This window comes from Dicentrarchus labrax, unplaced genomic scaffold (genome assembly GCF_905237075.1).
Source record: "Dicentrarchus labrax unplaced genomic scaffold, dlabrax2021, whole genome shotgun sequence".
NCBI lineage: Eukaryota > Metazoa > Chordata > Actinopteri > Moronidae > Dicentrarchus > Dicentrarchus labrax.
In genome coordinates this window covers 10201024-10344108 of record NW_026136705.1, presented here as the reverse complement: position 1 = coordinate 10344108, position 143085 = coordinate 10201024, and the positions used below count along the sequence as shown (strand labels likewise).

At 40.7% G+C, this 143085-nt stretch overlaps 8 protein-coding genes and 1 long non-coding RNA gene across 16 annotated transcripts in view; 4 read left to right on the top strand and 5 right to left on the bottom strand.

The window, feature by feature from the left end:
• The window catches only part of spns2 (SPNS lysolipid transporter 2, sphingosine-1-phosphate), a 61920-nt gene extending 12665 nt beyond the window's left edge, over nt 1-49255 (top strand). Inside the window, exons 2-13 of one of the 2 annotated variants that reach the window (XM_051400329.1) lie at nt 6161-6226; nt 21590-21726; nt 24947-25098; nt 27681-27747; nt 30453-30595; nt 31412-31564; nt 31850-32039; nt 34297-34362; nt 34887-34985; nt 38094-38257; nt 40760-40796; nt 45852-49255. In XM_051400329.1, coding sequence (XP_051256289.1) covers nt 6161-6226; nt 21590-21726; nt 24947-25098; nt 27681-27747; nt 30453-30595; nt 31412-31564; nt 31850-32039; nt 34297-34362; nt 34887-34985; nt 38094-38257; nt 40760-40796; nt 45852-45866 — 1289 coding nt within the window. In that variant the 3' untranslated portion in view covers nt 45867-49255. Of the gene's footprint in view, nt 1-6160; nt 6227-21589; nt 21727-24946; nt 25099-27680; nt 27748-30452; nt 30596-31411; nt 31565-31849; nt 32040-34296; nt 34363-34886; nt 34986-38093; nt 38258-40759; nt 40807-45851 lie in introns of both variants that reach the window. The other variant, XM_051400330.1, reaches the window with a different exon arrangement.
• An 11645-nt stretch (nt 49256-60900) lies between these two features.
• Nucleotides 60901-66477, bottom strand: ruvbl2 (RuvB-like AAA ATPase 2). Its single transcript, XM_051402048.1, has 14 exons — nt 66372-66477; nt 65123-65177; nt 64980-65035; nt 64647-64788; nt 64334-64463; nt 64186-64252; nt 63925-64031; nt 63728-63821; nt 63253-63471; nt 62964-63082; nt 62270-62389; nt 62041-62170; nt 61766-61880; nt 60901-61280 (listed from the first exon to the last, which is right to left on the bottom strand). The coding sequence occupies exons 2-14, from the start codon at nt 65175-65177 to the stop codon at nt 61255-61257; spliced, it is 1380 nt and encodes a 459-aa protein (XP_051258008.1). The 5' UTR covers nt 66372-66477; the 3' UTR covers nt 60901-61254.
• Nucleotides 66478-68917: 2440 nt separating this feature from the next.
• ftr83 (finTRIM family, member 83) lies at nt 68918-73609 on the bottom strand. 3 transcript variants are annotated; one of them, XM_051400884.1, is made up of 8 exons: nt 72934-73609; nt 72388-72483; nt 71976-72209; nt 71538-71697; nt 71331-71387; nt 70673-70741; nt 70020-70097; nt 69649-69798 (listed from the first exon to the last, which is right to left on the bottom strand). In XM_051400884.1, the coding sequence occupies exons 1-7, from the start codon at nt 73507-73509 to the stop codon at nt 70045-70047; spliced, it is 1245 nt and encodes a 414-aa protein (XP_051256844.1). In that variant the 5' UTR covers nt 73510-73609; the 3' UTR covers nt 69649-69798; nt 70020-70044. The 3 variants fall into 3 exon arrangements, with proteins under 3 accessions (XP_051256841.1, XP_051256844.1, XP_051256842.1); XM_051400882.1 differs by having other exon boundaries at nt 69660-69798; nt 70024-70097; XM_051400881.1 differs by lacking the exon at nt 70020-70097 and having other exon boundaries at nt 68918-69798.
• A 4143-nt stretch (nt 73610-77752) lies between these two features.
• Nucleotides 77753-82859, top strand: ftr82 (finTRIM family, member 82). The gene is made up of 7 exons (XM_051400880.1): nt 77753-78503; nt 79896-79991; nt 80168-80401; nt 80847-81006; nt 81096-81155; nt 81373-81435; nt 81518-82859. Exons 1-7 carry the CDS (start codon nt 77913-77915, stop codon nt 82036-82038), a joined length of 1725 nt encoding a protein of 574 aa, XP_051256840.1. The 5' UTR covers nt 77753-77912; the 3' UTR covers nt 82039-82859.
• Nucleotides 82860-83906: 1047 nt separating this feature from the next.
• atp5l (ATP synthase, H+ transporting, mitochondrial F0 complex, subunit g) lies at nt 83907-86264 on the bottom strand. Its single transcript, XM_051400879.1, has 3 exons — nt 86109-86264; nt 85537-85697; nt 83907-84108 (listed from the first exon to the last, which is right to left on the bottom strand). The coding sequence occupies exons 1-3, from the start codon at nt 86158-86160 to the stop codon at nt 84010-84012; spliced, it is 312 nt and encodes a 103-aa protein (XP_051256839.1). The 5' UTR covers nt 86161-86264; the 3' UTR covers nt 83907-84009.
• Nucleotides 86265-86756: 492 nt separating this feature from the next.
• nherf4b (NHERF family PDZ scaffold protein 4b) lies at nt 86757-93360 on the bottom strand. 2 transcript variants are annotated; one of them, XM_051400877.1, is made up of 11 exons: nt 93183-93360; nt 90781-90808; nt 90159-90223; nt 89870-90081; nt 89575-89779; nt 89320-89456; nt 88882-89086; nt 88592-88788; nt 88251-88460; nt 87900-88115; nt 86757-87794 (listed from the first exon to the last, which is right to left on the bottom strand). In XM_051400877.1, exons 1-11 carry the CDS (start codon nt 93268-93270, stop codon nt 87759-87761), a joined length of 1599 nt encoding a protein of 532 aa, XP_051256837.1. In that variant the 5' UTR covers nt 93271-93360; the 3' UTR covers nt 86757-87758. The 2 variants fall into 2 exon arrangements, with proteins under 2 accessions (XP_051256837.1, XP_051256838.1); XM_051400878.1 differs by lacking the exon at nt 93183-93360 and adding an exon at nt 91064-93132.
• Nucleotides 93361-98582: 5222 nt separating this feature from the next.
• On the top strand, nt 98583-131583 carry cltca (clathrin, heavy chain a (Hc)). 2 transcript variants are annotated; one of them, XM_051399832.1, is made up of 31 exons: nt 98583-98890; nt 108852-109059; nt 109483-109485; nt 112729-112997; nt 113170-113331; nt 113429-113542; nt 114339-114512; nt 117245-117442; nt 117588-117788; nt 118260-118412; nt 118700-118822; nt 119699-119836; nt 119942-120106; nt 120231-120411; nt 120927-121090; nt 122270-122395; nt 122500-122642; nt 123119-123353; nt 123502-123624; nt 123707-123852; nt 123967-124150; nt 124238-124430; nt 124890-125047; nt 125136-125408; nt 125603-125920; nt 126163-126294; nt 126538-126648; nt 126756-126926; nt 127040-127261; nt 129737-129812; nt 130266-131583. In XM_051399832.1, exons 1-31 carry the CDS (start codon nt 98849-98851, stop codon nt 130397-130399), a joined length of 5040 nt encoding a protein of 1679 aa, XP_051255792.1. In that variant the 5' UTR covers nt 98583-98848; the 3' UTR covers nt 130400-131583. The 2 variants fall into 2 exon arrangements, with proteins under 2 accessions (XP_051255792.1, XP_051255791.1); XM_051399831.1 differs by lacking the exon at nt 109483-109485.
• A 773-nt stretch (nt 131584-132356) lies between these two features.
• ptrh2 (peptidyl-tRNA hydrolase 2) lies at nt 132357-134210 on the bottom strand. 3 transcript variants are annotated; one of them, XM_051399833.1, is made up of 2 exons: nt 134102-134210; nt 132357-133550 (listed from the first exon to the last, which is right to left on the bottom strand). In XM_051399833.1, exons 1-2 carry the CDS (start codon nt 134149-134151, stop codon nt 133022-133024), a joined length of 579 nt encoding a protein of 192 aa, XP_051255793.1. In that variant the 5' UTR covers nt 134152-134210; the 3' UTR covers nt 132357-133021. The 3 variants fall into 3 exon arrangements, with proteins under 3 accessions (XP_051255793.1, XP_051255796.1, XP_051255795.1); XM_051399836.1 differs by having other exon boundaries at nt 132357-133542; nt 134096-134187; XM_051399835.1 differs by having other exon boundaries at nt 134096-134185.
• On the top strand, nt 134197-137878 carry LOC127363430 (uncharacterized). The gene is made up of 3 exons (XR_007884824.1): nt 134197-134327; nt 136183-136264; nt 137309-137878. It is a non-coding gene; the product is annotated as an uncharacterized LOC127363430 (long non-coding RNA).
• Nucleotides 137879-143085: the final 5207 nt, after the last annotated feature.

Here is a 143085-nt window from a genome sequence, read left to right as displayed (position 1 = left end):
GAGTCAGTTTCAGTTCAAAAATAGCATTTAGACCATTATATGAAACTAAAAGTCTGACGGTTAGTGGACAATTGAAATGGAATCCACAAATCAACTTTGGCAAATTAAAAAAAGGAAGATGAACTGAAACCAGCAGTCTAACTTTTTATTTGGAGTGGAAATATTTTTTATTGTCCATACAAGTTTGAATTGTAGATTGGTGGGTTTCATAAATAGTTTTTATATTTGCATGATGGAAAACTGTCTGAAATAGGACAACAAAACACTACACAGTGAGCAGTAAGCAATAGTTGTTTCACTCGTCTCAATTACTGAAAGGTAAACAGTAGAATTAAACTAATATGAATATCCTGAATGTGACAGCCTGGCCTTCATGTGTACTATCCAAATCATGCAGGTTTAGGTGGGTTCTCTCTCCTCTATCATCAGTGCTGTCAATAGCTACATCTTGTAAACAAACAAAAGTTATGTTTTCATTGAGGTCTAGCAAATATGTTGAGTATGTTTTTCATAAAACATTTTTGTGCATTGTTTACTTTAATGTTTTCTTGATAGCTACATTTCTTGGCAGATTAACCAACTGTTGATCAGTAGACTAGAAACCAACAACAGGATGTAATTCGCACCCCCTGTTTGCTCAAATGCATCAATATGCATCTTTGTTCACGTGCATGATACATAGACAGATACAAGACAGGTACCCACTTGTAAAAACATTGCACCATCGTGCTACTAGTGGTCAAAAACTTCATAGTTTACCTTTAATCATGGCTCCTCTCTCAGATGGACAATATTTTATTTCTTGCTTCAGAACTGTAGCCTCTAAGCTTTGTCAGTTGAATGGCTATAAGATCTTACTGTATTTCTCACACAGTGTACAGTACAAATGGGTTTGGGTGAAGTTGTGTGTTCGCTACCAACAGGGCTGCAGGACTTGAACTTTCTAGCACACTCACACACTTGCTGATTTTATTCTCTTGTTTGAGCTGTGAGGCCCTCCCGTGCAGGCAGCTCCGCAATGTTTCCCAGACATCTGCAGCACGTTTCCTTTCTGTGTGGCAGGGAAAGGAAGTGGAATGGAAAAAGCACTCCCCCGCCCACTGTGGCCACATGGCAAGGGAGGAGAGCAGTCGGTCAGGAGCCCGCCGGCCACAGTCGGGCATATTTGTGGTCAGCTTTCTCCTCGCTGCAGTCTGAGACACTCTGCACCCCGGCCTGTCTCTGCACTGTGTTGCTCTCTCCTCCTGCTGTCTCGTACTGTCTCTCACATGCTCAAATCCAAAAATTGGTTACAAGAACAACCAGAAAAGATGCACCTCTCCTCACTCATTATATCCCCCCCTGTTCTTCCTTTCCCAGACTATTTATACTGATGGGGTTGACACATGAAAAGGGATCACCCCTTTGCAGGAATGAACGGGAAAGATCTGGCCACATCAGCAGAGCGGTTCACCGCTGCCCGTCACACTCTGGCCAGAATGAATGACTTCCATCCATTGGCTCCCTCTCACTCAGACACACACGCAGGAAAACCAGGGGAAAGGGGAACACACACACATATACTATATATATAAACAATGGAAACATATGGTTTACAAGATTTATCCAACCCAGACTGTAGCCATCACCTATTTCTTTGCTCTTCATGACTCCTCTCCTCTATCTCCGTCTCTCTCTCTCTGTGTCTCTCCGACACTCGCCACTGTTAAATTGGGCCGCTATTCTCTCCTTCCTCTTAGCCTAGTTTCTCCGCGCAGAAATAGAACCAAGAGGGGCTGGAGATCCTTAAGTCTCTGTTGGGGATTTGGTATGAAATCTGTCCTCTCCAAGCTGAAGGAGCTCTGTGTGTGCATATCTGTGTATGGCTACATGGGGTGCGGTGTGTGTGGGTGTGTGTGTGTTCACTTATGGTGTATTTGTGAGTGTATGGTGGTCCCAGAGGAGTAATGCTGGCAGCGTGCGTCACTGCACGAAAGCTGGCCTTGCAAAAACAGCATGCTGTATCCTCATTTAAATCACGCTGTATCACACTATCATGTTGTATTAACTGAAGAATCCTCTGTGGCGTTGCATGTAATTTGAAGTCAAAGTTCAGATGTGTTTGGTTTTTTTTGAAAACATGGTGCTAAAATATATGTTTATCTGGAGCTGCATTGATCTATATTAATTCATGTCTCCTAGCTTGTACAGTTAGTGAACAGCCTACTGGTAGCCTCATTAATGGAAACGGCAAAGACTGAAAGAAAGTACTATTCATATTGAAGAATGATCGCTCACCATTCACTGCTCTAAATGCAGCTTTTGTGGCATGTTAACATTCACCAATTTGAGTCATTTTTTCTAAACCTACACTTAAAAAAAGTGGCCATAAAGGCGGACTTTATGAGAGGGTGGAATAAGTGTCAGCTCCAAACTGGCCCCAGACTCTGTGTCAACTCTGTGTTTTGACTGCAGGGAGCATTTAGTATGTACAGTTCAGCATCACAATAAATTCATGAAAGGGGTCCTTAAGTGTCAAAGAATACATAAACGTGGCTCTGGATTGCTCTGTTACAAATGGACTCAAGTGCAGGTGTGTAATTCAAAGTCAGAATGTTAAATAAATGACAAAACATTATGAACTTGCGGCCCACTTCTTTTATGCTTATTCGTTATGTTTATTTGGTATGAAGGTAAACTCAAGGAGTGTACTGTGTACTGTGTGTGTGTCAGAGGGAGTGGCCTACAAAGTGCGTGTGCTTTGCTGTGTTTCCTGTTACCTTGAATTGAAAATGGAAGTATCTGGTGTTATTGTTGTGTGCTGTCAGGAAGATCCACATTCCTGCAATGTTTCTTGCCTGGCATCACGCTCAGATGAACACAAACCCCTGGAGGCCTGAGACTTGAGAAACTAATTAATGTTGTTCAGTTAAATGGATCCGTTGGGTTATATTTGCACTGTTGCCACAACCACAGTGGTGACCTGACATGTAGCTATAATGTGAAATAGCCCTCTTTTCAGTGTGGCTATGGTGTCGTACTTCTGGTATATATAATAATATTTAGGGACATGTTACCAAATGCTGCGTTGTGAAATGAAACACAAAGTGGATGCGAGTATTAGAAAGCTTGGAAAGCCGAGTTCCTTTGTGGTCTCTTGACCTTTATCTCTTTGAGTGCCCGTACGTCATTGCCATGGCAACTAAACTGGGCGCTGCCAGCTTGGACGAGGGCTGTGGTACCTCATCATCAGATACGTTACTGAATCCCTTTGTCTTAATAAGTCATGGTTGTTACAGAAGTCCAAAAACATTAATCTCAGGTTGACCAAGGTAAAAAAAAGAGACAAAGGGAAAATAAAAGAGACACAACTTAAAGGCTGCAGAAGGGGAAATGTAGGGGAGACCAAGCAAAACAGGAAGAAAGAGAAATCAAGGGGACAGTGTGATTGCCAGGCATTAAAAGGCCTCATTGGGAGTAGAGATGATAGCAGTGATAGGCTGCTACACAAACACAGAACTGCTGGCTCTCTGTAATCCCTTACAGATTAGCACAGTGCATTACACAGCTCATTGCACTTGAATCCAGCACAATAAACACTGACTTCCACCACTTATTTAAATTGATATACACATTAGCTGCTGGAATAAAGCATGTTATTTATATCATATGAACTTCTCGTACAATATTTTCATGTTCTTAACAGATATAATCTTCTCACAGCAGGACTTTGTCCCACACTGGCTTTAACATCATTTAACATCAACAGCTCTGGTTTCCTAATCTTACAGTAAAATAACATTTTGCCAACTCTACCTTTATTAATTGTCTGGTAATTGTAGACGGGTGTGGCTCAGACAAATGCAGACTGTCCAGGAGGGACGCTCCACCATCTGGCGTAGGAATCCCCCTCCCAGCAGGCTGTGTGTATGTGTCAATGTATGTGTGTGTGTGTGTGTGTGTGTGTGTGTGTGGGTGCACTTCTTCCAGGCTAATTAGAGTGCAGCTGCAGTTGTACTGTACACTGTTAAACACTGCTGTCGCTGTTTGACAGGCTTGACAGGGGGGCAGAGTCGCTGTCACTGCCGACCTGTCTGCCAAGGCCATGTAGGGATGACAACCTGGTGTGTTTTAGGATTATAAGTGGTTTCAAGTTTGCGTGTGAGTGAAGGGAGGAAGATCAGTTCAGCAGACCCCTGCCTGCTTTTCTATTTTGAGTCTCTTTGGACAAGAGAATTAACTAAATCCTGAGGTGCTTAAAAATGTGATCTGAATTCTTCCATCAGTCACTGAGATTTACCTGACTAGAAATGTGAATTGAGTCTCACCTGCCTTGAGGCAGTTTCTGCATGATTGCCACATTGTGTGCTAACCAGAAATAGTTACCACACGTTAAAGCAGAAATGATGGTGCAACTAAAAGTATGTGTTCTTAGGGAATGCCAATTTAAGAAATTCAAATCCTCCCTATTATTATTGATTAACTGAACTGTGGGTTTCAATGAAACTGGGTGAAAACCGGCACCTTTTTAAGCCTCATCATTACGGAAAAGAAACAAGGTGAGGAGTTGTGAGTGTAGCGCTTGAGCAAGAATGCTGCCTGCAGTGTGAGAATGTGAGCAGGTGGTTTGACTCATATGACAGGAATCTGACGTATGTTGCTGCTCCCTGTCACAGTCCAACCTGCACCTGCCTCTGCATCGCACCGCCTTTGGAACATGCTGCGTCTCTCTGTTGACAAATAGACAAGCCAGTTGAGGCAATGCCGAGGACAGCAGAACCACCAGTATCTATTATGTCGGGTGCAGTTGTTTGCTGGCATGACTGTGATCTTCCTCATTGCCCTCCAAGGCAAAGTCCCAGAGATGATGACAAGGACATTATGCATGAGTTACTTCTGAAAGTTACAGAGACTCAGGTGCACTAGTCTAGTCTAGAGGTCAGGTTATGCTAGGTTACGCTGGTCTGCTGTGCTCAGAGGAGAGGAGCAGACAGATCAGAGGCAGCCAGCTTTTTAAAATGTTAGTCATGCCGCTGTTCCATTTTCATGAGCTGTGTTGCAATCCCTAGGACCAGCCTGCCAGTTTCACAGAGAGTCAGCTAGCACTACCAAGCACACTACGTTGCATCTGGACTGCCAGGATTTCTGGGATAGAGATGCATTAATTCTTTTCTCTTTTGCAGTTAGAAAATAAGACTTTGAACCTTTCCAAGCTGGTGGTCTCAAGAGGAGCAGAATTAATTTGATGAGACTTGTTGCTTCCTGTTTACTGGTGCTTAAAAGTGTATGTTAGCCATAAAGGGATTTCTTTAGCCCTAATTCATCACCCTCTGATCTTCTGCTTCATCTTCATCTTCTGATGTTTATGATGTGTTAAAATGTTTATGAGATTTCTTGTGCATGCTTTACACGCTCGCTACACCGAACACAAACCAGTCATAATGTTGTGATGAGCAGATATTGAGCCGTTCCCTTGTCCTACCTCTGGCCAAGCGCCAGGTGCAATTCACTTCATTAAGGCATTAGAGCAATGCACACTATGTGAGTTTACTCCATTCCAGCATAACTGCTCTTGGGTTACAGTAACAGGATCAAGACAACTTCAAAGACCTTGTGGTTTCTCGCAGTGGAGCGATGTTATGGTGCTGCTGTATGTCTGTGTGACTGATGAGAGCCACCAGAAATATTGACCTCACACAGTCGGTTGCAGTGTCATCTGATAAAGCCAAAATCAACTCCAGTGAATGTGCCGAAGCTGCTCCCCAGAGCTGTTTACATGAGCCAGAGGGAAGCTAATGGTGGAGAAAGCGTGTGTGTGTGTTACGAAAAATGTTTTTTTTTTACGGTAGCCGTGTTTAGTGATTTAACACCAGAAATGTTTCATATATAACACCCTGCAGTTAAAGTCTTTGCAGCCATTTACTTAAGTTTAGCACTGTACGGCAGCCAAGAGAGCACTTATCAGGGATATTGCTCTTCAGGGATGTTAAGTGAATGATAGCCTTTGAGTACTGTCTATCCATCTTATCCAGCAATAATCACAAGCCACAGAAGATTAGCATAAAGCCCAAATTAATTTAGCTGTCAAGTCAAATAGAGTTCAGCGTTTCAATACCTGTGATTATGATTATTATTATGTCTTGAAACCACATTTATGTTTTCCCCCTTCTCCTGTTTGCAGGTGTTCTGCTTGACATCCAGCGGCATTACGGTGTATCAGACAGTGGCATCGGCTTGTTGCAAACAGGTGAGTCTCCTTTAATCTTATAATTACAAAAAAAAAAAATCTTAGCTCAACACCTAAACATTCTCCGCATGATGAGGTTAATTATTGTGTAGCTGCGATATTTTGTATTGTGTTAGCTAAATTGGATGGAACAGCCTCTGATCCCAATCTGCTTCTTGTCTTCTGGTAAACAAGCTAAGTCCCAGTTAATAGCAACAATGCACAAACAATAAAAGGGTTCTTTCTACAGTAGAGATATTGAGAGCACAATTTAAAGGTGTATTTAGATCATCAAGCCACAAATGATTTACTTACTTACTCCTACTTACGTAGGATTTAAATAGAAACCATTTCATTTTTTTCTCAAGAAAGCTGATCAAAATGGGCTCCACTTCTTCTCTAATCTATTTAAGTCTGCAAACCCAAAACAGAAATAGATTCTTCTTGGTCACGCTCACTTACAAAACTAGAAGATAAAAGCACTGCCTCAATTTTTGCAAGAATTTATTTATATCTGCATGTGAAATTCTGCAGTGATTTGGAGATTTGAGTGAGATTTCCTTACAGCAGCAGCAGCAGCAGCAGCAGCAGCAGCAGCAGGGCAGGTCAATAGAAAGGAAAACACAGACGGGAGCCAGGCAGGGTGTTCTCCTGAGAGCCTGCTCGCATGTACCCAGAGCGTCTGAGGACTCTGGCTCAGGGCAGGGTTTCCTGTTCTACTCTAGACCCCAATGAATTCACCTTTTAGGGAGATACCTTGCAAAGCCCTCTCATTGGAGGACAGGACCCAGTCTTGTCTTCATGCACCCTCAAACTCACTCAAACACCAACAAACTTGCGCACAAAGTGCCATTGAGTTTCGAGCAGGCATGTTTGAGTTTGAGGGGGAAAGAATACAGCCCAGTGTTTTCCTCTTTCACTTGATGTTCTTAGACTAACTTTAGGTCAACTGAACGGTGTGTTGAGGACAAAAATATCTACCAGGAAAAAGCAATTAGTAATTTCTGTTGGCTTTTCAGAATAAGCCATTTCATCATTTCCGCATCTCATTATCTCCCATTTTCACTCTAGTATGAAGAAGTAAATTTTCTCCCCTTTACACACTTTTCTCCTTTATTTTTATTTTTTGTGCTTTTGTTGTCTGGTGTTTCAAAGCACTTTTCCATAAGATGCCTCAACGGACTGATAATGGTCTTTATATAGAATCAAACACGTTTTATCCGTTTTTTTGTGCCTGAATTTGTGAAAACAAACTTTCCAGGTTATGTATGAGATATATGAAATCTCAACAAGAAACAGGAAACTGAAAGTGTGAAGGGTGTTTGACTCTTAATTCTGTTTGCATTGGCTCATTATTTGGGTTAGGCACACAGCCACACTGGCAGAGGCCCACACACTTAAACACACACAGTATGTTAGTAGAGTGGCGTGTGTAGCTGACTTGCCCTCTGTACCGTCTGCACTTGCAGGTCTCTGAGAGACAACCAGCTGGCCAGGCTAAAATCAGGGCTGCTGTGTGCTTGGTTTGCCCGGCCTGTGCTGGCCTGTTATGGTTCAGACTCCACTTGGCCCCTGATCCCCAGGCGACCTCTTTCTCACACCGGCCTGAGGAATGCTGGGTGTCCGGGCCTTGAGCTGTGAGAGCGGGTCGGCGCAGGCAGGGAGCCTAGGTGTGAAGAAGAGGTTAGGAGGTTGACGTAATCAGGGTGCTGGAAGGGAGAGTCTCAGTGTGTGTGTGTATATGTTTACAATATGCACATGTCCCTTCCGGTTTCCCGAACCCCCCACTTTCGCCTCCAGAGGGAACAATCCCTGCCTCTGTGAGCACCTGCAGGCCAGGCCGGCTCTGCCTCCTCTCCTTCCTCGCTCCCTCTGTCCTGGCAGCGTTCGTCCACCTGGGAATGCAAAGTGCAAACGTAGGTGTTTTACTGGTTGTGGGCGTTGTGAGGCTTTTTTTCCCTCTCTCTCTCTCTCTCTCTCTCTCTCTCTCTCTCTCTCTCTCTCTCTCTCTCTCTCTCTCTCTCTCTCTCTCTGCTGCCAGGTCACCCTCACACTTTTAGAAAACACTGACCACACGCTGAAGGCTCCAACTTGCAGAACAAAAACACTCTGAGTCAGAATCACTTTATGAACTCTGTTCTGGTTCAGTTTGAGCAAAGGATAGCTTTGACCCTTTTCTTTGGCTCTTGATCAGAACTACTGGAATGAAAAATTTCCCATATCTAGAAGTTACTGACAAGTTGTTTGCTTTTGGGAAATACTAGCCTGACTGAACACAAGAGCAGAACTTAGTCTTGCTATAGTGTTAACATTTTGATTGTTCCACTCCAAAACATGTCTGCTTGGTCTATTTTTGACTTGTAAAATGTGATTTTCTTAGAATAAGCCAACTATCAGTGAGTGGAATTAGGTAATGTAACTGTTTCCAATGAAAGAGAAGTTTTATTTAGTTTAGTGTGTTATTATCTGGTACAGGAATGTGCCTCTCCCTAGCTTGTTTTAAGATATTGATGATCACACCCCCATTGACATGGAAAATAAGAAACATATGTCTTGAGACTGAATGGTGAGATGAATGCTTTTTGCAGTGCAGTGGTGTAAACTGGCGTTTTCATGCTAAAGGACAACACATGGAAAATACCCTGTGGTGAGCTCAGCCTCCACAGCACCAGTTATTTTTGTTATTTGGCAACACCAAGCCTTTCAAAAGCCGCTTACACAACACAAATTGACTTGAGGTATGTGTTCATTTTTATTGTGCATGTGTGTGTGTGTGTGTGTGTGTGTGTGTGTGTGGCGCGCACGAGTGTCATTATTGCTGGAGGAGCTGAGGTCTCAGCTCTCTGTGTAAGAGGATGAGGTGTTCATAGCTGTCAGTCAGGTTACGTTAAAAACAAGCCTTGTTGAGCCTGGAGCTCTCCGGCGCGTCCATCAGCATGCAGAGAGGGTCTCACTCACCTGAGCTCAGCAGACCTGTCAGAGCACCAGGACAGCCTGAGCCCTGCTCTCCCACTGGAAATGACAGCCCTGTGTGCTAATGGCCCCCGGGCTGCGGCTATCTGAAGTGAGTGACACCCACACACAGCTGTGAACAGGATCGGTCCCGAGGGTACGGAGGGCACGAAAGGTTAATGGAAGAGAGGAAGAGAAGAGGGGGTTCACCTGGATGGTATTACCTTTGGTTGGGGGGAGTTTTGAGCTCTTAGCCAGACAGTGAAATCTGAGAGAAGGTTTTCTACTCTTGTTAACATGCTGTGGTTATTGTATTCAAGTGCTTTGAGGCAAATCAGGGGAAAAAAGTCTTAATTGGTTGAATTATCTCATACAATTGAAGCTAGCATAGTAATTATCCACTGCTGCTTAACATGGAGGCAGAGATATTGGGGTCAGTCAGGCTGGATGTACAGCGGAGTGGCAGCTTAATAAGGAGCCAGCGCTCAAAACAGCTCGCAGACTGTCTGTACCCTGTTCTGTGTGTGGCTGCCCACCTTGTCTGAAACACGACACCAGCACACACACACACACACACACACACACACACACACCAACTGACATTGCTCTAGTCTTAACATGGTGTCAGTCTGCCATTCAGCCAGTATGTGAGCAGTAAGGAATGAGGCCACAGGTGCTGTGTAAGACTTAGGGCTTGAGCTCCGTTAACACATCAGACTTACACTGCCCACGAAGACTTTTAAGCCTAAACCACGAGAAGTCTGCATTGTACTTAGTAGAAGTCAGGTCTTTGCCGCTGTGGCTGTGGTTGTCTGAAGCCTGTTATTTACTGGGTCTCAGCTCAGTAACCAATTGCATAGGTTTATGGTCAATGTCAATCAAAAATGTCTACTGTTGAACGGAGGCCTCTCTGATTTCCTTTTACACAGTGGGAAGTTGAACTCATCAGTGCTTGATCAGCTGTTTTGGCCACTCACAGCTGCTCCTATTTTGTCTCTTGCCCTTGTCGGTATCCCTTGGTACCTCCTCTCTCTCTCTCTCTCTCTCTCTCTCTCTCTCTCTCTCTCTCTCTCTCTCTCTCTCTCTCTCTCACTCTCACTCTGTCTCTCTCTATCAACAGTTTGGCAGCTGTTGTTGCCTTGTTGTCACTCCCACTGGCACCTTACAGGAGTTAGAGGAGATGGAAGGGATGAAGGGAAATGGAGGGGGAAGAAAGAGCCACCTGTGACTCCCTCCCTCTGGTCATGCATGGCAGCAAGGTTTAGTCTTCTCCACTATTGATTCCCAAAGCCAAATAATTGCGTTGCGATGGTGTTCAGCAGCCCCTCTCCTGCAGAGACGAGAATAGAACGATGACCTGATGATGCATCGACATTATAGCTTGTGTGTGTATGTGTCTCCATCTCAGGCTGTTTTTATAGGCCATGTCTCGGAGGAGGGCAGCTGTTGGGCGATGATTGGCACCCATGCTCCCCGTCTCCTTCCCCGTCGCTTCCTGTCGACGGACCAATAGCACTTTTGATGAGTGACTGCCAATCCAATCAGGATTTTAAGGCCAATTATACAAGCATGCTGTCAACCCCTCTTCATGTAAATGTCCTACCAGATCTCTAATCGCCACTTATTTTTAAGCACCACAGACACTGCACAAACAGTGGGGAGGTGGGGGTGAAAATAGGCCTGTTATTTCTTCATCTTTTTTAGTCGTCGTGGGAGTGATTGAGCATTCATGGAAACAAGATTTCTTGGCGTTATTTTCTCTCGAAAAGAGGTTGAACACTGATCGATTGCCCGACGCCATGGGAGGCTGCTCCACTCTTTCTGCTCCAAGTGACATCAACAGATCAATTGAAAACACACACACTCCACGCCCCTCCTAGTCAAACACATGTGCATACACACCTCAGCAAGTCAAGGTCAAAGATATGGCTGCTGCTTGCTCATTTGGTTTGTTTCCATTTAACATTAAAAGAGTGTGTGTACAGCATGTGTAAGTAATTTGTGTCTGTATCTGTGTGTGTCAGCCCTAGTTTTCATATGCCATTAGTCCCAATAACAAGGGCAGCACACAAGAACACAAACACAGACGAGCGGGGTCCTCTGTCATTTCAGCCGGAGCTTGTCATTAAGTTGGCTGCTCCTGTAGTTACTGCAGGAAAATGGCAGGAAAGAAAAACTGCTCACCCTGCACTGAAGTGCTCTGCTGGATCCCCGCTCAGTGCCATGTCACCAGCCACAGGAAAGTCTCTGGGAAAAAATAACTAGATGTTTTTATTAATGCTGCTGCTTGAATTGCAGTCTGGAAGCTAACTAAATGAACATCTCACTACTGTTTCTTGGTATTAGAGCAGAAGCAAGCACCTTTCTTTATCCTTACCACATGTGTTTGCTTATAATATGAGCTGGTAATGTGCAAAAGATGATGTTCTAGTGCACTCTTGCCAGCCGGCCTGGTATTTGTAACAGCGTGTAATTCTCCCCAGCTGCAGCTCGCACACTGAGCAGGTAGTAGAGAGATCAGCTGCAGCTGCGGTGACAATCTATCAGCTCTCAGAGTAGCTGAGAGATTGAATAAAATAAAAGGGCTTTACATTGGCATTAGGTAGCGCTGGATGACAGCTTTTGCAGGAATTAACTGTCGAGTTTCACAGAAGCAGGCGAGAGAGTGCTGCACGGGTATTTCCCAGGCTGCATGTGGTATTCATCAAACAGCAGCCAACGCACTGGTAATACAACACGGGTGAAGTCTGAACGGAGGGGTTTCGGAGAGAATTAGTGGTGATCAAATATTCGAGGAATGCAGAAATGTTTGGGGCGTCACATGAAGGAGAATCCAGGAGGCAGAGATGTATGAGAATGTCTGAGTTAAGACATATTGGTCGGCCCGGGTGTCCTAGTCAAACCAAAGTTATGCACACACCCTACACAGGCAGTCCCATTAATCATTAGAGGAAGGAGAAACAAAGGTACCACTCCCACCGGTACTGCACACCTGATAGAAAACACAACACACTGCTGCCACAGTGCACTGGTCACTATTGACTGGCAGGAAGATCTTGCTCTTAGTTTCCTTATTCCACTCCCTGTTGTATTTGCTCTCTTTGTGGACTATTTTCAATCAGCTATAGCAAGATAATAAAATATATGTTACATCTTATCCCAACCTTTGTAGTAAAGAATATTGATTTTCTCTTATTCTTATTTCATCTGAATATCAGAGCAAGTAGGCAGAGAGAAGAGTAAATGACTCTTCTCCATATAGATAGATAGATAGATAGATAGATAGATAGATAGATAGATAGATAGATAGATAGATAGATAGATAGATAGATACTTTATTTTTCCTTTTACATTATTTATGTATGTATATATATGGATACACAGCAGCCTTTTATGAGACCCAGAACTCCAGTAAACAACATTAGATTTAGTGTTGTGTTAAATATAATACACAAGAGAAGGTGCAAGTCTCCAGGCTGCATTCTGTTAAACGAATACACGCTGGTAAGTCTCCATAGCCGCAATTCAGCAGTAAACTTACCATGCCAATTCAACCTTTGTATTACTATAACTGCACATATGCATTACACTGATTAATATAATACTACATTACCATGAGGTTATCCTAAATAAAATATTCAGTAATCTCACAGAGATAGGAGCTGCTGCCCAAATATGTCAAAACCATTTGTAAGTACTCCATTTGATTTAACTATTACACTGTCTCTTCCTTCCTGGAAACCATGAGGATTTATTCACAAGAAATTCAAGTGATGCGTTCACATGTCGTAGTGGAAAGTTTCAGGTAGTGTTCCATGTCTACATAAGTCTTTGTGATCAGTTTGAATCAGGACTCCTGTGGCTCCTGTAGAGACTGCAGGCGTTACTACTTACAAATACCAAAAAGTTTATTTTTTAAAAAGTGCATTAATATGAAAGGTTCACCCTGTTGAGCAATAGCTAAAAAAACGTGTTTTTTTACTACAGATTTTGTGGGCGGTGTTGTCGAAGATGTGTCAGCCAGCAGCTCATGCCAAATACACACATAGTGGCAGTCCAACATCCTGGACAGATTCATTCATTTGGTGTCTTTTGATCAATTGTTTAAAACTGTGTCCATGCATCTCTGTTGTCTGTTACACAGTGGAACTTTTATGTGATAGTATTACAATAGTGCATTGTATTGTTTATAACTGTCAAGCTTTTTGAAGCAGTAATTTGTGCGATTGACACTTGTATTGTGAAGTAAAATACAACAAAGCATTATAAAAGTAATCATTTAATCTGCATGATGATAGGGATAATATTAGAGTAGACTTGAGACCTTCTTGGACTGAGCGTATTTAAGAGGCCGAGTTACAAAGCTGTTTTTATTGACTAACAGACATTACTCATGCAGCGTTTACTCTTCATACAAACGCCTCCGGTTGCAGTAAGCAGATAACCTTGTGATGACAAAAAGGGCAGGGGCACAAAGGCGGAGGAGAGTCAACAGACACTGAAGAGGGATGTTGTATTTATGGAAGCGCCGCATTCACAATGCGATGAACGCTGACACCTAGACACACACCTCGTCCACAGTGAACAGGTCAAAGTGACACTTGGCTGTGCTGTAAATGGCACCGAATGGCAACGCCTAGCCTGCAGACATGTACAGACCTGCAGAGAGGATATGCTCTCCTATTCCTCTAATTCTGTCTCTGGCAGCTGAACGACGTTCGAATTCCTCGAACTGTCGTCCCTTGGTTAGACTGTCAGGTTTCACAGCTGCAAGGATGACAGTGCCTGAAGGGGAAAAAAAACATATAGACAGGAAAGCAGGAATTTTCAATGATCCAAATTGATGATCAAATCTTTAGGGGTCTAGAGAACAGAATAACAATGTAATTTAATATTAGACATTATTGGTAGTTAGCAACTGTTCAATGTAGCTATTTTTCCTCTGTTCAGCTTCCAGTAGTAATTTATTTTCAATAACCTAAAGAAGCAAAAGTGTCCCTGAAATTGTTTTTCCTCCATTTTGCATTCTGCAGCATTAAGTAGCTCTGTGCCACTTGATATCTATATTAAATAAAAAAATATATTTTACTTTCAAGTAGGAGTACCTGAATCTGTGACAAATAATATTTACTACAAAAGTCTAATCAGAGGTAGGAGCTTAAAGGGAGCACTCGAAAGCAGCAGAATACTTTTTACATTGGTAGGGGATTAAGGTGCCTTTCAGTACTTTCATTTCCACTTTATCGAACTAAATCATTCAACCACCTTTATGAGAAATGTGAATTGTTCCATATACAACCAGACGAAGTGTCTCGATACCTTTATTTTTTAAAAAAAAGGATCAAATGTGCTGCTGAGCATTTGGTTATCCCACGGCCGGATGCAGAGCCTCACAGGTGCTCTCTTCAGGGGGAAACTAGTGTTTCATAGGGAAATGTATCTGCACAGCCTCAGTGAATATCAATCACACACACACTCAATATACATGCGTGTGCATCTCTTCCCGATGCTCTATTCACAGTGGCATTGAATCATAGGGGATGAGTCATCGCAGGAGGTTTTGTTCTGCTGGCCAATCAAAGCAAGAGCTGGATGTCCGGTGTTTCTAGTCTCCCTCTGTGTGTGGCAGAAGAATAGTGTGTGTGTTTGTGTGTGTTTAGGGGGGTCTAACAGTGGGTGTGCAGCATCCTCAATTGTATTCAGTTTTTGAGTTGAGTTACATTCATTGTTGTTATTTTCTGTTTCCACAGCATGCCTCTGAGAGACTTCTCTGTAACACATTTATGAGCCGTGTCGCTGTGTCTTTAAATACTTGCATGTAGAAATTAATTTAATGAAAAAGGTCTCATAAAAAAGAAAAAGAAATCCATCATCAGGCTACGTAACTGAACCATGAAGAACAGACAATTAGACCAACAATTTAAATTTGTTTTAGTCATTCAGTATCGCACTTCAGTGATAAAAGGCTTTACCAACCAACCATGAGACATAAGGTGTTAAACGTGCTAATGATAAATTAGATCAGATTATAGCAAAAAAAAAAGAATGCTGATAATAAAGGATGATAAATGGTGAAGTCACTGACATTTACCATACTGTTTATATAACGGCAGACTTATACTGTTAAGTGATAAACCTTTACTTGTTAAAAGGTCAAGAATTGTTCAACTTCACAACAGGACGATGAATTTAAACATCAGTAAGCGATTACTAAATATATTTTGGCCAGGAGAACCTTTGACTATTATATATAGGCTATTATAAAATATAATATATTAATACTGACGATGTTCCATTGGCTTCCGTAACACACATTTGCATGTCTTGTGGCTTGTCTGGGGCCTCATCCGCATCATACAGAGGTATTCATCGGACACACTCCGTGATTCACCTGTGGGTAACATCACACTAGTAATGTTACACTTAAATACCTGACTCCAGTGTCTCCAGTATGCCTGGTATTGTGTCTCCTTTTAGACTTCTTACACAACCATTGTATTCACATGGAATGTGCTAAGACTATGGTAATTGGTGTCATTTGTTCGCTGAGAGACTGTGAGAAACATGTTCAGCATCCTATTTGGAATTTGAAGCACATCACAACCGGTTTGACACTCCTACCTGAAGCACATATAAGACTGAAATTAGAATTCATTGTGTTCTTTGTGAGAAATTTGGAGTTCATTCTCTGGATTGCTGTTATCTATTCTGTCAGAAGTACACAGAGACTTTGAGTTTTTTGCTTTAAGCCCTGGCTACAAAGAGAATGAAATAGATAAGAAGGAATAATGATTAATTTATCTCCTCTATAGAGGCTTTAAAATACAAAACCACTTCTACTAGACGACTCAAAGGGGACCCTGCAGTCAGATGAGGTGACATTAATAAATGACCTTAAATGCTCAAACAACTCAGTAAAGTTACAGCGAATCATCTCCATATTTGTGCAGTGTTGTTATGAGTACACATAATAATTTTGTCACAAATGTCCTTATTTAACTGCACAACTTGGTATCTTAACTTATGCTAATTACCCACAGCCTAAGAGAAGATAAACAATTGTTTTCAAGGAAATGCGTGTGTTTGTTAGGCTAATAGTGGTGAATATGTAAAATAATCCTTATGATTAAGGCAGGATGTCAGGCAGTGCTGATACTGTAGGGTTTGTTTAAGTTGTTTTCCAGCCTACGGTTGAGTCACTTCCCTCAGATGTTTGTGTATGTAATGCTGTCATCGTCACCGATAGCTATCATGATTACACGCCAACAGTGAAAACTGTAATTATCAGAATTCAAAGTAATTGCTTCAGGAATATATCCTGCCTTATAAAAAAGGCTTTGTTGTATCTGCAACACTGAAAAATAACATTAACAGTATTATCAGTACATTATCTGTTCTATTATCTCAGCTAATCTGTCAGATGTTAACATTTTTAGAGGCATCAATTGGTGCTTCATGGTAAAAGGAATTTCTGCCTCTACTACACTGAAAATGCAGCTTGAGTCAGTCACTGTCTGAAAGAGTAGTCAAAGCTGACCATTGTTCTATAAATGAGGTTATGAAAACTTTTCCTCCCCTTTGGCCTGCAGTGTAAACATCCACAGAGTGCTTCTGCTCCACACACCAAGTCGCTGTTGGCTTTTCCTGTTGAATATTTGTTACATATGCACTTTATTTATGAGAGATTGCCATCTTTGGTGATTAGCCAGGGGTTATCTCTGATGGCACAGTTGAGATCATACAAACAATTGGTCTCATGGTGTTCCACTGCATAAACAAGTATAAACAAAGAGACAATAGTGGTCACCGTAGGAATGTGACTTGTGAGGACAGGCAACATTCGATGAATGTTTCATATTTAAGAGTTGTTTTGTCACTTAAACCCGTCCATTGATTTGAAAACAAGCCAACTTTCTGTTCAACAGGGCCATTCAAGGTGTTTCAGACCGCAAAATTAGACACATCCTCTGCAAATTGAGTTATGAATAATTAAGCTTTACCTATCAATTCTCACTGCCTGCACTGAGAGTTTTGGGCATGACCTGGCATCTGTGAAGACTTATTGTTAGTCATGCTTTGTTTGTCTTTCCTGTGAGGCCTTAAAATAGACTGAACACATTTATTTTCTTGTCACTCTCGCTAATGAAGCCAAACATATCTTACACCAGGTCTGCGCTGCCCATTATACTGCATGCATAACATTCAGTAAGAACATGAAGCCTTTTCAAACCTGATGATGTCTTTTAACTTTTAAATAAATACCATAATTAACTTGTGATGTAGTCTTTGAGTGTTTGAGCATTATTTTATTTTTTAAGGAAACATACCAGATCCCTCAAAATGAGCTGCACTTGGAGGAGGAAATCGTTGTTTCCAAGAATGACAGATTTCTTTATTTGGGCCCTCGTAGGTTTACAGCCTTCGAAGGAGACTGAAAGGAGAACAGTGGGATCATTTTAGAGACAGTCTTTGTAGTGACAGAGCATTTCCTGGGAGCAGATGAGCCTCCATAAAGGTTACATGCAGTATCAGTGTGCATCCGGTCCCAGTGACAGGGAGTGTCTTATATAATGGAGATTAGTCCAACTGTACGTCAACATTGGATGAATTACATCAAAATGAAACCATGAAAGATTCCTGTTGATTTTCATAGATTGAAAAGAACCAGGTGTCTCCTCTGTGAATCCATATTATACTATATATTATGTAAGCCTTACAGTATGTTTTGTCAGTGTATGTAGTCAGGCATTTTCTACAATGCAGGAGATATGATGTCTGTTTGTAAATTCAAACAAAGGCCTGTTTCAAATATTTAATATTCTTGTAGATCTATAATTTAGGTCGAAGAGAACTACAACCTCTCCTGATCCAAATCTTTTGAGCGCAGCAGGGTTGTCAGTGCCGACTCTGATTAGAAAGAATTTGATGGGAGAAAATTCAGTAATATTAAAACTAATGCGCCCTGATTCTGTAAAAGGGCGTACTTGTTTTTGCTTAAAATAAACAACCTGACAACATTCCCTTATGTCTCTTGTCAGGTGAACAAAGCATCTGTTTGTAACTCAAGTGTGACGGTAGTTCGTCATTTTTCTGTCACTTCAAAGCAGCTTCTTGAGAAAATGTTTATCTGACGCACACATACCATTGGGTCGCTTAGTTGACGTGAATGTTGGATCAAAATGCACTTCTGTGTGTTGTCACTAAAACTAAAAATGTATATTATAGACAGTTGTTTTGTTTTTGCCAAGTCCTACACCAAGAAGTTGAGAAATTATCTTGGGTTTTTTTCCAAATGGCAGTTCATGGTTCTCTCTCCTGCAACTTGATTGGATGCTGATGGTTCAAACAAAGTGGATCTGGGGAATTAACTGGGAATGAGTAGCATTAATATTAGTTGTTTTAAAGGGTAATAAAACAATTGGTGGCTCACTTTTTAAATAATGTACTTCTTTGGGCTTGGGGGAAGTATCAAACATTTTAAAGTCAAAAGGCTCAAGTCCAAGTGAAGTCACAAGTAATTTGTGTCAAATTTGTGACTTCACACACACCTTTGTCTCTCTCTCCAGTGTCTCCTATGCTTACGCTATAGCTAAACTCAGAGCCAACATGCAGGATATTAAATATATATGAACACAAGGCTCCTTTCGTTTGCTCAGAAAGCAGCTGGGTTAATAAGCAGCAAAGTTGCAAGACCTGACTTAATTCCCATGTGCTGACACTGCTAAAAGGTGATAATGGGCCTCAAGAAAATGGTGTGGCTTATCAAAAAAATCACAAAATTACATGAAATAAGACACAGAGCTGGTGATGTGTGGTCCTGCTGCTAATGACTTACAACAGGCCAGTTAATGATGTGAGGATATGTATTTTTGACATGCCGAGTAATGATCCCTGGGCCCCTGGCTTTTAAAGCCCACGTGGAACCAGCTGGTGGTGGGTGGTTGTGGACCTCTCCCTCATCTTATCTCCAATGTGCACAACACCCTGTTCTGTGTGTGTAGTGTGTGTGTGCATGGTTTCTTCAGCAGTGCTGTGGCTGTAGGGTGAGCTGATAAAGCTCTTTAGAGAGCTAGACCTGCACTAAGCAGTCATCAGAGTCATTTAGCATTACACAATAGACCTGCAGCACTTAGCCACATAAACGCTCATGATGGAGGCTGCAGAAAGAGGGAGAAGGAAGGAAATGCAGGCAACAAGAGCGAGACACAGAACAGGAGAGTAGTGAGGCTGAGAGGTAGAGAGGGGAAACATACTGTAGAGATGAGGTGTGAGAGACTCATTATCTTTAATGAGCAGATCAAGTAATCCCAGCCCCTGTGAAACCAAACTGTAACTGATTCATTCATTAATAATAATTCAAATTAGATTTAAATTAGATTTTAGATTACCTTTCACTTTCTGAAATGGGATTCTTTTTCTCAAAATGGCACAGTGGGGTCACTTGAGGATAGCTGTATTTTACCAGAATGTCTGTTTGTATAAAATATCAAAAATTAAGTTAATTTTTTATTTATTTATTAATATATCATTGTAATATTAATTTACATTTTAAGACTTAATAATTTCCCAAAGATCTTTGGATCTTTTCTAAAGCAAGGCTACCTACCCCACTAAACAATAACTGTGTGAGGGTTATTTTGAGAAATGATAAATTATTTTTGCCTAAGGTTGTAAAAAACACATTTTTATTTGCCAGGTTAGAAAATGATCCAGTGGTGTTGACATCATGTTTGAGAATTTATTGATTTATTGAACAACGTGGAGAAAATGTGGGAATCACTGGCCCTATACATTTCCTCGAGCAATGTGATTGTACAGTGCAGAATATCTGTTGTTTGAAGTTTTATAAAAAAAAATAAGTATACTCACAGAAGTGCTCTTAATCTGAAGGTCTCCAAGAACCGTGTACTATTTGATGTGTTTTTTATGTGCATGTTGCTGCTGTTTTTTGTAGGTGTTGCTCCATTTTTCTTTCAATGTGGGTCTATTTTCTTTTCTTTTTTAATATTTTATTAGTTGTTGTTGTTTTTTTTCAAATGTAAACTAAAAGAAAATATAAAAATATAACAAAGGTGAAGGGTCTGTTATGGTGTACATAAAATAAAGTTAGAGCAGAGTAATGTAGGATGATTTTACACTTTTTTGCATAACTCTTTTCCCAAAATAGGGCTACAAAAGGACATCTTTTTATTTTATTTGTTTTTATCATACCATAATATCACATGTTCAAAACTACAGTTATGCTATAATCTGATTATTGTCCCTTATCCTGTTGGTTGGCCTCAGCAGCTGTGGGACTGTGATGCCTGTGTCTTATATAACACCCCCCTCCTCTCCTCTCCTCTCCCTCTCATCTCCTCTCCTCCCTTCCTCTTTCTGTATGTTTATGCTGATGATGTGTCAAAACACTCCCCAGCTCCCCTCGCTGCTGTCAAGAGTAACATCTCTGCCCTTTCTCCTCTGCAAAGACATAAAACTCGGTTTGAGAGCATTAAAAATTTAGGTCTGTTTGAGTTGGTCTTCCTCATAAATATTGACTAAAAGCCCTGAGAACAACGGCCTGGTTGTCCAGTCAGCAGTGGGGTAATGAGGGGAAAACATTTTAAAGCACTGGTGTTCCTTTCACTGGGACATAGGTCTGGTTGTAAGGAATTAAGATGGAGGAATTATTTATGGCCACACAGCCACCATGGTCCTCTCCCTGGAAGAAGGTGAGAAAGAATCCGTGCCGGTGATATATTGCTATTAATCGCCTTCCATCTGGTCAGTTTTATTGTAATTCCAGTAATGATACATAAAACCCTGACACATTTTCTTTCCCCTCTGCCACCTTTTTAATTTGTTTGATCCCAGCAAACTGACAAAATACAATCCTGGATCTGTCTTGCCCTCTTTTTCTCCCTCTGTCTCTTTAAGAGCTACTATATTTGGCCGTATTCCAAACTAGTATTCCTACAATCCTTCCTACTGTAGGGCACTACTTTTGTACAACTCCTGGCTTCTCCTCCTCCTTTCTTTTTACAAATTGAAGTCTTTACAACCCAAATCACCTTTCACAGTGACATTTTCTAGCGCTGTATCATCTGTATTTAATATTCTTTCGCCATGTTTCTTGTAGTGAGTGTAGGTGAGGTAATAGAATCCTAATTGGTTGGAGTTGAAAGGGGGTGTCCTCTGGCAGTCCTTCACTGTGTCTCTGGCTGACTGCTATCACCCAGTCAATCTGGACAGGTCTTGGCTTAATAAGTGGACCTGGAAGCTGAAATACTTGCCTTAGTTAGTTGGAACTCGTGGATTTTTTACTGCAATGTAGTAACACTTGATACTGTGAATAGATGAATCCATGAGAATAAATCCATGCAATGCCAAGACTGAAACAGACATGTCTACATCATCAGTAACATTTTTCTCTTTCCTTTTTTCCTTCTGCAGTCTTCATCTGCAGCTTCATGGTGGCAGCTCCCATCTTCGGTTACCTGGGCGACCGCTTCAACAGAAAGGTCATCCTGAGCTGTGGCATTTTCTTCTGGTCCATTGTTACTCTGTCAAGCTCCTTCATCAGCAAAGAGGTACGGCATCACATACTCTCTGACGGAAGCTGTAGAACAATCACAGCACAAGAGCTCCAGTGTTATTCTATTAGGCTGCCGTCCCTGTGATACAGTCTACAACGATGAGCTAATTATTCCGTTATGGTCTGGATATGCTTGATGTTAAGGGTAGTGAAATTAAATGATATGCTCGTTAAGTCAGACACCCGCTTTGCCTTTGTAGACATTCTTTATGTCTCCCTCTCTCTCTCTCTCTCTCTCTCTCTCTCTCTCTCTCTCTCTCTCTCTTCACTGGCTACCAGCCAATCAACTAATGAAGGCCCATGCCTCAGACCTGTCTCAATTACAATGCTTTAGAAGATAACACTCTGTCGTTTCACTGCCCCTTGACAAGTGGATTAAGATTTGATATCTCCAAAAGCCCCTGTGTGCTAGGCGGTGTTGGATGCATCAGATAATAACATTATTCTTGGGGGAAGGGTATCTCGCTGAGAGTAGCCATCACATTACAGTAAAAGCCTCTGTGCATGTGCATGTATACGTGTGTGGACAGACCCTGTAATACAGTCCTGTAATAAAAATCAAACAGACTGACAATCTGAAGTCACTCAACTGGCAGGGAACAAAAAATTAAGCATTAAGGCATTAAAAGCTGCGTTAGTTAAATTTATGCGGCATGTCTGCAGAGCAGCATCACGGAGTCCCGCAGTGTTGTCTCTCCAGTGAGTAAGCCCATTCACTGCCTTCAGCCCAGAGCTGTGGAAGGCAATGACAGCTCAGAGATGCTGACAGTCTCAGGAGGGCGTCCTTTGACTTCTATCCCCTATAGACTTGTCTGTGAGGAGACAAGATGGCAATCATTTGCCTAAGTTGGAAATACATTCAGGCTGCTTATTGCTAAACTGAAATTAAAGGCCTCTTCCCCTCTGACAAATGCCACAAAGGCCGCCGCTTGCTGATGAGGAAATGAGGAGTGGTCCTCAGCACCCGAAGTCCTTTGCCTCGAACTTTAACTTCACCCTTAAGACATGTTCCTGAGTGTGCCAATCAAATGAGACAAGAGTAGATGTCTCTTATGTAATAGCTCCACGGTGCTTGTCGCCAAGAGAGATGAAAGACATGACGTGTGATGAAATGTTAATGACCACTTACAACTGAGTTCTATCATTATGGATGTAAGACGCTCTGGGGAATTTTAGAAGGATTTGCAGCAGATACTGAATACAGATCTTATGTAACAGAAACTTGCCGCTGCCATAAAGTGAAATTACATACTTTTTTCTGCATGACCACAACAGATTATCATCATAAAATTATCACCTGTAGGTCATTTGAAATTTGAGACACAGTAGTGAGTCTATTTATAATTTCATCCAATGGAAATCATGACTCATTTCATTCACTTTCATCTCATGAATATAAAGAGGGGAAGACAAGGATAATGACCATCGAACTACTATTGTTCTAATAATGGATTGATGATCCTTTATTCCTTTTAGGACAATTTATATATTTTTTTGATGATTGTCATCTTTCTATCTGTAATATTTTTAATCTACCACCAGTAGAAAACATACATACAGATTGTGTCTCTGACATAATGGTGGTATAGGTACATCTCTTCTCTTCCTGTTAGCCTAAAGATAGTGGGACATGTTTGTCTATAAAGCCATTAGTGATAGAAAAATATTATTTTTATTGATTTGAAATAATGACTGAATGTAGTAGCTGTTGCCTCTCTCACCGCTTATGTCTCCACCATCCTCATGCAAACTGAGAATGTTGTTTTGGTTATTGGGTCCATGTAATCACTGAAATAAGGATGACACAAGTTGAGCAATGATGTTGAGCCGTCAAATGTTAACTGTAAGGACAGATTTTATCTTCTTTACGCACAGAATTGAAAATAATATACGTGAATACCACAGCAGGGACAGTTTTTTTTTATGCATTCTTTAAGTGTCCTCTTACAATGAGGTGTGTATGTGCGTGTGTGGTGTAGTCTCCAGGGGATGTTTGATGGCTGTGTGTATGACCTCATGACTTGATGTCCCATCCACCAGCGTGAAGCCTGGAGTGACATCTGAGAGCTCAGGTCAGCGCAGGGATCACTGTCTTAGCTCTGCCTCTGCTTCCAACAGCACCTTCATTATTCTCGTTTCACTGCTGACAAACCCTAAAGAGGGTGACCTCACACACACCACAGTCTCACATTATCAGGACCAACAATGCATATTTTTTTAGGTGGAAAAAAATGGTGGGAAAAATATGGTGCATATTGTAAAGAAGTGCACGTAAGAGAAGCTAATTAGGAATACTTATACAGTATCACCATCAAACAATGTACCTTCATTGACACATTAACTAATTACGCATGTTCTACATGCAACTAATTAGTGCAATATTTGCAGTTTGCGTCATTCCAGTGTGTGGGGGAACCCAATTTCTTTGCAGCTTCACCAGCGGACATGGAAGTCTGTATCTCGTGAGTAGTAGTTGCCATGGAAACAGTTAACAGTCCAGCTGCCTACACAGGTGCCCCCGCCAGTGTGCATGCTCCTATTAAAGGCTTTTAAGTATTCATCGTTTTATTTATCAGTTTATTTCATCTGATGGAGGATAATATGCCACTGTAATTTAATATAGCTAAATAGGATCAAACACATTCAAACACTGACGTGATGTCACAATTTCATTAAGTGGAATTTACCTGGTTGATCAAGATAACTTCCTCCAACTTTTTGGACCATGTGTATCATCTCAACATTTCAATCGATGTGATAGCCTGTATATGTGTTGAGCAGAGATGCAACAATAACATGGGACTGAGCTTGTGAAATTCATCTCAATTCATCCTACTTGTGATGATGTGTGTGACGTGTGTTAATGCTGACGTACAGTACCTGGTAGATAAATGTATCAGAAAATACATGTGACTTTTCAACCAGCATTAGAACCCTTAAGGGGTGAATCAGTGCTTAAACAGTAAACTTTAGGGGTTGAAAGCTAATTGTATCATGCACAGTATGTGCATTGTAAGTCTGATTGTTATGCCACTACTGTTAGTGCTACAAGTAGAGGTTGACTGTTTTCTGCTCTAATGAAAAGTTAGTGAGGAAAAAGACTTGAAGAATTGAAAAATGGCTGTTGGGTTGACACTGTGCTCTGACAGAAAGTTTCCCATGGAGCTTGATAACGAAAACTTCATATCTTTTCTTTCTTTCTCCTCTCTCTGCAGTACTACTGGCTGTTTGTGCTCTCCAGGGGACTGGTGGGTATCGGAGAGTCCAGCTACTCCTCCATCTCTCCCACCATCATAGGAGACCTGTTCACTAGTAACAGCCGCACCATGATGCTCTCTGTCTTCTACCTGGCCATCCCCCTGGGAAGGTAAGAGCCAGACAGATCCTCTTGAAGCTATGAAGATATATGATCTATTTCAGACATTTGTGATGGCACAGCTCGCTGATGGTGTTAAGTCTGTTCAGTTGTTCAATCAATTGTTAAATCCAAAGGTGCAAAGGAATCAGAACAATTAGCATAGGTAATTGAAATTATCCTCACATAGAGAAGGTCAGGCTTGCTCCTATCTGAGTCTTTTTTTTTTTTCAGAAGCAGCCACACAAAGAGCTCAGGCTCTCTGCAGAAAGAAAAACAGAACTTACAATTGGCTGTGTGGAGCTTAAAGGAGGGTGAAGGCTTGTTGGAGATGTGGCGTGGGGGTGTTGGGGTAGGAGGTATTATTAAGCTCAAATCTCCAGCCTTTTCAGTTCATTCAATCCGAAAAAGGGCCATAGGAAGAAAACAAACAAAGCCAAGTAATAAAAGATGAATGTGCCAGTGGATGCTGCACAGGAGCCACTTGAGCTTTAGCGTTATATACTGCATGTGCCTGAGCTGCCGCATGCTGCGCTGCTTTCCAGCTTCTCATGCAGGATCATACACTAAAATACTAAGTAAAGGGACATGTGCTGCAGTCTCTCCAACATTACACTACGTGTATGTATACTTGTTGCTAAAATTTGTTGTTGTTGTTGAAGAGCAAACCACAGTAAGTTATGTCAGTCATTTAGTGTACTAATCATATGAGTTTCTAGTGGCTGATTGGAAGCAGTTGGACACATGAGAAAGGAAAGATTCTGAGTTGTGTTATGAGCTGCCAAAATGTTCGGGTCACAGTAAACTGCCCAGCGACACAGAAAATAGAAGGTAAAACAGTGGGCCTCAGTAAAGTGCAGTCAAACATCCCATCCACTCTCACACTCGTTTGCCTTTACTGAGATTGTTATGACCGTTTCCAGGAAATGACCTCAGGAATTTGTTCGGATTTACAGGAAATGGATTCCCCTGCTCTCCCTTTTTTCCCCGTAATTTGTAAACTTGTCCCTGCAGAGTGGGGTCTGTGCGACGCCGGCATTTGATGTGAGCATATTTTTCATGCTCGAGTTTTATTGTTGGTGTTGAACTTTCCAAACACTCTCTGGGTGGACTCTGATAAGATTAGCTGTTAGTCACTCGCTGGAAATATCATATGCTGTCTGAGCCTGTTTATACTGTGGTGTTATTTTTGGACAACTAATCATGGAAGCACAACCGTAGACTGTTTCCCCTATGCTGTGAGTGTGTAGGTGTTGCGATGTGTGTGTCAAACCAGTTAAACATGTTTTGGCCCTTTAGCAGCCAATGAAGATAAGGATCCACTGTAAAGTCATGGGGCTACATTAGATCATTATCGATGCATTGTTCCAATCTGCTATTCTAATGAAAAGCTGTATCTCTTGGCCAGAGGCTTTCTACATGCAGACAAACAGGTTCAAATGACTCAAATCAGGAAGTCTGATTGACTTTTACTGACTAATTCTAGTGAAGACGCTTGAAAAAACTAGGAATAAGCTTGAGATGGGTGACAAATTAAAGGGAAAAACAACATAAAATGTATTAGTAAGGTATTGGGCCACCAAGATCATCCTCAATCTTATTTAGCATTGATTCCCCAAGTCTCTGGAACTGGTACTGGAGGGATGAAAATCATTTATAGATAAGATAAGATATCCCCTCTTTTGGTGTTTTGATGATGGTGCAGTCACTCAAAATCTGTCATCGCTCAATTATCTATCTCAATACTACTACTGTAGGTGTTCAGTTAGATTGAGATTTGGTGACTGTGAAGGCCATAGTAATAATTCACATCGTTTTTTAAACTCATCAAATCAGTCAGTGAGTCCATTTTTGAGAATTTTGTCCTTGCTGGGAGCTTTCCAGGATAAATATTTTCTACATTAATCAACTAAGCCTTATCTCTATAAAATGGCAAAATTTGTAAAAAGAAAATCTTTGTTTTTTACGTCCAACAGTTCAAAACCCTTAAAATAATTAACTGTGTTGAAGATAATGCTCACATACTTAGCTCCAGTCTGCTGCCGATCATGTCTTTACTATTTGAATCCTCTTTGTCCTTTAAATGCTGATTTTATCTGGCAGCAGAGGCTTATTGTAAGCATAGGGGCCATGTTATCTGATCTGATCTGATCTGATCTAGCAACATTGTCCTCAGAGCATTTCACTGTTATTTCCCTTTATGACACACAAAACACCCTTAAACTCAAGTGAAATCGGTGAAATCCGATTACACTGTGACAACACAGCGTTTGCCAACACTGTTGGCTCATGGGCGTTTAACTTTGCACCTGCATTTTATGACCACATGCACAAATCCTACGTCCACAAATAGGCCAACTAGCCAAGTTGCTACCAATGCTTTGATCAGTAACCATGCCAAGTACCTAAATGTCAATGCAGCTTTAATCACGCTACAAACAGGATGTGTGTAGTGTAGGTTTAAGCTTAACTGATGGAAATGACAGACTCAGCTAACTCCGGACACTGACTCATATACTTAATATTGGAGCAGGTTGACAGTAATGTATATGATGTTTTGCATTGCTAACACACAGTTTTTCTGTCTCTTGCAGCGGGTTGGGTTACATCCTGGGCTCCAGCGCCAAGGTGGCTGCAGGAGACTGGCACTGGGCACTGAGGGTAAGGGCACACAAACATGCACACAAAGACAGCCAAAGAGCCTCTCCTGCAGGGCTCAGTGGGGAGGCCTGTCATGGATCTGGGGTCAGAGGGGTCAGTGGTGACAGAAGCACCGGGGGGACACACATGGCAGAACAGGCGGCCCGGTCCATGACATTGTAGGGAAGTGACAGAGCAGAGAGAGCTAAAGGCTGGACAGCTCTCACATACATCCACGTCAGCAGCAGCAGCAGCAGCTCTGCCTCCAGCCACCTACAGAACCCTTTGTAAAAATGTTTCTAAAACTTTTAACATCAAACTTGCTCAACATCATACGTGTTTAAAGTTCTGATCTGATGGTTGTAGCAAGGAGAGTGGATTTCTATTAAGGATCAAGGCTGATGCTAGCCTTTTCTTCCTCAGTCACTGTAAACACATTTTATCTTTCATTACACTTTACCCACCGAGGTCGTCTCTGGTGAAGCAGGATCAACGTCGGTCTCAGTGAAATAACAGTGTCAGTCCTTCATCAGCCTGTGTGTAGTGTCTTTTTCAGTGCAGAAACGTAATGAAACATAGCGTAAGGTTTCATTGTTAGCTGCATGCTTGTTGCTGGGTACGTTGTGGATTGTCTTTTTTAAACAAACAACAATAGAAAGTACATGGAAGGGAAATAATGAAGCCAAAACCCTGATAAGCATTTTGAGATAAAGATGCTGTTCAGAGAAATAGCACCTGTACGAAATGAAAACATGTACCAAAGAAGGCACTAAGCCTCTGTGCAGGGCAGTGATAGAGAGGGGATCGGGGTTTTAGTTTGACCTGGCACGGAGACACATTTGTTACTACGCCCTGGCTCCAAAAATGCCCCAAAGGTGCTTCAAGAGCATTAAGTGGGATCCCTTTTAATTAAAGGATCATTTCAACTCTCAAGAGAAATGTATCTGTAGAAACTGCCTGCCTTGATAGGGTATTGCTCCAAGAAAAAAAAATCCTTACTGGACTTTTTGCAGTAGCACACTAACTGCGTACTTACGAGCAGACATGGGTGTTAAATCAGGTGCATAAATCACTGTTGTCATAGCACTTTTTTTAGTGGGACTCTACTGGGTACTTGAGACAAAACGTTTGGAAGTGAACAGCTCTATAAGGCATACCAGTAGTAATGGAGAGGACCAATGAAAGGACCAACAGGACTCAACAGGAGCTGCCGACTTCAGGGTCAGCTTTTGAAATCCTCCAAACAAATGATGACCTGACTCCTCTTATGAGCCAACTGACATTTAAAGGAAGACATTAAACATTCTTGCAGCACGTCCTGGTCGTAGAGATTCCTGGACATGACAGCTCACTGGGTTCAAGGAAACAGGACGTCCATTTCTTCTAGTCTTGGTGGAGCATTAAAAAAAAAACACAAAGAGCGGGGCAGTTTGTTCCACAGAAGCCACAATGACATTCCAATAAAACAATCTCAAAGCCAATTAATCACCGGTGTGGCATGCAGAGGAAAACAAATACCAAGACATGAAACGGGTTCTGTGCAGCAGTATCCTGCCTTAAGGAAAAAACACTGCAGAGCTTCCGTTTGTTTTTGCCCGACATGTTCCAGCTACCTTCCTTGTTTAGAAAAAATGTGTACGATAAGAAAGAACAGGGGTGATGCATAGAAATGAGGAGCAAGAGAGGGCATCAGCTAATTTGTTTGATTGCCACCCTTCCATACAGGAAGTGTCTAATGGGCCCTGTGGGAGTCAAGGTCTAAGGTTAAAGATTCCTTGTGTCTCGTAAAATAATTATGAGGTGACTGCAAAACCTGCGCAAAAAAGCTAATATTTATTTCCTTTGAGTTGTGCTGTGCATCCTCCATTAAGCTGCCTCTTGCTGAAAGCACATTATACGACTGATGTAGATGTGGATCCAATTAAGTTGCTCCACACAAGCAGAGGAAGATGGGAGAAGACACAATATAGGAAAGGAAATTATCAGTGCTGGTGTAATCCTCACACCTTTGAGACCATAAGCACTGTGTTGAGTCGCATTATCAGCCACATTATGAGCCACATAAGACTCAGAATTATTCCCTCACTCGCACACACACACACACACACACACACACACACACACACACACACACACACACACAGTGTATACACACCTTGTACAATACCACAGTGCTTATGCATATAAATGGGCTACAAAATATAATATGATGAGTTTCTCCTGACAGATGAAATTGGTTTTGCTTTTGTGAGCAATTTGTATTAGTCGAACAAATTCTCCCACACACATCCCATCCCGCCTTTTGTCTTTGTCTCCCCCACAAAGACACACACATGCACAAACATGCTACCTCATAAAAACCCATAAAAGATGATAGTGAACATAATAGCAGATGGGCACTTATGAGGTTTTCACCTCAGTGCAGAGCTCACAAAGCAGCTCTCAAAGCCAAAAAGCTCTTTTAGAGTCCTGTATGCTTATACACAAGCCCACACACACACACACAGTCCCAATAGAGTAAGTAGAGGGAATGTTCTCAGCTCCAGAGGGCTTGTATAGGATGTCAGGCGTATCGGCAAACACAGTGACCGTCCATTCAGATTGTAAACACACTGCTCTTTGTCCTGAATCTCATGTCTGCGCCCCAAAACCACACCCACTCTATCATGTCAGTTTGATGTATTAACATGGTCTGAGGTCTCATAGGTCTTTCCTTGTCCCTGTAGGTGTCCCCAGTTTTAGGGATCACTGCAGGAACTCTGATCCTGGTCTTTGTGCCTGAGCCAAAGAGAGGCAGCGTTGACCAGATGGGAGGACGCATCAAGACCCGCACTTCCTGGCTCTGTGACATGAAGGCACTGGCCAAGAAGTAAGGCCCCCCCATCAGGCTACAGAGAATATGCACGTTTTGGGAGATTGACCTGTTTACCTGTTAAGTGACAAGTGTAGGCCCCAAAGCCATCCATTTTTCCCCAGCAGATCACCAACAACCAACAATTGAGCTTACACTTGTTGAATGATAGGCAACAAGCATTATATATTTTATCTTTTTATAGTAGCCATTAGAGGCATGGAAATGTCAGCACAAGACACCAGAACCAGTATTAGTCACTCACCACCACTCTGCAATACCGCTGAACTGTGAAGGTAGCTTTGCATCTATGACACTGTAGGCCCTTTGTTATTATATGACCTGTGGGCTACATTTCTTAAAAAAATGTTAGAAACTCTATATGGCTACTATAATGTAGCAATGCAGGTTTATGGGAACTATTTTAGGAGAGCAACCACATATCCATCCCATGTGACTTTCAGCTGTACAGTCTCCCACATTCACCACCTATGGAAACACGAAAAGTGTTAAATAGAGTGTTATTTTTGTCTCCTACATAAAACTGTCAGCCTTAACTGTGTATCATTTCAGTTTATCCACCATTTAGCACCAGAGCTGCTTTACATTCTCATTTTCTTTGAGATAATGGTAATGTGGTCAAACCAGACAATCTCCCAAACTCCTGTTGTATTCCTTTATTATCTGTGTACGCTTGTTATCAGATGAGAGAGACTGCCAGAGTGAGATGTTCGAGAATGTGTGACAGAAAACAGTAGCTTGTTTATTCACCTCCCCCTTTTGTAAGCCAAGATAATTACCTGCATTATTTTGTGTGTGTCTCTTTGTGGCTAGCCGAAGCTACGTGTTCTCCTCCCTGGCTTCCGCGGCGGTGTCATTTGCCACAGGTGCGTTTGGTATGTGGATCCCTCTGTACCTGGCCAGAGCTCAGGTGGTGCAGAAGACGGCAGAGGCCTGTACGAAAGAGATCTGCAGTAGCACAGACAGGTGAGAGGTTCATGACTAAACACCGAAACCTGGTAAAAGAGAAAGACACCAGCATCGTTTGTGTACCACATGGAAAAAGTGGGTTTAGATGGATCTATGCCATCATATACTATAGCTCTATTTATTTTGGTATTTCAATGTTGCGCCATTTATAATAAATATGCTTTTTTTATATATATCCCAGCTGAAGCTTCATCTGTGTGGTTGCATGGACTAAAAACATGCATGACATATATTGGATTTGAAATAACAATTATTTCCTCTGGTGTCTGCTCTCCTGTCTAGCCTTATCTTCGGGGCGATCACTTGTGTGACGGGTCTGTTAGGCGTGGTCATCGGGGCGGCCACCACACGCTTCTGCCGCCAGAAGACGGAGCGAGCTGACCCGCTCGTGTGCGCCGTCAGTATGCTGGGCTCGGCCATCTTCATCTGCCTCATCTTCGTGGTGGCCAAGAAGAGCATCGTAGGAGCTTATGTAAGAGTCATTTCCTGTAACTCTTTTGTGTGTATTGTGTCTCCAGCAGGGGAAGTTTAATCGAAAAGTGGAAGGAGTTGTCATTAGGACCATTTTTGCTTTCCTGCTTCCAAGAATCAACAGGTCCCCAGTGAAAAATGTCCCACAAAGAGTGGAATTAGTATGTTAATTATGGATTAGCCTTAAGGGCTGATAATTAAAAGTGAAAGTCTGGTAACCTATCTAACAAGAGAAGGCTCAAAGCTCATCAGGCGGGGTTAATGTTTGAATCAGGAATAAAGCAGAGGACACCTTGCCTGATGCCAATTCCTTCAGGCCCAGAGGCAGTGAGTGGGTGTTGCTCCTCATAATGAATAGTTTTAATTGCAGGTTAGATTGAGATGGCCTCAGGAGCTGCTGCAGGTAGTTAAGGCTCAAACCTCATCTGGCCAAAAGTCAAGAGTCTCAGGCATGTGTGCAGAGAGCTGGTATGTCTGACTGCCTTGTGAAGCAGGAAAGGGTGCAACTTAACCACAGCCCTGAAACAATGCACTGTGGACTGTTGGACTCACCAAGCACAAATTTCTCACTCTTATCAGAGGCAAAGGAATAGGAACTGACTATCAACAAGTTGGGTGGTAATGATACTGGAAGCCTGGAAAAAATGGAAAATATTTCCCCATGCGTGTAAAGGAACAAAAAAAACAAGCTTCCATATCCTAAATATGTGACCGTGGCTGACCTTGGCCTCTGACTTTATTTACTGCTGGATCAGGGCAGGTTTTTTTTTTTACAGTATATGAGGTGATTTTAAGAATGCATGTGCAGTATGTTAAACCACAGGACTGGACAGTGACTGCTTTTATGAAACTGCAATAACATACCATTTCAATCAAAAAAGAAAGAAAAATATGCATACACCAAACAAATATTAACATTATTAATTAAATTATCCACGCTCCATATACTGAAGTTCTCCGACCGATGCTGAAAGTAGGTCCTAAATGGCAAATAATTACTTGTATAAGTGATATAAGTGATTTTGATTTAATGAATTAAAATGGATATGAACTTCCGTTAGTTCAAAGGTGCACATTCATCAGGTGTTTGACAGAGGCATGACTCAGCCAATTAGACCTGAGGGGCAGCACTATCCATATAAATTACATGATTACAGATTTGTCCAACTCAATTTTAGATGTTGCGTGAAACTAAAGGGCTTTTTATGACACCAGATTTATCGTATTTGGTTGTACAAAAACATACAACAGGAATAGTTTAATCCATTCAACTTCAAACGTGTGACTTCACTTCTTCTCACTACGGTACAAAGTTAAATCATTGTACAGTACAGCAGGATTTGTAAGTGATCAACTCAGGTTTCACGGCGAAGCGATGACAGATGTGTCACATTATAAGGCGTGACGTGGCTGTAACGGTCGGTGCAGCTCTGTCGAGGCCGAGTGACCCCTCGCAGCTGTTGTCTCGTCAACAGGCAGCTAATCTGAGTAAAGGCGGGCTTCTGTTTTCTAGGAGGAAACATGTCGGTCATGGTGTCTGGTTCACAGTTCTCAGAGCAGACTTGTCTACATCTCCACAGTCAGACTCCTTCTGTAGCTCTCTGTACTGTACTGTAGGTCTGGCACACTGGCAGAAGGGTTATTCCCCAGCAGGAAACACACGTCAAACTGGCTGTGTTAAACCGTGCCAGACGAAACCAGTCAATACAGACACACAAGATTCTGCTGGAACTAAATCCCTCTGGGTCTGTTTTTAAGAAAGTGGCCAAATAGGAACACCAGCTGCTACCAGCCCGTGTACATACAGTAGCCTTCATGTGCTTTTAGTGCGCTGTATGTTAATTCCACTGTGTTATTTAAGGTTTACATTTTCTGTTCCACCCATCCAGAAGTAGGATATAAATTAAAATCTTGCAGCTGGATCTTAACTTAGGAAGTGTTAAAATGTCTCCGCATTGAATATACGGCTGTGACGAGAATAAACAAACCTTATCATCCTGTGCTGTTTTTCGGCTCGTAAGCTAAATACCCGGCTCAATGGGACCAAAATGAAGGCCTGCACCTCCGCATATAATTGGGCCACAGCATAATAACATGTTTTTAAACCACAGCAACCAAAGCACTTTCATTCAGCAGTGGATTCCCACACACAGTAGAAATATCTGCATCCTCCTCTTTTGGCTTCATGTCTTGTTACCAGTCTTTGTGTGCAGTGGAAATTGGCTTAGTTAGACTATTTATTTTCTTTTTTTATTTAGGTTTGCATCTTTATAGGAGAGACGCTACTTTTCCTGAACTGGGCCATAACAGCAGACATTTTAATGGTAAGTGCTAAGAACCTATACTTATCCATTGGGTCACTGGAAATGCAACAAACAATACAGAATAGCAGTCATCCAATTAGACAGAGTTTTGAGTTGTGAAATGTGTGAGTGGGGCTGATCATTACTGTCAGCACTGATTTATACTTTGCTCATGGAAACAAATAGAGGTGAGCCCTTTCCTGATGTATGTTTTGGTATCTAAACGTGAAAAAAGAGGAGGTTGAATGAACTGAAATGAGACTTTCAGTAAGGTGAGTGTACCGACCAGCTCCTTAATTTGTAATAAGAATGGAGACTGTGGTGAGTATGTAGAGACAGACAAAGGCCATTGCTGACATTTTTACAGTGACTGACAGGTCCGCCAGGGGTGTTCTGACCCAATGAGGTGGGCTCTGCGTACATAATTGAAGACTGCAAGAGTTGTTTTTAGCTGGCTGAGTGAATCTTTCTACCTCTGTCTCTTCATTACCTCACACAATCTCATGTATTTTTCACCCCCTGTTTCTGTCTCTATCTCTGGACAGTTTGTCGTTATCCCCACGCGGAGAGCAACGGCAGTCGCCTTTCAGAGCTTCACCTCTCATCTCCTGGGTGATGCAGGAAGTCCATACCTGATAGGCCTGGTAAGACTCTCCCAACGGCAGTTATGTGTGGTGGTCAGGGTGTGAGGGCCAATATATTTAAGATTTACCCTAGGTTGTAATTCCCAGCTGGAACATATCGCTTCAGCGAATCTGTGAGTGTCCCATTCATACGCATGGTGTATTCAGATACCAGTTCAGCTCTTGCTTTAAGTGGGCCAGTGCAAAGTGAGGCACAAGAGGAGCTTTTAGCACACGTCTCAGGAGAGCTGGTGAACAGAGTTGTGATTGCACCACTGCTCTCCAGGCTGTCACTGGCGTTTTCTAGTAAATCTCATGGTTCCCAGGAGGGGCCAGTGTTACTGTATTTGATTGGTGAGGAGCTGAGAGAGTGGTTCTTACTGGGCCTCTCAAGGTCACAGTCACTCACCCAACCCCCCATCACCCAAACTGCACGCATACACCCAAATAATAGCATCCAGGAGGCCAGAATACAAGTACTGCTCGCTGTTCAATGGAGTGTGAAACAGGATCCACCTCAGACTGTCAAGCTGCATTCTTTTCATTCCAAATAGAGAAAGAGCATTTCTGAAGTTAAATAGTAACTCCTTGGATGTACATATTCTGTATGCCTCATTTGATACAGGAAGCAAGGAATAATGGGCTCTTTCACAAGGACAAAACATGCTATAGTAACATTGCAACTGTGCTGCATGTCACAATCTACACTTCATATCCTAATGTTTAACTTTTAACATCTGTATTTAGAATGTACTTTGGTGCTGGGAAAGAATAGCACCAGTGTTATGTGTTTACATTACATTTCATTGTCGTGCCTCTGGCTCACAGCCTAGGTCATGTTAACAAAGGCAGTGGAAGTCTTTGATTAGTGAATCAAACTGATCCTCAAGATCCTCTGTCGGGGCCTGACGGGCTGGCAACAGACGCAGCTGTCTGTCGAGTTGCATTGAAAGTGTCTTGTTTTTTTTCTGTTCCTTAAATGGAAATGTTAAACTCTTGTCAATGCCAGATAAAAGGAGCAGTAAGTCATCTCCAAGTACTGACAAGCTCCTCAAAAGACCAAACAAAACTGGCTTAATTCTGGGAAACAGAATCCGGCTCAAAGACTGCCGCTGTATTGTTTCTGCAGATCAAATAAAAACCAGTGTCATCTTATATTATACAAACCTCCTACTGACACATTTGGAGATACAGTACTTTGAAGTATTGTGTGACTCAGTCAGGATCAACCAGTCCTGAAAAGATAAGTCGATTAAAGCATTAATTCCATCCACAGAAAAACAGCTGATAGCATTTGATAACTGATTAAGCATTTAATCAAACAAAAATGAGAAACATTTGCTGGTTTCCTATGATTGTTAATTAGATATCTTTGGGTTTTGGGATTAATTGATAATGAATACCTTTAGTTTTAACTAGGCTTTTCAAAACAACTGCTCTGGTAAAGTTCCAACAAACTCCACACGTCAGAATAATGCGGCCCAGCACACACACACACACACACTGCCAGCCAAAGTTACCCAGACAGTCACCCAGGTTCTCCATCCTGCCTCCGGGTCACGACTCTCCTCTGAGTGACATACTGAATGTCCGGGGGTTTCTCACTCCTCCACAAACCCCCGACCAGCGAGGCCCAGAATGCTCCAAGTGCGTCACCACTCACTGCCTCAGTTCCTGAACTGAGGTTTAGCATGCGAGTGTGAGGGACTCGTCGTGACGCACACACAGAGCGCGGGCAGATATACACTCACCCATGCAGACTGGCACAAATCCTGTGAATGAGCAAAGTAGAGAATCTCAAGAAAAACAGACTGCTGGTTATTGCTAAGCAACCACAGGAGAAAGTGAGCGAGTGAGTCAGTCCTTTTGGTGCACAATTGGGTTTTGACATGTGTGCAAAACAGACCTGCAGATGATGTACTCATCTCTACAAATCAATGTGGGATTCCCAGTGCGCCATAGTTGCCTTTTGTGGGAATGCCTGCAGATATTGGTGCCACACAACCGCCACTTCTTGATAAAAAAAATGCTTTAGTACATCTGAGATTCTCCCGAGCTCCAGCCAAGATCCCACTCCATCAGCACATAGACCAGGCAGATGTCACATTAGAATCCCCAGAGAAACACATAATGGACTCCTATACTGTATGAGTAGGACATGGCCACAGGCAGAGTGGGTGGCAAGGGAACGCTGGGAACAATCTCTCTGCGATCTCCCAAGAAATTCTTTCTAGCTTGATAATTAGACATGCAGCAGTTTGCTATGTATTTTTAGCTAAGCTGCACTCTGCAAGTTGCAGGCAATTTACTATACCTGACAAAATAGCTGTGCACTGACCACACACACAGCTGCTGGACATACATCAGCTTTTGTCATGCACGTGTATTTTATTAATTTTCTTCCACCATCTTCACTCCTCATATGCACGTGTGTACTAACGCACCTTGCAAATGCACATACTGCACGCTCCCTCAGACATCCTCCTGTCAGCAGTTCTCCAGCTCTCCCTGTAGAGAATCTCATTCTGCTGACGCTAACATTTAATCAATGTGCTTCAGCCAGGGTGACCTATGGCCACTCAGACTCTCACTCACATGAAGACGAGAAGCCCCCTTTATTTTCCTGCTGCGCATACATCCACACAATCTACTAAAAGCGACCATCAGCAGTCTCCTCTTCGTCACGATTGTCAGTACGGTGATGTATTTGTGTTTGAGAGCTGCCTTATGAGTGACACTAGGAGGCAGAAATGGTCACTTCACACCCACTGTTCTCCAGCTGTTGTTTTCCTCAGCGTCACACATGACAGACTGAACACGAGTGTTGCTCAAGCCTTCAACAGCTATATGAGCTATTAGCTGTGAAATCCTGCCTCGCTTAAAACAAAAACAGGAGGTATTACATCATGCTGTGTGTCTGTTTCATCTGTTGCTATGATGAAACATGCAGAAAGCTTTCAGTGTGAGTGTGTCAGAGCGTGACAGGATATTTTAAGAACTTTTGCTGGATGATTAGTTTGAATAAAATTTTTCTTCTCTTTTGTCTTTGTCTGTGTGCGTATGTGTGGTGGTTGGGCATGTGGGTGTGTGCGTGTCATTGTGTGTTTGTGCTGCTACGCCCGGGTGCAGATCTCCGACGCCCTTCAGCAGAGCTACGCTACATCAGCGCTGTGGCGGTTCCTCAGTCTGGGCTATGCCCTCATGCTCTGTCCCTTTATCATCGTCCTGGGGGGCATGTTTTTCCTGGCCACTGCACTGTTTTTCCTGGATGACAGGGAGAAGGCTGAGAAACAGTAAGTGACTCAGACATTGTTTGAATAACTCATCATTATTTCATTTATTATTTAGTCATTCATTCTTTAAATATTTAATACTTGCTTGAGATGTCCTCCACTGACTCCAAAAACCCAAACACACCACCTCAGTGCAAGGCACTGAAGAAGTGGCAATAACACCAGCGCCATATAAACACAAAGAGGGTTAAGGACTTTATCTGGACAATGCTATACTCTTTAACCCTGATGCTGGGGTTTGACATGTGTCAGGGACAAGCTGCCCAGCGATGCCAACAATGGTGCCAACCCTGCAAGACTCAGAAAGGCTCTCGAGCCAATAGAATGTCCCAGTCAGCCAAAAGTGCTCCGGAGCTGACACAAGCTGTTCTAGCCATCAATTTGTTAAAGTGTGCTTACTTAGACTTTTACCAGCTACCGCCCCTCTTATTCCTGCATTCATATTTTCCTCTTTCAAACACCAACGATGTGCACCCACAGGGCACGGTAGTCGGTCATGGCCTTAAAAGGCTAAAACAAACACACTCATCCTCTTTGAGACGTGACTTCTTGTTTCTTTTTAACTATTTTTTCCGACTTTTTATCACATTGACTTACTCCCCTGGTGCCAGCGCTCTCAGAAATGACTTCCTTCCTGTTGAAGATGAGGGACATTTTTAGACAGGATGGCAGTCTGATGTCTGACGTTTGTCTGCACATGCCTTGTCTTCACCCTGTGGAGTTGGTAGCTGGTTGTTCCCACGCCATAAAGAGAGATGTGAGAGATTTTAGTACAACTTAACTAGTATAGGCCTATGTGCAATCAAATAGAGGACAACTTAAAATTTGCAAAACAAATGTGGAAACTGTCAGCTTCACATTTCAGTGGATTTACTCCTGGGGTCAAGCTCAAACATCCAAGCCGTTAATATTTCCTCTGTGTAATGTTATTGTACAGTTTTAAAGGGGTCTTTGCAAAGGAACCACTAAGCCGTGCTGTGGCTTCCTTTTGGGCCTGGTCCAGGGACAAAAAGGGAAGAAATGTGGAACAATGACTAAAAGAAAAGTCACACTCTTGCCGTCAGACCAATAGCTGTGGTTTAAGCTATTTGACCACATTATTGCACACTAAGGGCAAATGGCACATGTTCACTCAAACTTTATCTAACCACAACCCCTCGACTTTTACACTACACGCTGTAGGGCAAAGCTAATATAGCAACAGATGGAGTGAAACAAGTCTCAGATATGAAACAGAGACACTTGGAGGCATTGGAAGGTTGTTCCTGCATGATTTTCCACAAACATGAACCTTAACATAGACGTAATATTATTTTATATTGCTACTTTTCAAAGCTAATACAGTTTTGTCACCCTTTATAAAGGGTTTGTAAGTTAACTACAGAACTAGCCTCTTCATAATCATTAATTAATAATTCACTAATGTTTTATACATCAGTTATAAGCCATGAAAAAGAACAACATTTGTGTTGCCAGGTTGTAAAAAATCTATTGGCTATTGAGTCTTTAATGAAGCCATTATGGGAGTATAAAGAGTCAGAGTTTATCACTGTCAAATGTTGAGTCATTATTAAATGGTAATAAAAAATAAAGTGTGCACTTAAATTAAATTATTAATCTACCTTATTACAAAGTTCAACTTCAACTTGTCCTCTTTCACTTCCACTTTTGCTTACATAGATGGGTTAATCATACACCTGCTTGTCAGATTACATGCCGGTATATATATACAGCAAACATACCATTGCATACCTCACATAGTATACTACAGAAGTGTACAGATTTACACGAAACATCTCAATGTAGAAAAACTTCAAACTTAAAAAGCAGCTGTTCTTATGTAAGCTGCAAACAGCACCTCTGGGACAACATTGACAACTTTGTACAACCAGTGTTGTTTCATGACTGCGATATTTATAGATTCCATTCACGCTATAAAGCCCTTGATTTATAAATTCCCTGACTTTACAGAGCGCTTTGCTGCTGTTTTTTCCCTCCTTTGAGTGTGTCCTCAGATACTCAGCGCTATTTATAAAAGGCGCGGAACCGAACAAGTTACTCACTGGAGCGCGCCTTTCTATTTCCAGCCTTAAAGAGTGCTTTATTATTTCTAGGTTGTTAGCTTTTTTTGGCTGCAGGGTTGCCATTTATAGATCAGGTTCAGTGCGTGCCCCCCTGCCACCCCCCCACCCCCCAACACACACATTCACACAGTTAAGCTTTACACTTAGTGATGTGTGAGAGCAGAACCGTCTCATCTGCCATGCCAGTGTGCATTGACAGTGCAGATTCAGTGAGGCAGGCTGAGCACTGCAGTCTGGAGGATTAGAAAAGCAGATAGTGATGACTGAAAGACAGCTAGGAAGACAGTTAGTGAGTGAAATTGGGGGGGGGATTGGTGGAAAGAGAGAGATGATTCAGAAAAAGAAAGCAGTAAATGTTGAATGTGGACTGAAAGTTTTTGCACATCCTTAACTTTTGAAACTATTCCTCTCTCCTCAGGTTGAGCCAGCTGACGCGACCTCCCTCCTCAGTCAAGGTATGACCAGGTAAATTGCCTTTTCTCCTAAAGATGCTTTTACACTTAAGTGCTTTTCACATCAGCAGTTCTACGATCAGTTTAAGTGGTTGATAACAAAGAGACAGTCTTGGAACATTAACATTTATAGGGCTCTCTTCTCATTATCTGACGGGCATCATGAAGAGCTCCTTTCATTCGGAGGCACAGAGATCTGACAACAATATTTTTCAGGACTTTGACCTGAGGCTATCTAAAGATTTATGACGGTGATACACAAGATGATGCACAAATGACTGATCTATAATCCATTTTCCGTCCCATTGTGCTCAGGGATTGTCCTGGCATTCTTGAAGTGGTGGTTATTTGACCAACTATCTGGCATCTTATCAAGACCTAAGCTGCCTTCCTGCCTTTATCAGACTCATACACATGGTGCAAAACCTCTGTAATTATTAACTGAGCAAAGAAACAACACAATAATTGGCAGCCCACCAGCCAACTCTGCAGTGTAGACAATGGGGAGCTACTGTAGTTGCCGGTAAAGAAAAACAAGATTAAACTCTGACTCACTGACTAGAAGGACAAGGAATCTGTTGTGACTTATTTGTAAAGGTTATCATGTTCAGTCAAAAGGTCAAGGTTTTACCCCTTCTTAATCATTTCTTTGTGACCCTGTCTGGGTTTATTTGTCTTCTAAACATTTGTCAGAATACTTGTGAATGTATGTATATAGGGCTTTATTTATTATCACCCCTCCCAATAATGCTCTGTGGGTGTCTTTAGCGTGAAATGGAGTATGTCATAAAAAGAGGGATGACTGTATGAAAAACAAATCCTTTCCTTTTATATTTTGCAGTGGCTTTCCTAAAAAAAACGCAAATCAGTTTGCAAGGAGTGAAATATGTCAACAAAGGTGTGCTGTAATCAGTGCTCTAATTTGAGTTTTCCAGCTTGTGAAAACCAGGAAATCGTGGTATGTAGGATTTCTTACAGAACGAGTAGAGTTCAGTTCAGGTGGCAGTGTGATTCTGCCAGTTGCAACTCCCTGCAGTATTTGAACAGTCGACTTAGTGGAAAAACTGTTTGAAGGTACAAATTCCAGCAGGCGGAAGACAGGATGATCCTGCTAACCACAAAAACACTTTATACAATTGCTGACTATTTTCTCAAGCCCTCATTTACATTTTGTGGTTTATTTTTACCTTCCAGATAATCTTTAGTCTCCATTCATTTTAGTTTAGAATAACAGATAACTTTCAGTGGCATCCTGGTGGACTATCTATCTATCATAAGTCAGTGACAACCAGTGTAAAAATGTCCCTCTTTTGTACATTCAAAGGCACTTTGGAATCTGACATTTCATCGGCTGATGAAAAGCATTGCATTTGAGGTTCAAGGTCCCGCTTTATTGTCTCCTTGTTCAAGGCTGTATTGTATTACAATATGAAATTGGACAATAAAATGCAGCTGTAGCCCCACCTTCATGTGACAGACACATTTTAGGAAAAAAATATAGAACTACTACTCTACTAAAACTACTGTACTGTTAGTATAGAATAAGGTTGATCATTTGGGAGACATTGTCTCAGAGGTCAAACAATGAACAAACATAGATGCTTTGATTTTGTTGTTTCTTGTATTGTTATTAGATAACACTTAACTGCAACAAGTGTGCTTGAATGTTCCAAACACTTGTATCCCCACATAACTTGTCTAACTTGGAGTAAAAGAATGATGGATTATCAATCACTAGTAACTTTGAAAACTCTGCAATTTGATTTGAATTGTGCACTGATGAACGGGGGGCAATGGCTATCTTGAAGGCAGGAAATCAATCTGAAAAGTCATGGTATGCTTTGGAAAATAGTCGGCAGAAATATCAAATACACACAGTTTAATATTATTGCCTATTATAGCTAATGGGCTATAATATGCAAAACTACCAGTATGGTCTTTTACTGTAAGCACTGCAGTGTCATTACTATTGGCAGGGTGACATTAGCATGCACAGCTAATGACAGGTGACATGAAAGGCTCCCACATTGCTGCCGCACATATCAGGTTTCAGTGGCAGTTTATGCTTTCAGCCTGAGGGTTTCATCAGTTCTCTGTCACACAGCAGCTAAAGCATTTTGTTCCTGCTGTCAAAAGGGGCTAATTATAGAGAACAGTGATTATACCTACATGAGGTCAGAGTTGAATAAGCCTGTGAACTGATCATTTCTGTTTTAAGTGAACCACTGAGGCGCTCTGTGATTCTGTGATTGATTTTCAACATTTGTTTGGAAGGATAATCCAATCAGTGACAGGCAATATTGCCTCCCTTGGGTCTGACTCACAGATCAATGCAGTTCACAGTTCAGCCGCTCTCTGTTCACCCTTCATACTCACTCTGACCTCTGTTCCCAGTCGCGCAACATGCTGAACCATAGGGAGTTTGAAAAAAGATATATGGTGCTATTGTGCACTGCTGTGGTAGATCAGGGGGAATATTTTTTTTTTTTGGGGGGGGGGTTTGGCCTTTATGCCTTTATTTGACAGAGACAGCTGAAGACAGACAGGAAAGGTGGGTAGAGAGAGGGGATGACACGCAGCAAAGGGCTGCAGGTCGGATTCGAACCCAGGCCACTGCAGTATATGGGTCGCCAGCTCTACCGACTGAGCTAACCGGGTGCCCGGGAATATTTAGATTACAGAAAAAAGTGTTTGGCTCTGACAAGGAGTGGAAGTGAAGGAGAGGAATTTAGAGGAGGAGAGAAAAGACGACCGCTGAATAAATGAGGATGAAGCGAGGCAGTAATCGCCTAAGCTGTTATACATTGCAAGCTATTAATCGCCGGTGATGTGATCCCAGACGGAGATCAGATACACTGAGATCCAATTAACTTCCTCTGCAGGAGGAACCGGCCTCTGCTGACCAGATTCACCCCACACTGCATGATAACCAGAGGACATCCCCGAGCTCGGGGCTGTCAGAAGATCAGCGTGAGCTCTGACAGCGGAGCTTCACACCCATTTATTCTGTAACCACAATCCCATATTACTCTGGGAGGAAATTCTCATCTCGAGGCAAAACTCTAATGTCGTTGCTGCTGTCCAAACTTAAACTGTTAAAAGTGTTTATACAGCTGCAGGCTGGAGGCACATACTTTCCTACTTCGCACTCTTATCACTCAACAAAAGCTCTGAATCCTCAGTCAGCAGTGCTGAGTGGGTCCATGGTGTTGGGTAGGGAAGTGACCACAGACCACACACACATATATAGACACACACACAGTGTACAGCTAGGCTCTGACCTGTATCGCTTACAAAAAGGCTGTGAAATCTTTGCAGGGGAGGTGTCTTTAGTCTTGTGTATTGGACAATTCACTGCTTTCTCCACCCACCCTTGAATTAGAGGCCAGTCAGATCTATAGCAATGTCAGCCCACTCGTGTTCAGTCATGATTTGCATCCTCCCAGCCAAAAACCACTACAAGTTGGTTTGATTAGAGTTTATTCACTTGCCAGACCAATCAGACCTCCCCTTTGCTTGAGAAGCCAACAGTCTCCAGCACAGTAATAGTGAAGCTGTGAGGAGGCAGGCGATTCTTGCACATATCAAAGCATTCACAACTCTAATTATCTCTATGTCACGCTGGCATTTGAGCATTTTAATTCCTAGTTTGGCTCATAAACAATTCACAGAGTTTACAGCAACAACTGACACTAATAACTGAGGAAAATGGTTCATCCCAGAAGGGATTGGATCTGTAGCTACAGAACCAAAACTCATTGTTTTTGAGAATCCTGTAATCCTCCTGTTTAAGCTATTACCCTTGTTTGTGTGATGAATGGTTGTTGTTTTTCCAGAACTCATCAGTGTGTCTGCTTGTGCATGTATGCGTAAGTGTGAATGTATATGTAAATGTATGGATGTGTTTGTGGGTCTATGGGGGTGTGTGTGTGTGTGTGTGTGTGTATGTGTGTAGGTGTGTTAGAGAGTGTGAGACATGAGCTCCCTGCAGTAATCCTATTGTGGCAGCAATAGTAGCTTGTGTACTGGAGCATCCAGGGCACCGTAATGACAGACCACAACAAACAGTGGGACATACCGCCATTGCTCTCATCCAATCTGAAGAGATCACAAGCGTGGCACCATGAGCGCTTAATGGTCTAATCTCCAACTGGAGTGTAGTTTTCCCCTCTGGTGACACATTTTCCCCACATATGAGTTTTGTTTATGTGTATTTTAGCAGTTGGAAAAGATTTGAGTCATGAACAAATAACAATATATAAAAGTCGTTTTTCTTATTTATATACTTCTCCATTATAATTCAGTGAGAAATATTGTACTTTTTACACCCAAGGGTGCTCTGTATTTATTATTTTACATTCAAAACACATAATTATAAAATGATCAGTTTTTTGCATCACTACTGAGAATCTTATAATCTAACATATAATAATAATTATTATATAACACTTACAGAAGACAGTCAACTGCATAATGAGTACTTACACTTAAAAGTAAATTTAGCTGATAATACATCTGTACTTATACTTGAGTAAGAGTTTGAATGCAGGACCTGTATTTCTACTTTTATGTGCATAAAGAATACTTATACCTCTACCACCGGCACACTATGACTAGCCAATTTATGAAGTCTCTACAAAAGCTTGCTTAAAGTCTCACTCATATTATTTTACATCAGCAAACCCTTTCCTTCGTTAATCTTTTTGTGCAGTCTTAGAAACATATTTGATATGCACACTGAGGCAGAAACACAATAGCATCAATATCTAATGTGAAACCCCAATCTGCATATCTGGAGAGACAGTGGTTGTGTGTTACTGTGGCTTTTAGCGTGCTGTTACAGATTGGGCGGTGGTCTGCATTAAACAAACTGTTGTGTGTTGGTATGCTGTGTGCAGGAAAATATTTAGGTCACAGGCTGGTCGTGGTGTGCAGGCGTTACCAGGAAGGTCCTAACAGATGGCCCAGGAGCTTTCGACCTCGACATTAATTACATGAGAATGTCCTGTGGTGAGGCGAGACTCTAACCTCTCCCCTCTCTCTCCCTCTCTCTCTTAGGTGACAACCAAATGAGGAGCCATCTGAAGGAGCAACCAAACCCAATAAGGATGACAAAATGGAGATAAAAAAAGCGAGGGCAGCAGATCCACTTCTTTAAAACAACGCCCCATGTTCTCTTCACCATCACTTGTGCGATCATCCTCCTCTTCCTCTCGGCTCCTGCTGCTCTTCCTTTTTACACGTTCTCCGAGGCTGCTCAGAACTTGAACGAGGGAGCGTCTTGCCCCTCGTTGAAACGCCTCTAAATCACAGGCCGGCAAGAAGGAGCACAGCAACACACTGAGGCCGGATGACCAACAGCTGGTGTCCTCCTCACCTCTGTCTGCCAGGATCCACTGAACCTTCCAGGGAGGAGATGGGGTGGCAAAATCTCCCGTGACCCCTCCGACTCCCGATGCCATACTACTGAATGCTGACCATGAACCTGCCCTGTCTGTCTGCCTGTCTGTCCAATGGTGTGTCTCTTACGTGTCTGTCTGTCTGTCTCCTACATCGGCTGTCAATCTGCACCAAGTGCCATATATAGCATCATTACATTCCTTCAGACTTTGCACTGACCACCAACAACCCTCATGACATTATCACTGACTATGTTTACATGCACACTATAATTCAGCATTTGGCTATGAAATTAGTTTAATTAAGCTGTTTATATTTGCTAGACAATAGAAGGAAGCAGTGTCATTTTTAAACTGCAGCTCCATTGGTGTCTCTGTTTTTCCTATACAAATTTTTCACAATTCATTCTGCCCTGGCTCTCAACGCTCGGAGCCTGTAAACAGACAGTTCAAGTTATGTGGAGCAAGGGATGCAACTCGTTAAAATGTGCTGCAGGAATATAACTGTCAAAGTGTTTATCTGTTCATACAAGCCTCCCATAATGTGACTAATATCAGATTTTTCTGCACGTTATTCACAGTATTAATAACATGAACTTCACATGCAAATGCAGTGTTTACATGATGGATGCAGTATTCTCATGATCGATCAAAGTTTTGCTGTGCATGTAAACATAGCCATCAACCAAGAGCCAAAAAGTGTTACTGTCTAAAGGTCAGTGAATCAGCCTTAAAAATTGGAGCTTTCACATCAACAGCTGTTTCTTTTGACCACCCCACATGTGTTTTTATTTTTAGCTTTTAGCACTTAAATCAGCATAGACCGTGCCAGAGAACATGACAGAGGTGAGACATTTCTGCACATTATTTTTCACAAGCTTTCTTGTGATTTTTATTTTTATTTTTCTGTGTGATGTTTGATTTGAAACTGGAGGTTACTGCCTATGATTGTTTCAGAAGGATGATGATGCAATCCGGACAATTTAAAGTGGACACTGGACTATGTATTTTATAATTTATAATGTACATGCTTTTCCCAAAAGTAAATGAAATGCGACTCTTTTGACTCTTAAGGAGTAACGCCTGCGTTTTTGTGTACACAAGAAGCAATACGAACATTTTTGAGGAAACCAACCTTTTAATCCACACTGCCTTATCAGTGAGCTTGTTTTCTCTTTAGAGGGGAAGCTCTCTGATGGTTGGTTTTGAATTTCTGGACACAACACCCACACAGAGACGGAGTCACTTCTTAATGATGGATTCCAGTCCAGTCCACGCTGGTTACAATAACAGGCATTGTGAAAAGAGACCCCCTCGCAATTGTAGATATCCCATTTCATGATTAGAAGAAAAGGACCTTTGAGGAGAGCTGGAGTCACAGTCATCGGGTTAATACTGAGGGAAATCAAAATCCCAGACAGGAACAGGAAATTCTTGGCCCGCAGGTTAGACTGATTGCGAGCTCTTATCGTTGATAAAGGATAAGCGAGGAATCCCCCTTCGAAACCAGACCAGCACATCCTCAGATGTCACTGCAGGAGCTGATAAACAGATTTCCCTTCAAAATTTGCGCCAGAGAATGACATAGAGATTTACATAAAAAGAGAAGTACACAATAGACAAAACCTGGATTTGATTCATCGCTATTTACATTAATTACAGTATTTGCAAATGTAATGCAAAAGTTGCTTGTATATACAAAGATTTAGGCAAACGCTTAATTAGAAGCTAACTTGAAGGATAGTTTTTTTTTAAGTATATTATCTGGCGGATACAATTTTTGTGAAACCTTGAAGCCACTAGTGCATAAAAGGGGAAAAAAAGCACTTTTGCAGACCTTTAAGAAAACACAGAAGGAGGAGGAGGATGGATTGACCTGAGCGGAGGAATAAAGGGAGACGTCGAGGTGGTTCTTGTAGCATTGATGTGTGAGCGTGACTCACTGGCTGTGTGTGGGGTGCTGTGTGGGCTGTGTCCTTGTTGCCAGATCATTAGCTTTAGCTTCTCTCCAACTGCGTGGAGCTCTCTGAATGTGATTCTGTCCAACCTGACGTGTTTACACACCTACATCTTCTTAATGAACTAAGCTTCTTACCTTCCTTTTATTGGTTTTCTTTTTGTTTTTAATGTTACCAAATTATAGTTTTTTTTTTAAATAACTACAATAGAGATATATATAGCTAAATCACGCAGTAACTTTAATATATTGTAAATGATGGCTTGGATGCAATGTATTTATTTGTTTGTTACCATAATGAAGAATAATCTATAAAGGGAAGTTTAATGTTTGCGTATACTACACTTTGTTGTATGTCATTGGGTTTAGAAATGCCTGTTTATTCATTCTTTTGTATCACAATGAAACAACACAATACCTTTCTACATCACTAAGATTCATCCTGTTTACTGTGATCATGAATTGGATATCTCACATATATTACACACAGAAGGAACTGCAATGTGATGGTTTTAAGAAAACGTTTTGGTCTCATGTCTAGGGTGCAGTACTTTTGCATTCATTTTTGTAGCTCTTGTAAATGTTTTTCTTTGTTTTAAGGACAACTGATCAAACCATTTTGCACACTTAATGTTCAGGGATTTATTTGAACCATAGCCTAGCATCAACTTCACACAGCCTCTGTTACAGGGGTCTGTCACTTCATGCTCACAGTAAGTGCTGACATATTGTCATCATCAGAAGGGACGTTGGCTCTGGTCAGATGGGTCATGAATTGAGTTTCACTTTGCCAAATTTAGTTGATTTAGCACCAATCCTTTAGGAGTTTAAGTCCGTTGTATTGAGTAATTCTATGTTAATAATCACTGAAGTGATGTATTGAGAATGTGCTATTTCTTGTCATACAAGAATCATGTATAAAGAAACCTTTTTCTGATGTTGAGCAGAAAACAGAGGTTATTTTTATTTTTAGAGCAAGTCAATACAAGCAAAGTGTCAGAGAAATCAAAGGATATTATTCTAGAACTGAACTGTGATGCTCCCTTGCAGGGGTTGATAGAAAATGTACATGTCTGTAAATCAAATAAACTTATTTAATCACTTCATGCCACTGTGTTGTGTCTGTTTCTCTTCATTATGTCTGTTTATTCACTAAATGACTTTCCCCTGATCTATTATAAGATAATTTGCTTCTGTTCAGAGCAAAGATAGGTCTTGCCAATTGTAATTTTAAAAAATTGTTTTCACGCCACAGAATGTCTTCAGTGTTACTGAACAGTGTAACTGAGATGAGCCTTAGATTTAGCTATATGCGATCATGCACTTTACATGTCTGTGCTATGTCTACATGTAAGTTCCTTACAAACAGTTCATTTGTTCATTTCCAGTTGGGTTCAGTGTTGAGCAGGAATGATCTCCAATCATATTCTTACAGGTTACCTGGTTTGGATGTAGTATAAGTGTATTGTATATGGCAGATATATGATGGATGTGAATATGAATGAATGCTCTGAATGTGAAACATTTTTTGAGAAAATCCTGCTGTCTCTGCTTATTTAGGAACTAATTGTGAATCACCTGGTAAAAACATATTTGTGAACTAATCATTAACTAATCTTTCGTTAACTTAGTATCTCCATCTGTTTTTTATTATTGATTAGCATTAATATGTAACTTTCTAAGGCCTTGCTTTCTTATGGCCTTGCTGACCAGATTCACAATGAACCATTTAAATCCGTTAAAATATGGCAGCTTGTGATTTAATCACTATTTACAAATTCAACAGCAATTGCCCAGTTTGGCTCAAAACCATAAACCGAACTTCCTTTGAATAGTAAGTAAAGTAAAGCCATCTGCACAACAGCACCTTTGGTAAGCGGTAGTCTCATTTTCTGAGAGAATGTTGCAATTAAGGGTTACGCTTCAGTTTGTGTTGCTGTCTGGGCAGTTGTTTACTTTGACAATGGTACTGGAATTTTAGAAGGTTCGAACTACTGAATGGGGTTTAAAAATGCTGTGATTGCTTTACATAACAGGTTTGCAATTTGTCTTGTTTGCTTGCTATATGCTTGTGTATACTACATGCAGTCACAAATGACTACACTTCGCATGAACATAACTGGCACATACTCATTATTATTTACTATAATAGTAGAGTCCACTATTCAGAGTAAATAATTTGTTCCTTACTCACTTCTTAGAAAGTTGCCAGTATTTTCTGTACCTTATTGTAAAATGTATGCACTTGTTCAGTTCCATTGCAGTGAAGATACACAAGGATGAATCACAGGTATTACATGAATGCACAGACCACTTTTGAGAACTGGATACCATTTTTTCTCTTCTCCTCGTCTTTGCAGAGGCTTACAAAGACTTGATTTTTATCACAGTGAGAGAAAGGTAGGAATTAGTCCATGAATGAACTACTGTATTGTTCAGGTGCAGTCAAGCAGGCCTCTGTGAGGCTCAGTTTGTGAAGTAATGTCGCGGTCCCCAGAGTGGTTTACAGGCACACTGACACATCACAGAAATGACACAGGGCTCCATCCGTGCTGTGGATGCAGTGAAAAAAAACCACATAATATTAACCTTCACAGGAAGTGAGGAAGTCCACATCTAAACCCCTGTTTCTGTTTGCTGACGTTCATTAGAAAGGGCAGAGCTACCTAACATGGCAGCTAATAGCACTAATGGACTGGTCTATGACAGGGCTGCACAAACACAAAGAGTAAGTATACACTGCATTTGTGACAAAAGAGGACTTGAGACGTTGTCTGATGCCTTTAATTGGCTACATTTTAAACAGATCCTTCTACCCGACGTGCCCTCGGTTTGAAGAGGGGAAGATTATATAGGAGCCAGAGGAAGCTCAAAGTGGAGAATTAGTGTTTGGTTGGTGGATGACCCAAAGAAACCAACACCCTCTCCCACAGTCAGACCAGTACGTACCCCAAAGTCAGACGCTCCAATCTCAAAGTCAACACACCTAGTCATGCAGCAGGCAGGAAACACTGGGGCGTAGACAGGAAAAGGGGAGCCATTCTACTGGAATTTCCATTTGCACTTTGCCACTTAAACTCACAGAGTACAAACTTTGTACAACACGCAGGGTAAATTTAGGCTGAGAAATAGCCGCCGGTGGATGTGAAGCTTCAAAATGTCAGCTTGTTCAGTGTTTAAAAGCACCATTGTTAAGCCCATCCGTTTCTGAAATGTTGCCATGCGTTTTGAATTACAGTGGCCTCTTGTTTTGATATTTACTCAGCACATGAAGAGTGAAGTCAGCTTTCAGTTCAAGTAAAAACAATTTCAAAAACGAAATTTAAACTATACACACATGTTATAGCTAAAAGTGACATTACTACTTTGAATGTGTTCATGTATTTTGTGAAAAGGACATCTCAGATTCTTAATGATGAACAAAATATCCTACTGAAATGACTTATTCCACAACTGATATAAGAGATAACTAATTACTGTTACAACTTGAGTGAGAACATACAGTTTATATCAATAGATGTAACTGTAATTTCTTTGGTTATTGTGTTCATTTTCAGAAAGAATAACCGAGAATAAAATTATCCAGCTATAATTGTATACAACCTATGGTGTTTTCCCACCTTCAGAACATTCTGGTATTCCAACAGTCTAATGAATTCCTGGAACTCTCATATTCATCCCAAGTGTTGTTTTATTTAAAGCGGACATCCCTTTAAAGGGTTGATGGGTGTAAATAAGTTACAAACATTTAAAGACTTAAAATGGTTTCTATCATAAATCAAAACTGAAACTGGCTCATGTTGGCAGCATGTCATTATAAAAATACATGACAATAGTTTTATGTTGCGGTGACAACCACAGTCTTATTCAATTACGCCATGACTTTAAAATAACAGTCAGAAACATGACTCACACCTCTCTTGTGGCGTGAATTTGTACATTCAGGAAGAAGTAATCCTTCTACAATCTATCACCCTCCTGAGCTGGAACAACAGATTTGAGACAGATGTAATGGCTGCTGTACTGTCTGTAGGAATATCTGCATTTTCAGAGTACTTCACAAAAGGGTTGGTTGCAGGCAGAGGCGGTCATGTAGGACGGACCTGGTGATTAATGCAGAGTTACCAGCACAGTACAAATAGAGGTCGGGGTAAGAAAAGGAGACATGGTAATAGGCTGTCTGTAGATGAACACATGAAAAAGATGTATCTGCAGTCTGCAGTATCACACCTCCACTGTGAATCTCTCACCTCTCTCAGTAGACACCCACCGACTTTTCCAACCTGCCTCACACTGCAGAAACACAGTAACCTTCACTAAAGCAAGTGTGGTGGAAACATCACAGACTCCCATTGCACCTGGTGAGATGTTTGTCATGTTCCCAGACTCATTTGATGTGAAATAGTGTCATCTGTATGTGAATGTGAGAGCCAGCATCTATTTTCCACTGGCGGATCTATTACATCAGGAGTTTTAATATCATTTTAGGGTGGAATCTATTTGGTCTTATTCACTGCACTACAGAATTCTACAGAAATAAAGCATGGATGAAACATTGATGAAATGAGCAAAGACTCCAGTACACACTGTACTGTGAGGACAACGATGCAAACTGACAAATCCACTGGCCCATGTAGCACATATTTCTTTCTACCAACAGGATTGAACATGAGGGATTAAGAGGAGAAACAGAGAACAGAAAACAACAAATGACTCTAAAGGCGGTTAGCGCAATTGAGGGGAAAAGGCAAAAATAGCTCATTGCTTCATTAGAGGTTCACTTGAGGCTGGGACGTGCCCAAGTTCTCAACCACTGTCATTACAAGAAGACACAGTGGAGCAAACAACTGAGCGACCATCACATGAAAAAAACTGATGAAATGTAGGAGACTAGGAAAGTGTGAATGACAGACACAGAAAGAAGTACATTTTATTTCATAGTGTTTTCATTGCATTTATATCAAATCAAAATACTTACACATAAAGAAAAGGAGGTGCAGCTTGCTCATTTGAAACATTTCCTACAGTTTGTGGATGAAATTATATGGGCCAAAATTGATCTGGGTGCTCTGCAAACACACATGTTGTTGCTTATTGTTGTTGCCAACTTTTGACTCAAAGCTGTGCTTTGGTTTTTGCCATTTTGTTGTGTCATTCTCCCTTTTTATGTAACACATTGTCTGCTTTGCGGATCAAATGACTAGCAACAGTCTCAAACCTCTTCTTCCCTTGACTGGTTATATAAAGTGAGAGCTGCTCATTGAACTTGACAAATCACTGTAGCTTAGAGTTGATGAAGAAAAATCATTCAAGTCTAGTTCAGGTTTGCTGTGGTAGTTTAATAAAGCATGCGGGCATCCTGGTGAACTTAAGTACACAGAGCAGGTCTGAGTCGGTAAGCGGATGAAATAAGGTACTTTTATACACGGACCAATTGGCCAGGCACCAGATGTTACATGATTAACATCGGAGTCAGAGGGAAGTAAGACAAAAGGTAGTGATCAGACCAAATATGATAACAGACAAAGACAAAGGGAAGGTAAGATAGGTGTGGGGGTTTGGTCAAGGGGGAAGGAGACAACAAGAATACACATTTAGTATATGAAGATCAAAGCACCCAAACAGTAGCTTAGCAAGTCTGTAAAATGTGAATTTTATGTGAGTACAATATATCATCCATCAAATTTTTTTTTAAAGTATCTGGAGGTTTATCCTAACCTTCATCAGGCTACCCATCAGGATGTGGACAAAACAGATTCAACAGATTCCATTTTATCCAAGTTTAACTGTAAAAAGACCAAATAACATTTCAGTTAACAATTTTGTAGTGTGGCATTGGCATATTAATTAGTATTAATGGAAGTGCTATTAGTTATTACTAATACCACGGACATGGTGATAATTCAGAGCAGGAAACCAAAATGACACACAGCTGCTAAAAGAAGGCCAATACACCAGCAGCTTTTTTAGGAGAAAATAGACAATACTTAGATCAGCAAATGTATTGAACAAAAGAGGTGCTGGATGTCATACAGCCAGGAGATTTTCCTCCTCTTCTTCCTTTCCTGTTGTTGAGCTCTTCTTTGAGCATCACTCCTTTCATGTGTGAATGGACGTCAGGCCCGAGGAGCCAACTAACCTTCAGCTGTCAGAGTCTGCATTAATGCATGGCCCTGCATGTGTTACTGTGTCATTAAAGAAGCTGACACATGTTCCAGAGGAAGCATGAGATGTCCTCTTCTTTGCAGACTGTCCATGTGGAATGAATAAGAAATGTGCTTTATGGTGGGCTGAGCAATGTCAATGAAGGAACCGATTCAAGAAGACATGAATGGCAAGTAATGGTCAAGCCTGCTGTTGTTGAAGCCACTGTAGCAGAAGACATCATTACCCTACAGCCAGTTATAATGATCACTCCTCGTCTCCCATCAGGCCTTTAAGCGGTGGCTTCATTTCAGACTGTGCCAGTAAGGTCCCAAATGCGATGAGGAATTAATTTGATTTGCATGCTTACTAACGAGGATGTAATGTAAATTGACAGTGGAATAGTGTTACCGCAACTGTGCTTGTTATGTGCCGCAGTGGGTTCAGTGTCACGGGTGCAGCAAGTGTGAGTTATGAATACCAGAGTTTTCTGAATTAAACATGAGCTTATGCTTGACTTGGCAAAGAGTGAATGATGTTAGTTAGCTTTGGTTGCTTTTTTTAGCTCACATGATTCCATATTTAGAACTTCTGTTTCCACTGCAGCATAAACTGATTCAGAAAAACTTCCAAAGGCTATTTATGCACGTGCCCATGTGTGCACAGCAACATATGTGCATATGTGTCCCACACGTGAAGCAGGGGCAGGGAAGGAACTTTGTGAATGACTGAGGAAATGAACGGTAAACACCTCTGTGTGAATGGAAGCAGAAGAGCAAATATCATGTACATAGTATGTACACACACAACAAATAGCCATCCATCTCTTTCAGGTTACACAAGTGTGTACAAGCAAGAGGCCAAAAATACGCGGATGCACACTAATAGATAGAACACACAATTTCAGATGCACATCCAAGAGGTCAAGTGAGTTAATTACAGCACTACCCATCATTAGATATAAATAGATAGATAAATTAATTCAGGAAATTTCATACAATTTCTGTGTAATTAAAAGTGCTTAAATCCTGGAATATATTACATATACAGCTAATATGGCACTTCCCTGGGTAATTAAGTGCTCTCCAATAAGACTGAATCAGTTATGCTCTAATACTATGCAGCTTAGTCAATCTGAATATCTACAATGCACAAAGTCTCAGTCTTCAAACCAATGAATCATTACAGCAAATCCTCTAAACTGACAGGTTAGACAAGCATCGGATCCACGTGTCCCGAACCACCCTCAGTATTATCTTTAGTAAAATATATTTAACATTTTAGCCAAAGTAGTGGCTTGGCTCTGGGGATGTCAGTGTCGGTTTGGTCCGGACTGAAACATCTACTATAACTATCAAACTGATTGCAGTCATGGTTGTTAGAGGATGAATACTAATGACCCACCAGCAGGCTAATGCCTTACAGTTCTTATCCAGTAAAATACTTCAACATCTACTGACATTTATGGCTCCCAGAGGATGACACTGGTGACCCCTGATTTTTTCTCCAGTGCCACCACGAGGTTCTTTGTGGTTTTGAGTGAAAATTCTTGAAAACTATCAAATGAATTGCTGTGGAATTTGGTACGGACATTGTTGTCCTCCTCAGGATCACTTTGGTTATATCTAAAGACTTTATTAGCACCATTATTCGGTCAAAACTAACCCATTGCTAATGTTTGCTAATTAACAAATGTGTGCATGCTAACACACTCAATGATGGACAGCATTACATTTTACCTAAGTACAATCTCACAGAGACACCACTGTGGCTGAGGACTACTAGTCTTGTTTGAGAATATAAAATACAATACAATATACTATTACATGTGGAGCTTCACAGTATTCATATGTCATAAAACTGGAATATGGAAATACTTTCCATAGCCTATATGATGTTCATACATGGACAGTGTGAATACAGATGAAATCATCTAAAATCATTTTAACCTTTATTTAAATACATTATTATCCAGACATTATTTTTACCAAACCCCTAATTGTACTAAGATGATTTGCCTCTCTCAGGCATCTTTTCATGCTCTGCTCTCTTCTCTCGCTTTTCTCGCCTCTTTCACAACCAGGAATGAGAGCGGCGAGCTGTTAACCACAAATGAATGAATGACATTGAGGGAGCACTCTGAAATGAGTGATAAATGGGGTTGATAGATTATTCATGATGGTAGGTGAGCTACCAGCCAGTAATTTCATACAGTCAGACAATGATGTTGAAAGTGACTGCATGTTGCCGCTCCTCCTTCAGACCAGTCCACTCAGAAAAGTTGATGGCTAAATGGACACAAGTGGTAAAAGAAGACAATTAAATGAGTGTTCAAATTATGCTGTTTTTAAATTCAATCAGTATTTTCTTTTCAAATAATTCTTGAATTTACTTTCTATCTATCTATCTATCTATCTATCTATCTATCTATCTATCTATCTATCTATCTATCTATCTATCTATCTATCTATCTATCTATCTATCTATTTATCCGATGTAACACAAGTAGACTGTGTCACTCAACCCTGTTTTTACAGCATCAGCAAATACACACATTCACTGCCATATGTGAAAGCAAATACAATATGGTGCATTTCCATTGACCTCATTCTCTAATTTTACCACAGGAATCACACGCTCAGTCTTTTCACATATGGCAGTAAGAGAAACAGGTTGAAGATTTATTTTTTCTTGGAAACTTCAGGAAATGGACTTGAATTCTATCCATTCATGAGCACCACATTCCAAATGGTGCTTAAATGCTGAAATCCTATTTAAGGAACATGGCATCAAAAAAGAAAATGTGGCAAGAGACACGCAATAATAAATATAGGATAGGAGCATGGAAAATATGCTGAAGGGTTTGGTACCAGATGAATATATAGCGTTCTTATATTAAATGTTCACTATTGTGTTTGTCAGTCTCTTTGCACTGAAAGCTAACATGACTTTCTGGTCCTGACCAGTGCTTTGAGAAGTCAACCTCTGCATAAACACGTATCTGAGAGGTGCTTGAGTCAAGTGTAGAGTGAAGAGTCAGGTGTAAGTGCCCAGATAGAGAAACAAACAGGGAAGGACAAGTGTGAATCAGCACAAGTTCTAGTGTAATCAGTTCCCAGGCTAAATTGCCTTCCCTTCAGCAGGGAGCATCATCTTGTCATTCAAAGTCATTGTAAAAGACCTGAATGAGGCTTTTTTGTTTCTTGTTTCTTGTAAACGTTTGTGTGCCCGACACGTGGTTGGAATGAGCCAGCCTGTTTTCTTGGGTTACTGGGATCCCTCCCAGTGTGTGTGTGTGTGTGTGTGTGTGTGTGTGTGTGTGTGTGTGTGTGTGTGTGTGTGTGTATGAGGGCTGGGCTTTGGGTATAGATCATTTTGTGGTATGAAAATAAAGATTTTTTTTTTCAAATGACGCTTGTTTGTGACTACATACAGTAACAGTTAAACATTAGACAAAGTCACGTTTGCAATTAATTCACATAATAACACCATAGTCCAGAATCACCACTTATATTGCTACTTCAGTGACTGAGTTGTGTTTTTGATTCAACTTTGTGCTTGTAGGAACAAAAGCTGCATTATAATGCCAAAAATAACTAAATCCTCAATATATTGGCAACATCTCTGATTGTTTGAGACAATATAAAATTTAAAAGGACTCTCACAGACCTTTTTCTCAGCAGAAATTTTGACATGGTAAAATAAACATAGGTGTTACCAATGATAGCAGAGCCTTTTCAGTGAACCAGTGCACACAATAGCAACACCCTGACTCTGTTTGACTTGAATGGAACCGTAATAGGTACCTTCAATAACACCTGTATTTACTCTACTACTCCATATCACAATGGCTGCTGTGAAAAAGGTCTATTGTGGTCAAATCCAGATTGACAAGTGAAGGTATGTGTTAATCCTACCTTTAGCTGCCAATATCTCAAATCAATTAAATTGATCATCAATTCATTTCATGAGTGCTGGGATTGATTTTGATATGGATACATTAAGCTAATGTCATTCGTACTGAAAGCATCATTAGAAGAATGTCCAACGACCTCTGACACAGTCAATAGTGTGGAAAGATTTCCTGCCTGTCATTGTGACCCAGCTGAAAGTCATCAAAAATCATCAGAAGTGGGTAGAGTAGTGCATTGGAAACATTTTTGCCTTTCCTATAGAACTAAATTGGCTGGTGACAACAAATCTCCACATCGAGAGATGGAAGGTTGGGTTTGTTCGATGGTACATTTTCAGAATGCTAGCATGGCCTGACTGTGGTGGAGAAAGGGCATCCAAATCTGTGCAGCAGGCAAAATGCCACAACATGTTAGCATGCTGTGCAGCCTTGTGGCCTGTGGACAGTGGTGTGTAGACAAAGATTGGGAACCTATCCAGGAAGACCTGCTAACAACCTGCGGGGGCATGAGCTGAACATGATCAGCAAACAACGATTTGGACTCACAGTAACACTGAAGAAGGAGAAATGTCTTCAGGTTAAGTTTATTTAAACCAATACAAAACACACTGAAACTGCTGTAATTCTGCTCATTGGGTAGAATTGCATTTGGGGGTAGTGGAATTCTGTATCTGCTCTCTAAAGTATGATTAAGATTTCCACATTTTAACATCAAATAAATTGCATTTGGGAGTCGCAGTCAGAAAACGGGTTTATCGCAAGAGAGAGGTAGCATATGCACCCTGTTTTACATACAAGCAACTGAACCCTCGTGAAGTTTATCCCAGCTTTAATCCAACCAGTGAATCTATTAGATGCAGTGGCAGGCAGCAGGCTCGTGGGACTGAGGGGGATTTATAGGAGGTAGGCAGCAGGGTAATCCAGGCAGGGCTCTCTCCCACCAGCACTAAACATTAAATATTCATTTCTACGTAGGAGACAGTCTGCGCTGGTCTCATCCTATATGCAGGTAAAATTGATTCATCTGTTCTAATTGGTGTTGAACAAAATTTTGCTTATTGGTAGATGACTGTAGGTAATATTCATGCCTGGGAGTGCAGCTGTGATTTTAATAAAAGTCCTGCAATACTTGATTTTAATCAAAATTAAAAGTAAATAAAAAAAGTAAATTTAACGAAATGTCAGCCAACTGCAATATAGAGCATTATGAATAACTTATATGTAGCAGCCAATAAAAAGAACAACCTGATAAATATCTAACACTGATGTGACAACCACTGTACTGTAAAAACTCAAATTTATTGTACAGTGACCCTTTTAAACTGTGATTCAAAAACATTTTCTCAATATTGGTAGAAAAAGCAACAATTTTCAATGGATTTAACATATAACGCCTCAATGGAATAACACTACAAGGTTGGGATGATGGGATGGGATTTTCAATACTATGCGTCTAATTATCTAAATACAGAACAATCTAGGTGTGAGGATCTCTTTTCCACAGTGTTTGTATGTGCGCGTGCGCGTGTGTGTGTGTGTGTGTGTGTGTGTGTCAGAGAATGGTTGCACCTACAGTGTATCAGACTGGGTGTGAGACTGAGGTGTGGACTAGCTTCAGTCATTTACAGAATGAGCTCACACCCATCATACAGTAAGGAGGCTTAAATAAACTAAATTGTGCTGAGAAAAGATATTTTTAGGCTACCAGCAATGCTGTTCCACTTGCTTATTAAAAAGCATCTTCGGGGCTCACATTCATGTCAGCACTGCTTGCATATTGTATTGTTTGTGGAAAAGATGTCTCCTAGAGAGATCTTTGGGCTCCACCTTGTGGCAACAATTTCCAACTATTATTATTATTATTATTATTTCAGACTTCTGTCCGAAGAGGCAGTTATAGGATTTGACTAGAACCTGAAACACACACACACACACACACACACACACACACACACAGGATATTGACATTGTTCTATTGCTGTTGTGTAATTTTGTAATGTTGACAGTTTTCAAAATGTTAAAAATGTTGAAAAGTGAAAAATAATTATTGGTAGAAATGGAATATTTCTGTATGTTTTCAGTAGTGTAAAATCACCTGAAAATAATACATGTTGTGTTTTTGTTACCTTAGAATGATTTTATTTTAAAGCTTTTCATGCAATTGTTCTGAGGAGTCCCAGAAATGTTTGAGGCTTAGATTCAAGGAATCACTGTGTATATGGGCCAGGACACTGCGCTAACAATAGTAAATAAAGCCAACACTGAAGTGACAAAAACGGCACTTTCTCGAAAAGCCACTTGCAGCTGGCAGTAGAAGTGAGTAAATCTCTATAAAGCCAATTTAAAACACCCAACTGACCTGTTTTAATTATATCAAGACTTATGCTTAATTAGTTAGTTTTGGATAATTAAGAGCATGGCTGCTTTGAGTGACTGGTTTCAGTAACCAGGCTTCATTCAGCCTGCCTCAGCTCCACCCACACTCTACCTCTTTGCCCATTTTTGGATTAGCTGGGAGCCGGCGGAGGTTGGGGATGTATATTATACCCATTATTCGTACTTTTACTTCTTATTCTTACACACAATATATTTATTAAACATTAAACAAAACTTTATGACTCTATGTACCAATTGCCATTTTCTCTCCAATACATCTGTTTTGTTGCATTCAAGATTGAGACACAAAACAAATCATCACAGTTTGCTTAGAAAAGCATGTTTAATAATTTTCATAAAAATAAACCATGTAAAGATAAGACAAAACAACAAACAGAAAACACTAAAGCAATTGATATTCCTGCCAGCCACAACAGAATTGTGGTAAATTTAGAATTATGTCAAAAATAAATTTGAATTCAAACAATGTAGAATTAAAGGTGAACAGGGAAGAAAAATGTAGGAAAATTCTGTGAATTTAATACATTTGAATTCTATCCTCAATGTAATTCAACGCTGAAGTAAAATCCAGTTCTGAATTCACTCCAACCTCAGAGGGCGATCCATTACATAAAACCTTTCAAGAGTAAGAAAACAAAGCAGTCGTCTTCATTATGAGGTGTCCATTTGAGCCGTTTCTGAAATGTAAGATCAGATACATCTTGCTTATTCACCATGTAATGTAGAATTTGTATATTTTATATAGAAAAATCTTTCTTTTTCATTTTAAATGAACATATCACATTCTGTTCTGCAGTTGCAAGAAGGCCGTTTTTTTATTTGAAACGACTACTAGTGCACCGCTGAGGAATTTTTTCATTTTCAAATGCTATTTTTCCTCATCTCTCTCTTCTCTGCCTCACTGTGAAACTACAGACCAATCAGCACAATGGAGAGCAGTTTTAATAAGCATGTGAAAACTGAAATCTTCTCTAACGCCTGCAGCAGATTCCTGCAGGTGTCCCTGGGAAAGAGTCTGTTCCAGCATTTTGATGCATTGTTTGACTTTGATTTAACTGGTGTTTGTGTGAATGCAACATCAAAGTGAACTATTGCTGTGTGGGATCCAAAGCCGAGGAATTCAGCCACTACCAGAGAAAGAGAGTATGAACAGGAAACTCACGTGTTTCATTAAAGAGGAAGGAATCCTGATACTCCTTCATGTACTGAGAGGATCTGGCCTCATCCAGGAACAGAGAATAAACCCTTTTGATGTCCTCCACCTGAACTTCTGTCCCCTGAAGAAGCCAAAACACACAGATGACGTTAACACAGAAGAGCTACAGGAATTCATGACCAAACTACTGAAATACCATCCATCCAATGATTGAAAATATGACAGATGTTCATAACAGTTACTTTTTTAACATGTGTCTTCAGACTGCAGACTCTGCTTACCTTGCGTTTGCGACACACCAGTCCAGCGGTGCTGATCAGCTGGATGGCGTAACGCAGGGACGTCTCCATGCCGATGCGGGTTAGGACAGTGTGAGCTTCCTCGCTCAGCTCCACATCCTCCTCTTCACACCTGAAATGAAACCATGCACGTTTACTTCCCTTTGTAAAGCTGGAAAGAAAGCTGGAGGCAAACATAGACTGCACACAGATGATGAACGCAGATTCTCACCTGATCTTGAGGATCTGCTTCGTCTCTTTTTCGGTGTAAGGGGAGGTGGCGATGATGAGCAGGCGATCCAGCAGGTCGATGGGGATGCCATGAGGGCTCTGATAGTTTGTGCCCCGAATACTGAAAGATAAAAGAGCGAATGCTCAGTGTTATATATTCAATATTCAGAGTTACAAGTGACACATGAAATATGGTAGGATTTATTTGACCACATTTTTATTGTTTTTTTAGGATAGAAAGTGTGTAAAAATATCTTAAAGCAGCAACATTCATTTCTTGTTGATTCTCGTGGCCCCTGTGGACAGAAGCGGTAGTGTTTCTACCGCCTCATTTCATTAATTGATGTGACCGAATCCGACCCAGTGGCAGGCATTAAGAATAACTATACAGAAATTGCTCATCTCACTAATGGTCTCGTCTTATGTAGGTCATATAGAGGCATCTGTATTAAGTTGAGACCAGTTAAAAACTCCTTGTAATAGGTTTAGGAGAAATGCTAGAATATTTCAAAAATGTATTCCTCAGAGCATTTTAAAAACTATAAGTCAATATTTTGTCAGTACTCAAATATATCAAATATTCAAATACACAGGTTATAACCAAAATTACATCAGACAAATAAATTCCATATTAGTGTATTCCTACGTAACACAACTCAAATGCAGACAGGAGGAAAATGAGATGAAAACAGTACCGGGTGATGCCTCGGTTGGTGGCCATAATGAGAACTGGAGACAAGTCACTCTCCAGAGCCCGGTTCAGGAAGGAAAAGCACTCCATGTCCAACATATGGACCTCGTCAATAAATAACACCTGGAAGCACAAACAGAGAAAGTTAGTCAAGTACAATCACACACACAAACCAAATAGAAACGCAAACACAAACACAAACACAAACACAACACACACACACACACACACACACACACACACACACACACACACACACACACACACACACTCTCTCTCTCTCTCAAACCTACCCCAGGAATGATCTCAGCCTTGCCCTCTTCCCTCCACTCACACACTTTGGCATTAATCTGCTCACGAACTTCAGACTTGATCTCTCCGGTGTCTCCGGAGAAGAGAGCCAGGAAGCCCTGTGTGCGGCTGTTGATTACGTCGATCTCATGGAGGGACACCGTATGGACCACCTCTTTCCTCTTCTGCAGCTCGCCCTCTGGACACTGTACAAACTGTGTCTATAAGGACAACGAAAATACAATTGATTAATTTATTAATTTAAAATTTCTTTCCCTTTAAATTAATTACTATTCTACTCAATGAGTATGGTTGTATTAGGCAAAGCATTTCATTTCAAACAACAACAACACAAAAAATTTAATGAATCCACAAGGCCAATGGTCAAAGGCAAACGGCTGTTGAAAACCTGCTGTTATTTGTGAGGGTAGATTATTGACTGCAGCAGTGAAATTGTATTATACAGCTACATGATACCTGAGCTCCCATGGCATCATAGTCTCTGGCTCTGGTGAAGGAGCGGCCCAACTTGCTGATCTTTCCAGTGGCTTTGTCAATGGTAATAACATCTCTGAGAGAAAACACAGAGAGAGACAGTGTAGATCACGTATGGCTGTACGACAGGACTGAGTGATCCTGCTATGTATAGATCAATGATCATGAGATTAACTCACCCTGCTTGAACCTTCTCTTTACTGAGACTGTCGATCATCTTGTTTCCCAAGTCATATATCGTCTCCATCTCAGTAGTTTTCAGAGTCAGCTTTCCCACCTTGGCGCCCTGAAAAACAAAGTCAAAAATGTATATGTTTGTCTTTAGTGACAACAGAGTGTGTATTGTGATATAAAATAGTGTACTGTGTCAAATATTTTCAAAAAGCATACACAACAACAGTGTAAGACAGTTATGAGTGCACAACACGTAAGCAGCCTACCGTTCCAGTGGCTGGTCTATCAATCTGGATTTCCACCACCTCTCCTTCAATAATCTCCGTCTCCTCTCTGTAAAAGAAACCCACTATGAACAGAGATTCAATCAACAATGAGAATTACAAAACACAGTTATTGTATTTGCTCACTCACTTGATCCTCACTCCGATGGCTTTTCTAAAAGACTGGCTGAGTGCCTCGGTCTTGCTCATCTCCAGGGAGAAGATCTCACTTCCAGCCAGCGCTGTAAACGGTGTATCAGGGCCAAGAGACTGGGCGATGCCTGCATAAAGAAGCAAAATGTCAGCTGAACTTATACTCTGCTACAGCATCTGGGAGCAGGAACTCTTGCTTTAACGAAAGCATAACTGAAGCCAATTAAATCAGAGCAAGGCAACAATATGACTTTCAGCCGAGAATGATGAAATGATATTGTGTTCTGGAAATCTTCCAACGTGGCCCTTACCCATAGCGATGGCAGTCTTTCCTGTGCCAGGTTGGCCAGCGATCAGAACTGCTCTGCCAGCAATGTGGCCATCTTTGATCATCTCAAGGATGACCCCTGCTGCCCGACGGGAGGCCAGCTGGCCGACCATCCCCTGAGACACCTGCAGGTGAATAGGAACATCCTTGAAGCTAAATTCTGCACATAATAATGCACAAATGCAAGTCATTCTGTGCTGTAATGGAATATATCTATTGAATTCACAACATCACTGCTCCTATACTGAGCTAGTCTAACAAATACTTGACATAAACTGAAATCCAACTAAACAGAGGTATACTAATGTTACAGTACCTGTCTTGGCTCCAGAGCATCATCCAAACCAAGGCCACGAATATGAGAGTGTGCTCCTAAACACAAGATAGAAATGAACACATTTGGAAGAAGGAGTAAAAGCCAGGTAAAGTCAGAGTCCCGGTGTAAACGTAGATGCTTACCGATTCTCTCGATCCGCGTGATGTCACGAACCTCTGGAACCTTTGTAGTCGCCATCTGTATTTAGTTGAAGCAGATTTTTATTAATACAAATAATTAGTTACAAAGACTGAATTCTACTCAGCTTTTCTTCCCTTATTTTTGGAAAAAGACCATTGTCTGAGGTTAAGGAGGGGTTACTGGACACTGTAATAGCTGCACTGTAACACACAACCAAACAAAGGAATAGGCAAAGGTTGGAGAAATATTTGTGAGTGTTCCAACAAAGACTCAAATCTTATTTAAATCTTTTTGTGTATTTAAAGTCCTATTGACTATCTACCTAGTCACCATGGGAATTCAGCTCACAACACACAACAGAGGGAATGCTAACTATTATTAACCTAAAGAACAAAATATCGTCTCACAGAAATACTACCATAAAAATTTGCACAGTTTGCTTAAATCATCTAAAAAGGTATCCAGAAACTGAAACTAAGATTTTATAAAAATGTGGCTAAAAAGCCATCAAGCCACAGCTGGGAGTGAACAAGGCTTCTGCTTCAACAGTAAGCTGGGCGGATGACAGCTCACAAACTTTTATTAGGTCATCAAAACAGGGTTTGAAACTTTTTGTTCAGTAATTTCAAATAAAATAACAGACATTTTTCAATTCACCAATCCAAAAGTCTTATTTTTTTCCAATTTTGGCCAGTGCCTGAGATTCCCAGTGTGTGTACCCCTAGAACAAAGCTATTTCTGATCATTCCTACGGCCTCTACTGATGTTTAAGTTGTTAAAGAGAAAAGGCTCAGGGTTTCACCAAGTTTCAGTAAACAGGCTGGAGGGCTGTCCTGCCCAGTGGGTTGTCATAGTGACAGTTGTAACGAATGCCACAACAGAGAAATATGAGCGTTTGGCATCTTACGGTGGCTTTTAATGTGTCGTATTTGTCTTTTCTATAAAACATAACCCACCTCAGAAGTCAGAAAAATGAACTTGAGTCAAATGATACGCTGAAGCCACAAATCTCTGCTGCTATCTAACGTAGTCGACGGCGCTGGTACAACTAAATACTATGCTAACGCTAGCCAATGTTATGTTAGCAAACTAGCTAGCTCCATTCAGTCTCCAAACTACTGTTACACGCCGCTTCTTGATGCTAGAGCGAATAGCCCGGATGTAAATGATAGTAAACATACTACGGTATCTGGGTGTGAAATACCGTGATTTTAAGTACTGATTACAGTAATCGTATGAATGTAAACTCACCTGTGCAGCCACACTTCAGAAAATGTGAGAATGCGGCGCTTTTTTCCGATGGTACGCAGGGTAATTGTGTCCGACGCGAAACAAGTCCTTCTTTTTCTATGGAGGTTTCGAGATAGACTGCCCTCTGTAGACCATTGACAGTGCTATAGACATGGTGGAGAATAGACTAATGAAGGGATGCAACATATTGTAACCTGTTCATTAAAATACAGGTCATATAAACAGTTACGTGGCGGGTCTGCCCGTTTGTGTATGTTAAGATGTTTGTGTATTTAAACTGGTAAACTAACGTTATACTAACGCCACGAGCTAAGCGTGTAAACTAACGTTAGCTTTTAACGTTAGTCAGCTTTTAATTTGGTGACCCGAAAAAAGATATTTAACTTATTAATTCATTTTTACTTTTTATCTTGTCTTCTGTTTTCTAATTTAAAAAGAAAAAACGTTATTGACTTCCTGAAATGTTGCAAAATGACAGGTATGCTATCACTTCACACAATGTAGGATTTACCAAACTAACTTCTGCAAAGTACGGACAGTAGTGTGTGTGTGTGTGTGTGTGTGTGTGTGTGTGTACGTAGAGAGTAGGGTGAATTTGTTCATGGAGGTAGTCTGTAACATGTTTGTCCTAACCAGTCCCATAATGACAGAGTCGCCTTTGGTCTGTGTTTGCAAGGTCTCAGCCTGTCTAGCCAGTGCACACTTTGGTATACCATACTTCATGTGTTGTTTTAATAACTGTTTGTATCTCCAACAGTGAATCATTTCCCCACACAGACGTTTTCCCAGTGAGGCCGGTGACAGCCTCGGTAAGCACTGCATACATTTCTCCACTAGAGGTAGCAAGGCTCACAAGTGATTTGAGAGGTTTAAGAATGTCAGTGCAGAGGAACTACAACAACCAAAGTTACAGCCAATTAACACGAATGACTGCTCACCACATAAACTTAGACAGTCTATAAATATAATGCATTTTGCAGGTAGTAACGTCTGACTTTTGTGTGCTGCTCATCACCTTTAATGTGTGTAAAAATGAAATACTAAACAATGACAATATGTTTTTGACAATGTTTATGTAGCTGTATAAAGCAACAACTAAGATCACAAACCTTTGATGGATAATGTCAAACATATGGGAATGATATGGGAAATCCCTCACCTTTGTAAGTATGGAGCCTACCTTTCAGTCTGGCCCCCTTGTTCATTGAAACTGTGGAAAAATGTAAATCCAGAAAACATATTTATCAGGGTTACAATATCACTGACAATGTCCACAATGTCCACCCACTGGCCATAAGGATTCTGTTGGGGTTTTTCATATCCTCTCTACTGTACCTTCAAAGTTTTCCTTGAAGGCTGCAGTTTTCAGATTCCACAATCTAAACTCGCTTTACTCCAGTGTCACAAGAGACAGATACAGAGGATTAGAGCTGCAACTAAATGTTTAGACTGTCATTGTCATCAGTTGTGATGTTTGTTGAAGCAACATTTATCATTTCTTTTAAGATTTCTATAATCATGTATTATTTTGCATTTTATCATGAGCCAATGTATTTTTATTCTCAGTACACCTTTGACCTGAATAACAATGATTCCCTTTTCTATGATAAATTTGTATGTGAGAAAACTTGCTTTGCTGCCTACAAAAGATTCAGTAACATTCAGCTGGGATTCTCTTTTTTCTCCCTCTGAGCTCAAGGCTGAGGTGATCGTTAATATGTATTCCCATGGTTTCAAAAAGTAACTGTTTCTGCAACCTGTAACCTACACTCTGGTGTATCAGCACTGAAAATACAGTCTTATTATCAAGCTACTTTGACCTTAAAACCTTTATTTAGTAAAGAGAAAAAATGGCTAGCAGCTTGAATTGTGTTTTAATTCCTACAATAATGCCATGTTTTATCCAGACCTTTGATGAATAACTTCATGTTAAAGATCTTCAGAGTGAGACTGGGCCTAACCCAGCATACTACTATTCAAACTGTTGCTCGATGAGGCTCAACCATCTGTGAACTCAGGAGCCTTTCGGTCACACCTCGCCTGTTCCTGTACAACTGCTCTCAGACCTCCACAAAAGCAGCACTGCTAGTCACAGACAAAGCATCATTCATAACACACACACACACACACACACACACATATCCACACACACATATTCTTGCACTCTCATACTGTCTCACAACAAATGCATTTTATTGTACTTGTTTTGAATGTTGGTGGTCATGCAAACACATTTTTAGTTTTTAGAGGCAAAGTAGATGTGGTTTGTGATCTTACTGGCCATAGAGATCTTAACTGAAACACTATCATACATTCTCTACACCGAGTTGCTGGTGACTGTCTTCAGTTTTTTTATACCTATTAAACACTAGAGAACAACACTGAATCTATTAAGATGAAGCTGAAATAAATGAATAAACTGTTTTCTTCAATCTCCACCTTCATATTCTAGTGCACGACCTGCAGGAAAGAGGTAGTTAGCCTGTGGAGTGAAAGTTTGTGATAACAGAAGTATGAAGTAAAAATGCAACAATGGTATTGCAGTGTGTCTTTGTTATAAAATGTTTATTGACAAAAATAAGTATATCACAACCTATATAAATGATCTCATGGTATATTTCAATCAAGTACAGCCTTCATTATTTTAAATGCTCATTAACTTCATATAGCCTACCTGATCTTACATTTCACATGATTTGCAAAATATTCACAGTCATCTAGAACAGTTCCCCTGATAGTCAACATATACTGAATATATACTGTATATAGTCTTAAAAACAACAATATAGCCTATCTCGTAAAATAATTATAATATATAATCAAATTGTTTTTGTTCTGTAGATTCATACATACATACTGAATCACAGTTGTACATTGATCATTGGAAGTGTGTTATTTAATCACAGCTGGATGAGGGTGATAGCTGACTCATACCAAACCCAGAAGCCTGGATAGACTGCCTCACTAAAGGAGGCCTTAAAACGGTGGATGAGAGACATGGTGTCCCCTACAGTGTAGAAAGAGAGGGTCCCCCCAGCGTGGTCTAGGAACACCCCTATACGTGACGAGTAGGGCGCATTGAGATCTATCTGGTCTTTGTTGTGGCGGGCTGAATAGCTGGAATCAGAACAGAAGAGGCTCCAAGACTTGCGGTTGTAGCCGATGCGACAGCTGTCTCCGTAGCCCGTCCTCTTGATGCCTTTGTAGGTGACACCAAGGGCAGCCCCTTCTCCGCTCCAGTCAACCTCCCAGTAGTAAGCTCCTCCAGAGAGAGGCTCCATACACAGGACCTGGGGCAGGGAGTCAAACCTGGCTGGGTGGTCACCGTAGGACTGGGGGTCTCTCTTGAGGGCAGCTTTCCTGTTCCCTCGAGACAAGTAGAGCTGTCTGTAGGCTGTGTTTGGGTCCAGAGTGAGCTGACAGGCATCTAGGATGATAAATCAAACATTAACTTCACAAGAGGAAGTATTTAACTTCAGTTGCTGGGGATAAATGTAAATGAGGAAACCAAAGCTGGAAAAAGCCTCTGTTTCATAGCAGCTTAAAGCACCCTTCACCATTGCACCACCCTTTTAAACTAACTTCTGCAATGACAAGACCCTCTGGCTGGACACACAAATCAGAATAGCCCCAGAGGTTAGACGTCACCTGCCTGCTGTGTGCTGTCTGCAGGTCACAGTTGGTGAGCCACCCGGTGGCCTCGGCTAGTTCTGCCCGGCCTATTATCTGGAATGCCAGAGGTATCAACACTGTCTGTGAGTTTGACCACAAACAGAAGTCCATCTAACAAAGTGCATATTTCACTGTAACTGTAAGGTCACACCCACAAACTTTGAACCCCTTCTCTAGTGACTTTAAAGACTACAATTTTTAAAAATACATGTAAATACTGGCCCCTGACAATTTGCGTAAAACACAATATTGTTAAAATATTAGAAAAAACATCATGTTTTTTCCAAGGATGAAATTTTGTTTTTTACTTTTTCTTTGTTTATCTACGCTGTCTGGTCAGTTTTTTCATGCACTTTATACAAGGAAGGACCGTTAAACTGCAAACTGAAGTAAAATCGCAAAGCTGTGTAAGTGCCAGCTAATATATTTGTAATTAGTCAATCCCAGTCTCTGTCAACACTGTAGGACATACAGTAGTTACCAAAATCAGATTTTGTGGTCAACCACAGGGTCTGACAGAGAACTTCATCGGCATCTAATTTGCCTCATGCACTGAAATAAGCAGGGAGAGCAGTGATTGGTGGCAGTGCAGAAAACAAGAAAACACTATCAGAGAGGCTCAGACTCACATTTCAGGAAATCGTCCCTGTGCTGAGGTTCATGGACTGGTACAGACTTGTACATGACAGCTTCATCACCTGTGAATGTGAATATGTGTATCATGTCAGAAAATAGTGATTGCGGCATAATGGATTATAATACTTTGTATTACTGATATATAATTACATCATGCTATTAATCAGAAAAAAATAAAACTACACAATATATGTGTTATTCCTATAAAGACTGGCACTGTTGGTATCCTCGTTATATTAACCCAGATACTGTGGCTATCACAATATGTAGAAATCAGTGATCAGAACAGTGAAAGACCATGCGACTAGCCAAATTCTACTTTAAAGTGCTGTGTTACTTGCTGGCAGTGTGATATCCTAACCAAAGTAAACATTTAACCCTGTGGCAACTATGCGTGTGACCTCAGGCTACCCTCTAATGAATGTCATGCTCCAAACATCAAACAGGATTACACAATGCCCTATTGAGGACAAGGGAAATTATAAATCTAGCTAACTTTCCCTTCTCAGATTATGCTTAATTTACAGTTTGGGTCAATATAATGTCTAAACACTGCAGTGCTGCTGGCTTTATGTTTTTTTTAAAAGTAATTTGTACTAATATTATTCCATTGCTCACACACCACATAAAATCAACAAAAGGTTTACTCACTTTTTATTGACCGTCTCTTTTTGGATTCATCCAGTTCGCAGAAGGTCATTTTGTTAACTGTAAATATAGAAAATGAATGAGCTTACATGGTAACAGGGTAGTAATATGTTAATAACTTGTTTGAAGACATTCAGACTATTTAAATTCACTTTAGTATTTTCCTGTGTTTTTTTAACATCAAGGTCTGAATCCTGGCTCCTTACTCACCTGTCTTGGCTACCTTAACCAGTTCATCATTGCTGAATTCATTCAGGTGCTGTTTCATCTCAGAGACGGCCTTAGTGACCGGGCCGAAGGTGAAGTAGGGGTTGACGGTCACTGTAGGCAGCTCCTCAGCCTCCGTCTGGGCTATCAGCATGTGGTAGGTCTAATAAGGAAGAAACAACAAGGCGGTTATGATAATGTACTTTAAGTATGTTTTTGTCTTCTGTCTCCTTTTTACATTGTAGTTAGTAGTTACACTGATTGATACACATTCAGGCTACAGAATGGGACTGTATATTGTACAGTGCACTAAATATGATATTTTGCAACACAAGTCTGTCTGTCTGTTTACCTAGTGACTGACTGGTGGCCTGTACAGGATGAAACTTGGATGGGCATTGTGCCAGTATCACTGAATCTATTTAAGTGGTTGTCAGCTACCTGGATGAAGTGGATGTGGTCCTCAGTGCGGGACAGCTGGGTGATCTCGTTGTCTCTCCTCTTCAGATCAGCGATCTCATGGGTCAGACGCTCCATGTGGCCCTCTGCGTTGTTGAGTGCTGCTCTCTTGTTGGAGGAGATGAGCTTGGCCATCTCTTGCTGCATCCTCTCAATGGAGCGCATCATGTCGCTAAACATCTTTTCACATTCCTGCAGCGCTCTCTGGGCTGAGTTCTGCACAGGAAACATGAATTAACTGCCATTAATCAACTGAGTGTCACACTGGTTTTACTAGCACTCTGAGAGAAGCTGTCATCACTCCCACATGAAGGAATGTTGTCTGTGTTGGTAGTTGATTTAACTTTCCATTTAATCTGGAGTGGTTAGTCTGATGGATGATGGCTGCACTAACCTTCAGTGAGTCCACTGCTTGTTTTAGTTCCTCCATCTGCTTGAGTCGGTCATGAATCTTCTCCTGGATCTCAGCCTGGGTGGCGCCCAGCCGTTGCTATGAGGAAAACAACAGACATTGTTGACGATGGTGACAGAAATTCTACAAATCAGCAACTCAAACTGACAAAATCATTTAATCAAGATGTTTTTAAAACTTTTTAAAACAGTGTACAGCTCTGGGCTACTGGAGTGGAGTGGAAGCAGTACGTGCAGGTAGCAGCCTTACTTTCATGGGTGTGTCTCAGTAAACGCTCAAGGCTTTGTTTTATCTGCTTGTTCAATCTATTGTAAACTGCTCTTACATTATGACCTGCCACTGTGTCACAAGTGCAATGCACCGTGATATGTGCATGTGCCACCATTGATTCACAATCGACGAGGCTCATGGACATTAAATAGTTCTTCTCATGTTGAGCAGAACACATTGTAGCATTCTTAGTGTGCCTGTCAGTCTGGTGACAGTCTGACAAACCAGTGTTGTCACAATAAGTAAAGTGTTTCCTACCTGCTCTTCCGCCCTCTCCTGCTCAGCAGACACCATGTCGTGACCTTTGTGTTCTTTCACGGTACACAGCACACAGATACACATCTGGTCAGTGCGACAGAACAGCTCCAGACCCTTCTGATGCTGGGGACAGATCTGTCTGTCCAGGTGGCCGATTTCATCCACCAGCTTGTGCCTTTTAAAAGTGGCTGACTCAAAGTGGGGCTTGAGATGCCTCTCACAGTAGGAGGCCAGACACATCAGGCAGGTCTTGATGGCTTTGTGCTTCTTGCCAATGCAGATGTCGCAACCTACATCCTGGGGTCCTGCGTAGTTGTAGTCAGGGGACGGAGGTGGAGGTGGAAAGGATTCGGCATTGCGTTGGATGGTGGAGTGCCGGGAGCCTCCCATGCGTCTTGGGGTGGGCCTCTTGTTGTAGGTGACCCTGCACTGTGGGCAGAGGTAGGAGCCTGTGTGGTCAGCATGATCCCAATATGTCTTCAGGCAAACGGAGCAGAAGATGTGGCCACATGGAATGGACACGGGATCCCTGAGGTATTCCTTGCACAGGTGGCAATCTTCCTGTTCAGATGACATTGAGACGATTTTGCGTTGTTCCCTCTGAGGTGGTGTAGATGCTGTGACGGCAGTCAGTGACTTGTGTCAGCACAGTGGCAAAGTGATCCTACAGGTACTACTGGGGCAAGTTATATAGAGTAAACAGAGAGGGCGGCTAAACTGGTTAAGCCGAAACCAGTCAAACAAGGGCGGGGCTAGAAAAGAACACAGTGAATGGCTCCATCAGTTACAGAATGTTAGCAGAAGGAATAAAATGCATGGTCATAAGGTTTGGCCCTGACAGCAAAAATGTAATGTAAAAAAGTGTTTTTTTAATTTCATGTAGACACCATTACAAATTAAAAGACAATATAGTCCTTGGGGATTGTATACATTTTGGCAGGAAAGGAGAGCAAAATATTTAAAATATATTTTTTTTATTTGCACCCCATAAATATATGAGTAAAAGCCAAATATTACATACAAAGGTAAGTAGCAGTCTATAAAACAATGCAGTGTACAGGGGAAAAAAGCACAGGTGTATCACACTCTATAGTTGAATGAAGTCTTAATTGCTGAGTGTTAGAGATTGCCTAGAGACAGACTGTTCCCTCTGGGCATGTGATGATACCCACTCAAGTCACAGCACAAACTGACCTAAAGCTAAAGAGATTATTTTCTGCATTTTGACTAGTAATGATACAACTACTTTTCTGGTAATCAGCTGTAATGTCTCATCAGCAGCCGCATCAGCAGTGACTCCGTTCACTGTGTCGTATGGCTCAATGGATGTAATGTAGCTTTACTGGCCTTGGTTAAACCTTCACCTCACCTGTAACCAGTTAATGATCAACTTTGTTTTACTTTGCATTTCATGACCACTGATTTCTTATGAGGCTTGACAGAACACCTGTTGTTTACATGTAAGTCAACTCTAGAACTGTACTTCTGTGGCATACAGTCAACTGCGTTAATATCTCAAATAAGAAAATGCGCTCCTTTAAACCAAAGCAATTATAAGAATGTTTTCTCTTCTGAGCTAAATACCTTCCTCTGTAGATTTCATCTGAAAGTGAGCACACCTCCCAGCCAAGATGGAGTTTCGGGGCTGTTGAAATGGAGATAGGAATGCAACTACACTTGATAGCCCAGATAACAGGAGGGCCGAGAAAGCCTGCTTAAAAGATTCCATTGTGTTAGAGCCAGCGTGGCCCAAGTGGAGTGCCAGGCATTATAGGGTCTGTTGTCCGTCAACAACGGGTAACTACAGCTGACATGCAAGACTAAATGTAGCATCTTATTTGACCCAAAAAAAATCCATTGACAGGGGTCGTATTCTTCAGTGCAAGTGACACAGCTTTAACTGAGCATTGGTGTGATTATAATTAGCTGGAAATCATCAAAAACATATTTTATTATAATCATTTTGACCTTCAAAAGACCTTGAATCTAGGCAATATTACAAAATTTGCAAGAATTACTTACATAATGACATTTTTATCTTGTGGTTTGAAGTTAATATATTCATTGCACATAGTTTGCATGAGAATCAAATAAATCTGGTCACTATTTCTAATGACAAATGCAACAAATAAATATTAATTATCGGTGAAAATGGTTGAATTGAGTCAGTCTCCAGAGTTTTAGTGACTTGTATGCTCATCTGACTGCAAACTAAGCAGATTTTCTCTATCATACCAGTAACAATTAAAAAGGCACTTCAACAGACACTGTTATTGGTCCCGATTCAATTAGGACATTTTATTATTGTATTGCAAAGCATGGCTCCTCCTTACAAATTTTCTTGCATTTTTTTCTTTTCGGTCTGTATCTAACTGACCTTTCAACCCTATTTTTAGCCAGGAGATGAACTTTGCTTCCATAAAACAAAAAAATAAAAATTTTATGGATAAGAACCCGTTGGTCTACACTTACTTTACATCACCTTAATATCCGAGCCACCGCACGCACGATGGTTCTGCTCAACTTCTGCATGACATTTTCTTTTGCTTCTAAGCATCAGTTTCATAGCAGACAGGCTTATGAAAACAAACATGATCAAATGAATGATCTGCCACGTGTACATTACTTACATGTGACCCCATTTTCTATACTTAAAAGTGTTGCAAAACACAAAAATGTTTTCCCTGAACTTCCCATGAGTTTCTAAGTCAAGGGCTCAGGTTTGATGCTGTTTTGGCTGACTAACTAACTTTGTTTATCATGCTTATCAATCTATTGCACGAGACCCATTGTCCGTCTTTTGGGTCAAATGTATATTTTCAGCAAACTATGTAACTACTACACCCAAATATAACCAGGCTGTTTTGTATTTTATGTCAAATCTACATATTGTCATCATGACACCATGGAAATGTGAGACTACTATTTTGGGATTACTACAGTTTTTATTTGAACTTTGAATGCAACTGATAGACACTGAGCTAGTTTTTGGCCATCTCCTGGCTGAGGCTGTCGTGATGACACTGATGTTTACTAGCAGTGTGCAGCTTTTTCATTCACACTTGGTCTGTTTCAGTACTCTTCGTCTTTGTACATCTACCAGTGTCATCAAATGTGTTCCCATAACACGCTCATAGCATGGTTAAATATTGTGTCCTCCTGTCTTTATTATACTCGCACTCAGTGACATGGGCCCTTGTTTCCTTTGATCAAATAGCCATTTGTGTTCTCCTCCACTCACCCTGCAAAAAGCACACTCACCACACCTTAATGAAGGTTGACCTTTCTCCTTGAACTTGTAGTGAGATATTATGACTGTGGAGTTTCTGTCTGCTTCACCAAAGAACACTGGGACTTCCTACTCTTTTAGAGAGACTGTATCATAAACATGACCATTCTCAAAGAAATAAACATTTGTGGACATGTGCACTTTATAAGTCTTTACTTTTCTGTTGTGAGTTAGAAATTCTCAAGTAAATCAAAGCTATATTCAGAGTTTTGTCCCTTGTTAGTGGCCCTTGCAAGTAGCAGGTAGTTAATCTGTAAGTGCAGAGTGCTCCCTTTACTCCGCAGGAAGGAAGGAAAACTGGCTTATCAGAAACCTGACCAAATATGGAGGGGTGAAACTACCAAGTGTATGAAGTAATGCAAGATATGAATTGAAGGTGGAGCCAATGTACTTTTTACAACCAATAATTCATATTTATTTTTTGCTACATGATTCCGCATCAGGCAGGAAATGCAAAATATAAAACTTTTATTTCAAGCAAGAGTTTCTTTACAGTGTGGGCTCTAATAAAGACTGAGAGAAAGCTACTGTGAATGGGGCATTAGTTTTGGTAGAACTCAGTAGAATAGGGGTGATTGAAATGTTAATGAGAGGCTATGACGTCAGCAGGCACTTCATGTTGCAGAGTGAGTCAAGGTCACAGGGCAAAATTAGGCAACGATGAGAGGGACATTTTTAGAAGTGACAAAACACAACCTAACTTGTGATGAAACATGTACACAAATATGTAAACCATCCATTGTAACAACACACCTGGACCTGGCAGGAATGTTCCTGTATGTGTACACGTACCCGTGCGTGTGAATGTTTCCGGTTGGTGTCTGAAGCATGAATATTTCTCTCCTGCTGCACAATCATCTTCATCTACAGTTACAAACTGAGTTGTGGAAGTGACCCGACTGGTCTGACTGGACACAGTGTAAATACTGCAGCTCTGAACACTGGCTGCTCTTGGGCAAATTGCCTACAGCAAGTTAAACTTTTGGGTGATAAGAAAGAGCAAGCATGGAGCAATGTATGAAATTACTTTGAAACTCTGCTTGAGTTCAGAGTGTCTCTGTTTGTTTATTGGGTGGTCCCTTAAATTCCTACAGTACCTTAGGCTGCATTTATGTTTGTCGGACTATAACCGGTTTAAGACAATGGCGATTCTGTCTGACAACAATAGGTGGAAATACAGCTGCCGAGAAGTGTGTGCGCAATTCGTCCACAGATGAGCCACATGAGGAATTTGAGAATAAAGGAAACTCTGAGGATAATGGAAGCTTTTCTAGCTACATTAATCGTCACTTCTTTTTGTGCTTTTTACATTTCATTCATTTTCTTTCTCTTTTGCTCTCTCTCTCTCTCTCTCTCTCTCTCTCTCTCTCTCTCTCTCTCTCTCTCTCACTCACACACACTCACTCTCTATCCTCTCCTGTCAGCCCGCCCTCTCTCTCCCTCTCCCTCCTTGCTCAACCTGCTTATCTGAACTGGGCAGGGCTCGATATACTCACAGCACAGGGGGAGGGCCTTGTCTGCTTTCAATCAATAACCTCTGGAATTCAGAAATACAAGTAGGTCCTGTCTCTTGCAGGCTGTACCACACTCTTGAGGGCGGGCTCCCAGGCACACTCGACGGAATCTCTATCTGCTCTTGGCACTCTCTGTCTTTTTTCCACAGGTCTGACTGTGTTTTGAGCCCATCACAATGGCTGATCACACTTCTCCAGATTATTTCAGCTGCTCCCTGTGTCTGAACCTTCTGAGGGACCCTGTGGCTATCCCCTGTGGCCACAGTTTCTGTATGGACTGCATCAGTGGCTACTGGAATGAGGCTGACTACACAGGGATTTACATTTGCCCCCAGTGTAAGATCACATTCACCCAGAGGCCTGTACTGCGGCCCAACGCCACTCTGAGCATGGTGGCTGAGAAGATCAAGAAGAGTGGTTTGACCCTCAACCTCAACACGTCCCAGGGGAACCTCTACGCCGGGCCGAGTGACGTCCCCTGTGACTTCTGCTCTGGAAAGAAATTAAAGGCTGTGAAGTCCTGTCTCAACTGTCTGGCGTCCTACTGCGAGAAGCACCTGAAGCCACACTATGAATCAGCCACATTCAAAAGGCACAAGCTTGTGGACGAGCTGGGAAACCTGGACAGGAAGATCTGTCCGCAGCACCAGAAGTCACTGGAGCTCTTCTGCCGAACAGACCAGATGTGTATCTGTGCTATCTGCACAGTAAGTGAACACAGGGGCCATGACATTGTCTCTGCTGAGGCAGAAAGGGGTGAGAAGCAGGTAAGAAATCCTCCTGTCTCTGTTTGTTTTATAGACTAAATTCTCAATGGCACAGGAATAGTACTGTTCACCTGTTAGAAAAGTCACTTTAAGTTAGCCTCTCAGAGAATGAAAGTGTGATTTCATGTCATAAAGATAAGCAGTATATTCAGTTACATGAGAGAATCCAGCTAAAACTCCTCTGCTAAGTCAACTCTAATATTTTTTTTAGACACATTAACTGTTAAAAAGAGGCACATCCTCGATACATTAGAAGCATGCAGTCATTGGAGTATTTTGAGTGAAAGCAAACAGGTTGTTTTTCCCAACTCCTGCCCCTGCACTGTGACTGGCGGCTGTACTTTGACCCATTTCACCAACACTATCAGCTAAACTGGCAGGCATTCACCGCCAAAATAAATCCAGCTCTCTGATTAGCTGTATGGAGGCTGGGGGAGTGTCTGAGTGAAAGGTGCTTTTCGGAGAATGTGGTGTTTCAGCTGTGGGATAGTTACACAGAAACCAGAGACTTCCTTCTGCTGCATTGGTTTCCACCTGTGGGAGTTGGTCTGTAATGATACTGGAATGTCAGGGAGTCAAGGCCATCCAACACCTCATGATAAACCAATCGCAATGTTGTAACCACGGCAATGCACATTCACAATGCAAACGACTCACCAATCATACTGCCTGTAAAAACTATGTAGATGAGATAAGACTGTCAACAGGTACTGTCGTATAAATCTGCATCATTCAGAGCAATAATGCTTTTTATGCATGAGTAATCTATAAGGAGTGTTTTTATGGCAGTCCGGAATATGGGCATGATGAAGTTATAATTCTTCCTGCTGTTTTCTTTACAATACGGGGAGTCTGGTTTCTCTCATCCAAAGATTTACAACCTGTCTCACACATCTCACTCCGTCTCCCGCTCTCTCTCCCCTCCCCCTCTCATGTTCATTCCCCGCATTCCTCAAGCTTATCTTGAAGAATGGGTTGGTGGGCTTGAGTAAAAGCTGAATTAGAAGCCCTCTATTCTGCACGTCAGTACTGTGTGCACCTTGAAACATCTCTTTAAAAGTCAGGCAGCGGTAGATTCACATTCCTAACATGGCCAGAATTCCATTACAGATCCCCCCCCCCCCGAGATAAAAGCCGGCCGTATTAAGAAGATTCTTTGAGTCGGGTTTATTAGACATGCCGAAGGGCCTCCCCAGATATCCTTGATGAGAAAGAATGTTTTTAGCGAGCCAACAAATGTGAGGCTTTATATGTCATACAATAAAACAGCATGGCATCACTACATCTTATGCATAATAAATTAAAGAGAGCCAGTACAGGCAGTCAGCGTGCGGTTGCATGCTTGACAAAACAGTGAAATAGATGGCTGTGTAATATCCCTTTATTCTGCAGAAACTGTTGGGAATCTCTCAAGCGGAGATTAGACAGAAATGCCAGGAGAGGATGAAGGAGCTGGAGGAGCTGAAGACTGCTGTGGATTCACTGAAGGTGAGGATTATATGTTCATAATATGTCGTACCTTTCCACCATACCAACTTTCTTGATTATTCATATTTAAAACTGTAAATTTCATTTTATGTATTTCTATGCAAAAAAAGAAGCTTTAAGGCACTGACTACACAGTTTCATGTATAAAACACTGACATTTTGAGTGTTGTGTCCAGAACTCGGCCCAGAGAGCCATGGTGGACAGCCAGAAGATGTTTGAGGACATGATCCGCTCCATTGAGAGGATGAGGTCAGAGGTGAGCAAGTTGATTGGCATCAACGAGAAGGCTGCTTTCAACCAGGCCGAGGCTTTGATCGAGCGGCTAGAACAAGAGATTGATGAGCTGAAGAAAAAGGAATCCGGCCTCAAGCAGCTGTACAGCACTGATGACCACATCCACTTTTTGCAGGTAACACACAGCTTTAGAGCGACTTTTGAGGAAGACATACATCTGGACTTGTCATTTCATGATGTTAATGTAGTATGATGGTGCTGACACAGTAGAATGAGTGATTTTTTTGTGTTATTGTGACTTTGCATTTTTATTTTGATTCAGGCCTAATACCAGTCAGTATACATATGGGTGTTTTTTAATAAGACAGCTTACTTAGACAGGTTGTCCATAATCACAATGACCGGAATTTCTAAACAACCACTTGAAGAGGCATTAATAGCAGCACTTTGATATATTACTCATAATATGGAGGTTGGACATTTGGAAGGACAAAAAATATTAATCTAACTCCAGAGTGATGTTTTAAAAAGTTTAAATCCATTCATGTGTAAAAGAATTTAAAAAATTAATTAGGTCAACTCTGTCCTCGTCATGACACTTGCTTTTCCTTTCCCATCAGAACTTCAACTACCTCTGCACCCCCACTGATGACGGCTTCATACCCAGAGTGACGGTGAACCCTGACTTCTCCTTCGGGGCCGTCAGGAAAGCTGTGGCCGTGATCAAGGAACGCCTGGAGGAGTTTGGCAGAGAAGAGCTGCTTAATATCTCCAAGTCAGGTCTGACCTTAGCAGCAGAAACACAGTACTTCTGCATGGCAACACCAACTTACTCAGTTTGCTAAGTGTGATTGTGTTCTATCTTATAGTGAATGAGGTCCCGGTGTACACTACTACAGAAAGTCGAACATTGGACAGAAGGAGCAGAGGTGAGTACTGTCACGTCCTATAGCAATATCAGACTGTAGGAGGTTAATTATTATTTAGGTTGATAATGCAGTTGCCATGAATTGTTGGAACCACAAAGCAATTGCATCATACGTTCTTCTGGTTAAGACACAGCAGAAAAACACAGAAAGAATTAAAGGCATGTGTGTGGGTAGATGAAGTTCACATTGACCTAACACAGTGTTTCTTCATGTGCAGGCAAAGAAATGACAGTGGACAACACTCCTCCAGAGCCAAAGAGCAGAACTGATTTTGTGAAATGTAAGTATCTGGTGTATTTACCTGAAATATGACAATTTAACTGTAACATCAAATGAATATTATCAATATGTCTCTCCTCCAGACTTCTGCCAGCTGAAACTGGACCCTAACACAGCCTACAAGGAGCTGTACATCTCTGAAAGCAGCAGAAAAGTCATCCGCACCAGGGACCTGCAGCCCTACGGGGACAACTCAGAGAGGTTCGACAGCTTTGCCCAGGTGCTGTGTCGGGAGGCCCTGTCCGGAGGCCGCTTTTACTGGGAGATCGAGTGGAGCGGGGAGTTCTCCATCGGAGTGGCCTACAGGAGCATCAGCCGGAAGGGCAAAGGCTCACTGTGTCTGCTGGGCTACAACGATAAATCCTGGAGTCTCCTCTGCTCCGACACAGGTTACTCTGCCTGGCACAACCGGGTGGACAAAGCCATCAACGCCCCCCACTCCCCCAGGATAGGCGTGTACCTAGACCACACTGCGGGTGTGCTGGCTTTTTATAGCATAAGCAACACCATGACCCTCCTGCACAGGTTTGAGACCACATTTGTTGAGCCACTCTATCCAGGCTTTGGAGTTGGAACCTCAGTCAAGATCTGCAATGTCAAGTGAGCCAATATTTGAGCTCTTATTTGAGAATCTGAAAATATTTTCCACGTGTTTTTCTTAATATACAGCAGTGCTTTTGGAATATATATTTTTGCAACCTTTTGAAACTGTACCAAACCACATTATTGAAGTTGCTTTTTTAACTCTACACATCACTTATTGCTTTTGGCCTTGTACTGTCAAATGACATTACTGAAATAAATAACTATTACATAATCACACAAATACAATATAAATAAGTGTTATCCCTTTTGGCATCTGATAAGAACTGATGGATAATATTATAACATGTCAGTATGTAATAAATTAGTCTTACTGAGCTAAACCTGTAAATGTTATATGTTCCCACTGATAGTTGTACCATCATATTTTTACACAACTATTGCTTTATGAACATATATCATATCTCAAGTGATGATGTTATTATAAGTCATAATGAATGTAACCTGAGGTACATTTGCTTATGATAGGTCATCACATTCATGGCCAATATTATTGCATAAATTAATTTAAAATATATTGCACTCTTATGATCGGTATGAGTAATATAATAATGTTCATGTTGGTGCGTGAACAGGTATTGTTATGGTTTCAACACATTTAGAAGAACATTTCATTGTCATTTCATTTTGCCATGTTCCGATATTATCTGATCGTTGCCATATCAGTTGCTGAGAGTCCTTACAGTTTTTTTCACTTGAACTAACCCCTTATTTAATTTTATGTATGTTTACTTATATAATGGACAGAGTATAATTGATATCAAAAGACTTGTTTTGTAACAAAATTATTCATCAATAGTTCAAAATAAAGAGCTAAATGAATGAATTGAGTGTTGTGTTTATTCTGCATAAAAACATAAGGACCAAATTGTTTTTTTAAGTATTATTTTTGGCTTTTATTGCCTTTATTTGATGGGACAGCTGAGGACAGATGGGGGGCACAGAGAGGGAGGGGATGGCACGCACGCAGCAGGAGCCCACAGGTCGGATTTGAACCCTGGGCCGCTGCAACAAGGACTCAGCCTCAGTACATGGGTTGCCAGCTCTACCCACTGAGCTAACCAGGCACCCCAGGACCAAATAGTTCTGATCTATATTCTATCTATATAGTCTTATTGGATTGTGCTTTAACAAAGCTGTGGTCTAAAAGAATGTCAAAGGAATCTGTAACAGAGATATCATTTGAACTTTTGCTTAGATAAAGTATTTGACTGGTATGTGAACAACCAAACCACCTGCTCTGAAACAAATAGTTCTACTACTTGAACAGAGACAATACTCACGGCTCCCTCTGTTGGTTGATTACAGGAATTTAACTGAAAAATGTTTTGACTATAGACCACAGAATTTTCATGCACACTTATTTATGTATAAAACCAGCTTTTTAAGTAATTTATCTTTGGGGGTAAAAATCAAGATTGCATTTTACTGCACAAACATGATCAAGTGCAAATCCAAAGTAGTTATTAAGAGAGAGGTGGGGTGTGCAACAGTCATATGCAGAGCGGTGGGACAGTAATCTGTTTCTTCATATATTTTTCAGCAGAACTTTCCACAGGATTCAATTTTTGACAGACATTTTAACCTGTAGGAAAAGCACAGGTATTACCAATACCAATAACAATGTCTACGCTATATGACAGCCAGCGTACGCAATGCAATGATTTATTTTCATATTTAAATCTGAGCTTTTCCTGCTGCGGCAGGTCAAAATGTCCTGTGTGTGAATTATAACAAAAACCCTTCTCCACCTAACACACTGAAGTTTCCTGGTGTAGAAAGTATTGTAGACTCCATCATCCATATTTCCTTTTGCTGTATTTTCATGTTTGTCACATACATGTTATATTAAATGCAAGGACTCAGAAATCAAGTGTTAAACAATACACATCTATTTATTGGTTCCCAGGAGTCTTGCAGAGAGTTGAGCATACAACGTCCATGAAGAAAGAAAAGCATGACAGTCCAAAATTCAGACATCATAGCCAATGAGGCCCCCTTTGCCGATGCACTCTCCAATGTAGAACCACATCAACACTTCTGTGGCCACCAGTCCATTCCTAAAAGCATCCTGTGAGAAAACAAAACTGCATTAGATTTGTTTCTGAAAAAGTAAATGTGATATTAGCCACTGACGACCAATTTCCTGTCATTGTTTTCTGTGAGCACTGATTTAATTTCCTTTCATACAGCATAGACTTGAACAAAGAATACACAAGCATTTTACGTTTATGTTTTATGTCCCGGTCCATTAGAACTTAAAACAAATGTTTCTCTCTTTCTCTTAATTTGGACAACATGAATATTTATTTGAGTCAGTAATGGGTTACGGTTTGCTGTTGCAGAGTAGACACCTGTAAATGATGCAAACTCAAATTTTCTTCATCACCAGGAGGGATCAATAACCATTTATGATTACATAACATCTCCTCAAGCAGTCTATAAAATCTCTAAACCCATAGCTTATATACAAGTAAAAAAAGATTGGGAGATTTATGACAAAATTATTTTTGTGAGCAATACTGCAGAGATTCTGGCTTCCACCCCTGTCCATAAACCTTCCTGTAAACAGTTTACATAGTAAAAAAGTAAAAAAGACAACTGTACTCAATGAGGTCCAAGACAATCTATCTGGAAAAAAAATTAAAAATACAATTCACAATATATATTTTTATATTTTATTTTATTATTTAGTACAAAAAGCACCACAAAAGCAAAGGTTCCACTCACATCCACTGTCCTGGGGTGGACATCTGACAATTTGGTAAATAAAACTATAACAATTTGCACGGCTGGTCTCTACACAGAATAAGTGGGTCATTTGTTGTTTTTTATCATCAGTGAACTTTTGGTAAACCTTTATGATGAAAGGACATTTAGAATTCAAGAAATCAATTTTGGTCAACAAACTGCATTCTGTTTTACAGTTCGCCATTTGAGTCAAACATCTATGGCAACATGTTCAATATGTTTCCTCTTCTATCAGGATATCAGTAAGCCTCCACTTCTTGTTACCATGAACGCCCCCCATACAGCTACCACAAGTCTTGAGAACATTTAGATGCTGGAATTGGATTTTTTTAATTATATGGCACATCAAAAAGGTTTTTGATAACAAATACTTGATCTACTTTATACTCATATACTCATATTGCAATTATTTAGACAGATATTGCAATATGACTCACAATTATTGTGGGAATTATCATTTTAGCATCACAAAATCGTGATGATGTGAAATTTGTTGAGGTCTGTACCAAACAAACGTGTTTTCATAAATCTGGAGAACCAGATGTGAAGGACAGGGCATCTCTGCAGCTCTGCAGTACTTCATTATAATGCTGTTTGTCACACATTTTACCTTTTCAGAAAACGATTCGGATATAGTGACTCTGACCCACTGATAGTGAAGCACTAAAAAACACTGGAGAGACACACACACACACACACACACACACACACACAAACATCAATGTCTGTCTGACAATAACACACGCACCTTCACTGTGGTTTGACCGAGACGTCCTGACTGGACAGCCTTGATGAGATTTTTGGCCCCCTCGATGGCCTTGGGGATCTCGGCAGGGCTGGGGGGGACAAGTTCAACGCGGGCATAGTACCAGAAGGTCGCTAGCCGAGGTTTGGAGTAGGTGATAGCGGCTAGGAGAGAAGAAATATTGTAATTATGGTGAGTCTTACTGCAACTTATCTTTGCTGCGGCTGAAGCTAAAGTGCTACAACAGAGCTGCTCCTGCATTAGGCACACCGCTATACGGCTTATGCTTAATGCGTGTAAACAATACAAACCACACGGGATAGCTAGCAGAACAGCAGTGTAGTCAAAGGGAGTAAAGCAATGTGAAATCTTAATTCAGCTTTTACTGCACCAAACAGCATTAGCTAGTGTTATATTTACTTCATTCAATCGATGTCTGAGTCTCGTTGTAATTGACAGCGTCGGCCTAGCTAGCTCCGTCACATCAATACAGATTAGAGTAAATTTCATACCTACAATTTAGTTCCACGTCACTGGATACATATTATGATTAATAGCACAACAAATTCACTTACCGCCGACCAGGGTAGGTACTTTAGCGACCATTTTTTGCACTGCCTGTGCCATGTTGATGCGTTTGTCGATGCTAACTGTTCCCCAGCTGAATGTCACCTCCAGGACCTGGACCCGCTGCTGCAGCTGTCCACACAAGTGCCTGTACAGAAACAGCCTGCGAGGTCAGACCCTATTGTATAATTATGACGCCACAGTGACATGTTTATGAGGGCGTACGATATTTGGACGTATTTTGATTTTTGATATTTTAATACAATGCCCCTACAATGTTTAGCGTTACAGTTCAGTGACTTAATTTAGTAGTTAATATCGCTAATTAAAGTCAAACAGCTAATGCACAAGCTACATTTTTGCCATATGACCAATAGAGGGTGCAGTAAACCGTATTGTTTGTTTGATGGCTAACATCATAGACTATGGTTCACATTTTATTTTACTAATTACTAATGTTAATATATCAGATAAAGATGATTAATAGATATTCTAACATTAATTAAAGACATTTAAATAGGGATTCAAGTATTCATACACATTCATACATATGAGTGGCAGACATTTTACTATGATTATGCAGCTCCGCTTAGACTAAGAAAATGTATCATGTTAAGGAAATTTAACATGTTATAAGAACCATTCCAAGTCAGTAATACTTTTGTAGGCAACATAAATGTATTCATATATACATCACCAGGGACACATCTCACTCATCTTAACACCACCAAATGATGTTATAGTCATTAAGTCTTGTAATATATTTGGTCAGATCAGTTACATGAAAATCTAGGCTTTTCTGCTAAACTCTTATTATGTACCACCACTTTTACATTAGTCAAGAAACTTGTATGCTTTAATCCATTTTTCACATGGCTTTGTGTATTCTGTATTAGGTTATGAATGTTTTGGGAGTTCAACGTGGCAAACATTTGGTGAATATCATTCACATTTGGTGACACAGGTAAGATTACACCTGAACAGGTTACACAATAAAACAAAGATTTTTTTCTTCTGTCACTTCTATATCTGCTGTCAGCTACATTCTCAATAAACATACACGTTCTCTGCAAGAATACAAACATTTATATGTAATGTTTTATATGTAATACGAAAAACACATACATATAACCCCCCACTCCCACATGAAACAATACAATTAACATCAACATCTTGGTCATTTATCACCAGTACTTTATATTGCTGCTACTCATTTCGTTCCTTTAAAAAATGCTGCTGGAAGTTTCTGCTGGGTTACAGTCATATTAGTACAGTAAGACATTTAGTTAAGAGATTGTTTTTTTTAAGCCGTGGAGTATTTGATTTATTCTGTGATTATTAATTTTTTTAAATTAATTTATATTAAGATCATATGTGGAAATTGTTTAAATGTTCTTCTTATCTAGATCTGTAATACTGAACCAAAATACATTTTTATACCAAATATAAATACACATTATAACATTTCTTTGTGATTTGTACAACTGACACTGTTACAGTTTAATTTAGCTTATTTTATGTGTTTCATCTTTTGTATTCAAAAGCCTGGCATTAGATTAAGGCAATCTTGAATAATATAATAATAATAATGATGATGTTAGTTTTCTTGATCAGCTCATTTTGAAGTCTCTCCAGCAGGTACATGGTATCTTTGTCGCTCACAAACATGATATCTCATAATTGTCTTCCTCCTGCTGAGATACAAACAAGAAATTATGGTAAACATTGTGATCAATAATGAAGCGATAGTTTTGTAAATAGATTGTGTAATAGATATAATCTTTCAAAAGCTTTTTTACCTCACTGTCATTGATATCTCTGGTAGGTGTGTCAGTCTGCCTCGACTTGTTGTAGCCAGTTTTATCCATGACTAGTAAGGAAAGGAAATGTCCTCCTTCCTTCACAAGCATTATAACATCTTCCAGACATTTCTCCTCAACATTTTGTCCATTGACTTCTATCACCACATCACCCACAAGCAATCCTGCACTCTGCCCAGAGCCCCCAAAAGCCACCTACAGGGGAAAAAGCACAATCTAACACCACATTCAACAAAAAAATAATAATATCCTGAACTGCTCTCTTCTTGTTCTTTTTGCCTTAGTAACAAAGTAATGTTGACAAAGCGTATAACATTATTGAACCCCCACCTGGCTTATGAAGGTCTCAGGACTCTGTGGGACACAGCCCAGGTTAAAGCCAAACCCCAAAGAGCCTTTCCGGATAGAACAGAGTCTGGGTTTTCCCGAGCCATCCATTTCCTTTTGTGGTGTGTGCTCTGCTTCAGAGGCTGGTGTGCTGCTCTCCTTTTCTCTCTCATCAGCATCATCTTCACAGAAGAGAAGAGGTGATAGACCCAACTGCAGAGACAAGATAAAGGAAAGAAACCATAAACACTGACCTTTATCTGGATGTGGATTTTAGACATGGCTCTGGTGTTTTTTTTTGTGTGTGTTTTGGAATAGACATGTATCTGGTAGGTGATGCCCACCTGGGTGTAGAACTCCAGCCCCTGGGGACTGATGATGGTGAGGGAGACCTGTTGTCCACTCAGTCTCACTCTGTCCACAATTTCCTCATGCTTCAGTGACTCCACTGACTCTCCATTGACCTCTAGCAGCAGCTCTCCATCACGCATACCTGCCCTCTCTGCTGGACTGCCCCTGTCCATCTCACGCAGAACATGAGCTATTATTCAAACATACATAGAAATTGAAGTCAAAGACTAGAGTCTGGAATGTCTGTGTTTGGGTTTTGAGCTCTTTTTGTCCTCTCACTCACATATGCGTCCTGATGGCGCCTTCTCCAGCCGAAGGAGGAAGCCGTAGCCCTCGGGCCCACAGACCAGGTGGAGTTTTCTGGCTCTATAAGGAAGGTTATGTGGAACAGCAATGGTGGGCAGGATGGGCATCCTCTCTCGTATGTAGTTCTTCTCACTCTCGCTATCAATCACTAGGAGTGTGATGTGTTTGCCACATTTTTTCATCTACAGCAAAACATTATTTATTACTGCTAGACAAAGGCTGGACATACAGTAATCTTGGAATTGAGGATCAGCTGTTTGTGTACTTTTTAAAGATTTCTTATATTTATCAGTTGTAATAAGTTTGTTGCAATAAGTCTGATATCTAGTTTTGGAGTACATGACAACAAAACAAAGTACAGCAGAAGAGCTACTTTACTTTTTTAATCTTGATTATAAACCGGCTGACTTCCTACCATCCTACTGAGTGCAGAGTGTGTGAGATCGGACACTGTTGCTCCGTTCATCCAAACCAAGCGATCTCCTTTTTGCACCCCTGCCTTTTCAGCTGCACCTCCTGTAACCAGGCTCACAGAGAAGCGACCTTTCTCTCCTACAGAGAAGGAACAGGAGGAGAAACTGCGTAACACTTCACAGACTTCAACTTAACGTCCTTCTGATAGACATCTAATCTGAAACCTTGGACTTGTGATTACCAGGATTAGTGTTACCTTCCACGGGTGTGAAGTTGATGCCCAGACCTGAGACAGGATCCCTGGTGATGTGGCAGAGTCTGGGTGGTTTGCAGCTCTCTCCCTTGTGCGCTCTGGCCCGACCCCGAAGGTCTTGACCTCGGGACACGGCCTGCTCATACTCCTCCCCATCCAACACTAATAAACATAACTGGTGTCCACTTATCTTTATCTTCCTGGCCACCTGATTCATAAAAAGGGACACACAGTAGTTTCACAGTCAGTCCTTTGGAGAGGCTTCTGTAGGTTTAATAATGTAGGAAGCTCATCTTACCTCAGGGTGAGGAACATCATCAACATAGCAGTTGTTGACTTCCAGAAGCCTGTCTCCATCTTGAAGGCCACTGCGCCCTGCAACACCTCCTGACACTACATTTCTGATTATGTGGCCCTGACGTCCCCTCTCCACCCGCAGATGGAAGCCATAGGACTCCCCCTCCTCTCGTTTAAGAACACACAGACGTGGGCTGGGTGTTGACACAGAGTCTGAGCAGGAAGAGACAGAGAAGTGCTGTCATACCTTCTCTGAGCACAAGATAATTAGAAATGTGTATGCAGCATACCTGCGTCGTCTGTGATGACCATCACTGGGTTGTCTATTCCCTCTTTAGGATTAAATGTAAATTTCCTGCAAAAAGATAAATGAGAGACTTTTCAGTCACAAAATATTGACTATGAAATTAGGTAAATTGGTTGGTATAGGGAAAAAAGTATAAAAGAAAAGTGATGCTCTAAACATAAAGTTACCAGGGAAATTTACTACGCAGGAAAATTGCCATATTTGCTTTTCTACATTTTAATGAAAGTAATCGATCAATTGTATCAATTAGAATTACATTACATTTTTTAGTGCAGATTAATTACACAGCCTCACATGGGAATTACAACAGCACTTACCTGTGTACGGTAGGCCTTATCTTGGGCCCAAAGTCTTAAAGATTACTACGTTCCAAAAGTCAACATGCCAAGCCAAGTCAATTACATATATATATATAGGTAGAGTTTTTGGTACATGAATTGTGTAATTCTGTTTTTCTATGGCATGCCAGATCATCTTAACATTATTTCTGTAAGTAGTGACAGCATAGTCTTTAAGTTCAAACTGACAGTGAAATAATGAGAGTATTTCAAAACGTATAAATGAGATAGAAGATGAGAAGATGAAAAGATGAAAAGCAGACTTACTCTGTCAACCCTATGATTTCCACCAAACCTTGAAAAACACAGATCATATCGATTAACTGGCTTTAGCAGAATACGGTTGTGAAATTCAATATTGACATATTTCCATACATATTTACCATATTTACTCAAATATGTGATCTAGTTACCATATTTATTTTTAATCTGCATTGATACTGCACACCCCGGATCAAATTTTACAGCATAGCAACACAAATCAGTCATGATATTATATCTCAGTATGATGAACTGTCAGTTACATTATGATACATTAATTTGAACTTACAGCTCAGTGAATCTCTCCGTGGCTTTGTCTACTAAACTGTGAAACACGTTGAAACAGGCTGGTATTTGAGCCCTGGATGACGTATCTGCTGACTTTAACTATCAGCTGAGGCACCATAAAACTGGGTTTGACTTTATGTGATTATCTTTAGTCTTTGTCCTCTCTAGAAGGGCAGTGAATTAAAGAACATTGAAAAACCTCAAAGTTGCAAATGTCTAGTGAATATGTAACAGATAAAGAATTAAAACTTGGTAGGACCTGCGTGGCACTTACATAAATAAACATTAGTTTCTAGGTGGATTATTGCATCAGGACAACTGAAATGCTGAAATTTTATCAGAGACAAATACCCTTCAGACTTGAAATAAAACCATTATGGTTAACAATTTCCCATTTGGCAGAGCGTTGCCCTTCATTAAGGGGCAAGAACAATGTATACGCTTATGTCAGTTTATGACACCACATGGGTTTAAAAAAACATCCCTGTTACATGACCAATATGACTGAGTCATCACATTTTATTCATTCATTTTCTTTCATTATTATCCAGTATCCAAGTTGTGTGCTGCAGGGATCCATATTGGGCCCTGTCCTGTTCGCCATGAGGCTGCCTCCTCTGTGTCTGAGTGTAAAATGTACGTTTACACAGGCGATACTGTTTTATACCGTGTTACTGTTTCTGTCCCATTAGCCATAGAGAAATTACAGCTCTCAGCTTTAATACATTGTAATATGCATGTATTAATATTAAATGAGTACTTAATCAAAATTAGACAATATTCATGCTATTCTCTAGATGCAAAGATATAGATTTACACACACTGTTTAACAGTGAGAGGGTCACAGAATATAATATCTTGGCATCTGGCTTAATTAGACATTTAGATTGAAATATCACATAGAAAACCTTGTTGATAAACTGTGACTGAAGCTAGGCTTGTTGTACAGAAGTCGAAGCAGCTTCCCCCTCAGCTGTAGAAAGAGGATTGCAGTTTCCTCTCAGATCTGGATTTTGGGGATGTCAACATGTTGCTGCCTCCAGTCTGAGGCTCCAGACTCCACTTACCACTCTGCTCACAGGTTCATTACTGGCGGTGATTAAGACACTCGCCACTGCGATCTGTATGATAAAGTTAGCTGGCCTTCCCTGTCTGAGAGAAGTAATAACTAGTGGCCCTTGCCATATCTCATCCTGACTGCAATGGCACTCTGGCCTGTACTTAGCCTGCTCCAGTGATTGGTTGATGCTCAGGCAGCCTTGAAGCAGAATTGATAGGATAATTTGCCTGCTGTTTGTGCAGCAGTCTCATGGAATGACGCACTCCAAAAAATCCACACCTTCTTAAATTTACTGACTCTGTCCTTGTTATATTTGAACCACTACATTAGGAGGAACAAAAACAGCTTATACACTAAACCACCACTGTCCTCTACACTGCTTATCTGTTTGGTTCATCATGTCAGTGACACTGTGTCCTTGTTTCTCCGACACAGTGTGAAACAAAAACAAACTGTTGTAATAATGTAACACTCTTAGTAACTCTCTGCTCCCAGATGAAATCCATCTCTCACATCACATCTATGTGGCTAAGCAGCCCTTCTCCTGAATAGCTTATACGCAGGCACTTCGGTACAGCTAATGGGTCACTGTTTGCTTTTCCCCACCATAAACCTTCTTTCAAATGTTCTAGGGCATAGGGATCCTCTATATACACACAAGGACAAGCTGCTGAAGCTCAGCTAGGTCACTTAAATAGTAGCAATTGGCTTTCTTCTTAAAGATGAGAGTTTTGAGTTGTTATCTAAACAGACAGATTGAATTTCTGTCAAGGTATAGAAATCAAGTCAAGTGTTCTATTTAAAATCTATATTTAATTAGACATAGACATAGACAAAGGTTGTTAACACTGTGTTATACAAATTTGGCGTGGAATGCAGCACGTAGAATACAAAGACAGGTATTATAAATACAATGAGAGTTCAAAATATAAAAAAAAGAAAGAAATTATTATTATAATTACAAACTTTATGGCCAAAAAATACAACTTAAATGAGACAGCTCATATAAGATGGCTGGAAAACAAAGATTAGTACGTTTTGAGAGGTTTGAACATATTACCTGTGCTTGATCTCATGTTGTGTCTCTTTCCCATCAGGTCAGCAGTCACAGACGCATATACCAGAGGGAGAACTGAACAGGCAAACATTTATTCTGACCACAGAGAGACTCCTCCCTTTTGACGGACACCATGGCTTAATGTTTAATCAGTGTGTGACATTTTGAGCACACATACCTATGTCTCCTCTGTGGACTGAAAGAATGAAAGACAACAAGATTGTTTCCTACTGTCATCTTGTTATTCTGGGAAAGATGTAATAGTTTTTGCATGTGTGCACACAATCTGTGCTTGTCACCAGAGTGACTGTCAGTGTCAAGGCCAAAGCTCGGTGATAAGTTGCACAAACAGACCAGCATTTCAATCGTCAAATTTCAAATGGAGGATGGGGGAGGGAGATGAGAAATCAAAACATTATTACTTGTCATACATCACTTAGACATGCACCATTAGAGATGGTAGGTTATTAACTGGTTTCATGTTTTTGCCATTTCACCATATTTTTCTGCCATTTTTTTTAACTTAACTGATTGTGTTGTCTGTAAACATTCAACAGTCAGGCCTAATATTTCTCTGAACAAAATGTTACATGAGATATGAATGTTACAGTAAAGCGATGACTTCCAGCATTGAGCTCCAAGTTTGAGAAATTGTAATGAGTCAACTCATTCAAATCCATCGTGCTTTTCTGTGTGCTGAAACCTCCAAACAGATGAAACAACCATCAACAGAACAGCACTCTTTTCTTTAGCATGCAAATTGGAGAACATGCTCCAGATTTTAGTCGTTACTAATGGTTTCTGACCAAATACAAGCGAGTGTATCAATCAATCAGGTTCACACATTAGAACACCCGACACCCCTACCCCAACACACAGACAGTTGGTGCATGTCTGTTTGAACAAGGTTTTGTGTGGGGAGATGATACTTTTAGTACAGTTTCTGGTTAAAGCACCCTTTATGGTTTATTTCATCATCGTTTCCATAGTATTCCACCAAGCACTGTCAATGTGGCTTTGTGTACAGGTCCACATGTGATAGCTCCACAACAAGCACAGGACAGTGTCACAGTGCAAAATGTGTCACTTATCTCTATTGTTCTTCGGGTTACGAATGTGTACAAAAGAAAAAAGCTTATATGATGTATAAACGTGCACCTCTGGTTGGAACATTTATTAGATAATTAATAACGTGGTTCCTTTGCAAGGTAGTTAAGCATTTTGAAGTAAGAGCATGCTGCAATTCAGGATAAATTAGATCTGCTTGTGCAGAGTCAGACGCAATGCCACCGTTGAGCATGGGAAGTATTTAGATGCTGTGAAGGAATCACTGTGTACATGGATTTGATATCAAAGCCACAGAAGCTTTCTCCTAGACGGATTACCAAGTGGCATCTTCTGCAAGTACATGATACTAGAGTCTCAGCAGGTGGCACTGCAGCATATCCAGAATATTCCACCTTACTCTGTGTGCTAATACCAATTTGAAGCATGGACATTCATTGTAGGGGAACTTCTGCTGTTCTCTAATTCTTCAACACTTCAATTCAGTGTTTTATTTAAATTAATTTTAAAAAAGCTTTCTATCTTTCAGAAAATAGATAGCAGTTTCTTCAGAATTGAGTGTTGAAGAAGATATCAAGTGAACAAATTAAATTAAATTAAATTCACCAAAAACATACAATAGCTATCATAGTGTCACTCTTTTGAACATCAGCTGCAACAATCTTTAACAAGTTAAAACTGTATCAGTACAGTCAGAAATGTCTAATTAAAGCCTCAGTCCACTAGATGGCAGAAAAATCAAAATCCAATATGTCTGCACAGAAAACAGTTAAACCATTTTTATTGAAATTACATATAATTTCAATTAGGAAAGTTAAAGTAATATTGTGTGTCTTGTTACTCCATCATATTTTATCATCCCTGACAAGCTCAGTCAGTAAGCTCTAAGTAAAATGCTAATTTTTTAACAGGTCTCTACTGTAGGTTTTGAATTTTGTTTTTTAGTTCACTAAAGGAAGCTGAGTCATACATATGTTTAACCAAAGTGCATAGACAGCAAAAGGTCCAAACTTTGGACAGTTCACTATTCAGATGTTACATCAAAATGATTTGACTTTATTGGGTTAGGGGGAGGTATTTCAAAGTATTCCTCCTTTTGCTTGCTAGGTGCAAAGGCCCACACACAGTCAATTAGTAACTTCACCTCCACTGGTGTTCAAAGGTTAGGCTACAATATAGCTTGTGGAAATGAAATGAAAAAATGGTGACTCAAGTGCAAATATGTGTGTCATAGTTCAATGTAGCACACACACACACACACACACACACACACACACACACACACACAAATGAAAGTGGGAGCAAAAATAATTTGAACCTGCTAAATGACAGACAAAAAGTGTATACAGTATGTTGGTGTGATGACACTCCCTTAACCTCTGGAGCAGGGAGGATGAGAGAGAGAGAGAGAGAGAGAGAGAGAGAGAGAGAGAGAGGATCCAAAGAGCCAATAGGGCTTCTGTGGGACTTTTCAATCCTGGTTCCGGATCCAAGTGTCGGTCCTGCTCGGCCATCCCTGATGGGATCCTCCCAGCCACAGAAAGACTCACTGCTCCCATCTGTGCTTAAATCCTTGCCAAAGCACTGGAGTGTACTAACGGTCAAAAGTCTGTAAAGGAGACAGTTACCTTTTTGTAAGCATGATCCCAGTGGCTACACATATCTTAAATCCAAGCATGGCTGCTCTTCTGTGGACCAACTTGACCCCCCCACCTCGTTCAGCTGCAGGAGACAATTTACAACAAAAAGAGATGGGGACATCTTGTTAGAGAGCCTGTAAGGAAAGACAAGGGCAAGTGCTGCTACACTACCAGCGCTGCCCTTCGCTTTGCACGGAGCCGGAGGCTAATCTCAGCCTCAGTGGGCCTGTGCAACATCCTTGCAGAGAGTCCAAAGGGCACTCTTTTATCGTGACACACATGGCTTCTCTGTGTTTCCTAGGCCTGTGAATCCATGGCAACAGCAGCGTGAATGGTCTATTCAGGACAGCCTTCACTACACCCTCTGCCTCTAAAACTATAGATCAGCAAACAAATTGCATAGTTGGTTTGGTCCAGATTTTTTGGACTTGGACCCCAGGGGGAATCAAAACTAATCTCTTTATTCTGAAAATAGACAAATAGGGTATACTACTGTTAATGCTCCACACAATCCTCATCTCAACAGAGATTGACCTCTGAAATTCATTCATATATGGATGTGCAAAACAATTATTTGGTTATTGATTCAGGATTGCTAGCTCAAAATGTTAAGATATGAAAATATAGTATTTTTAGGGTGTATATACATAATTTAGGGCTAAGAACAGATATTTGTGTTATGGTAATGAAACTTTCTAGATGTAGCATTCTCTATTTTTTCATGAATTAGATTTGAATAAGATGTTACAAGAAGCAAAAACATTAGTGGTAAATGCTATGTGTGAATTTAAAATAAAATATTTAATACTAGATTTCTTTAAGATGAACATGGTGACACAGATTTATAATGCAGGAGTTCTCTCTTGAACATTTTTGAACAATTTACCCCCAAAACTTCCCCTTTAACATTTGATTGTGAAATGTTTCAGGGTTTTTTTTGTGTATGTGGATTTTTTTTTTAAGTAACTTTGGCCAGAGGATCCTTCTGGATGGATCAAAATCCAGATGTTGTCTAGGACTCTGATGCTCTTGGGACAATTCATTATTATGATACCACAGAAAATAGCAAAACTGACAACAACTTCACAGGGAATTTCAACATCCTTTCTAGTCCAATTTAAAGTCCAACATTTCATTCATGTTTTTTTTTCTAACGGGGTGTGTTGTCTGTTAATGAATCTGCAATGAATGCTTACACCTGATGTACTTGTCTATGTCATTTATCCTTAAAAACATATGCCTGCACTGAGTAGATTTTTGGCACTGACCTGGTCCTTTGATTTAGCTGGTATCTCTATATCAATGTTTTAACGTGAGGATGAATTAATTTTACTGTTATTCTGCAGTAGATATTAACACAATGCAAAATTGTGTAAAAATGTGCCTACTCTCTCCCACCTATTGAGACAAACAACAGTAATCTTCTAAATGACTATTACTTGGACACAACCTTTATTAAATAGGAGTTTATTTTCAACAGTATCATACGATGGTGTTCTTGCAGTGAAAAGTTTAGGGGTCTTGCTGCAATCCCCACAGGCATCATAGTATGTGAATCATGGTGTGTGATTGACAAATACCATGTACTAATATTCCTGCAACCACTATTTTCTTCAGAAGCCATAATTGCTGGCTCAGCGGAATGACAACTCTGCTGAAGGGTCAGCTTGTTTGAGGAACGGCGTTTCCAGCAGCTTTCATTCAGTTAGATTGAGCAATTAAGTTACATCCTCTGCCATGAGAAATTGTGGATGTAAAAAAGGGAAACGATCACTTGGGTGCACACTCCACCCCACAGATATTGCATGATTTTGACCCAAACACACACATTCTGCTTATAGACTTTGAAGAAGAGATATTTTATAGCCTATAATTTTCATTTCTCAGATTATCTTGAGAAAATGCATGAACAGATGCTTATTTCTTACATTTGACGTTATATGTTGGTGTAAGAGGGAAAATTAATCTCTCAAAAAATATTCCATGAAATGTAGCTTTGCTTGCAAACTTTAGCTATGGCATAATAGTCGATGTAGGACATTTCTTTCAGTAAGAAGAAGCTGTTTGCTTATCTACTTGTGTCATGAAAACAGCTGCAAAAAATGCTACAGTACACACAAATACTGCATGCACACGTACATTTAAAAGGTTTGTCACAGTAAAGTGTGTCCAGATCATCAGCGTATAGGTGAATGTTCATTACTTTAAATTAAATAGTGCATATTTAACAGTAATGTTTAACAAAAGAAAATAAATCAAGGTCATACGATGAAGAATGCGAATGTGAAGCACGCTGCTGGAACATATGAAACCTAATTTAAACACAATTAATGTTGTATAGATGGTTTTTGAGTAAAATAAAAAGTTGAATTTCGGGCTTGAGTTCAGCGTGTTCTGATTGGCTGAGAGGAACAAGTGTACAACACGTAAGACTGACGTTAATTTACAAAGACGAATGATGTGGCAAAAATCAAAGGGCGAATAGAAAGAAGTAGTTCCAGTTTTACACATGTTCTTATATATATATTTAAGATGAAGTCTTGTGCCGCTGTTTTGGATTCCAAAGAGAATATAAAAACAATGTAAATTTACCAATGAGATAGTAATTATATACGCCATAATGCACTTTTAAAAAAGTGTGACTGCGTATTCATCCGCCTTATTGAGTGCACTTCCATTTCCGGGATGTTTTCTCTGCTGACCAACCTCCACCGCCATTGCAGGTCCAGGGAGTCGGTGTAGTGGCAGTCAGTCGTTAGCCAGGGAAGCCCGCAAGTAAACAGTTTAGGGACGAATTAAAAAAAGTACCATCACACCGACAGTACGCTTAACACAAGGCTTAGAATTAATTCATTTGGACTTTAGATTAGAGGCTCCCTGGCTGTCCGGCTAGGATCTGAGAGAAGAAGCCGTAGTTTGTTAGCATTAGAAGAAACCGGAGGAGAGTGAGAGAGAGGAACCGCCATGGCTCAGATCCTGCCTATTCGCTTTCAGGAGCACCTGCAGGTATGTGGATGAATGGGTGGTTAAATTGTTAAGTAAAGTTTGTCTTTCAGTCGCACTAACAGCGAGATTCCCAGTGGCTCCGGAGACTTTTCAAACACAAGTTGAGGATTGCTAACAAGCTAAGTTAGCTCTCGCGAGCTATGCTAACTAGCTTGGCAGGGTGGATGACGTTTATCTTAGTTAGCATCTAGCCTTCTTGCTAACACTTTGACTAGCCACCCTTGTTCATGAAATAAATGACGAAAGTGTGTCATTACATCAATAGAAGGTATATACATGTTGCTATGGAGTTGTAATCAGCAACAACGTGTTAGAATCCGTTCTTATATCGATCATAAAGACATTGTCAGTAAAAGTATTCGTTTTCCCGGAGTATACACTGCTGGTGCAGATGGTCACTGACAGTGCTGCGAGAAGAATGATTGTTAGAACAACTATAAACACAATTATTCATTATCTTATTAACGTTGCCGGTACTGACGCGGTACACCACTTGCCACCACATACTACCGTGACAGCTAAATAAAAAATGAGAAAATATTTTCACATTTACAGCTCAGTCGCTTTTTGCTGGGGGTTGACATGTTGAAACATATGCATCGTCCTATAACTTTGAAAATGATTGCCCGACCTCAGGAGGATATCACGTTGGCTGGTTGTAGAAATGGTCATGTGATGTGTTGTGTGTCCGATAGCTAGCTACCCATGTTGAATGACTTTGCCAAAGTTGGCTGAGACTCAAGCATTCACTGAGACTGACTTCTGTTTCTGTTTAATTCTTTTTCTGTTGTCTGAGACACACTTCCTTTGATATGGCAGGTACAAGTTGGTACTGTTGCATATCTTTGTAACGGGAGACGAACAGGTGTTTTGCTCGATTATGCAGCCCTGTGTACTATCAGGACTGTGCTTGCTTCTTGGTTTAAATGGCCACACCTTTACTATAACCTCAATAAAACTGCCAGTTCGTCAGGTTGAGGAAGTGGAAACATTTGTGTCTCATCAAGCTTATGGATGCAGTTAGGAGTGCTGACTTTCAAGTGTAATGAATAAATTATAGCGACTTTTGGTGCTTCAGTCAAGCTTCAAATGAGAAATGTGATCCCCCTACTTTTTCGGTTTCAAGAGAATCATTTGTTTATTCAATCTTTTTTATTGCTTTTGTAACCTAGTCTGAACACAAAAATGCTTTAGGCCTCACCATCTATGAGACTGGTGACTTTGGCCCTAAATGTAGGCAATTTACTTGATCCAGGATGTTGTTTTTGCTCTAGTTTTCCTTATTTCTATGAGGCCCTGTCTTTGTTCAACGCTTAATAATAACTGTTTCGATGCTGATCCCTGAAAGGAGGTCAGAGGTCAGGGTCAGTACCATTAGAGTTGATTGTTACATTCAGTATCTTGTTTAGTGGCAGCTAAGCAGAGTGAATATTTGAACTCAGGCCTTCTCATCTTATTATTTCTTCCTGCAACTACATAATTATTGCCCTTCTTCTCACAGATCTCATGAGAATAGCAATTTTGAGTATGGCTGTAATGCAAGCGAATGCTGTCCTCAGATTTAGTCATTTTAATTTGCTGTTGATGATGTTAAAATAAATTGTGTAACAATTCCTCAAAAACTTCCCCAAAGTCACAGAGCCACACAGTTTTTGCCATCTGACTTAATGTGACAGCAGTTGATAAGTTAATATGTAGGCCTATCACAAGAGATTGCATGGAGACTGAGCTTCACAAAGCTATGCAATGGTCTTTTGTTCTTTACAATGAAATTATTATGGAATGATTTTTGACTCCTCTTGATTGCAGGAGTGGGAGTGAAAGGAGATTAATACAGAGGTAGTGAATTACTGTGCATTAAAATTTAACTAATATTTCATCTTCAGGCAAGGGAAAGGCTTGTGCAATCATGCCTTGACTTTACATCTTTGCAGTGAAATTGTACTGATTCTGAATTTATGTATATTTCACACTATTTGTTTTCATTCATATGTTTTACTTTTATGTAAAGGTTTTGCATCATAGTGAAATAACTCTTTGCATTGTATTCAGATTGCATGCTGTATGACACTGTAGTTCTTAGCTATATGAACTGCCAGGTTATAACTGAAGTATGCTTTCCCTCTGATTTGTGTCATTGGTATGTCACAAGGTCATTTTGTTTGACTAATCAACTCACAAGTGAGTACCTATCGCTAATGCATGACCTGGTTAGGTTGTTTCATGTATGTTTCACTGCATACATCACTTGAACAGATCATGCAGAATGTTAGAACTGGATAACATAATCTAAGATCAGAGGATAAATTGTCACAATTACTTATAATAATTACAAATGTGTTTCCGTTTTTTGTATTGGCTCATTTCTGATTGGTTTGTCCTGAGGCGTCTGTTATTCAGGTAGTATAAGATGCTGGCATGGCTCTTCACAAGAGCACAGAGGGAGCAGGAAGGAAGCTCTCCTAGTGTATCGGTACAGGTCATGGGATCCTGGAGAAACCAGCCTGACAGCAGCTCATGGTTCTGCTTTGGTGCTGTCATGATTTTTCACAGTTATTACAGCGTGCAGGCTCAGCAAAGCAGGTTTAGATACTACCGTTTTTTTTTCTTTAACCAGCCACTTTCTTTCTTTTACCACTTATACTGTAAGTTTAACCTATTTGATTACTGTGGATTTGATCACCTCCCATATTGAAACTCTGCGAACAAGATATCAGCAGGTCCACTATTTTCCATTTCTTCTGTATATAAAAGCAACTATCTAATGTGATAATTTTTCACCATGCTATCACTTCATACAAAGCATATTTCTGAACACATGCTTCAACAAAAAACATTACTTTGAGAGGCTTAAAACTTCTCAACATGCATAAATTCATAACAATGGCCATGTCAGTTTACAGAGATTTTACAGGGGCAATTAGATGTGACATTAAGATTGTTTTGTGCCATTGGTTCCAAATAAATCTTTTTCGCATCAAATCTTGTTAAACAACTCCTCGTATATTGTTTAAGATGCTAGTATATGTACTGTAGTTGTCTCCCCTGAAGCTGTCCATCTTTGTATGTGATTGTGTATTACCATTTGAAGGAACTGTGGTCAAATTGTGATAGAACTCTCATACCAGATATAATACTTCTCAGTTGTCTACATATGTGTCATACATTTTACACACGTCTGTTGTTGCTACATTGAGATTAACACATCACCTGTACATTGGCTACAATAGCATAAAAGCAGGCATTTACCTTGGTTTGTGCTCTCGCTGTGTCCCTCCCTCCCCCTCTATCTTTGCAATAATGTGTCTTCTGTCATCCGGTCAACTTGCGTAGCTTGCATTTTTATATATCATCCATTTATATAGTGTAGTGTAGACTCCAGTTAAAGAACTTTAACTGCAAAAGTTTCAAGTAAAATACCTGTAACTCAACACACAGGGCAGTCTGTCATGCACTCCACTTTGTACACTTATCCTAGCAAAATGGAAATATGTCATGTTAAATGAATGAAATGAAAAACTAAATGCTGCACGTACTGCCCAGGAGCTTATCAGTGTTACAGGCCTGACCCATCAGGAACCAGTATTTATTTAAGACTGGTCCTCGATTGCCATCCCTACCTGGGAGTTGGCTGACTGTAATCATTAAAAATGGCTCTGGAATCCTGTTTATGTAATGACAACATGGGGCCTATTGTTTGTTGACAAAGGTTTCCCTTGCAAATAGTATTTAATAAGCAGGGTTTGACAAATCAGGTTTACTTTCCGGTGCCAAGTAGGCACTGTTGATGATTTCACATACAAGTCCATAATAATAATGTTACTGTTAATTTACTTTCTCTGCATATGTGAATGTTTTGTAAGTATACACAGTCATCTGTTTACAAAACATGTCATCAGTCAACCCTTGCTAAACCAATTACAAAACATCCACCAACAGCCTATTTGGTAAAAGTCTATTATATATGTGTTATCCACAGAACACCTAGCAATGGTGGTATCATAATGTAATCACTTTTTTATATTTAGATGTTTAGACTGTCAACACTTATGAAAACATTTTGCTCACTAAGATTATTACCCATTTGTAAACACCCATTAGGAGTTACTACCTCCTGTCCAAACTGTATACGATGTTATAACCAAAATAAATAGAAAAAGACCAAGGGCACTAAAAAATACACTTTCTCAAACACTATGATTTGGAAGGTAGAGCACAGCTATGTATGATTGGGCAGCACCATTTTTTATATTATCTAAGGGAAGCTGTGAGCAAAATGTACACAATTTCCCAGATTGCTCATATGAAGGAAGGAAAAAATTAGTGAAATCGGTAGTCATGTTCAATGATGATAAATGTGTGTAGTTTTAAATTAGATGTTTGTGGTCAGAAAGGATTCAGTTCCCTGAATATTCAGAAAAGATGGACTTGAAATCTGGTAGTACTGACACTAAATGCATAGGATTCAGATTTATTGTTCAGTAGTGTTTGATAGTAAATTGAACCTGTTCATTCCACATACCTGTATGTACTTTTGCCTGATGGGAAGGGCACGCCATGCTCTTTAAATATCACCTTACAAGGTTGGTATGTTGCACTTTGATCTGTGCTAGTAACTGACCAACTGATATCTCGTGACAGGCTGTTGAGGATACAGATCTGCTGAACACTTGACATTCTGCTGCACTGTATAAATATAAGATAAAGCGTGCATTTGGGGAAAAAAGGAAACTGCAGTCCCAATACCAACTCAGCAGAACTGGCCTGGAGTGGAGATGGACGGGGTCCAGAAACGCATGCATTCCTCCTCCAGCCCCTCTCTTTATCTAAAAGTAAAGGCAGCCCTCTTGCTCCTCACCCCTGGGCTTGTCACATGTCTCCCACCAGTGTCACATGGTGGAGGAGGAGGCAGAACTGGGCAGGCCTGTTGTTTCAGTCCTGGTAGACAATGGGTCCCTGGTTTCCTGTTGTGGAGCAGTGCAATGAAGTGCTGCAAGCCTCAGCACATTACATGACACATCCTTCCCTGCCCTGCCTTGAACTGTACATGTGTGGGACACACACAGGTCTTTTTTCTGCTGAGCAAGATGCTGCTTTCCTTTTTAAAGGAAGAGCATACAGGTTAAATCAACAGATGGGACTCCCTTGGGGTCATTAGGAATATTTCAGATCTGCTGGCTGATTCCTGATCTCTGTGAGATTCAGTACCAATTATCTGCTCAGTTTTATGGCTTTTAATGATAATTTACTAAGTTTCACTCAGCTTCCTTACTAGAGAGCACAGGGTCCTCTGAGCTGGATGACTGTCTGCTATGGATCAGCTGAAATGAGCAAGAAGACATCCTGACTAGGGCTTCATGATTCATCAGTTATTTGTATTGGGCAAGACTTGCATAAAAATAATGTTATCGATTTTGGGACCTGTATCAAATGCATGCCTGGTATATTGCACTAGTTGCAGTGAAGCTTTCAAGGGTCCGCATGCTGTAGAAAAATACAAATGTGTTCAAATGATTTTATGCTAAAATTACGTACTTTGTTGCAATTCCCTTGTTTCAGACACTTGGACACGTTGTTTGGTAATGGTATAAATAAAATAGCATATTTTTATCTCTGATTCTGAACCAAGTATTATAGTGACAGCACAAACAAGAAACACGGTGGTACTGGAATGAAATCAACATTATACAGTATTTACCAGTATCGGCCAAGTTGATCCCTAGGCCCCACTTAAATTATGTGAGTGATTTGCAAGTGGGAATGTTCATTACCTCATTTTCCCATTAGTTCTCATTCCCCAATGAAAGGATGGGATTTGCTTGGACTTAAGCTGATGTGGTTTGGTTCTTCTCTACAGTGCACTTGATGGCACTGTAAATGGAGCTGATAATAGCAGAGGATCCTGCCCTATGATCCAAGCACCTGCCGTGCTCTCAGAGTGAAGGTTTATTACACTCAGTCCATCTTTGACATATAGAGCGGAGCTGTGAGTGTTTGCATGCTTGGCTACTGTATATTTTCTGCTGGCAAAGAATGTGAAGGGTGTTGTTTCCACTGCTGTATTCAGCAGTGGTGCTGTGTTACAACACCTGATTTTTATCTCTCATTGACATTTTGGATTTCATTACGTAGACTTTGATAACATGTTGTTGTACAAAAGTGTCAGCTAGGATATTCTTTATCAGTAGTTGTGGCAGACTGTATGTCAACTCATTCCTGCGAGCAGTAGTAGATCATCATGTTAACTTGAGTGATTGGTGTAACTGCAGTAAATCTTCAATAAAACATCCATTGGGTTAGCAATAAATGGCACTCATTTCCTGATACTGTGTTGATAAAATTCCTTGGCACCCAGCTGGCTACCCTCTTTGTTGGTTGACATTAACCTAGCAGCTTTCACATTCTTTTACATATTTGCGTAGCAATTTTGCAGCCTCCGGTGCAAAAGTACTGCCTCGCTGAGACCTTCTTTGGGACATGTTCTACTATAATGTCATATCATTGATGCTGTTCTGAAGGTGATTAGAATGGAGCAAGGAAGCTAATGATTTGTCAAGAGGCTAATGATGATAATATTAAGATTGTTATTTCTCCTTTTAGCTATACCACAATCTTGCTTCATCCTTTCAAAATATTAGACATTTCTTTTCATTTTCGAATCTTACATTCCTTTCTAAACTGCGGAATACACTCACCAGATTCATTTGTTGATCATCATGCTAGCTAGAGTATACACGATACTCTCCTTCTTGCTCTCTTCCCTTAGATTGCTGTCCAGTCTCTCTTGTGCTCTCCTCCTGCTAACCTGTTGGTAAATTGATGGATTCAAAGCTTTTGGGCTAGCGTGTGCTCATCAAAGCTTGTGCTAACAGCTAAGCTAAAAGCAGCAGCGCTGAATGCCAGGGCAGGCTAGACTGAATGATTAAATGATTTTCCACATTGGTTGTAGCTCCACTGGTTTGACCTGCTTTTATCCAAATTCCTGCTCATTGATGTCACAGCAGAATTTACCCACAGCAGTGTTTTTACTATAACGTTTCCATAGCAAACCAGTCTGACAGACCAAACTGATGTGTGGTCTGTCTCCCAGCAGGGCTACTCTGTATACAGAGGTACCATATTAGGCCGTGCCGCTTTTTCCTGTTTTACAAATGCTTTTCATTGTGAATGAAAGGGCTTCCTGCTGATCCCAGAATAGATGGCAGATGGTAGAGTGCGGGAGAGAGCACGTAATACTGTCTAGAAAGCTATTGTGTAATGATAGAAGATAACCTGTCTCTTCTGCCTAATACTTAGATATACCTCAGTCTGGTTTACAGTAATTGGAGATGATTATTTTTTATGTCACAGTTAATTCACACAGTCTTTGATCATATAACCACTACTTGGGATCTTCTGATATTGTAACAAAAGAAGAGTGTGCTCTTGGTTTTAATCCATGTTTACTAAGTTCATTTCAAGGAAGATGGCAGTTTTTATAGTGTTCTGATAAAGCGAATTGCTACTAGTTATAACTGAAAGCAGGTTTATTCAGTGTCTATATTCTTGCTGTGGGCGCTTTCCCTTTGTCTGGTGTTGGGAGTAAGAGCTGCCTTAGTAAACAAGGCTTCCCCACTGGACAATGGCAGCGATAAGAGAGGCAGCAATGACGTTACTGTATGATGTCACCCTCCCCAGTAATAAAAAAAAAAAAAAAAAAAAAAACATGGTGAAAACAAATGAAATGAAACACAAGTGAAAGCTTGCTTGCACTTGTTCTCCAATGTCATTTATTGCAATGTCATTGAGAGGGAACCAGGTTACAAACTAGTGAAAGAATGTGGGTGGGTGGGGCAGGGCTGGGGGGAGGGTGTGTCCTGTCATTGATAAAAGGTGTTCCCATTACGTTGAGCAATTCCTGGAACTGTGGTTTCTGTTTGCTGATTAGGACCCAACTACAGCAAATTGTTGACAGTGGAGCCACATTGAACACTTGCCACTAAACTAAATTGTGGCTGAAGCTGGTAGGCCATTTGGCTGAGATCCATATTGTGTTCACAGAACTACCCTTCATATTAAAAATAAATTAATTAGGGGGTCACAAATTATGAATCTGTTAACCTCTGTGACTGGTAAAGTTCAGACATTTCTCTGTTCAGTTAATGGTCTTTTTTTTATTTTTATTAAAGAGTTATCATTTATTCATCACCATGGATAAACATCCAAGTACAGTTGGCTGCTAAAGAGTTTTGTCAGATTTTGTCACAGTTTAGATCTCAGACTCTGCAGCTGTGAACACAACTTAATGCTACCATGTTGGTGTGATGATGTTTTAAATCCGGTGAGAATTGCCTGTTAAAACCATACTGGACTTGAGAGACTCTTTGCAGTCTTTAATGGGGAAAAACAATCAGAACACATTTTACTATCAGCTAAATATTGTAAGGCAAAGTATTGAAAGTAAAGTAATGAATTATATTTGCATAGATTTATTTTAAGGTATGAAGCCGTCTCAATGTGTAGAAATATTGTGTCCAGTTTTAATCTGGTCAGCTCTATGGCAAATGGAAATGATGTCACAAATATCTTCTGTAGATTTCTCTACACAGCTGCTTTGTCTCAGGTTTGATCAGGAAATCAATGCTCCTCCTCCTGAATAACTTCAGGTAATTATATCACATTTGTACAACTGTGGTGTATTGCCAACAGATTGTGAAAGAAGAGGAAATTGCCACAGCAAAACGTGGCCTATACGAAATGTTTCTGGTAGTTTCATTTCCTTCAGGTTTACTTTACGACAGTGTTGCCATTTGCAATTTGTTAGCAGGAAGACACTGAAGTTCGTTCTGTTTGTGTAATGATGGCATTTAATCGTTTGCCTGTGTTATTATTAAAATTTGGTTTGTATTTGTTTCATTTTCGCAGTTGTAACCATGATACATGGTTTGTCCCTGTACCAGAGACTTGACACTCCTGCCCAGAGCTGTTTTGGCACTGTCCTCAGTAGGTAGTGCTGTGTCAGGGTTTGTGTCAGGCAGGCACGATGCCCTGTTTCCAGCCTTGGCAGTAAGATGGGCTGCAGAGCTCGCTTGTGTTATGTGCTGCAAAGCATTACAGTTTTAGCCTTAGGCTTTTGTTTTTATGCAGGTTAAACCTCTTTATGTCCTGTCTCATTGTTTGTTCTGCAGGGACACCAGTAAGTGAGGGAAACTGAGGCAACACTGGTGAACCTTGGTTTACTTTTGCTGGTTGACTGCGCTAACCTTCCTATTCAAATTAGTGTTTCATGTGATTTGGCTTAACATCATGATCCTTGATTACAGGTGATTGTCAGGACAGATGGTATGGAAAACTTTGACTTAGACAAACAGTATCTTAACAAAATAGTTGCAAGAAGTAGTGAGACTGCAGTGAGACTTTAGTGTTGTGTAATACTGTTGTAGTTTCCTCTTTGGCCTATGCTTTGAGAACTTGGCGTTGGATTAGCCCTCCACCCAGCCCAGCTCTGTAAACGCTGTGACCACTCCACAGCTCCATGTGTCCCAAAGAGCTGCTGTTCAGGATTGGTGACCTCATCAGCTGGCTGTGGTTGTGCGATGCAGCTGAGTCTAAGCCCTCTTATTGCACACTATTGTTATTTGGTCAGTACCAGACATTTTGATTAATTTGACGATTAAAAATCATAACTGTGCACAATATTCTCAAGCATTTATTGTTCTTGAGCCCCATGACTCACTGCAACACTTGAAAGTCACTTCCTGCTGTCTGTCAAGTCAGATTGTTTTTTCTCCCTCCTGTATTATGTCACATGGTCAAATGGCAGCCTGGAGATGTGATTGTGGCAGGAAGAATGTGATCTAAAAGTTTTAATTTATTTTGTTTGCAAATTATATTTAAATGTAACCTTTTGCAGGCTGTTCTATCTATGTTCTATTCTAGCTAACATGCCCCCCCCCCAACACTTTTTTTCCCTTTTTCTTAGCTCCAAAACTTAGGGATCAATCCGGCCAACATAGGCTTCAGCACCCTAACCATGGAGTCGGATAAGTTCATCTGTATCCGGGAGAAGGTGGGCGAGCAGACTCAAGTGGTGATCATTGACATGGCGGACCCCAATACACCCATCCGCAGGCCCATCTCAGCGGACAGCGCCATCATGAATCCAGCCAGCAAGGTCATTGCACTTAAAGGTAAGACAGTGTATTGGCTTTGCAAAGACCATATTTGTCTAAATCAGTGTAGGAATTACGAGAGAGAGAGAATTACTTTAGTGTTGTATTTTATCTAACCCCCTGTAAGGGGCCTGCAGCATTCAGTTCTAACATGTGTGTTTAATATAACGACATTATCCATATAATAAATAAGAGTATTTAAAAATGATTTTCATCTATTTATGTTCATACACATCCAGCTACTTTAGTTTTCCGCTGTGAAGTAGTTTTATTGGCCAACATGTATGTTTTTTCCAAACATTTGTCCTGTAAATATTCAAAATAGCATATTTTTAATTCTTTTTGTCCAGCATCCATGATTGCTTTGACTTTTTTGTTGTTTTTGTTTTTGTCTTTTCTATGTTCTTTTTTTTTCTTTACTGCTTTCTTATGTGTTTGCAGACGGTGAGTGGAAATTTAACTACTTTGTTGTGGAAGTAAAATCCTGTTTTCAAGACAGTTTTTATGAAATTATCCTATTCAGTATTGCTCTCTTCAGTAAACAAATTAAGTATTACACAAAGTAATATAGTATACTCATTACATAACTTTATCCAACATTGTGTTCCATTGGGAATGGCCTAGCTAAGTTAATGTCCTAGCTTTTATATCATCATATTTCTTAAGCCATTTCTGGATAATTCTTTGGACCTTCTTCCTCCATCTGGGCCACAGAAAATATTTCTTCGTAAACAGGATTTAGCTTTCACAGCCTTATAGCTTGCTGGCATTCCATCATTTTTATTACATGTGTAAGTCGTGATTTAGAACCTGTTTTACATGTGGTAAATCTATGGGTAAAAATTATTTCATTTAATTCACATTTCTTCTCAATTTTCATTTGAAATCCATGTCTTCTTCCATCTTTGTGAAGTGATAATTACCCAAACCTGTTGTTTCACTTGTTTCATAGCTGTGTTTAATAAATGTTCATTAATTTAGCAACTTTTGACAAACTCATGGTTCTCTATACCAAGGACTATACCAGACAGCGTAGACTTAATGTGCTGACTTGTGTGGAAAGGCGGATGGCATCTGATAGCTCTATTCTTTTAATTTTACTTGTTCCTGATGAGACAGTGGTCCCAGATGAGGAGTGAACTGGGTCACGAGACTTTGGATAGTAACCTGTGAGGCTTACTTGTCAGGGCGTGAAAAGTAAAGTTAAGGAACACTTGAGTCCAACACCTTTTGTGTATCCATGTGTCTGCGTTCAGTGCTTGGCCCTTTCCCTGTCCAACTATTAAATAACATTTTATGAGCCAAACAGCTTGTATCTTAGGATTTATGGCTGAACTATCTCCCTGTGGTCACAGTTTTATGTTATGAAATGAGTGGATGTCTGAGGCCCACTGGACCTTCAGGTTTCCTTGTAAAATGAGTACATTAGTTTGATCACCTAAAATTATCCTTGGGGCATTGACATGACCAAATTATTACCCCGGCTCATTTTACTTTTATAATTGTGTAAACTACTAACCAGGCTCGAAGGTATTGATTTCAAGTAATCATTGTGATCATTTTTGTTGGGTTGATGCTGGGGTGTTGATGGTAAAAGAACTTTTCAGGTGTCACAGTGTTCTGCCCTCTTGCTTTTAAATTAGTTCAAATAAGTTAGCAACCTGTCTCTGCTAACTGTCCTCCCTAATCCATAAAGTACAATGTGCAGTTAAAAATTGTGTGCTAAATTTTTATAGCCTTCTGTGACATGTGACATACAGACAGGAGCAGGTGTGAGCATTACAATAGTCCTATCTTCCCTCATTATGCTCCCTGGTTAAATGTTACACAGGAAACACAAAACACTCGTAGTTTCCAGTCTTTTAGGAGAAGCAGATTGGTTTAAAGCTACTTAGAATGTATGCAAAAATGATTGCCTTAATGCTGATCCCCACATTTCACTGTAAACGGGATCCTTGTGTGATCAGAAAAACAAAAAATTGGCTAGGAAATTCAATTGAGCATTTTTTTAATAAAATAAATGAGGTTTACAGTACAGTAACATATCAGCAATGCACATTCCTCATCAGTCACAGCACATGAGTTGTGTGACTACAGAGGATATCTTATGACTATGTAGAAAGGAACAGGTACAGAAGTTCAGTTGTGTATGGAGAGCTCCAGATCCATATTGGCTCAAGTTGTAGCACCTGTCTTTTGCTCACTAATTATGCAGCGTAGGGTCAGCACAGATCTTTCCTCCCTCTTTCTACCCCCACTGTCTTTCCTGCTCAGTCTACCATAATGATGCGTCTCAGCCGACCTTGTCATGTGATACAGTATTGAGCCTTAATCTTTTCATACAACCATGTCTGAAGAACGGACACAATGCGCACACACACCTCCAACAGCTGATCATGAGTCAATTAATTATTCCCTTTGCTTGCTCTTTAAAATTTGGCTGCTGCTGCAAGTGGTGCATTCACCACACCTCTTGTTTTACTCTGATCCCATTGCTTAGTGGTTGCAAAATGATCTTGACGGTTGTGCTAACGCATTGGTCTTTGCTTTTTCTCACTTTGTTGATCAGTATTGAATAATGAGCAAACAAGGAAGTCACACTGCATCTTAATAAAGCTTTAGCTCACTAAATTAACCCTAACTAATAAACAAAAAAAATGCAGGTGAGTGAACCTTTTCTGAACATTTAGTTTTTGATCTGTTATCAGGACATCGCAAACCACCTTTAACTTCGATTGTACACTGTCAACCATAATCATTATTGGAAACCTTTCCTGCGACTCTTGTCCAAAAGTCTTTTAATTGCTTAAAGTGTACCCCCTTCCTTAATTGTGCCTCTACGTATGTGTTTAACTGTCGTATGCCACCGTTATATATTTGACTCAGACGCAGATGTGTTTGCCTTTTTTGTGAGTTGTTTGTTTCTTGCTTCTACCCTCTGTCTGCTTTGTTTCTCTTGATGAAGGCTGTTCGTTTGATGGGGCAGGCCACGTAGTCGGACATAACAATACATTACATATACTGAGTGCATTTATTAAACCTCTTTCCAGAGCTGAATTTGGTGTTTATTAGTATATATTCTTAATTTATAATGAGAAGAAAGAGGTATGCATGTAGTCAGTCATTCACACTCTCACAGACCACAAGGAGCACCTGTAACCTATATTGTCTTTTAGTCTTGCTCACTGGATTGTTCGTTAAGTTAATGCACATTGAAAATAACTTTCCTCCTTATTCTGAACTATTATTTTACACACATCTGGCGTTAGGTGACTCTGCAGTTATGTGTTCTTTTTTGCCTGCCAATTCATAATGTACCTTTAAAGAGTTTAGAAACGAAAAATGTACTTGCTTGAAGTGCAGATATTTGACACCTTGTGTATCCTCTCTGGAGGCCAAAATTTAATTGTTTAATTTTTATTCTACGCCAGTTGTCACTCTACACTTAAGATATGACACAATTTCCGACTACAGCATGTATGGCATCCCCTTTCTATCGGTCATGGCGTTGTTGCTTGATGACGTCTGTGCCATGACTACCAATGATTCAAACTTGAATATCCCTTTTCTATTGAAATTTGGTGTTTCTTTTCCAATGAATGTGTGTGTATGTGGGGCCGCACTGTTATCAGAAACTATAACATTCTTCTGGGGCCTGGCTCCCGCCCCCTTTCTCCCCCCCTCTAGCCGCCAAAACCCTTCAGATCTTCAACATTGAGATGAAGAGCAAGATGAAGGCGCATACCATGACGGACGATGTTACTTTCTGGAAGTGGATCTCCCTTAACACAGTTGCACTTGTGACTGACAATGCCGTCTACCACTGGAGCATGGAGGGAGACTCACAGCCTGTGAAAGTCTTTGACCGGCACTCCAGCCTGGCAGGCTGCCAGATCATCAACTACCGCACTGATGCCAAGCAGAAATGGCTCCTGCTCATCGGTATCTCAGCCCAGGTAATTTACTGCTCATGTCTTATACCAAAAATATTAAGTTTAGTGGTATAGACCTGTAGCGTTGAAATCACTTCTTCGTCACAGAGAATATACAACAGATATCTTTTTTGCATGTCCCATATTGGTCAGTATGGATTGTACATATTTATGTGTATTGTTTTGCCTTTTTCAGCAAAATCGGGTTGTGGGCGCCATGCAGCTCTACTCTGTTGACAGAAAGGTTTCTCAACCCATTGAAGGCCATGCTGCTAGCTTTGCCCAGTTCAAGATGGAGGGGAATACAGAGGAATCAACTTTGTTCTGCTTTGCTGTTAGAGGCCAGGCTGGTGGGAAGGTGACTGATGTTAATAACGTAATAAGGGAAACGGACTTTAATGTCATTGCATTCTCGTAGCAAAACCTCCTTTTGTGTTTTCTCTCTTTGGACGCAGTTGCACATCATTGAAGTGGGGACCCCACCAACTGGCAACCAGCCATTTCCAAAGAAAGCAGTGGATGTGTTCTTCCCTCCAGAAGCCCAGAATGACTTCCCTGTGGCTATGCAGGTGTGTACTTGGCTTAAACTCGGGCTGTCACTTTTTCAAAAAGTAAATAAATACGTAAAAACGCGTAGATTGATTTAGAATTTTATACTGTGGCTCCAGTTCTGCCTCTATCCTTGACTGTGTCAATGGGCCGCATATCTTGTCATTTAAACACGGCTACTTTATTGGTCATGGCCTTTTGACGAGCTTCTGGCTAGGGTCTTAAGGATGAGTGTGTCCTGAGTACGCAGTCAGATGTGGTTGTACAGTGGACGTTGCTCCACTTGTTTCTGGTGCCTCACTGGGGGACAAGCTAGTGGGTGAGCCCTCAGAGTTGTTGTCGTTGTAATGGCAGCTTCTTTTAACAAAGTCCTTATGCTGCATGCCTGTATGTCTTTGTTGTTATTTTTACCATCTACAGTGTAGAGCCCAAAATACTTCTTCTTAATACTGCTTCTTAAAAGGCTTCAGTGCTGGTAAACACTGAACATTGCATAGCTCGCTAGTGTCCTCCATTTTTATTTATTAGCTTAATTTACTGCAATAAGTCAAGCTTATAGGTCAAGAAAGCCCTCTCCTGGACCTCAAGGCAAACTACTTCAAATGGTCTGTTGAGCTTATAGACCTATACATTTTGAATTTGAACAGTTCAGTACAGTTTGAATATTTATTTTTCCCATGTTCGAACAAAATTTCAAATAAGAAGGCCAATTAAGGATTTTGAATAAGAAGTGAAAGGCTGTTTATGTGAGATGTTTTTTTTTAACTACCATAATCAGATTAACAAACGCAGTATTTCATCTTTGTTTTTTGACAGATAAGCTCCAAGCAAGATGTGGTTTTCCTTATCACCAAATATGGCTACATTCACTTGTATGACTTGGAAACGGGCACCTGCATCTACATGAACCGCATTAGTGGAGAGACCATCTTTGTTACCGCTCCACATGAGGCCACCTCAGGCATCATTGGGGTCAACAGGAAGGGACAGGTAAGAATGTCAACCAGCACTCATCATCAGTGCTTAAGGAAATGATGTGTGTTTAGCATTGCTGTTCAGTCTTGGTAAAGTCAAAGTAGAAATTTGCAGATGAAACAAAATATTCTTCCTTGCCTTGATCACACAACCACAAGAAAACTACCTCTTTATTATTTACCCCATATGTCACCAACAATCACATGTTCAGCAAATCTGACACAGGTCATTGAATGCAAACAATCAACATCAGTTGTTGCATGGGGTAATAACAACTCCTTGTTCATCTGTCGTCATCAGGCAAGCTCAGACTTTGCCAGGAGGCATTATAAATAATCCAAGGTGTAGTGTTTCACACAGAGAGAGGGTAGAGGGTTGTGTCTTACTGCTTTTGTAAAGCTGAACCAGAAAGGAGAACTGGATCCAGCCAGCTGATGAATAATGTTCCAGCCAGGCCACACACCACATGAATAATTGAGTGAAGAGGGGAAAGCTGATCTGAGGCAGTGACGGATCTTGCCGTATGCCGGGGCAAAAAAGTACGTTGTGTGTATGTGTGTGTGTGTGTGTGTGTGTGTGTACACACATCACATGCGCACAAACACGTACACAGAGGCAGTGATCTGAGAGATAATAGGCCACTGTCTAGGCCCCTCAGTGCCTTCAGTTGAGTGGCTTGGTTACCAACAATATTGGTAACCTGATACTAAGTAATACACTACTACAATGCTTTTACCATACATTTCTTTTAAATCCAATGTTGTCTTTGGTCAACAAGCAAAATAAACATAAAGAAAATCTAACCAGATAATTGGAACCTCATAAGTAATTTTTAATCTAATTAAGTTTAATATTTTCTGGTTGGATTTGACAAGCAGAACAATGAAGAATGCCACTGAAAGGGATGGTGTGTGGCTGTGTACGGCTGCCTAAAAAGCTCAGGATTTAATGGTAGTTTGAAATGTAAGTCAAGTTGTAGTTGACTATTTGGGTTGTGGTATTATAGTACATGGGTTAAAGGATAAGCAAAGTAAAAAATAATCCAACCCAACAAAAATGTTTTCTACTCCCTCACTCAATTGCAATAACCATCCTGTGTCTGGGTCTGACAAAAAGACAGAACTAAATGTATTCTTGTACAGTATTCTTGCCTCCACGCTGTCTAAACTGGTCCCTGTAGTCAGCAAATTTCTTATTGGGAGCTATGGACTTAGCAGTGCGTGCTTGAGTGTTTGAGTCTCAGCATCATGACTCAGACTGGGCATTGTGTACAGTATCTGCCAGACCTGGCCTTACATTGACATGTAATGATGATAGCTGCAGTGTAGAACTTCTGCAAACCCACCAGAGAGGGACAGAGAGGGGAAAGGGGTGAAAGAAATAGTACAGGAGGGGAGAAAAGGGCCCACCACCCTTCAGCACATGATGTGAAGTGGGAGGCACAGCCTGGTTCCCTCAATCCTCTTAGTCCCGGCCCTCTCATCCAATCACAACCTTCACCTTATCTTCCACGTCATCAGCGTGGCAGGAACCTGTGATGTCCACCCTCCAGTTTTACTATTCTGTGTGTTTGTGTCTGGGCCAGTCAATCACTTGATACGACAGCTCATGTGTCATCTTGTGACACTTGGTGTTATCTAGTTGTTCTGGCAAGTTCTTTTTTTCCATCAGACTCTGGTCATTGTATTTAAATGGTATATTACAGCTAAAATTAACTGAGGGGTATTCTCAAGTCTCAAGAATGTGTTTGGTCACTTAAGTATTGGCTGACATGGATTTCTTTAATCTTCCATGTTTCATTCCCATTTTTCTGTTTGTAATCATTACTGACTTTAATATTAGCCTCTTCATCTGATGCTTTTTCCTCCTCCCTCACCACACCTACATACTGAGTAGAACATACAAGCTCTACTAATGGATGTTTTTATTCCTCCTTTTCTGTCTATTTTTTTTATTTTTTATTTTAACTACCTCCAATTAGTCCACCCGTGTTGTAGTGAGTAAGTGACTCTTCTTTAGTGGCAGGATGAATGAGGTCTAGTCACCCGTGTTAAAAGCTGGGGCACTGACCTGCTTGGCTTGTTTGTGGAGGGGCCAACACTGGCCCTCTTTCTCCTTGGCCCCCCTTCTCTTTCCTCCATCCTCCCCTTTTTATTCAGCTCATTCTCCGTTTCTCTCTCTGTTGCCAGACTGCTCACAAAAGCCATGCGTTACACTGACCCACTAATAATACATTTGCATTCAGCAGCCACAACCCAAGGCCAGACACCGTTTAATGGAGTTTAATGCTATTGCCCACAGTTGTATTCAGCTGAGCTTGCTCATTCTGCTCATTTCTGGCACAGGACGTGAATAAGGAATGTGTTGATTTACGACAGTGTCGTCTAGATCTATCTAAGATGAGTTGAAATAAAAAGGACCATCCACTAAATCCAGTCGAGATTGCATTCTTAATCGGCCTGTTCGATTTATCGGTCTAAGCTTTAATTCAGAGCCTCACTAAACATTGTGGGAGTGTGGGTTAGTGTGCAGTGCATCCCACTTCATTTGATTTGATGCTTCATATATGATGGAACCACATGAAAGATATTATTATTATTATTATTTACAAAAAAGGTTGCTGGTTGAACTTTAATAAGAAAATGTGGTATTTAAAAAGATGATCAGATCTAGCAGGTTGATTACACCCTGTGTCTAGTCTCTAGTATACTCAGCTGCAGCATTCTTTATTTTTCTCTGTGACACAGGTGTTGTCAGTCTGCGTGGAAGAGGAAAACATCATCCCCTACATCACTAACGTGCTCCAGAATCCAGATCTGGCTCTCCGCTTAGCCGTCCGCAACAACCTCGCCGGCGCTGAAGAACTCTTTGCACGCAAGTTCAACAACCTGTTTGCTGCTGGCAACTACTCCGAGGCTGCCAAGGTCGCTGCCAATGCACCAAAGGTACTCATCCTGATAGCACTGAGGCAATCAACAGCTTGCTGACATAGTCTGACTTGGACTTGGATTGCATTATATTCTACCGAGTTTGGCCTTTTATCAGGCGTTTAGATGTCCTCTCACCTTCAGTTGACCTTTCCCCTTTCAGGGTATCCTGCGAACCCCAGATACCATCCGTCGCTTCCAGAGCGTTCCGACTCAGCCAGGACAGACCTCCCCCTTGCTGCAGTACTTTGGTATCCTGTTGGACCAGGGCCAGCTCAACAAGTTCGAGTCCCTGGAGCTTTGCAGGCCTGTCCTCCAGCAGGGACGAAAGCAGCTCCTGGAGAAGTGGCTAAAGGAAGACAAGGTATTGCAGATCTACATCTCAGCCTCCACTCACAGGAAGTGGCTCTTCCTGAGCTGCCTGTTTGTTTATATGACTTGCCTATTATGGGTCATGTGAGAACATCTGTTATGTCAGGAATTTGTGAAGTTTCCCTTAGAAACTGTACATTTGGGTGGATCTAAGCTGCCTCAATGATGACAGAAAGAGAATGGGGGTTGGGGATATAAATTCATCTATATTTGAATTTTCACTCATTTGTATTGTAATTTGCATTTTCTTTATCTCAGTATGCCCTCCTTTTTTCATTTGGTGCAAAATACAGTATAAAAACCACCACATAGGCTAAATATAGAAATTAAAAGGAAAATAAAGCAAAGAGATATGAAGAAAGAGAATATTAAAAAATGAAAGATAAAAGAATAATACTGTATGCTTGTTTTTAAATTATCTTGAATTTCTTCCAGTACTGATGTTTCTTGTCCTACATTTCAGTTGGAGTGTTCAGAGGAACTGGGTGACCTGGTAAAGGCAGTGGATCCCACCTTGGCTCTTAGTGTCTACCTGAGGGCCAACGTCCCCAACAAAGTCATCCAGTGCTTTGCGGAGACTGGTCAGTTCCCCAAGATCGTCCTGTACGCCAAGAAGGTAGGTTTGTCTGGCTGAGAAAGTATTTGATGATGAAGGAGAAGGCACACCATATGAAATATATGTCAAAACAAATATCCTTTCCTAATCTCTACTTCAAGGTTTCAGTTACAATAAAGTATATTGCAAGACATTTTAGAATGTTTCATGCTTAAATGGTGATGTGTGTCTATGAAATCTAATGAACAAAGAAGCACTTCTTGTTGGAGACCTAAAATAACTGCTTCAAACCATGGCCCTACAACTTGATCTATTGTACTCTAATGTATCAATTTTCTTTGTCCCAGGTGGGCTACACTCCAGACTGGATCTTTTTGCTCAGGAATGTGATGCGGATCAACCCAGAACAAGGCCTGCAGTTTGCTCAGATGCTGGTCCAGGATGAAGAGCCACTGGCTGACATTACACAGGTCAGAGAAAGGATTTTCAGTGATCCATCAGGAATACATGGATATTTCTAATGTAGTTCCTAATTATAGAGTAGACTTTGACTGTCTGCTGCTATATCTTATTAAAGTGTGGGATAGGTCTCCGTTAAAGAGCTTTAAAGATATTCATGTCTTACTCTGATTGAAACTGACCACAGTGAGTTTAGTAGGAGTTTAAAAATCAACTGTTGCCCTGCAGCACAGGATGGATTGAGTTGTACTGCTGAGTCTTTGAGGGATAGGGTAACTGAACTATACTTCTCCAAATTAAGATGAAGATTGTGCATGACCTTCCTACATCCCAAGTCTGCAGTTAACAAGTCAACCTGAACTTTCCTTGAAAATACACAAAGTATTTGACTAAGTCATTTACATGCCAACATCTGTGAACCTCAGATATCCTGTAGTATAAAGGAAATGCACCTCTTTCTTTACTTCCTGCCACTGCAGACATTCACTGCACTGCAAATGTTAACTGCTGATACAGCTTTCTGTGTTTCCTTAAGTGCTGTACTGGCAGGGAACAAGAGTTTCAAGAATAAAACCAGTGCATCAGAGGGTTTCTTCAATCTTTGGAGGAGGAAATGTCTTGTATTCGGCCAACTTTGAATTTGCATTGCAAGTGGCCTTTAAGCAGCTTTAAATGTGGTCTTCTTGCATCTCGTAAGTTTAATCCTGTCAGAAGTTTAGGAGCCTGTGCCAGGTGTGTTATTAATCTCCAGCGCAGTAGTACTTTATTTTCAAAGAAAGGTTTTGACAAGTTATAGTCTCAGCAGCTACATACCCGTCAGCAGCTACATGGTCTCTCTTCCTCTCTTGAGTAAAAGTTCTCACCTGTGTGTCTCCATGTCTGTTCAGATTGTGGATGTATTCATGGAGTACAACCTGATCCAGCAATGCACCTCATTCCTTCTGGACGCTCTGAAGAACAACAGACCCTCAGAAGGACCACTGCAGACTCGCCTGCTGGAGATGAACCTCATGCATGCTCCACAGGTAGACACATCAGCACATTCTTTATTAATAAGAAATCCAATGAAAAGAGCTGCGATGCATTTTTTTATCTTACCTTTTCTTATTGCTTCATGTCGTGGGGTGCAGGTTGCTGATGCTATCCTGGGCAACCAAATGTTCACCAACTACGATCGCGCCCACATCGCCCAGCTGTGTGAGAAGGCTGGACTTCTGCAAAGAGCACTGGAGCACTACACCGACCTGTACGACATCAAGCGTGCTGTGGTGCACACACACCTGCTCAACCCGGAGGTAGGCTTCAGTTACAGACTGGGTGAAATAGATTCAATCTTATTGTGGATTTTTTTCATTAACTCCATGGTAGATATTTTGTGCAGCCTATGACTTGTACTAACATTTCCTCCTCCACCTGCAGTGGCTGGTGAACTTCTTTGGCTCACTGTCAGTGGAGGACTCTCTGGAGTGTCTCAGGGCCATGCTGTCCGCCAACATCCGCCAGAACCTGCAGATTTGTGTCCAGGTGGCTTCCAAGTACCATGAACAGCTCAGCACGCAGTCTCTCACTGAGCTCTTTGAGTCGTTCAAGAGCTTTGAAGGTGAGGTCCCAAACATTATATTGACAGACTGCTTCCTTTCTTATATTTATCTTCTTTTTTTTTAATGAAACACTGTAATCTATAATCCAGAAAATACAAATATTTTTATAAGTATAATGAAAGCTAAATATTCCTTTATCCTGACTAGACTTTAGAGTGTATTTGACTTGTCCTTCAGTTTTATTTATGCAGCCATTCCCTCCCACCCATGTACTTGGATAGATGTCCCCTAACTATCAATTAGACAAGTAGGCCAGAGCAGAGGTAGGACAATCGATAGAGTGGCCTGGAGGCGAATTAGTTCAGCTCTTCTACTATTACTGGAATAATGGAGCATAAAAGTTGAGTAAGCTAATTGGGTGAAGAGAAGAACTGCAGTCATGAAGAAAAATTTTAATGTCAGTTATATCTTTTCAGGATTTATTATCAGATCCATAATGCTATCTTTAGATAGGTGCAGACGTAGACATGTACATCTTTAAAGCTTAATATAAGTGACTGTCTGTGTCTCTCAGGTCTGTTCTACTTCCTCGGCTCTATTGTGAACTTCAGCCAGGACCCCGAAGTTCACTTCAAATACATTCAGGCTGCCTGCAAGACGGGCCAGATCAAAGAGGTGGAGAGGATCTGTAGAGAGAGCAACTGCTACGACCCTGAGCGTGTCAAGAACTTCCTTAAGGTAAAGCCGTAGGGACATCTGGAGTGATCAAACACTGACATGTAACAGCTCTTTTTTTTCCTTTACCAGGTGCTTACTTTCACTTTCGTCACACTCTCCGTCTTGAACACTGTGTCTTCCTCTGTTCCTTATCTACTCTGTTGCTTTTTTTCATTATTAGATCTACGCCAAGTTGGTCTCAGGACAAATCTCTCTAGTGTTGCAATGTTGGAATCCCTATTTCCACTCATTTATCACAAATTCCTTGAAGTGCTTAGTCAGTCTTTTTTAAATGCTACATGCTCTCAGAAGAAAAGCTTCACAGATTAATATTTTGACCCCATCCTGTAGTTTATAAAAATATGATATCTAAAGCAATCTGCCTGAATTGCTTAAAAATGTTCAATCATCTTGATGGCAGTCAATTATGTTTTTGTGCTTTTCCTCTTTTGTCTTTGGAATGGCAGGACATGTATCAGGTAAATCTATCCTTCCCCACAGTACAGGACTTATCCCTACCCCCTTACCTTTTAGGCACAGGATTGAAACTGGGATTAGTATGGAGGCATACATGCTTATACACTTAAATCCATCAACCACTCGGGTGCAACCAGTGCTCTCTGAGCTCTACGTAGTAGTTAATGGTGAACAAGTTGGGTTCCTGTCTTTCATGTGTAAGTGTGTGGTCCCGAAATAGGAACCTCTAATGAGTGCAGCATGTTCTTGGATGACATATCAACAAAGTGCACAATCCCAGTTTGTTAATCCTGTATGACTTGTGGATGGAACCAGTGTGTCAGCACAGCAGTGCATTGTGGTACAGAGAACTAGTGGTCAGCGCCGTCTAGTGTTGACCTGATGGCTGGCAGCTCTTTTTAGAGGTCTTGTTGTGTGTGTCTACTGTGAAACACACACATTTTGCAATGTGATGTCCATTTGTTGTAGTGACAAACCCTTTATTTTGTATTGTATAGGTTTTAAATCACTCTGGAGCTGAAAAATGATACCTTAAATTTCATTTTCAGTGACTCTGATAAATGTCTTACCATCATACTCAGTACACCAGCAAGTGTAGTGGAAAGATCAGCCCTGTTGCATCAGGGTTGGTTGGTGTTTTGTGGCTTGTATAGAGGTATTTTATTGGTTATGTTATCTTACTCTCAGTGTGGCCTCTTTCCCTCCACTGTGTGTGACCAACAGGAAGCCAAACTCACCGACCAGCTACCGCTCATCATCGTCTGTGACCGTTTTGACTTTGTCCATGACCTGGTCCTCTATCTGTACCGCAACAACCTGCAGAAGTACATTGAGATCTATGTTCAGAAGGTAAGGCTCAGTGGAGAAGTGTTCAAATGCATCATGACAATTATGCTAGATCCTTCTATGACAGAAATAAGAAAATGAGATTTATTGTTAAATTCCTTTTTTAGGTGAATCCTAGCCGTCTGCCTGTCGTGGTTGGTGGTCTCTTAGACGTGGACTGCTCAGAGGATGTTATCAAGAGCTTGATCCTGGTTGTCAGGGGACAGTTCTCTACTGATGAACTGGTCGCTGAGGTGGAAAAGAGGAACAGGTGCTGCACGAATCCACCTACATGTTTCTACAACAGAAATGTTTAATTAACTTGTCTTTCAGCGTAATGGTAAACGTTTTGATTAGAGTTGACCCTTTTTGCTTGGTGCAACAGTTGAGCAAGACTTGGTCAGAACCTTGGTCAACTTTCTCCTTTACTGTACTTCAATGTACTGCCATTACTTTATTTCTTAGCAACCAAAATAAACATTTGGCAGGAATATTAGTCATAAATGTGCATTAACAGGAGAGTTGAGTTACACCATTTTTTAAAAATATGAAAAGACAGACATAAAATTGTTAATAAATTACAGTAATCCAAAGAGAAATATTTGAGTTATTCAGCACAAGTCTACAACACCCACACATGGAGAACATTGTCTATCTAGTACTCCAAAAAAGCTTTGAGTTGTGCTCCATCCTTGTCTGAGAAGTTGTGTGAGCAGTCAGAGTCCTGACATCCTCTTTCTCTGACAGACTGAAGCTGCTGCTGCCCTGGCTGGAGTCACGTATCCATGAAGGCTGTGAGGAACCCGCCACCCATAATGCTCTGGCCAAGATCTACATTGACAGCAACAACAACCCTGAACGCTTCCTGAGGGAAAACCCGTTCTATGATAGCCGTGTGGTGGGAAAGTACTGCGAGAAGAGAGACCCCCACCTGGCCTGTGTAGCCTATGAAAGAGGGCAGTGTGACCAGGAGCTGATCAATGTGAGGATGAATTTTTTGTACTTGCCTGCCTCTCACCCATGTACCCGAATATCTGTTTCAGCTCACCTTCCTTTTTTTGATGTATTACATTAAACAGCTTTCAGTATAGCAGGAAGAATTGTCATCTTTGTTCTATTCATTCATTCAGGTCTGCAACGAGAACTCCCTGTTCAAGAGCCTGTCTCGCTATCTGGTCCGCCGCAAAGACCCTGAGCTGTGGGCCAACGTGCTGCTGGAGAGCAACCCTTACAGACGACCACTCATTGACCAGGTAAAGTCTACTCAAGACGAGTCTTATCTCATTTAATACAGCTGCCTGGTGCTCCTCTAAATCTCTGTTCTTTTGCCCTCAGGTGGTCCAGACAGCTCTGTCAGAAACCCAGGACCCAGAGGAGGTATCAGTCACAGTCAAGGCTTTCATGACCGCAGACTTGCCCAACGAGCTCATTGAGCTGCTGGAGAAGATTGTGTTGGACAACTCCGTCTTCAGTGAACACAGGTGTTTTAGCTGTAACATTTTGGATCGTTTACTGTGTTCCCATGACACATTGCAAAATCAAATTGCAAAACTAAAAGGTGCTGAGGGTTTTGTGTCTTCCCCTCTCTTCTACAGAAATCTACAGAACCTGCTGATCCTAACAGCAATCAAAGCTGACCGTACCCGTGTGATGGAGTACATCAGCAGGCTAGACAACTATGACGCTCCTGATATCGCTAACATTGCCATCAGCAATGAGCTTTTTGAGGAGGCCTTTGCCATTTTCAAGAAGTTTGACGTCAACACCTCCGCTGTGCAGGTCAGTCATTAGCTCTTAAACAGCTTGACCTAATACCTTATTGACTTAAGAAGTGTTGATCGTCCATGTTTTTTCTTTTTAACCTAGGTGCTGATCGAGCATATTGGCAACCTGGACCGGGCCTATGAGTTTGCAGAACGCTGCAACGAGCCGGCTGTGTGGAGCCAGCTGGCTAAGGCTCAGCTACAGAAGGACTTGGTTAAAGAGGCCATTGACTCCTACATCAAAGCTGATGATCCGTCTGCATACATGGAGGTGGTACAGGCTGCCGATAAGAGCGGTAAGGAGAATTGTTGAGCTCAAGTAAAAAGTCAAAAGATGGCGGAGGAAGAAAACACCGGGCTTGGTTGAGATTTAATTTTTAGGTGTCTAAGGCCATGTTGTTCTGTTTCTGCCAATGAGGCACAGCAAAGGACTTTCAAAAACTGAGCAAGGTTTAGAGGGAAAGAATACCACCTGACTTACTGTCAGCTGATTAATCACTATTAACTGAAGGCAGGGTTTCAGAGAAAGCTGTTAGCTGTTTGCCAGTGTTGCTTCGATTGAAACCGATCGATACAGAGTGCATCAACTGTGTTTCTCCTTCAGGGGTATTTGCTGATATTTGCAGCTAGTTCAGCGATTCTTTATTGAAAGTGCACACTAGCATAATACACAGTTGAGGCCGTGTTCCACATCTACGAAAAGGAAAGGATTAAACAACACACAAGAGATTAATACCACTGTCCACATGTTTCAGGTAACTGGGAGGACTTGGTCAAATTCCTTCAGATGGCTCGTAAGAAGGCCCGCGAGTCCTACGTGGAGACAGAGCTCATCTTTGCCTTGGCCAAAACCAATCGCCTGGCTGAACTGGAAGAGTTCATCAATGGACCCAACAATGCTCACATCCAACAGGTCAGCCTCTCTTCTTGCACACCTTGTGATAAAAGCTGTCAGGTCAAAAGTTACTAAATACTACATCTTTCTTGTATCTGTGATGTAGGTTGGTGACCGCTGCTATGATGAGAAAATGTATGATGCGGCTAAGCTGCTATACAACAACGTCTCCAACTTTGGTCGTCTGGCTTCAACTCTGGTGCACCTCGGTGAGTACCAGGCGGCTGTGGACGGTGCCCGTAAGGCCAACAGCACCCGCACCTGGAAAGAGGTGTGCTTCGCCTGCGTGGATGGAAAGGAGTTCAGACTGGCCCAGATGTGCGGTCTCCACATCGTGGTGCATGCTGACGAGCTGGAGGAGCTGATCAACTACTACCAAGTAAGATACAGGGATTTTTTGTGTGTATGTTTTCATCTTCTGGCATGTTATTTCAAAAATCATAACACACAGAGGTGTGCAGTGTTTGCATCCAGTTTACATTATTATACTGTCTAATTTGAAAACATGCCACACATACATAGAGAAAAATACATTGACATTGACCACATTCAATCCAACGTCTTCTCTCTCAGGACCGCGGTTACTTTGAAGAGCTGATTACCATGCTGGAGGCTGCCTTGGGCCTGGAGCGCGCTCACATGGGGATGTTCACAGAGCTGGCCATCCTTTACTCCAAGTTCAAGCCCCAGAAGATGAGGGAGCACCTGGAGCTGTTCTGGTCCAGAGTTAACATCCCGAAGGTCCTGAGAGCAGCGGAGCAGGCTCACCTGTGGGCCGAGCTGGTCTTCCTGTACGACAAGTACGAGGAGTTCGACAACGCTATCATCACTATGATGAACCACCCAACAGATGCCTGGAAGGAGGGACAGTTCAAAGACATCATCACCAAGGTATAGTGATGATTTCAAAACTAGGATTGTGTTTTAATATTATATTTTTTGGTTTCTGAGGTATCCTACTCTGTCTTATTGTGAAAGTGATTCCACTGCAATCCCTTGCTGATTGCCAAAATATGTCTTCATTATTGCCTCAAATTGATTTCTGGATAAGATATACGTCATTGGAGACAGTATTATAAAATGCAATGTGTTAAAAAATTATAAACATGTCTTTCCCTCTGCACCCTGTCTAGGTGGCCAACGTGGAGCTGTACTACAAAGCCACCCAGTTCTATCTGGAGTTCAAGCCCTTGTTACTGAATGATTTGCTCATAGTGCTTTCTCCCAGACTGGACCACTCCCGTGCTGTCAACTTCTTCAGCAAGGTACTTTTTAACCTCATGGAAGTAGTGTGATAGACATTTACTCTGCTTGTTATAATATAGTGCAAAGTTTCCATCCACCTACTTGTATGTGCATTAACAAGCTGAGTGGAAGCACTATAAATTTGAAAAACAGATATAATATCACAAACGCTTGGCACGAATTTGCTTCTTTTTCTGGAAATTCTGTTTTAAATTTGAGAGATCATTGTGAGTGAGATGATGATTGTATGTACATGCCCACAGGTGAAACAGCTGCCTCTGATCAAACCCTACCTGCGGTCAGTACAAAACCACAACAACAAATCAGTCAATGAAGCACTTAACAACCTCTTCATCATAGAGGAGGATTATCAGGTGAGAGAGCCTTTGAAATTGCTGCTGTATTGTGTTGTGTTGTTTTGTTTTGTTGTCATTATTCGTTAATGTAATATTCTTCCCTTTTCCTGTCGCACTCATGTTAGGCACTGAGGACATCAATAGATGCCTACGACAACTTTGACAACATCTCACTGGCCCAGCGCTTGGAGAAGCACGAGCTGATTGAGTTCAGGAGAATCGCTGCCTACCTCTTCAAGGGCAACAACCGCTGGAAACAGAGTGTGGAGCTCTGTAAGAAGGACAAGCTCTATAAGGTGCTTGTTCCACCCCGACATTGACCGTTGTTGTCTTTGTGAATGATTCTGATACACTCCTTAGATCGACTCAGACCGTCCCTGAACCTGTCCGTGCTGTGTCTCCCCTTCAGGATGCCATGCAGTATGCGTCAGAGTCCAAGGACACAGAGCTGGCAGAGGAGCTGCTGTCCTGGTTCTTACAGGAGAACAATAAGGAGTGCTTTGCCGCCTGCCTGTTCACCTGCTATGACCTGCTGCGGCCTGACGTGGTGCTGGAGACCGCATGGAGGCACAACATCATGGACTTTTCTATGCCATACTTCATTCAGGTCATGAGGGAGTACCTCAGCAAGGTGGGTCAGCTTGAGTTAAGTAAACTTAAAAATAAATAGATTTTGATCTAAATGAATACAATACAATAATCATAATAGCAGATGTGAATACCCACACACGGTTTAGTTTTATACAGATTCATGTAGGTTATGTGAGGTGAGCACTGTAACAGATACTTGGAAAGTAATCTAAACCAGGTCTTTTAGACGTTGCAATCTGGTGCTATATGCTATATATCATTTGAATGATCTGTTATTAGGTCTGGTTTTGATTGCGTGTCACAGCAAGTACTTACACTACAAAGTTAATTGATATGGGGCATACTCTTTTTTTTTTTTTTTTTTTTCCTTTATTCCCTCTTTCCCTTTTTTTGGTCCTTTTTTATCCATAAACCAGGTACAGTGTGTGTGTTTTACAGACAAAATGAGAATATCATGGTGGCTTCACCTGCAAATAATCAGAAAATCTGCCATGTTGACAATTTAAAATCCTGTTTTCCTTTGTTTTAAGTTAACCAGGATCAAATTAAAGACATACCCAGAATTCTTTCTGATGGTTGTCTGTTTACCAAATTTCTTTACAGGAAAATATTTTTAATTTTATTCTTCCATGCTGCACCTTTTCTCTTCCAGGTTGATGCAGTTAAAGAACAGGTGAAAGCTAAATGCTCTGTTTTTGATCTATTTAGCTCGGACGACTGTGGCCTTGAGTGTGCATGGTTTTAGCTACACTCTCACCTCAACACAGTCACTGACATATCTTTCAAGCTGACATTGTAGTTGTTAGGAAACTTAGTAGATTTGTAGTCTCTAATAAGTCTGAGGAAATTAAAGCGTAGCCGTCTGCTGCAAGAATAAAGGACTGAAGATTTTGTATTCACCACACTGACATTAGACATCTGGAATTAATCTGTGTGTCATAGGCTGTTATCAGAAACAATCTGTTGTGATATAATAATATAGTACCAGTGTAAGGGGAACTGCTGAGTATCAGAGTAAACCTTGACATGTAAATCTAGTCAAGAAACACGCAAATCAACTTGGCTTCAGGAAGGGTTTGTAATAAATGAGTTATAGTGTTGTGAATGAGGAACAAGATGATACTTTCTGTCAGTCTAAAGGGACAGACATACTACAAGAGAAAAACACAGGCAGCGATCTCTGAGTGGGAAATGATTGTAATCTAGCTAACTTAAGGGGCCATAGTTTGCCCCTATCCCCTACTTAAAGAAATATGAACCAACAGCAGACTGTAATAGAGATTCAATCAGAGGTCCAAAAGAAACTACTGTCTACCCAGGGAAGTTTGTTGGAGAAAAAGCACTGAACAAGAGGGCTTTAATCATGGTTAAAATATCTGGTTTACCTTCTGAATTCATCAAAATGTGGATAATTTTGTTTGCCACTGGTGCTCGAACAGTGGAGAAGCTTCAACAAGGAAAATCCATTCTTTGCAACTTTACTTAAAAGTGCATTTCCTCACAGATATTGCCACTGCACAGTATGAAGCTGTATGTATTTTTAAAAGATTGCTGTGTTTTGATTTATTAGCTGGTTATTAGAATAAAGCATGTGTGGAACGCCTCTTGCTGATACATAGCAGCAAGCTGTTGGTTGTGCCTGGCTTCCTGTAGAAATACTTGAACTGTAGGTGGCACCTTGCCTGAGACTCACCCTCCTTTCCTCCTCCTCCTCCTCCTCCCACCAAACTGCATCTCAGTGCTGCCTGTTCTTCACTGCCAGCGGTGTAACACAGAGCATGGGACTGTTTCTGTTTACAGTGAAGCTTCAGCTCTGCGAAAATGTGTGCAGAGAACTTGAATTAAAGAGCGCCTGTTTTTCTGAAGAGGCATGGTTAAACTGAATGATAAATGCATATATACAAGATGTGGAAGTGCACTGCTGAGCAAGCCTTCACTTGTAACTATAGAAATAACCTGCATCCAGGTGCTGCTGCGCTCCCAGGGGACCTCATATGTACATTTTGCTTATTGCTGCATCTGACTTGCTGCCCAAAGAAGTTCTTATTATTATGACTTTTTCATGTATTTATTTTTGATTTTCTTGTAATGAATTTGCTGCTTTTAGGCAGGCCACAGAGACTGTTAGAACAGAGGAAATATAAATTCTTAGTTTAACTTGTTTTATGTTATTTCTGCATTATTATTATTATTATTATTATTATTTTATTATTATTATTACGCATTCATTCTTGGACTTGCTCTGAATAGTAGCCACAAGAGAGGAGTGAAGGACAATACTCATGAATGCATTATGTTCTCAAATCTCTGTATACGGTGTGTATTGTGGGAAAAATGGGTGCTTAGAGTTGTGACCCACATGGACATCCTCTTTTAAAAAAGCTGTCAGATTAGTTAATGAATATGTAACTTTTAAAAAAAAAATGTAATTATATTTTTTTATTTGTTTAGTATGTTGTTTACACATTAATTGTTGTGGCTTTCTTCTAAATGTTTTTATCTCTTTGTCTTGCAGGTAGATAAACTAGAAACCTCAGAGTCCCTAAGGAAAGAGGAGGAGCAGGCAACAGAGACGCAACCCATCGTTTATGGTAACAGTCCACTAATGACATCAATGTCCATTTGCCTGTGATCACAAGCAAAGGTGGCAGTCTTCCTTCCACACATTTTGGACCCTAGATTACCCAGTGTTCCCTGTGGTCATTGAGTCTTTTAATGTCTGAATTTGTTAAAGCTGCATTAATTTAACCTGCAATAACGATGATTTCTGACGTATCATCATCTTTTTAAGTTAATATGGTGATTTTGTTAGCACGCAGTTGCCACCTGGTGAATTTAAGTCCAGTATTCACTCCATTTTAGCTCTCGTATTGGTTGCTCTACAAGCTCCTGAGGGAAATATCTCGATCTTTAGCTGCTAAATACTCCTCTGTGTTTACCAGCTAGTCGCTAACTGTGTCTGTCTAGTGTTAAACTGTCGCTCTAGTTAAAATAACGCAGACCAATAACATGTTTGAAACCTTTCCTTTGTGTGTACCTTGCAGGCACACCTCAGCTGATGCTGACAGCGGGCCCAAGCGTACCTGTGGCCCCTCAGCAAGCTTACGGCTACGGCTACCAGGCACCTGCGGGTTACAGTCAGCCAGCAGCTCAGCCAGGCTTTGGCTACGGCATGTAAAGACCCCTGACCCCTCTCTCCACTTGCAGGCTGGAGCTACCATCCATCCATCTCCCACAGTCCTTCACCAGACCATTATTGTCTCTCTCTGCCCTCTTCAGGAAGCAGGGGATAAAACAGACAAACTTTTTTTTTGTTTTTTTTTACTTTTTTTCCCCTTTTTAAACTGTCATGAAGGACTCAGTTTTATTTTTGTCAAAGAAAACGATTGCATCACAAAGATTAATTTTCTCACATTCCGTATTGACTAGATTAAGTTTTCTTTTGTCTATTTTATTTGAATGGGAAATGGTTTATGTACAATGGGGGGCTTGTGGGAAGAGCTAGTCCTCTTCTCAGTTTAAAAAAAAAAAAAAAGGTCTGTTGTGAAGCATCTGATTTGCACTCTGTAGTGAGAAGAATTAATGTAGAACCTTTTCCTTTTGATGTGTGTGAGCAGCTTCTTCTGTCCGACTGTAAAATGCATTTAATTATTGTATATTCAGACACAAAAAAAATGCTACTATGTTCTTCTATATTTGAACATGAGACCGCCGCTTCCATGACCACAATCCTGAAACACTACGTTGTACCAGTCGTGTCCCCGCACACACACACACTTCAGGGCTGTTTCTTGAAGAAAACCCAAGAGAGTATTTTACATACGATTTAAAGGAAAGTTTGATTCTTTCCAGCAAAGCCTATGCAGGACTCTCCATACAAATTTGCATTCAGATGACATTTCCATGTGCTTTAAATACTGCTCTAACGTGGGAACATTCCACCTCAGGAGGGACTGCAGACCTGTTTGTGTTTGACTAACATGCCCCATGCCCCCTCTTTACGCTGCGGTTTGTTTCTGATGGATATCATTTTCGGTCACTGTTATTGAGTGTGCAGGAGAGATTTTTCAAACTTTGTTCTCCTCTTGTATTGTTTTGGGTTGCCTTTAAACATTTTTCAGTTGACCCGCTCATCCAATTCAGAAACAATATCACAGGACTCGTGGTAATTTGAAGTTTTTATCAAAGGCTTGCGTGTATACAGGAAATCAATCATTAACTCCTTTTGAACTTATATTCTTATCTAAATTACCTTAGATTTTGTGCACTTAAGATACTTGATTGTGCATAATCAGGATCATAATGAATGAAACAGCGGTTTTGTTTTCCACTTAAAAATAAAGGCTTCTTGTTTGTCAAGAACAGTCTGATTGTGTCTTGCATGTACAGTCATGTGCAGGAGATGAACACAGTAGAGGTGCGGGTCACATTTGCTTTCCGTCCAATTTGCTGCACATTCAGCACCAAAAAAGGGAAGTGATGTTATGGTTCTAGTAAGAATGATAGATACTGAGCATAGGCTGTAAAGTGTATGAAAGAGATGCTGTAGTTTGTAGTGTAATGTAATATTGTCCAAAACTATGTGATATCGCTCCAAGAATAATGACTTCTCCATTTCCAAACAGTGTATCAGTGTTTCTATTGTATATTATAACGTGTTCCAGTTACTTTGTCTTCCTTGGGTAATGCCTGCTATCTTAATATGCTCAGATCAGTTCAGCATTATATGACTTGCGTAAAACAGCAGGATGTAGTACTAGCACCCTCTGATGGTAAACAGAGGGTGCTAGTAGTAAAGCAGCAAGTAAAAAGATCAGAATATGGATATATCTCACTTAAAACAACTTGAAGATTTTAACTTGATGTTTCAGAAAATTTAAGTAAATGCACACAATAAGATGATGTGGATACGATAACTAACGAAGTGGAGGAATTGATTCCGACTTCCAATTATTTCAGAAAGTGAAAAATATTTAAGATTCTTCAAGGTTTTATAATAAAATCCAAATATCAATTGCATTACAATATTAATATTACATTCATATAACCAGCTGCACTGCAAAATCCCATCAGACAAAACTGCCCATTGCAGTGACCTCCGTGGTATTCCAAAGTATTAAATACGTTACAGTATAAAAACTTAAAAGGATATTTTTTTATTAAGAATGCATTTTGTGAGATTATAAAAGATATTTTTCTCAATTTATTTCTTAAGAGAACAGCATTTGGGACCATAGTCAGTACAGACCTTTTTCACAGCAGACATACATCCTGACATGTCACAGCAAGACAAGCATTGGTGTAATCAAAAACAGTAATACCTGCATGCCATTCCTTTTAACCAATTCCAAGGCACTGCTATTTTGCACGCTGGCTCACCGTCATGCCTTACTTGGACGCTTAATAGACCTAAGCCATTGATGATGTTATTAGTAACACCTCTGTTTTTCCTGCAATGACGAGGTCTATTGTCACTGTGATTCTAGAAAGATCAACAATCATTTATTTGTTCTGAGCATCATGTTTCCAGATACAGGCCTTAGCATACAGTGTTTGGGGTTTTTCCCACTGTCACAGAACATGAAGCCGTTCTCACTACTAAGAGTCAGCTGATCTGTATGTGATAGGGTAAGAGCACAAAATCCCCACAACTGCACAAGAAAAATTCAAGTACTTAGCATACAACTGGGTCAATGTTGTATAAAAATATAAACTCATGGTAGGCCAACTTAGTTTACATTGTTTTAACAAAAAAAAGAAAAAAAAAAGGATGCCAGTCCTACAGATGAAAGCCAGAACTCTAATAGAGCTTCAAGTCCCCAGTGACACTGTCGATCAGATCAGCTGGGCCTGGACCAATACCCAGCACAGTGCGGGACCCTGGTGCAATTTGTGTCCTTCCTGCGTCCTGAATCAGGCTTACAGGAAGTCCCACTTCTTTGGCATGACCCAGAAGATTAATCAGAGTGTCCTCATCGGGGGCCTTCACCACCACCTTGGGCTGGCCACAGAACTCCCACTGTTTGAGTAGCTCAGGGTTCTTGCGCTGAACCTGTTTGTAAGCCGACACAGCAGCATGGGAGCACTGGGCAGCGACTTTCCCTTTGCCCATCTTCAGATCATTTCGGACCACTAGTATCATCTTGAACTCGCCTCCTTCTCCCATCACACTTGCTTCACCGGTGCCTTCCCCCATCGCTGCCATCAGGCTTTTAGATGAAGGGCCGAGGCGAGTCCGAAGGTGCCAACCGAGGAAGAGCCCACAGCCCAGTCCTGCTACCACACCCAAGCCCAATGGACCACAGAGCAAATCCATAGTGTCTGCAAAACTGACAGGACAGAAGAAGTTAGGTTACATATCTAACGTTACATAATGAAATGACAAGGCACAATGTTTAAGACAGCAACGTCAACTTTATCAAATCAAAAACAGCATTTGATAAAACAAAGTCCAACCAGGCTGGAGCCTTTGATCATATCACAGTCAGCTATCCTCCCGGTTGTCATGGAAATGTAGCGTTAGATGTCCACATGTTAACTTCTCTTCTCACTTTAAGGACCTTTCCTACGTGTTGGCTCAAAGACTGGAGTTATACATTCATTGTTCAACACGCCTGAACGACTAAAAGTCATTTTATTTTCTTTTTATCAGTGTTGAGTAACTCCGTGTACCTGTAACAACTGCTAACTTCACTTTATATTAGAGGAACGAGCCTAGCTATCGTTAGCTTCCTGGCTAGAGACAAGACCGTTCAACAGCTCTCACTTTACACACACACACACACACACACACTGCTGTTCATACAGTTCGAGCCCCCACGGTGCAGCTGCACTGATACTCAGTAGATCACAGCGGTTAATAGCGGTCACGTACCGTTACCTGCGGGGTCGATCGATGTCTCGCCGCTCGCGGCATGAACGAAGCGTCATGTACTTTCCCTTTGGGCGCTTGGTGATGACGTCACAACCCCACAACTTTAAGTGAAAGGAATATGTTGGGTCAACAATATTGGGAATATTCGCCTTAAATAAGAAAGTAAAAGGAACACCATACGTTTTTGTTGCCTGACTGAAGAAATGACTGAATAGAAGAAGTCAGCCGCCAGGTGAGTCACACAGAAATGAATGAATAAAGGTCCAGTGTCTAACATTTAGCAAGATATAGCAGTTATAGCAGATGAGCAGTTTATCTACAGAGGGAGTGGGTCCTCTTCCACAAGTCCGCCATGTTGAACCGCCATGTTTCTACAGTAGCCCAGAACAGACAAACCAAACACTGGCTCTGGACAGGTGTGTTGGTTTAACCTCTATGCTCAAATGTGACAGAGCAGTAACAGCTGTCCTCTAAGACAGACAGACAGACAGAGTAACATAATATGTATGTAATAATCCAAGGACATTTTAAAACTATAAATTCAAGGCATCCAAGTACCTTACTGGATGCTGGTTTTAGATGAACCCTGACATCCAGTAATCAATTGATGAACAGCCAAATAGTAAATAAATGAACAATTTAATTCAGTGAATTAACAGATAAAGTATTGCTATTTCACGTTTCCAGATGTAAACTGCTGGTTCAGGGTTAAACCTATCATGTAATGTAATTAGTGCTTTATTTATTGTTTCATTATCAACAAAGAAGCTTTACAATTGTTTCTTATTTTATGTTTTATATATTGGTTGAATTGTTATTAATATTATTACAGTATTGCTATTATATCAAAATAACACAAAGAAATACATATTTTATATTATATACATATATACAATATATATAGATTATTTGTTAAAAAAATTAAAAAAATAGTCATCTTTGAAGAATGTCTCCACAGGCAAATATACCAACTCCACACAAACCTTTTAAAATAGCAGCCCTCTCAAGACGGCAAGGGAAAACTCCCAAAAAATCTCTTTAACAGGAAAAAATGGAAGAAACCTTGGCAAAGACCACAAATGATAATATAATATAATTGAAAATGAAAATATATGGAAATAATATTCATAATATATAATAATATGTAAATATTTGAAAACAATAATATCTATATGTCTGAAGAATTAAGTACCAGTGTTACTTCTACCTGAAGGCTGACCTCCATTACTACAGTTAGATATATACTTGCCCATTTTCCCAACCACTCTCATATGGGAAAAAGACAAGGATTGTAACCAGTTATAAGTAGAGATACAGTGAGAACTGGGTCCACCCATTTACTGCCAGAAAGAAGTAGAATAGAATAGAATGCAAGCACTCTGAGACTAACTCCTTGTGCTTTTTTATTGGGGATATTATTTCATTCCTGAATAATGAGCCGTTGGAACAATGACTTTGCATCCCACTTTCAACCTTGTGTTAGTAAACAGGAGGGAGCATGTGATAGAGCTCGCTGTAGGGCTCCAGCAGGTCGAAAGCAATGTTCCAAAGGTTGCAGTCAGGATCTGGATTGTTGCAGACAGGCGCCATGGAGGCCACGATACCCACAGGAAGGAGGACAGAAAGGGCCACAGCTCCTGCTACCTTTAATCCTTTCCACGGGCTCTTAGCACACCGGCTAAACATACATTCTTTTTCATTTGTTGTGGATTTGTGGAAATTCTGTGTAGCCCTATCAAACCAAAACACAGATAAATGTGAGAAAACAGACAGCTCCACACAGACTTCTGCTCAGCGTGGATTGCTAAGCTACAACATGGTCGACACTGTCATCACCCACCGAAATGCACTACAAATCCAACCCAGAGGCAGGCATTGAGTCTCTCTATATACAGTAGAAATAGCCAATGTTTTCTCTAATAGTTTGTTTATCTAGGTCATATAGAGATCAGTAATAAATCGATACTGTTTGATAAGCAGTTCAAAACTCCTTGTAGTATGTTTAAGTAGGGACTACTGTTCTACCAGCATAACCAGCAAAAATATAACAGTAATTACAACATGTGATCCTCTTGTCTGCTGCTCAGCTGCTGTCGAAGTTCTCGCTGATCCTGTCTGAGGTCCTGCAGAAGAGAGATGAAATGTCAGATGGGTCCAATGATGGCCACAGTAAGCACACACACACACACACACACACACACACACACACCACACACACACACATGGTACATACCTCAATGCTGTTGAAATACTCCTCTAACTCGTTATTCTCTTGAATCAAGGTAATAGATTTCTGCAGAAACACTCAGATTAAGGGACTTTTTCATAAAAAAATAATAAAATGAAGTGGTGCTACAGGTAATTTTTACAAAATGTGATCTTGAAGATTTCATAAAGTTGTTCATACCCTAACTATTTCCTCATCTTTACTACGTAGGACTTCCTGAACCTCCTCCAGTTTGTGCTACAAAACACACAAGTCAGCCATCAACTATAATGCTAGAGCTGGATGAATGTGCTATTTTTTGGGGGGGGGGATATATATATAACTACATCATGTTAAGTGAAGAACTGGGTTTTACCTTCAATTCCTGCTCAGCTGTCCTCAGGTTTTGTATCTCTTCCTGATATTTCTCTCCTAGAGAGAGTTGCTCCAGCTGAAAGACAAGCGGCTCAGAGTGAGAGTGGGATCCAGAGGAGGGTGCACGGAAATGAATGCCAGCTAAATGCAGTTTTAAAGTATTTTTAGTTGTGGCTGTGTTTTTTAATTCTATCAGTGAATTTGGCATGTGACCAACAATTACATACTTCTTATGCTTTCAGAGATTAAAGTTTGGCTGTAAAATGGTGAAAACCACAAACAGGGCAACATATAATAAGTATATGGCAGAGTCAGAGGTCATACCTGAGCAGTCAAATCCGCATTTTTCTCCCTAAGCTTCTGAATCTCTTTTTCCTGCACAAAACAAAGACGAGAAATGAAATCAGGGCAAGAAATCAACACCAGTTCATGTGAAGGCTACTGGCTGGTCATCATTTCAAAGAAGTTTGCTTCTAGTTGCATGGCAAAATAAATCTGATGTCAAATTTTTTTTCTCAGTTTAATATCACACTAGTTAAAATGGTCACCACAAGCCTTGATGTCTTATATATATATATATATATATATCTTTTTTTTTTTTTTTGGTGGGTGTTTTTGTATTTACTATATAGGACAGCTCAAGACTGACAAGAAAGGGGGAAGAGAGAGGGGGGATGACACGCAGCTCATGGCCACTGCAGCTGCAGCAAGGACTTCAGCCCCGACACACAGGGTGCCAGCTCCACCGGGTGAGCCACCCGGGCGACCTGGTTTCAAGGTTTAAGGTCTGGGTACAGTTTTGTCCTGATGTTATTTAGATGAAGACAAATCATAACTACCTGGAGACCAGACCCTCCAAACGTTACATTGATTGTAGGAGGCTCCAGATAGTGTGTCTGAGCAGGAAAATCTGGCACTATTTATAATGACAGTATATGATGTAGAGGTTTTCCAACATGGGTTATTCTGAATTTCAAATCTTTGAGATGAATTTTCTGGTTGGAACCTACTTTACGTATTACATTTTATACATTCAGAAGCTTGTATCTCATTTCTATTTACATTGTAAATATATCCTGTTTTATACCCGAACATTCATTTTTTATCTAATGAATCTAATCTCGTTAAGGAAGGTAATCATATTAAATGAACAGAAGAAGAAATTTAGATGTGTCACTCACCATCTTCCTTATGCAAATTGTTTGACTCTTAACAGCACTTTCTCCCTGCTCCTGACACAGAGTTTCTTCATCCTCTGCTTCAATTTGGAGTTGCCTTTCCCATCTTATATTTTCCACCTGCTGCTGGAGCCTGAATACAAAATCAACCAAAATAATATCTTAGCCTTTTGAGATTCACTAACAGCACTACATAGATAATGAATTTTGGAGCCAAGCACACTCAGTGCATATGTAGGTCACATTCTTACCATGATAGGACAAAACATAAATTCTAGTTAGTTAAGTATCATACTCTTTCAGTTTGCTGGTGAGGTACTTATTCTCAGCTGTCACCTCACTTATCAGTCTCAAAATGCCCTCTTCCTCCTCTAACTCGTGCTCATGGAGCTTCCTCGTCGTTCTGTTGCTGGCTTCAGCCTGATGTAGTCTTCTCCTGATCTCTTCCCTATAACTACAGACACATCAGAGTTCAAAGTTTTATGTTGACAGTTGCCTTTATCACATATTGCCAAACAAGACTTGGGAGCAAAGAGACAATCTGTATTTGACCCTAAGACACGTACTTGATGTCTTGCTCATCTTCTTCAGCCTCTTGCAGTTGCTCATCAGATACATCAATTATTTCTTCTAGACCTATGAAGTGCACTGCCTCCATCTCGTCGTTTGCTTCTTCTGACGCGTTAGATGCTTCACAAAATTAATATCTGGTTTACAAAATAGTAGTCCACTGAGATTCCTTAGAAAGACATTCCAGTTTCTATGAGTCTATATGAGAATATCAGTCTGGATTCCACATTCTACATGGCAACAGTCTGGATTCCAGAGCAGGGAGCAGAGGTACAAATCAAACCAAATGCCAATGATATGGTCCATACTATCATATAATAATAATAATAATATAATTATAATAATATGCATATATTTTATATATAAGTATACAATATAGTACAAAAAACATTATTATTCTTATTATTACATAAGTTTTGAGTATGAACTTCACTACTTAATTCTGGGAAAAGTGGCAAAATTAACACTGAGCCGATATGGATACTAGAAAAATGCATGATTTTTGAGTGTGCTCTTATTATTCACTGTCATCCCAAAATATAATGCACAGAAGAAAGAGAGGACCTGCTGAGAGCTGGGAAATAATTAATGAATTACAAAAATAATATCTTTTGCTGCTGATGGTGAAACAGCTACAGAAAGGACTAGAGAAACATTTGCCGTCAGATGTATGTCCATGGGCAGATGTAGTATTATTTAATTTCCTATTAGTGTGGATTTTTTTAATTTTATTTTATGGTACAACAGTATTACAATTATAGAACATACATTACACAATTAGTATGTAGTATGGGAGACAGCTCATGATTTTCTTTTAAAGCAAACATTGCAAATGTCTTAGTACATCTTTGCAAATGATTAAGTACAGGTAGCCTACAGTTAGCCTAGATTTAGCACAATTTCCAAGTGAATAGATCTAATCTAAACTGATTGTTGATTCTCAGTCTAATGGTTGTTCTCTCCAAAACATGTCAGAATCATTTCATTGTATAAGTTATCACATGCACAATAGTCTGTTCAATTGTCAAAATTAGTCAAGAACCTAATACCATGAATACCATATATGAATCTCAAACATTTGATAAATTGATTAATTGACAGTCAGGTGAAAATAGAACTTCACTAACGAAGGAGGAGTTTCACACATCTCAGATGACCAATCAAACAATATGTTTAGTTACCTGACAGGTGCTGTCCATGATTGTGAATGCTGCCAAACATGTATGTATAGAGCTTGACCAGGACCAGTACAATTTCTGAACATGGAGGCACCTGGCCAAGTAAATTAACAAGGGCAACTGTCTGCTCGAGGAAGAGGAAGAAGAGGAGGAGGAGTAAGTGGTAGAATAGGGGGAAGAGGCCAAGGAGCACGAAGACACCATGCTGTCCCAGAGGAAATTCGTGCCACACTTATAGACCATGTTATCAACCATCGCCTCACAATGGCGGAGGCAGGTCGCCGAGTGCAACCTTACGTGCCCCGCTCTACAGTCTCCTCCATCATCCAAACCTTTTGCAGGGAACACAAGTATGTACTCAGTCAATGATGGAATTATATGTTGAATAGGACAGGGCACTGTGCATAAAGCAAGAGATGTATTTATTTACTCATTTACCTATTTAGTGTGTGTGTGTGTGTGTGTGTGTGTGTGTGTGTGTGTGTGTGTGTGTGTGTGTGTGTGTGTGTGTGTGTGTGTGTGTGTGTGTGTTATAGGCCTACAGTAATATCTTACCTCAATGGGATGTTATGACACTAAAAATGACAAGGAAAATATTGGAGAAAATAAATCGAATTATTGATGATACAGTTTACAGTAGTATTACAGATGCACAAGAATTGTGGTAAAGTTACTGTAAGTAAAACAACAATACAATTACACTGGTAACTCATTCTGTAAGAAATACATATACATATGTATACAATCATAGAAGACAATGCCATATTCCAAAATGTCAACTCTATAAGCATCTCCACAATAGACCGGATGTTGAACAAGCATCAGATGACCATGAAGCAACTTTATAGGGTACCATTTGAGAGGAACTCTGATAGAGTGAAAGAGCTGCGGTACCAGTATGTACATGTAAGTCAGTTACCGGTTGTCTATCTTTATAACCTTTTTACAATTAAGCAGTGGTTCCCAAACTTTTCTGGCTTCAGTACCCCCTTTACCTGATGTCTGAATCCAAGTATTTGCTTTATCTGACTTCAACATTTTGCCTAAAAACTGCAGCTTATCATTATAATCCTTATTTTGAAGAATATAACATACGGTAAGAAAAGGGGTCAAGGAGCTGCAATTAGTGCCTCCCAAGCAGATCTATCTAATACTGTGGGTTTTACTGTAACATTTCAGTATGTCTAGTCATTGATGATTTCCCCCTCCCCTTTCTCTCAAATACCCTCTGTAGTACCTCTGCGTAGGCCTATCCCTACGGATACATGTACTCCAGGTTTGGAACCACTGGAGTAGTGGCCAGTAGTATATTGAACTTGTGGAGGAGAACATAGAACATTCCTATGTAATTTTCTGTTACTCTAGTGTATGACTCTTCTGTATGACTGATTTGATGATTTTTTTTTTTTTTACTCTATTGTAGAGAATAATGGCATTGGAAGGAAATGAGACTCCTCACATCCTCGTGTTTGTGGATGAAGCTGGCTTCAACCTGGCCAAGGGCCGAAGACGTGGCCGTAATATTATTGGCCACCGGGCCACGGTGGATGTCCCAGGCCAGCGTGGGCGCAATATAACTATGTGTGCTGCCATTTCTGAGAATGGTGTGGCCACTCACATCCCCAGTCTTGGCCCATACAATACACAGAAGCTCCTCATCTTCTTGGACCGCCTTCATTCTGATTTGATCCCTGAAAATGAGAGAGGTCTCGTAGGGCCTCACCTACGAAAGTATGTAATTGTGTGGGACAATGTGAATTTCCACCGTGGCCCGCTCATCAGGGCCTGGTTCACTACTCATCCAAGGATGGTCATGGTGTTCCTACCACCTTACTCTCCTTTCCTCAATCCTATTGAGGAGTTTTTCTCCGCTTGGAGGTGGAGAGTGTATGAACATCAGGCTCAAAATCAGAGGTCCCTGCTCCATGCAATGGACGCTGCATGTGATGATATTACAGGAGATCAGTGCAGGGGATGGTTGCGACATGCATGCCGTTTCTTCCCTCGTTGCATCGCAAGGGAGAATATACGCTGTGATGTGGATGAGAATCTGTGGCCAGACAGACAGCAGCGTGTGGATGGCCAGGAGTGTGAGGAGGGCGGCCAGGAGGGCGAGGATGGTGGCCAGGAGAGGGAGGGTGAGGACAGCAACCAGTGAAGAAATGTTAGTTTTGAATCTCCAGCTTTATTTACAGCACTGTAGGCTACGTATAATTTTCCTTGGGGTTTTTTTTGTGTTTATATTACAGTATATTGTGCTGTATACATTTTCTTTTAACTCTGATGTATGGAAGTTACATTATGTGTGTGAATAAAAATGGTTACAATTTCCTTGGCAGTATGAGTGCAATGTGTGATGTCAAACCTTGGAGGGTACTCTTACTGTAAAATCCTACTTTTTTTCCAGTTTTATACACAATTGTATTCTGTTAGCTAGACAAAAAAAAACTAGTACAGTAACCACTGTCAATGAAGGACTGGGATAAGACTGAGAGGTGGACATGAGGGATATTTCAATGGTCCTCTGCCATAGTGACAAAACATCTAAACATTTTGACTTGCAGTGCTTACACAATGCCAAAGGGACAATGCATTTTGGTGGCACTGACTATTTATATGGGAAAGGAATTTAGTTTGGAAGCATGAGTGAACAGTTTTGGGAGAGATATTAGCTTTTGCAGGTGAACTATGGTGTTGTGCTGAACTGTAAGACTGTTTTGCCAAATGATCTTAGAGTTTTGAGAATGTAATTTCTTTTTCAAGAAATGAGCCAAACCAATGGGGAAAAACTGTAATGTAGCTCCACTGGAGCCTTGCTAAGGGGAGACTTTCCTCACTCTGATTTATCCTGCCAGTTCAACACCAACTTTTAGGCCAACACTGCCCTCTATTGAGCAAAGTAGGCATCCTCTGACTGACTAAAACAAGATAGGCTTCACCTAAAACAACAGGCTCCTGGAAATAAAACCATGTACAGTGTAACATGCCATGTGTCTTTGAAAAGCTGATAGATGATAGTGGGGTTTTCAGTCCATATCCTTAACAGATCGGTATAAAGTGATGTACTTGCTGAGGTGCTTCTAATTATTTAAAAAAAAGATATTCGTTTATTTTTTTGTAGCATTCAACAACCTCTCCCATGAATCTTAGACACATACACATGATTTGTTGTGTTTCAAGCGAAGAAAAGACAAGCTATAATGTATAAAGTAAAGTATCATTTTCCCTTTCATCCCAAATTTACAAGACTGTCCTACAGATAAAAGACGTTATCCTTCCCAACATTATATCATCAAGCTTGTCTGCTGTTTATCTATTCTATTAGTTGTAGATTATTTTGAGTAAGACTTTGGTTTTACTTGCAGACAGAATCTGCAGTATTTACATGGCGAATGCAATTTCTTTCTACATCACAAACAACAAAAACTGCATAAGACATGAGTAGTTTCAATCTCTTTTCAAACGGGGACGGTATGTCTACAT

Excerpts from the sequence above, each read along its gene's own strand:
- ruvbl2 (XM_051402048.1), bottom strand. The coding sequence starts at position 65,177 with ATGGCGACTACAAAGGTTCCAGAGGTTCGTGACATCACGCGGATCGAG. Across the intron at positions 65,036-65,122 it reads CACGCGGATCGAGAGAATCG|GAGCACACTCTCATATTCGT; the intron begins GTAAGCATCTAC and ends TCTTGTGTTTAG. Across the intron at positions 64,253-64,333 it reads GCCATCGGAGTGAGGATCAA|AGAGGAGACGGAGATTATTG; the intron begins GTGAGTGAGCAA and ends TTTCTTTTACAG.
- ftr83 (XM_051400881.1), bottom strand. The coding sequence starts at position 73,509 with ATGTCATCTGAACAGGAAGATTGCCACCTGTGCAAGGAATACCTCAGG. Across the intron at positions 72,484-72,933 it reads AGGAGAGGGCGGAAGAGCAG|CAACGGCTGGGCGCCACCCA; the intron begins GTAGGAAACACT and ends TTTTCCTCATAG. Across the intron at positions 71,388-71,537 it reads GGTTAAGGTAGCCAAGACAG|TTAACAAAATGACCTTCTGC; the intron begins GTGAGTAAGGAG and ends CTATATTTACAG.
- ftr82 (XM_051400880.1), top strand. The coding sequence starts at position 77,913 with ATGGCTGATCACACTTCTCCAGATTATTTCAGCTGCTCCCTGTGTCTG. Across the intron at positions 78,504-79,895 it reads CAGAAAGGGGTGAGAAGCAG|AAACTGTTGGGAATCTCTCA; the intron begins GTAAGAAATCCT and ends TTTATTCTGCAG. Across the intron at positions 79,992-80,167 it reads CTGCTGTGGATTCACTGAAG|AACTCGGCCCAGAGAGCCAT; the intron begins GTGAGGATTATA and ends TGTTGTGTCCAG.
- atp5l (XM_051400879.1), bottom strand. The coding sequence starts at position 86,160 with ATGGCACAGGCAGTGCAAAAAATGGTCGCTAAAGTACCTACCCTGGTC. Across the intron at positions 85,698-86,108 it reads AGTACCTACCCTGGTCGGCG|CCGCTATCACCTACTCCAAA; the intron begins GTAAGTGAATTT and ends CTTCTCTCCTAG. Across the intron at positions 84,109-85,536 it reads TCGGTCAAACCACAGTGAAG|GATGCTTTTAGGAATGGACT; the intron begins GTGCGTGTGTTA and ends GTTTTCTCACAG.
- nherf4b (XM_051400877.1), bottom strand. The coding sequence starts at position 93,270 with ATGTTTGCCTGTTCAGTTCTCCCTCTGGTATATGCGTCTGTGACTGCT. Across the intron at positions 89,780-89,869 it reads ATGATGTTCCTCACCCTGAG|GTGGCCAGGAAGATAAAGAT; the intron begins GTAAGATGAGCT and ends TTTATGAATCAG. Across the intron at positions 88,789-88,881 it reads GGCGCCATCAGGACGCATAT|CTCATGTTCTGCGTGAGATG; the intron begins GTGAGTGAGAGG and ends TTTGAATAATAG.
- cltca (XM_051399832.1), top strand. The coding sequence starts at position 98,849 with ATGGCTCAGATCCTGCCTATTCGCTTTCAGGAGCACCTGCAG. Across the intron at positions 112,998-113,169 it reads TCATCGGTATCTCAGCCCAG|CAAAATCGGGTTGTGGGCGC; the intron begins GTAATTTACTGC and ends TGCCTTTTTCAG. Across the intron at positions 125,921-126,162 it reads TCAAAGACATCATCACCAAG|GTGGCCAACGTGGAGCTGTA; the intron begins GTATAGTGATGA and ends CACCCTGTCTAG.
- ptrh2 (XM_051399833.1), bottom strand. The coding sequence starts at position 134,151 with ATGACGCTTCGTTCATGCCGCGAGCGGCGAGACATCGATCGACCCCGC. Across the intron at positions 133,551-134,101 it reads GACATCGATCGACCCCGCAG|TTTTGCAGACACTATGGATT; the intron begins GTAACGGTACGT and ends CTGTCCTGTCAG.